The following is a 144179-nucleotide window of genomic DNA, read 5'->3' as shown; positions in this document are numbered from 1 at the left end:
AGATTCTATCACATAAACTTTGATAATATTGTGAAGGTTAGTAGCACTTTTGCAGTCAGAGACTTGCCTAAGATTATAAAGCCTACTAATGATGTGTGTAAAGAATGTATTTTGACTAAGTAGAAGAAAGTATCATTTCCCAACAAGAAGTTCACCACTATAGAGAAGTTGGAGATCGTTCACACAAATTTGAGTGGTCATTTTAGTACAAGAGGATTCTATGGTGAAAGGTATTTTATGATTTTTGTTGAAGATCTCACTAGAATGATGTGGGTTGCATTTCTTAAAGAGAAAATTTTGAAGCTTTCGAGAAGTTTAAGATATTTAAGAATAGAGTTGAGAATGAATCTGGTGTTAAGATAAAGTTTTTGAGATCTGATAGAGGAGGAGAATTCACCTCTAGAGAGTTTAACATATTTTGTGAAGAGAATGGAATCAAAAGGTAGTTATCTTCACCTAGAACACCTGAGCAAAATGGGATTGTTGAAAGAAGAAATAAGTTAGTAGTAGAAGTAGCAAGAGTGATGTTGTTTGAGAATGATGTTTCTAAGACATTTTGGAGAGAAACAATCAATACAAAAGTATACACTCTGAACAAAGTACAGATCAGAAAAGGTATGAACAAGAAAACTTATAAACTATGGTTTGGTCACTCACCATCAGTTAAGTATTTTTGAATATTTGGGAGAAAATGTTATATTAAGAGAGATGATGACATTGGTAAGTTTGATCCAAGAAGTGATGAAGGTATGTTTCTTGGCTATTCATTGAAAAGCAAGGCATATAGATGTTTTCACTATGGAACTAATACAATAGTTGAATGTGTAAATGTAAGGATTGATGAAAAGTTTGGAACTAAGGAAAAGATGATAGAATATGATTAAGATGAAGAAGAAGATAATTCTAGAATTGTTAGACATGATGTTGAAGTTTTCTTTGAGACTACCAATGATTTGTTGAATGATGTGCTAACTATTAAGAAAAGAGGAGAGTAGAGATTTGAACCTAGAGAGGAGATAAGAGTTTAGATGTCAACTCCTACCTCTAACAAGAAACTGACAAAGAATCACCCTCCTAAGCAGATAATTGAAAGCAAAAACAAAGATGTGATGACAAGGAACAGATTAAATGAGGAGACATGTTTGATATCTCAAGTTGAGCCTAAAAGCATAGATGAATCATGTAAAGATGATCACTGGATACAAGTAACGAAGGAAGAATTAGATCATATTGTGAAGAATGATACATGGGAGTTAGTTCCTAGACCTAGAGACAAGAATGTGATAGGAACCAAATGGATGTTCAGAAACAAGATGAATGAGCAAGGCAAAGTTTTGAGGAACAAGGCTAGACTTGTACGCAAGCTATATTCACAACAAGAAGGCATAGACTATGAGGAGGCATATGCATCTGTAGCTAGAATGGAAGCAATAAGGATGTTCTTGGCTTATCTAGAAAATATAAAGTTCAAGGTTTATCAGATGGATGTTAAATCAGCCTTTCTGAATGGAGAACTTGAAGAAGAGTTATATATTGAGAAGCCTAAAGGTTTTCCTTTATCAAAAGATAAATACATGGTATGCAGACTAAAGAAATCTTTATATGGTCTGAAGAAAGTAGCTAGAACCTAGTATGAAAGGTTGGAAAATTATTTGGCAAAGCTTGGATTTGCTAAAGGTATGGCAGATAGTAACTTGCATTTGAAAGAAGTTTTAAATGGTTTTTTGGTTATTGTAATATTTGTTGATGATGTCATTTTTGGAGGTAATGATGAAACAAGTGACAAGTTTGTTGAAGAGATAAAGAATGAGTTTGAAATGAGCATGATAGGAGAAATGAAGGTTTTCCTCAGATTGTAGATTGTATAGAAAAATGATGATATTTTCATTTCACAAGCTAAGTACTTCAATGATTTTTTGAAAAGGTTTGGTTTGGAAAATTGTAAACCTATTGGTATACCTATGATAACTGGTTACAAGTTATCCAACAAAGATGAGACACCTACAGTAGAGCAAAAGAAGTACAAATCCATGATTGGAGGATTGAAGTATCTAACTCACACCATACCGGATATAGAAAATGCAGTTGGGATTGCAACTAGATTTCAAGATGATCTTAAGGAGTATCACTATGCAATAGTGAAGAGATATTCAGATATTTGAATGGGACATCTAACTATAGAGTTTGGTATGACAAATTGAATGATTTCACTCTATGTGCATATACTGATGTAGATTGGGTAGGTAGTATGGATGACAGAAAGAGTGCCAATGGTGGAGCATTCTTTCTTTGAGGAAGACTGGTTTCTTGGTTAAGAAAGAAGCAAGATTGTATTTCATAGGGTAATGTTGAGGCAAAGTATGTTATAGTAGAAAATAACTATAATCAAGTTATGTGGATGAAGCAGGCACTGAAGGATGTCAGAATTGAGTTTTAAGAGCCTCTTATCATTTACTGTGATAACACAAGTACAATGAGTATGTCTAAGGATCATGTATTTCATTCTAAGACTAAGCATATATCTATTAAGTATCATGTGTTGAGAGAGAAAGCATCAAAAAAGGAGATCAGATTAGAGTATGTGAGTACTAAAGATCAAATTGTAGATATCTTTATGAAGCCTTTCCTAAAGATACATTTTAGTATTTAAGAGGTATGATCGGGGTTATGCCCCTGCCTACTTCTAAGTAGATGATGTAGAGAGTGCATCAGTCCAGTGGTATAGAGCATTATTGTTAGCTAGGACTGGATGCTAATGCTTCACATATGAAGGAGTATTTGTGATGATCTGAGTCACTAAGGACTCTTGGTATTTGGTATTGAATAGTGTCTTTGGACACTCGAGCTGGTTGTAGACTTGGAGCAACATATTAGCAATTGGTATTTATCAATTGGTATGTAGTAACATTGAGATTGAGGTCTTTGACATTAATGTCAATGGGGGAGAGTATAGTATGCATGAAAAAAAATCTCCTAAAGCATGAGGGAGAGTATCTCCTAAGGCATAGAGGAGAGATATCTCTTTAGAGAGATTTAGTGTGAAGTAAACAATTGATGTCTAAGAAGGAGTATGCACCTATTGCACACCTATTTTTTTGAGATTCTTTTTAGCATGTGGACAACTCATGTTCGTTAGCAACAACACTAGAACACTGTTTGGTATTCTTGGAACTTAGATGATTTTTTCATCAAAGCTGAAGGTGGAGATTGTTAGCATGAATGATGATGATACTAGATTGAGGGGGGGGGGGGGGGGGGGGGGTGTGTATTCTAAGCATTGGACAGTATTGACATATTGCATTCATGACTGTGTTTGTCATTGATGTCAACATAGCACAGTTTCTGTAAAGACTAGTTGAGTAATAGATAATGATCTTGATACCTACAGACAATGATTTGATTGTCTGGTGATGCATAATTATGGACATGTTTAGCAATATGTCCTGATGATGTGGTTAAGTGTGCAAAGTCTAAGTCGAAGATGCACAAAAGTTGTACTTGATTTACAAAGAGTAGTTTAGAGATAGAGTATTGAGAAAGCAGTTCCTATTGTTTATTTGAAATATTACATCTGAGATGAAGTAAGAAGATGGTAGTTAGACAGTGACAAAAGATAGATTGTTGATGATGTCAGCTAGTGCGCAAGCCCTAGTATCGCACATGTGAAGTTTTGTATAGACTATGAGCTCACAATGCTATTGTAATTGTAATTAAGTAATTATATTATTATAATTAATTGGGAAAGCCTCAAGGCCGACTCGAGGAATTATTATGAAGATATGGTGTAAAGGAAAGATGTTTTCCTTGTTTATAATATGTATGAAGTGTATCCATTGTTACAAGTGTGAGTATGAAAAGAAGTAGAGTGCGAAAAGAAGCAGAGTGCTTATTCAATGTGTGTAACCAATCCAATGGATTATTGGATGCAAGATTTTTGATCTGGTTACAATATCAGAAGGAGAAGTCTAGTTGACAAGACATAACAAGAGGAAGGAACAATACAATACACTATTATTGTGTATGGAATAATATAGAGATCATTTGGACAATGGGTTCATTGGTCTTATCCTTGAAGATGTTTGAGTAGTGGGTCCAACTGTCTTCCACAACTCCTAATAGGGATTCACAGTCTCCTAATAGGGACTCATATGTACTAAATATATTCATAGACTCCTAACAGGGTCCAACCTATAAGAAGGAATATTTATATTAGTACATCATCTTGTGGGTACCATCCCCATCGGGATTTTCCCTCTGATCAATGGTTTCCCTAGTTAACATATCTAGTGTTATTGTATATGAATATCTTATTGTGGTTTTAGTTTATATTACTCATATGGTCAAGTTTGTTTAATATGGAGAATGTTTATAAATCCACATTTAAAATGGGCAAGAATCCTTAATAAAAAATACTTGAAAAACTTGGATCAAACTATTGTCTTGCAGACAAGGAATCCTTCTAGGGAAATCAAGAATATGAAATTTTATGCTAGAATGCAGACACATTATTCTAGAAAAAATAAATTGGAATCTAGGGGATGGGAAATTGGCTTTATTTTGGTCAGATTTCAAGGGAGGTTATAAGCTTATCTATGAGATAGCCTTTTATAATATTGTCTGACCCCTCCTTGAATTCTTATGCGTATTCATGTGAAGGATGATATTCAAAGTCATATTAGGGACCTATCACTAGGATGGAAATAGAAATCATATACTGGCTTTGGAATACCAGATTAGGAGCAAGTTCACCTTGAAGAAATCCTAATGGAAATAATCATTTCTTTTAATTTTTGATCAAATGACTTAGCTTTGGATGGTTCCAAAATAGGTGATTACATGACTAGAAATGGATATACCTATCTGTGTAATAAAAAGCTAAGGCCTAGAATGGACCTTCCACTAAATATTTTTTAAGATGTATTATGCATTCCTAAAGATCGATGCTTCTCCTAGACTTGTCTCCAAAACATAATCGAGACATTTGATATGCTTAATAAAGTTGCCTTTGAAGGTCCTAGCACATGTTCATTATGCGATCAGGCAGAAAAATTTACTTATCACATCTTTCTTAACTGTGAATATTCCTATCAATGTTGGATATGGTTTCTAAAAAAGTTAGGATTAAAAATAGCCTTTCCACCACCTATTTATAGTATGTTTCAGGATTGACCACTACTTAAATCAATTTGTGTTTCTACAAGCTTTTGGATAATTACTCTCTCAATAATTATATGGGAACTATGGAAAGACAAAAAAATTTCAAAGGAAGTTGAAATGGACACCCAGGAATGCCCAAAAGCTGAGCCAACTACTGAAATTATATTAATTCTAAAAATGCTGCAATCAAGTACAAAGAGAGGTATTCCAAAGGCCAAACCCTAAGGGAATGACGTCTAGAATGTTACAATAGAGAATGAACATCCTCTATTGCCAAAAGGAGTGTGATTCACACATCCAAGCTCTTATCAAATGCAAGTCATAATCATCTGATACAATAATCCCCTGCTAAACAATGAGACTCTCACCCCTATTTATCCTATTCCTTCACTCTTCTAGAAAGAACTAAAACATTAATTAATTGCAAGTGCTAGAAGCTTCCCCCTTCCAATAATTAATGCACTCTCTAGAAACTCCTCTCTTGCAATAATTAATGGTGCTTCTAGAGGCTTCCACCTTTCCAATAATTAATACACACTCTAGATGCATCTCCTTTGTAATACAATAATTAATTAAATTAATTAAATATAAAGCCACCTTTTAATTTTAATTTATTTAATGACTTTATAAGAAATTAATTTAATTTTTTCTTATCCTCCACTTAGACTTTGGAGAACGTGAAGGCCAAAAGATGGGATCATTACAAATCCGCCCTCCTTGAAATTGCTTGTCCTCAAGCAATTAACATAATGGACTCCAACCTCCACCTGGATCCCAATTGAAGCAATGTGTGATATCCATATGGACATTAAACCAACTACAAATCAGCATCATTAGGACCAACCACATGTCGTGCAACCTAGCACCCAATACTGATGAAGAAGTTAGAATGTCACCAAAAGCTAACTCCGTATAAGATCTATGAAATCTCTTCTTCCCAACTGTTGCAACACAGAACTGAATATTTGTAGATGGTGAAAACAAAGCCCAACTCCACTCAGGAGAGTGATCAATATCAACCTCAAACATCAAATTGTCATAAGACAATGTGGCATCCATGTTGAACATAGTACTATCGCAGAAGTGAACATCTACACTTTGTTGATCAATAGTATAATATGACTCTGTCACTATATTACTCGCCTCATTAGCAATAATAGGTGTACTATCATTAAAGCACACATCTACAATTGCATGCATACTACTAAACTCCTTGTTGGATGGTTCAACGAACACAGAAGTGGCTGCTGATAGGACAATATCCTCGCATTCTCCTAATCCCATTATTGTTGCATCGCCATCCTCTGACAAAGCTTCATATGTGGACTCCTGACTATCACCAATAGCATAGCCTGGTGGTGTCTCGATCCCATCTAAAGAATCAACTACCTTCTGCGCTGGAGCAACATACAAATCATCAATGTTGATGCCGATCTGTCTAGCCATAAGCTGCAACATCATATCCATTCGCCTATTCTGCTCCTGTTGCATGCATTGCCTCTTCTCTAATGTACTCAATAACTGTCTGAACATCACATCTTGATCTGGACTAATATACATCTTTATCCGGCTATCAATATGATCTCCACAGGATGGCAGGACTTATAGCTCTGATACCACTAAAATGGACACCCAGGAATGCCCAAAAACTGAACCAACTGCTGAAATTATATTAATTCTAAAAATGCTGCAATCAAGTACAAAGAAAGGTATTCCAAAGGCCAAACCCTAAGGGAATGACATCTAGAATGTTACAACAGAGAATGAACATCCTCTATCGCCAAAAGGAGTGTGATTCACACATCCAAGCTCTTATCAAATGCAAGTCATAATCATCCGATACAATAATCCCCTGCTAAACAATGAGACTCTCACCCCTATTTATCCTATTCCTTCACTCTTCTAGAAAGAACTAAAACATTAATTAATTGCAAGTGCTAGAAGCTTCCCCCTTCCAATAATTAATGCACTCTCTAGAAACTCCTCTCTTGCAATAATTAATTATGCTTCTAGAGGCTTCCACCTTTCCAATAATTAATACACACTCTAGATGCATCTCCTTTGTAATACAATAATTAATTAAATTAATTAAATATAAAGCCACCTTTTAATTTTAATTTATTTAATGACTTTATAAGAAATTAATTTAATTTTTTCTTATCCTCCACTTAGACTTTGGAGAACGTGAAGGCCAAAAGATGGGATCATTACAGAAGTAAACTAACTAGTAACCAATTAACTATTAAAATATAAGCATTGGTAATTGAGAATATTTATAGTAACATATTTTAATTGGGTGATGACCTTAAAATATCCTAATGGTATGAGAAATGAGATTTAAATGGCCATGTTTGAATACTCCTCCCTTCTATGGCCATGGAATTATTAATGGGATAGACAAAATGAAGCTCTGTATATGGGAGCCACCTAAACTAGGTTGGTATAAAATGAATTATAATGGGGCTTCACAGGGTAACCTATGGGTTTTTGGGATTGGATCATGCATTCATCTAGAATTCCATACGAGATATATGGGTCTTGGGGGTGATTTTTGCCTTCACTAATGAGGCATAATTGTGTCATTCCTTGTAATGGGATGCTCTTTTGATATATTTATGAACAGATTATGGGTTATGGAAAGTATGATCTAGGATATTATCTATAGAAGGTAACTTAACTCTCAAATATATTTTGCATTGTTGTGGATAGATAAGTTTTTTCAATATGTTTTATTAGGAACATTTTGGAAGATAGGAGATATTTGTGGTTTTTAGAGAGCTACATGTATTCAATGCAATGATTAAACTTGATTAAGGTTGTTTACTCACTCTTGATGGGTATTACTTAGGAATAATTTAATAGGTCTTGCCATTTTTAATCCTTGATTTAGAGGTATATTATGTGTATTTTTCAACTCAAATTGCATTATATTCTATGTTGATAAATTTGGAATGGGGAAGTTTGATTTTATTATAAATCCTTGGTCAAAGGTGGAGAATTTGGTGCTTGCCACTCATTTAGAATCTTTTTTGACCTAACATAAATGGATTTGTAAAAGGATGGCGAGTCTTCAACTATGGAAATTTATATCAAACTTGTTTAGTACTATAACTGATAATTGTAATGGTTAATTGTATAGCCTTTTAAGATATTAATAATTTAGTAATGTCTTGACAAAAAAATGGGAATGTAATGATAATGTAAATATTATCAATTTCTGACCATGGGTCCAACATCATTTCATGATCTTGTAAATAGATTTATTTTCTAGACTAAATTAGTGTTGAGAAAGATCAAAGGTTTGCTTTATTCCATTCTTTCCTATTGGTGTTTGCACTAAAAAAAGTTGTGATTTTACCATTTTAATTCATTAATGAGATTTATTGGCTTCGATCTTTTATTGATTACAAAATAAGTATATAAATAATAATGTCTTTCTTTTCTTTTCCTTTTCAAGCACAATGTGAAGCAAAGTTGCATATTATAAATACCATTTAAAAAATGTTTCTCTACCATAAAGATTCCTATTCACCCAAATTTAGATTTCTAATCATTAGGTGGAAATGTTGGAGATTAATTTATTTTTATTATTATAAAATAATGATACATATAGATTTACTAAAGTATTTCAAAATCAAGTTACTAATTGATAATTGATGTTATAATCTTCTTCTTGTATGCCTTGAACATTTTTGACTAATGTTGTATTCATGTCAATCACAAATATTGAGCTCATGTGTTGGGTCTCACCAATCTTGAAAAAGTAGAACTCCAAAGTATATAAAGTCAAGAAAGAAGTTGAGCTTATTATACAAACCACAAAGAGAAAATAGTTTCTCATAGGTGTATGACAAAAATAGAGTAAAGTAAACCTAATCCAAAACAAATAGAGATTGGAAGACTGCGAGATTATAGATCAATTCAAACTTACCATGTTGATCGTAGAGAAACAATAAATGTTAGAAAACACATTATAAATATAGAAAAAATATGCATTCCAAGTGCATTGTGCCAAAAAACAACAACATAAATATCATACAACACCATTCCACAATGATACCGACTTAATGATTATAATGAAAAAGATTTCAAAAGAGAATTGATGCATTGTACAACCTAAAAACATGCAATATATGAAATGAGCTTCACATGACCAAAGATTGTATTAAGAATATATGGGATAATACATCATGCATTTCTTTGAAGTTAATATTTATGCTTTGATGGCATCTCCAGAATCTTGGTAGATAACCTTGCATAATTAGCACTTGTGATGGAAAAGCCTATCTACACATCACACTCACATGCCAAGACATCATGGGAGAAGCTTACCTTACAAATAATAAATTGACAACATGATGAAAGTAAAACACAAGTAAAAAAAATTCAACTATGACAAAATATACAAAACACAAAGCTACACCAAGAAGATTGGCAACTCTTGAATACTTACACAAACAAACATGTTACATCAAATGTAAAGGAAGAATTACAAATCGATGCACCTATTTTCTTCCAATGATTTAGTCAAGCTACACAAGAGAAGAGTGTTGAAATTATTAAACTCTCTTTATGATAAGTATTACGACAAGCACCTGATTAATAGTAGATAATAAAACCAATAATGAAGAACTTGAATAATATTCCAAGAGGTCTCTTAAAACAAAGTTTTGTAACTGGCAAGATAACAAAAAGTATATCACTAGGGTATGCCCCTTTTAAGGATGTAATTGATATAAGAGTTTTGTCTTGGGCAAGACTGGAGGTTTTCTTCTCTATTCTTTCCTGCCAGTGCCCACTTGAATGGAGGATGTTATAAATTTGTTTTTTTTTTAAAATAAAAATTATATGGCTTTGGCCTTTTACCGATCAAAAATATATATCCAAGAGGTCACTTTACAACCTTCAAAGTCTTTATTTATTGACCCTTACTTCTACTTCCAAAAATCTGAGAAGCAAGTTAAGCAACCTTTAGATCTATTATAGTATAACATGCAAGGTGGAAATGATATAAATTCATCATAGCCTGAAAACATATCTAGGGTTGTACAACATGAATATTTATTGAAGCTCATTTATCCAAACTCCTCCTTTCAAGGTATATGCTCTTTTGAAATAAGGGAATCATCCAAAAATAATGGTTAGAAAGACAATAGGAAGAGGGTTTTACAAGGAAAAAAAGAGATAGTTGTCTAGTTGTCAAAATGAACTTGGGTGGGAAAATACATTTGAATCCAGCAACATAAATACAAAACATAGGCTGAATGCCTAGGGTAGATTGTAAGTTTATCATAAGAAAGAGTACAAAAATTAGAATATACTCTGTAAGCAAGATTCAAAGATTAATGCACATAAAATAAAATAGCCAGTCTTTGATATATGTTATATCACATTGCTTGGATCTCCAGGGATATCTATGAAATATGCAAAGGAGAAAGATTAGAGAGCCCCCTTCAATCCAAAAGAAAGAGTGCAAGGAAAAGTGGAGATTCCAATTGAATGGATGGAGATTGAAGCCCCAGAGCATGTTATCTAGTCTCGTATTGCAATCTTAAGGGGGGACAACATTGATTAGTAGGTTTGTTGACCCTTCCTTTCTTATTGAGGACATTATAGCATGGGTCATGAAACATCAGAAGGGTTTTAAGGAGGAGTTTTTTGTTAATTTGGATTAGTCTTTTTTTTTTATAAAGCAATGATAGTAATAAAGTGCATAGTTTAAAATGGTGGTTGTACAAAGGGGTGGGATTGGTTACTTTGCGCTAGGTACCAAATTTTTAACTAGATACCCAAATTTGTTCCCTTAAACTAATATATATCTCCTTCACAACATTACCTTTGGAGTATAGAGATTTATATATTATTATATGAATTGCCAATAAATTAGGTATTTTTTCAAGCATGATTTGGTTCAGTATGAAAAATTACATTGAGATGTTCAAATTTGTTTCTTAGTAAGTGATTTTAAACAAGTACCAAAGGTGTTGTTTATTGAAAACAAGAGAGCTTAAAGGGAACAGTAGATTGTAACTCAGGATGAGGTGATTATTGAGGGTCACGTTGATATGTTGGGACATTTTAATCAACAATTTTAGCATAAACTCAGTTAGGAAAAGTAGGTTTGTAAGGATACTACAACTGCTCTAGTGTTGTGTGCATTCTACAAGAACAATTTTCAGACTATAGTACCCTTCATAGATGAAAAAAAGAAGAAGAGTGGGATCCAAAGAAAAATAGGGTCATACAATCAAATTTATAGAGCCAGAAGGATAATAAGTCCCAACAAATAACATCTAATATGCAAGAATTCATTCTTTGACTATTTTGGCAATTCAATGACACTTGATGAATGTTCAAGTTATTGGGGCCTGGAGACACAAAATGAAATGAAAAATATCTTCTTCATACCCTCAATGTGAATCAACACCTCCTACCAATTTTCAAACTGCAATAGTTCAGGCTTTAATGTTTCAAAATAAATCATTATGGATGTTACAAATTAGGCATATTAGAAAAAAGTACAAGATGTATGATGCACATTTAGGAAGAATTGAAAATGAGATGCTAAGGTCATTGGCTACATTATGATTCATGAAATTTCTTAGGGAAAAGGTGTTTTTCTAGAGGAAGTTGTAGTTGAGGATGATTTCTAGGTTAATAACATAAAAATTCATTAGGTAAAATTGTATTCAAGCTATCATATGGATGATTTTGTTAATGATGCTAGAATGGATCATCATGAAGATACAATGGGGTTGGAAGATCTAAATTAGGTTGATGATATACAAAGATTCCAAATGGATGGTATTTTTAACGATTCTATAATGGATCAACACGAAGTTACAAAAGGGCTAGAAGAGTTGAACTAGGTTGATGATATATCAGTTGTTTAGTCATGTCTTCAAAACTTAAGTTTCCAAGCTTCGATACCTATAGAAACTTTTATTGTTAAACATGATTTAGGTGACCATATTTTTGAAGAAGAGGTTTTATGCACACAAGATAGTTAGGAAATTCAAGACACTAAGGGGTTAATAGGAATCATGGCGGCGAGGCAAACCTCTACAATGATAGAATTTTTAATTATACCCAAATTTTGTCCCTTGAGCAAACACTTACAATTATTTTTATAGCAAATAAGACTTCGAAAGTGAGGGGCAAAAAGTCCAAAAGAGTGAAATTCATAGAAGAGGTGGAAACAAACATCAATCTACTCTTGATGGAAAGTTAACAAATTTGTAGCATTCAATAAGGAGAGCAAAGGGCTCTCCTTGTCAGTTGTGAAGATTATTTCATGGAATGTCAAAGCCATTAATGCCTTTGACATTCCACAAAATAATAAAGCAACAAATTGATTCTTCAATGAAAAACATTGTTCTAATACAAAAAACCAAGTTATCTTAGTTAAATTATGAAAATATGATTTCAAAATGAAAGGGTTAGTATTCTGTTCATGAGTGGGGGATGGGTGCTTTGAATGGTCTAGGTATTTTGTGGAATCCTAGGACTGTGCAAGCCTAGCTGATTCAAAAAAAAAAAATTCGGTAGTTGATAAAGGTGCAACACTTCCTTTTATATTTTTAATCTATATCGTCCATCCTCTATAGATATTAAGATAAGGTTGTGGGAAATTTTAATGGAAGTGATTAAGGGAATTCAAGATATTCATATTGTCATGGGTGGTGATTTTAATACCATCCTAGATGTTGATGAAAAGATTGGAGGTATTTTCCCACTTGATCAAACCATGCAAGATTTCTCTTCCTTCATAGTGGATCATGATTTGATAGATGTAGTGTCTGATTCAGGTGTTTATACTTGGACTAATAAGCAAGTGGGTTTCCTTTAGATGGTTGAGAGGTTGGATAGGTCTTTGATATCTTAGTTGTGGAGAAAACATAATTTTTTTATTGCATCAGACATTATAGCTTTCTCAAGCTTTGATCATTTTCCAATTGATTTTAAGATAAATTTGTCTCCTTCTTTGGTTGCTTATAAACATAGGCCTTCCTCCATGTTTAAGTAGGCATGGTTCATACATCTCGATTTCTCCTCATTATTGAGGCAGTGTTGGCTTAATGCGCTAATTCCTATGTGCATCGAGATGTATAAGTTTTGGTCAAAACTTAACTATATGAAGTTATAGATTAAAAAAATTTGGAATATAAACATTTTTTAAAGTGTTTTCTCACCAAAAGAGATGGCTTAAAAACAACTTTCTCAGTTAATAATCATGTCATCCAGCATTTTTTGGATAATGATTTAAAAAAAAACATAAATTGTTAGCATGAATGTTGATGATATTCCTAAGGGGGGATTATCCTATCAGTTTTGGAGAGATGTTACAATGATCATATGTTTCATTCATGACACACTTTATCATTGATGTTAGCATACATTTTATTCTGTGAAGACTTGCAAAGCATCGAAAGTCATAGTTTGGCTTCACGTGGTTTGTGGATTGAAAATGAGGTTGTGTGCACTTGAGAAAATTGTTAGAATCTGAAAAGATTAAAAACCCAAAAAACTAGTGCAAAGAGTAAATATCTAAACTATGAATGCAAATGATACAAAATCAAAATAGCAACACAGAGTTAGTCTCCAAGAGAGTAATGCAAATGCTAGAAGCAAAATAGCATTATGAGGATGCAAAAACAAGAGATGCAAATACAAGCTAGGTAGCATGCTTATATAGGCTAGGAAGAGGGAGGAGGTGGCAACACCAACCAATGAGGAGCAACCATCTATCGGACTAAAGATAGCAAAGTATCTTCCCAAGATAGCTAATGGATGCTCACATGTAGGAAGGTGACACCTCACAACCATTCACCTAATAAGACATGCTTTATTAACCTAAGCGAGATTATTAAAAGTGTAAAAAAAACCTAGCAAAATAGGAAAAATAAAAAAACTACACTAACACCCCCCCATAAGTGAAGCTTAGGTGGATGTAGAAATGGGTCCCAGCAAGTCAAGCCTGATGAGGTACCCATGTACATAAAATTCCCCCAAAAAAGAGAGAAAAGAGACTCTCTAAAGAAAATTAGGACTCCAAGTGAGAGGAAGAGGCCCCCCCCCAAAGATGAAGCATCCCATACCCCCAGAAAAGCTTGCAAATTTTGTCAGGTAGATCCACTTACATCGAACAAGTTTTCTTCCCTTAGGAAAATGGACAAGATCCCAAGTGTGGTTCCTCATCAAGGAACTATACTCTTCCTGCATAGTTGTATCCCACTCAGAAATACCAGAAGCCTCATGAAAGGAATGTGGATTTGAGACAGTAGCAATGAAGATATGTAGAGCATCCTGGAATTGTGAACGAGTCTGCTTGGTGTCTGATGGATCCCCAACCCAATCACCTGCAAACTACAAGGTCTGTCTAGCCCAAAGTGGACCAGAAGATGGAGAATCTAGAGGATAATCATCAACCTGTAAATGATGACTAGGAGAGGAAGGAGGTGAGTCCTCTGAATCACTCTCTACATCATAAGTGGAGGTAGAAGACTGCTCAAGTGAATCTGACCCATTAGAAGATCTATCATGTATTCCAAGTGACTCCAATGTCAAAGTAGAAGGCAACCCTATGACCATGCTCTGTTGGTTAAGCTGATGCAAGTAGTGGAAGTTAAGATGGCCAAACCACTCATCCCATAATATGCTCACATCATTAGAGTGAGTGAGTGAAACAGTCAAAGGAGGATCAAGAACAAAGTGAAAAAACATATAGAGTCGTGACTAATGATTTGCTCTCCCAACTACAACTGTAGAATCATTGTGCAACTTACGTATCTCCACTGAATCAGAAGTGAACTCAACCCACTGCCTAAACCTGTGTGAGTGATCTGGTGTACCGATAGGAGATTAGTTGACAATGAGGGTACACAAGGAACATCATGGACTGTGTCATCCCCCACATCAACAGACCATCTCCCACACACCTGAACAAGAGTGTTATCACCCATCAAAATAGAAGGCATAGTACACGGCTCCAAGGATGCAAGTTCTTCCTTAGATGAACGAATCAAGAACCCAAGTGGATGGTGAGGAAGCAACTGCAAAAAGGGCCTTGCCCTTTCCTTTCCCCTTGTTGTTTTCTTTTTCCTTGTTAGACCCTTCATTAGAACTTTGTTTGATAGACTCAAGAACACTAATATTATTCTTCTCAAGAATGTATGTCAAGTGATCAAGTTGTTTCTGCAAACATTTATGTTCATCATGACCAGGTCTTTCACAATAGGCACATTTGACCTTTTCTTTCTTAGGCTTATCGCCCTTGGAAGATGGTGTATCAATAGTTGCTTTTGAAGAAATCGATATCTAATCCTTCTTCTCCTCGCTATTCTTTTGTTTCTTATCCTTACTATTGTTGTTACTACTTTGTCCTTGTTGTTATTTTCTGCCTTGGTTGGCAGCCAAGGCATGTGACTTAGAGGACTTAAGAGTGCCCATCTAGATTAACTTGTCCTGTTCTCGAGTGAGATTGTCAACAAAATCATCTAAAGATGGCATGGTGAATTGAGTACCAAGTGCACCCTTAGTAGCATAGAAGGTAGAGGCAAACATAGAATATTCTGAACTTAGCTTAAAGAGAATACTAAGAATCAGTTGTTCATCTTTCTTTTCAATTCCTCATTGTTTTAACTGTAACCTTAGTGATTTTAATTTGGTGAAGAAATCTTAGATTGTGTTGAAATTGCCTGGACTCAAACTAATTAATTCATTTTCCAACATATGACCCCTCATTGAATCTTGTGTGCCAAATAGTGTTTCTAGCTTTGTCCATACTTCATTTGGTGTATCCAAAGACTCAATGTGAAATAGCAAGTTAGGAGAAACAGACAAACACAATGTTCCAAATGCCTCATCACATTTGTTAAACCACTTAGGCTTATCTTCATCTTTAGCAGGTTCAGTTTCAAGTCCCATAGTTATCCTATTTAATCCAGCTTTCCTTAAGTGAATTGTCATGCGTGATTTCCACTCAAATTAATTGTATGGAGTTAGGATGGACATATTTGTTTGATCCATGATGAAGAAATGCAGAGAAGAAATGCTAAAAAGAAGAGAACCCAACCACGACAATGCCCCCCACTTTTTACTCAATCAAAGAACCCCCCCAAAGAAATATGATTTAGCACTTTATTTTAGTGCATTTACAACTACCACTAGAAAGAAATACTTAGTGGTCTTGATTTCACTGCATTACAAACCCTCATGAAGAGCATATGCTAAAAGTGAAACTTGGGCACAATAATCAAGGAAATAAATAGCACCACTGTGATCTACTTGAAAAATTATGCACTTTCAAAAAAAGAATCTCCTTGATACAAGGTTGTATGAGAAAGTTATGATCCTCTGAAGTTTCCAAAATGAGAACTGTGCACAGTCACGGCTGAGAATCTGCAATTTTTGAAGAATTCATGCATGAAAATCAAAAAACAACTCCACTAGTGGATAGAGCACAAAAAAATAGCCAAGTTCATAACAAGAATCATCAAAATCAGAGTTCGTATGAGCAAGAATGAGACATTTGAAAACTGCGTTCAAATCTGTGACTGTCAATGGAGAGGGGTATGGTTGTAGCTTTGCATGCTCGATTCTGCAAAATATATAGCTTGCATGCAAAATCTAAAAGATACCCAGATGGTTTTTCGGGGCTGTGAACAAAACCCAAAAAGCATTTTTCTTGCTGATGTACAGAAGATGTTGCTATAGTGTAAATCAGACGCCTTTAACAATAAAAAATGGCTCCAAAAATCAAAAGATGACCCCTACAACCAGAATATGACATGCAAATGCTGGATCAGCTTCCTAAGTCCATCAATGGCATGTTGGAACCTGTAAAACTGATTGAAAACTCCAAATATGCAAGTTTGTTGTCATATTTGAGATTGAAACCCCAGAGAAAAACCGTTTTTGTCAAAAAAAAATTGATTCTCAGGATCATCCAAAGATGCAAGAGAAGAGCATACTTCGTTTTTCAAAAAACTACAATAAAATTTATTCCCCCCCCCCGAATCTCTCAAATAAGGAAACTAAAATCTACTCTTGCACATAGAAAAGCTCTGATACCATGTTAGAATCTGAAAAGATTAACAACCCAGAAAACTAGTGCAAAGAGTAAATATCTAAACTATGAATGGAAATGATACAAAATCAAAATAGCAACACAGAGTTAGTCTCCAAGAGAGTAATGCAAATGCTAGAAGCAAAATAGCATTACGAGGATGCAAAAACAAGAGATGCAAATACAAGTCAGGTAGCATGCTTATATAGGCTAGGAAGAGGGAGGAGGTGGCAACACCAACCAATGAGGAGCAACCATCTATCAGAGTAGAGATAGCAAAGTATCTTCCCAAGATAGCTAATGGATGCTCACATGTAGGAAGGTGACACCTCACAACCATTCACCTAATAAGACATGCTTTATTAACCTAAGCGAGATTATTAAAAGTGTAAGAAAAACCTAGCAAAATAGGAAAAATAAAAAACTACACTAACAAAAATGTTGTAAAGAGTGTCTAGATGGTACATCTATGTGTGTGTGGAAATATGAAGACTAGCCCGAGTTGTTGAAGATATGGTGAAGGCAACATTCTAATAGAGTTTTTTAGAAGCAATTGTTGATGTTTGGATTATATCTCCTAACATAGATGGAATCTATTTGAGCACACTTAAACAAAGGAAGAAGACATTCTAAATATGGTCTAGTCAAGTGAGAAAAGTCAAAGGTGACACATGTGAAGATTTATGAAGTCAGTGAGTCGATAATTGTTTGTAATTGTAAAATGATGTAATGATGTTATGTACGATGTAAGTGTAATATCTTTAAGTGGTCCTATATTATTATTGTAAGTTAATAAAGCATTGAGATGACTCAATAACTTATTCTGGGACTTGGTATAGAGGAAATATTATTTCCTTGTGGTAGAGTGTGGTTTTTGTGTAATGTGAGTATGTGATCTTGTATGTGAGATCTAGTGAACCTAGTAAAGAATATCTTTGGATCAGAGAAGTGTTTGGTGTGGAGGAGGCACAATGAGCTAAAAAAGTATTGTATCTAGAAAATAAATTATTCTCTAGATAGTGTAAAGGCACATCTCTATCATTCAGTGAGGATAGTACAAAGATTGTTTGGATAGTGGTTCCTTTTGTCTTCCCATCAATTCCTAACAAGGTTGGCACAACTCCTAATAGGGTTGGAATCTCCTAACAGGGATTCAAAGTCTCCTAATAGGGACTGATATGTACTAAATGTATTTCATCAACTCCTAATAGGGTCCATCCTTTCACAAAGTACATTTATAGTAGTACATCATTTTGTGGGTAATATCCTCATCGGTGTTTTCCCTTTGATCAAAGGGTTTCCCTAGTTAACAAATATGGTGTTATTATGTATAGTTATCCTTCGATGGTTGTTGTACTTATTGTTTACATGTTTCATAATTAATAAATAATATTGAGAGTTATTTTAAATATGATAATTGATTCACCTCCCTTCCCCACTCTTAGTTATCTTGGTGGACTTTACTTTCTAACAGAAATAACTACGAGAGGAGTGGGAGGAATTATGTTCACGAGAGAAGGTATATCGGAGACAAAATAATCTTGAGAGTTATAGTTATAAGAGGAAGGTAAGAACACCAAATTCTTCCATGTGTTCACAAAATAGAAGTGTGCTTCCAATGCTATTCTTTCCATCAAAGATGCAAATTTAGGTAATATTATTCTTGATTTTGATGGTATTTAGTGGGAAGGTGTAATTTTTTGAATAACTTGCTAGACCTTCAGAAGATTGATATATCCTCACAAAAATAACAAGATTAGTTATTAAATAATACTACAAGGTTAGTTTCAGCCTAGATGACACCTTTCACCATTGTTGAACTTCATATAATCATGTTTCCCATAATTCTTGATAAATCTCCTAGGCCAGATGGGTTTACAATGCTCTTTTATAAAAAAAATGTTAGAATTTTATTTGTTGGGACCTCTTGGCAGCATTGGAAGAATCAAGAAAAAGTAAGGCTATGTTGTGAAACTTCAATAGGACAATTATTTCTCTCATATCCAAGATTAAAGAACCCAAGATGTTTGCAGATTTCTGACCCATTTCACTATGCAACACATTTTATCACTTTTTTAATTAAGGTCATATATCTTAAATTGAAAAAGTTAATACCATGTTTAATCTCCCTTTAGCAAGGGGGCATTATGCTAGGAAGAGAAATAATGGAAGGTGCCTTGGTCGTGCATGAAGTTTTACATTCCATTAATACCCATCAAACTCCAATTTTTTTAATCAAATTAGATATGATGAAAGCATATGATATGGTTTGGTGGAACTTTTTATTTAAATTGATGGATAAATTTAGTTTCTTTGCTACATGGTGTAAATGGGTCAAAACATGTATATACATTGCATGGTTTTAGTCATTTTTTATAGTGCCCTAGTAGGTTTTTTCTCATCTTCACAAGGGATTAGACAAGGTGATCCAATATTTTTTATTCTTTTTATTTTGATGGTTGAAGCATCGAGTAGAAAGATTAAGTCCCAACAAGAGGAAGGCTTATGTAATGGTGCTTCAATTTTCTTGACCCTTATGATTCAATTACAAAATTTCTTTTTGCAGATGACACAATACTTTTTGGTTTTGCATCAATTCAAGAAGCTAGGCAAATCAAGAGAAACTTCTTCAACTTCAAGTTATAAAGTTAATCAATAAAAATCATTTTTTTAACACAACTTCAAATTTGGCTAATAGGATTCATAATATCTTAGAATTCCCAATGGGTGAACTTCCATCAACATACTTAGGCATCCCCTTTTTTGTGGGTGCGAACAAACTAGCATATTGGATTAAAATTATTGAGAGAACTAAAAGCATAATTTCAACTTGGAAAGAAAGTTGAGTATCATTTTCAGGGAGAGTATTGTTAATTAAAATAGTGTTAACAATGATTCCAAATTATTATTGTGTTGTCATGAAGGCACCTGCTTCACTTATTTCTCAGATTGAAAAGTTGATCAAGAGTTTTCTTTGGAGTGATAACATGTCTAAGGGTAAAATGATCCCTCTAATATCATCAAGAGAGATGTCTTATACAAAGTATAGGGGTGGGCTTACATAAAATTATAAACATAAATAAAGCCTTTTATGGAAAAATTGTTTGGCTTATGTATGAGAAACTAGACAACAAGTGGTGCACTATCATGTGTAAAAAATATTTGGATAATGATGGCCTGATGTATATCTTTACATTATTGAGCCCCCCTAAGGGTTCAATAATATGGAACTTTATGATGGCATCATGAGAGGTGGTGTCAAATTATATCACGTGGGAAGTACATAGAGGGATGAGTGTCTCTTTTTGGTTAGATTCTTGGTTGAGTCTGCCACCCATTGTAACGTCCCCTCAAATGATGGGGGTCATGTAGATAACTAATCAATATTGGGCTATAAAATTGATTAAATTTGTAGATGCATTTGAGACATACTTGGGCAAGGACATTTGGAAGAATCCAACATCCCCACCTCTTGAGGTTAATCAACATTATTTTTTATCAATTTTTTTAAGGAAATAACTATTTATTTTTCTCGACATATCGATGTTGTAAGGTGGGCCTGTTCGCAAGATGGAAGGTACTATGTTAAAGAAGGTTATAAGACATTACAAAATTTGATTGAGATTAAGTAATTACACCACACTTTCACCCTTTATTAGAACAATGTTGTGCTTCCTAAAGCAATATATTTCACATGGCTTGCTTTAAAGAAAAGGATCTTGACAAGTGATAATATTTTTAGACTTACAATAGCCCAACCTTTTAAGTGTTCATTGTGTGATGAAACTTGGGAGACTAAAAATTACTTACTATTAGATTGTTCATATGCACAATAATATTGGCTACATGTGCTAAAAAAGGTTATCTATGAGATGCCACTTCCAAACAAATCGGGGGATCTTTTTCAATCATGACCTATGCTTTATATTAAGTCACTATATCATGGTATTTGGAAGTGTGATCCATTAGAAATTATATGGGTACTTTGGTGGGAGAGAAATAATCAAAGTTTTTATCATGTATTTTTGCAAGTGGACAAGGTGCAAGAACAAATCTAGAAATTAGTATATAAAATCATCAAGTCATCAATTTCTTTAGTAAGTTTCAACAACTATTTCTTAACCTAAGATAACAACACCATTTGAGAATGAAAAAAATACTCACATTCCAGTAGGAACTCATCCAAATCTAAAGTCAATTAGTAAAGTGGACAAATCAAGAATCAAATGGACTCCCCCACCATTAGGTTTTGTTAAAATTAACTTTGTTAGGGCATCTCGTGGAAACCCAGGAAAATTAGAAATAGGAAATTATATTTGAGGCGAGAATGGGAAGTTGTTGGAAATCAAAGCAAAAACTATCACCTCAGGGACAAATAATTTTGAAAAGGCACTTGCTATCTAGCCTAATTTTAGCAAAAAGGAAGAGTTTTCATTCAATTCGCATCGAGGGTGACTCAATGGTCATGATTAATGCACATGTCTCAAGAAATTCTTGTAGCTAAAAACTTGCATGTATTTCAAACCAAATATGGCAGCTATTGAATTCATTCTGAGAATATCAGATATCCCATATATACAAGGAAGACAACTTAGTGGAAGATTGCTTAACAAATAATTGGAGCTTGTTGCCAAGTATATACCAAATTAAATAATCACCCAAATATAGTCTCTACATTTCCTATTGTAGTAGAGATTTTTGCTAAAGATTCAAATTAAAAAATTGAAGAGCAACTTGTTTTGATTCACACTACTTTTTTGAAACATCATTAAAAGGGAAGTTCTTATGAGTATACAACCATAATAATTACACAACTAGGTTGTGGGGATTACATCATAATTTGACTGCTCACACATGTTAATAAGTTGATGTTGTCACCTGGGGGATTTTCTTGGATTTGGCGACAATGACATATGTTTCTTCCAGACCTTTTATACTATTTACCTTGTTGTAGGCGCAAGTATGGTACTAGAGAATAAATATTTTTAAATTTTTTTTAGGAAAAAGTGGCGAGCTACTGTAACATTTAAATAATCAAGAAAATATTACAAAACCACTGGTTTGAAGCTCTAGGAGGAAAGAGCCAAGAAGAAAACCTCCCATCCTTGCTCAAAACAAGACTGAGAAAGGGCCTTTGCCCAAAACTAAGAGCCCGATTACAAACTGCTAGAACCCCAAAATGCCATGTTGAGGAAGGACCCCAAACATATTGGGCAACCCAAGGAGAGCTGATGGAAAACAAATTAAAGGTAAGAAATCACTCAAACTTCTGGACAACTCGCTGTTTGAAAACTCTCACGTTTGAGTTCTGCAAGAAGAGTACTAGACAACAATTGGTCCTAACAAGCCACCCTGATTTGTGAAACATCCCAAACATGAGAGCCTTGAATTAATTCCATTCCCAAATTGGCCAACTAGTCTGCGATGCAATTGGCCTCGTAGTAGCAGTGTGATATTTTGAATCCTTGGAAACGAGGAAGAAGATTCCTTACCTCAACAAGAATGTATTGGATTTCTCAATTAAGGATCAACTTTGCAATGAGAGCTAAGGCTATAAGTTGGGAATCTCCCTCTATATGCATGTGATCATAACTCAGAGAGAAAGTTAATTTGATCCCTTCTAGAAATGCATTTGGCTTAGCCACATTATTTGAACCATTCGGGATATGTGAAAACATTGCCTTGAGAATGTGACCATGATGATTATGTATTACAACCCTAGTCCCAGATCTACTTGGGTTGCCTCTTAAGGCACCATCAAAATTTAATCTGACAAAAGAAGGATCTGAATCATCCCCACTAACTTGTCTTCTCATCTAAGATTTAGAAATCTTCCTAACTAAGGCTCCTTTGAAAGGTGTTTTTATTAGTTTCCTTTTGTTTAATGTCACATTGTCAGCTAAGGTAAAAAGGGATGAAAGTGACTTTTCTCACATGGTATACACAGTTATTGATTTTGAAATTGAGGACTCCATCTTATTGTAAACACTCTAAACTGATGAGATTTCTTTCCTAAAAATCCTTTAGTTTCCCACTAGATGGCCCACACCATAGTCGATTGGATAATACACCAAATTTCTAAGAAAAAGAGTCAGTATCTAGCAAAGGCCAACCAACCAAAACCAAAACTAGGGATGGAGGAAAGGGTCTATGCCATCCAAGCTTGTTGATAACCCATTTCCAACAGCTTTGGGAAAACTCACAATTGAGTAAAAGATGATTAACATCTTCAATGACCTTGTTACATAATACACAAGGGAAGTTGTCAACAATACCCAACCTCTTAAGCTTGTTGCTTGTTAGGATCCTATTATGAAGTGCTAGCCATAGGAAAGCCCTCACCTAGGGCAATACTAAATCATGTCAACATAATTTGCATTCCCTTTTTGACCTAATTGATCCTCCTTCAGTGAGCATTATGTAGCCTTCCTTAACAATATATTTGCCACTGGAAGATTTAGCCCAAATTAATTAGTCATTCTCTTGAGAGAAATTAATTCTTCTCTAGTTAAGGATGCTAATGAGCTAAGATTTTCCATTCTTTGGTATATTGATGTCAGTCAAATCTCTCCATGCTTCCATCATAAGCCCACCTTGTTGCTTCATATAAAAGTAATCACAAACTTTAGTTCCCCAACACTCCTCCAAAATATATTGAGCTTGAGGTAAGATAGATAGGGAAGAGATTGGGGTTGACCATTCCATGAAGCAACCCAGAATAACACTTGATTACCCAATTTGATAACCCAAGATAAGTAAGGCAACATGACGCCTCTACTCTTCATCATAAAGTTCCACATTGATGATCCCCTAAGAGGATTCCTAATCATGAAAATTCACTCTGGAATGTCACTATCAAGGTATTTTTCCATGATGATCTTAGCCCAAAGTTTCAAAGGGTTTTCAAAGAATTTCCATGAAAGTTTGGCCCCTAAGCTAAGATTCCTTTCATACATACTGTGGATCCCCAAACCAACATCTTCTCTTGATAGACAAAGTTTATCCCAATAAACTAGTGTAGGCTTCTTCGAAGTTTCCATATTCCCATTCCAAATAAAATCCCTCAAAATATTTTTGAGAGAAATCAATGTAGATTTTGGGTTTGAAAGAATTGGTACTTAAGACTAATTTGACCAAAAGAATCCGTCCAACAAAGGAAAGCCATCTAGCCTTCTAGCTGCCAATTTTGTCCTTCATTATTGGAATGACAGGAGCCCAATGCATGACTTTACTCTCACCTTGGAAAAGGGGAATGCCCAAATATTTTTTGGGTAGTACAATTGCCTCAAAAATTAGAATCCTCTAATTTTTTGACTTAACTTGTCGATTCATATTGAAGAAGAAAACTTTGGATTTTTTTGGATTTAATTCTTGACCTGAGATAGAGTAATATGTTTGTATGGTATCCCTGATGACTAATGCCTCCCTACTACATCCTACACCAAAATCTAAGGCATCATCAACAAATAAATTGTGTGTAATAGAGACATGAGACTGTTGTATATTGATGCCCTTCCATACCCCCAAAGCATGTTTATGTTAAATAAACCTACTCAAACCTTCAACTAGGATGATGAACAAGAATGGTGACAGTGCGTCACCTTGTCTAACACCCTGTGATGAAGAAAAGAACTCGCAATGAGTCCTATTAACCAACATTGAGGATTTTGCCCCCAAAATGCAAGACACAGTCCATTTAATCCATTTTCGATGAAAGCCCATTTTCTCCATCATTTGTCTTAGAAAGGGCCAACTTACCTTGTCATAAGCCTTTGTCATATCCAATTTTACTATCATAGTTGAGAAACCTGATAATTTTATAGAATGAAGGACTTCATGTGCCACTAGTTCACCCTCCATTATTCCTTTGCATCAAATGAAGCCACCTTACTGTTCCAAGATGATAGAAGGAATGATCTGAGCCAATCTTGGGGAAATTGTCTTAGAAATGATTTTGTAGATTGTGTTACACAAAGCAATTGGTTTTAAATTTGAAAAGAGATTGGATGAGAAGATTTTGGGATCAATGATATTAAAGTGGTGTTGAACTACTTCAACATGTTTCCATGGGTCCTAGACTCCTCTATAGCTTGCATAATATCTACCCCAATAAAAGCCCAATACTTTTGAAAGAAGAGTGGGGTGAAGCTATCTAGGCCAAGAATTTTATCTATTGTCATTGAAAAGATAGTTTTCCTTAACTCTTCAAATGAGAATGGTTTCATCAACATTAAGTTATCTGAAGCTAAGATAAGAGTGGGGGAATGCAATCTAAGACCTTGGAGCCATCACAAAGGGATATTTGCGGTTTTTAGAAGATCCCTAAAGAAGTTGACAACTTCAATTTGGATTTGAGATTCTTCCTAAATGAGAATATTATCCTTGTCCCTGATTTGAAATATGGGGTTACAATGTCTTTTAACTTTGACTGAGGCATGAAAGAAACTTGTGTTCCTATCCCCTTCTTTGAGCCAAAGTTCCCTTGAACGTTGTCTCTTCTTTTAGGAGCACCTCATCCAACTTGGTCTTGAGCTCCAAATAAATTGTATAAATTTTATTTCTTAAACCTTGCCTAATAACTTAGTCATTCCATTATTGAAGTTATTATTGTAACTTCTGTTTCTCAACAAAGATATTTTCGAAACAACATTCATTCCATTCCTTAATTTTTGCCTTCATGTATACGAGTCTCTTGGACATCTGGAACATCGTAGACCCTTTAAAGAAAGGGCTATCATCTCACCACTGATGGAGAAGATTCAAAAAATTTGGGTCTGAGAGCCTTTTTTTTTCAAATTTAAAATAGGACCTTGGTTTAAATCTCTCTGAACTTTTTGCAATAATTAAATCTATGGAAAAATGATTTGATCCCGAATATGGGATAATACTAGAGGTACTAGGCTTGTGTTGTATCACCCAATTTGGATTAAGTAAAAATCTATCTAATCTAACTCCAATATGCTAAGACCCCTTCCGCCTATTGGTCCAATTTGTTATACCATTTAGGGGGATACAATCAGCTAAGGCATTACATTCCAAGAATTCCCTAAAATCTTGTGTGACTTTAAGAGAGGGCACTCCACCCCAACTTTATCTTGTAGGCCCAAAGTGGCATTAAATTTGCTCCCCAAAATTACTTTATGGGTCCTTAGATTGTGCATAATATCCAACAGGGCTCCCTATAATCTTTGTTTACTAGCAATTGAAGGGGGACCATTAACATTTATAATCATGAAACTGATATTAAAACACGAGACATTCCCAACAATCAAATTAGCCTTTGAACTCATTAGCTGGACTTAGCACTTATGTGTTGCCACAGTAATGCTAAACCACCTGAAGCTCCTATAAAAAGGGATAGAAGATAAGACCGATTTTTCCATATTTTAAAATATTTAGCACTTAGCTCTACTGAGAACTTTGTTTCTTGTAGTAACACTAAACTTGCCCCACTCATCAAAATCTAATCTTTGATAAGTCGGGCCTTGTTAGAAGTATTTAGTCCTCTAACATTCTAGGACAAGAGCCTCTTTGAGAGCTTAAAGAATCATTTGTTCTCCTTTCCGTGTTGATCCACTTTGATATTTGGGTGGTAGCTACCTCTTTGCATTTCCTAGGGGTCTTCTCAAAATTCAAAGTGAGCTAGACACCTAAAGCAATTTATGCTCTGGTTATTTTGAATTTTGACTTTTTACCTCTATTTTTTGAAATTTTTTGGATCTAATTGGGAGATCGAAAGAGGGATATCAACAAAAAGTGTATTATCCTCGTCCTTTGGCAGTATTAATAAATATGGAGAAGTTGAGATCAATCATGTCTTTTGTCCACCTGTCACTCACTTCATTATTTTAAATCCAACCATCAAAGTCATTTCTTTCTTTGCTAGTAAAGCTTTGGCCATCCTCCATTGCTTACACCCAATTAAAGCACAAGCTTTGTACTCTAATTTATGTAGTATTGGACTTCTTTGATGACTAGAACTTACTCAATTAGAAGACCTTCGTAAAAAATGATGTGGCACACTCACAGTTGAACATAATAGAACACACATATACCAACATTCCAGAGCAACAAAGGGGATATCTCTATCAAATTTTGACAGAAATGAGGGTTCTGACTCATAATATTTTGCAAATTTTGGATTTGTAAAGGATTGGGGTCTTGACAGTCTCTTAGTTTAACAACCCATGGAAATTGATTAATGTAGAGTGAAAAAGCATGTATTTATTAGCTACATAGATACACATTATCAGGTTTTGAATGTTCCAGATCTCACTACTCTATTCTCCCACCTCTATTCTGCGCATTTTGGGATATCAACAATATTCTTTCCCAACATGTGCCATGTTTTAGATTAAGGTAAAAATAAGTTTTGAAGGGACTCGAAACCCTTTACAAAAAAACTAAAGATAATCATTTAGCACCACTAGGTTTTACAATGACCTAAAACCTAAAGTTTTAAACAAAGAAACCAAGTTTTACAGGGACCTGAAACCAAACGTTTAAACCAGAAAAAACAACCAGGTTTTACATGGATATGGAATCTAAAGTTTTAAACAAGCAGGAAAATAAAAAGCAAAACTAGTAAAACCAGACAGACCAGAAACAAGCACACTAGCACCCATGACCAACACCTACAACAACTCTTTGATGACATTCACCACCTCTTTACCTACTTCTGCAGTACAAGTGCTATGTTGGTACAAGCCATTTTTGAAGTTGCACAATATTTGATCAAGGAAAATTGCACACAACTCTATTTTGTCTATGACACTCACTTGGAAGGTTTTTTTAAAAAAAAAAATCTTCATGGGGTTATTCATCAATTTATGTTTTGGTTTGGTGGCCTCTTGATTTGTACCCGTGTTTTATAGATTAGGGGCCTATTATGTAATGAGGAAGTGGGGTTTTCTTGTTAGTTCTTTCTTTATGGAACTATCAAACCAATAATCTCTCTCTCTCTCTCTCTCTCTCTCTACACACACACACACACACACACACACACACTTCCTTATATTCAATTCACTTTGAACCTAAAATTCATTACCCACGTAGGATTTTTTTTTTTTTTTTGAAGACAATGTAAATAGCTAAAAAGATTAGGAATCTTCCCATCTCCCCATCATCCACTTTTGCCTTAAAAAAACTTGAATAATAGGCGCTACTCTACAATTTTCAACATATCATATTCATAATGAACATATGGACACAAGTAGGACTTGTACATGAAACTCTCGAGAAAAAAATGACATTGTGTACAAACCTAGTTGTAGGCCACTTGATGTTCCAATATATATTGTAGCAAGCATAAAAAATTACAATGGGCCACCATGTAACCAAAATGACCTCAGGATTGTACCAGTAGCTCTAACCTAATTAAGTAGTCAATGGCAAATACCATTCATAATGGCATGAACTATAACCATACTCAAATCCCAAGGATCAATGCTTAAAAAAGAAACAACCAACATTGACAATATAGAGAGGCAAGATTTGTTGTTCACAAACATGTTCGGAGTTGGGTCATTAAATGACCTTTGCATTTGTTGATGTTCTCCTTTAAAAGGTGCTCCAAAACTGAAAACAACCTAAATATAATTATAAGGAAAAGAAGGAAGTCTAACTCTAACCTAATAAATGAAGGCATGAATCTCTTGCCCATATCCCTTTCAAATTACACAACTAATATATACTCTCAGAATTTCACAACTAATCTTAGCGCCTAATGATTTTTCTAATCTTGTGTTGGAGGTTTTGAAGAAGTGCCAAACACTATAAAGACATTGTTTCGAATGTACATAGCAAGTTATTTTAGATGTTGTCTAAATATTTTGTACTCTAACAATATTTGACATAGCTTTGCTAATGTCATTTATAAATTCATATCCAATATCTTCTTACACTTATCATGCGTCAACTATATACAACATAAATATTCCTACCAAATACAATTACTAATTCTTACAACTTTTTTCCCAATTATCTAATGATAAATGACAAATGACATATCTAACTATCAACCATTGCACAACCAAAAATACAACTAGTTTTTAAAAATTTTTTAATTAACGCCTTTTCCAAAAATATTTGTGGACAACTTGTTCATGTTCTTGTCTATTTAGATTCAATGGAACTACCAAAATTTAAAGGGGTCGTTTGGAGGGTTTTTTCGTTCATTAATGTTGCTTAAGAAGGCAAATTTAAATCTGCCTTCGGACAAATCTGGAAATTTACGGCACGAAAAGTTGAATAAAAGGGATTTATAGAAGTTCACGTCATCGTAGCCGAGGGGAGAGACAGCGTTTGATACATGGCTAAGGCGGGAACATCAGTGCTGCGGGATGATCACGATTCTTTGCCTCTCACGTTTGATGAGGTGGCCAGATATTTCTCTGTTCCGATCGCGGAGGCTGCAAACATACTCGGTATTCACTCCCCTTTCCTTTTCAATTTGGCTTGCTCATCTGGTAGGCGCCATAGTTACATTTAACCCAAAATTCATGGTTAACTTGTTTCCAAACCCCTCAAAAGCTAAATTAAACTCCTATCAAACCCTATTTATCTCTTCCTTGCTTTGCTTTTGTCGTGACCATAGATTTTTGCGACTTGGAAGTGCGATAAGAGTCATACAAGATTGTTTCGTGAGTGAAAGATTGAATCGGGCATTGCCTTGCAGAAGTAGCGGAATGGAGAAGGCGAAGCTGTTCAGATTGGCTTTACCGCTGAATTATGAGAATCCATCGACTCTTAGGCCATACACAAATTTAGAGTGCAAACCTCGCTAATTATCGAGAGAAATCTTTTTGGAGTAATTGCCTACACCAATATGGATTGCGAAGGCTTGAAATCTTTCTTACTAGTTATTTCAGTCCGCAGTAGAATAACTAGGTAGTGGCACTTCAATGTCCAGTCACTTAAAATATTTGATTGCGAACCTATGAGTAGTAACAAGTAATGGGCTGCAGTTACAGGGGACAATTCCATGTTATGTATTGCGAAAGGGAAAAGGTCAACTTTGTGGCTAATCTTTTTCTCCATAGTATACTGTTAATTAACTTGAGAACGAATCATCTAAGATTTCTGATATACTCTAGAGGTTCCTTCATTGTAGATATTGCTTGGATAATGATACGTGTTTTGTGACACTGTTGGTAAAAACTCTCAAAGTGAAGATTAAGAAAACCGTAAAATTGTGATGATAATGGCGCTGACTTTCAACATGTTTTAGACCAAATTTTTTTAGGGCTTCCTGAAATGTGCCAAGTGTTCACAATTTGTTTTACCGTTTGATTTGTCTGTATCGTGTCATTGGAGTTGTGCTCATTGTTATTTCAATTCCTCCAGTCAACCATATTATAAAGCTGTCCATTGGTGGAATTGTCATCCTTGTTGTTGCTTTCAATATTGCATTCCTTATCCTTTTGGTGTTCATCTCCACCAAACATGCCTACAAAAGAAAATAGATACAAGGTGGATTATAATCTTTTCATAAAATTTACAGTTCTAATGGGGATTAGAGAACCAAATATACACTTTTTCTTGGATATTTAAAAATCATTTTATCAAATAAAGGAGATTAAACCTCCTTTCACATGCATAACAGAATTCTTGTTTTAGTTGTACATCCACTCAAAGAATGGAAGGCTCATTAGCCTATTCAAAATTCACACGAAGTTACCTGTGAACAGAGGGAATAAGTGTGATGTAGGAGCATCAATATTATCAAAAAGAACTAAGCAGCAAGTGGCCTGCACAAACCTTGTGTACGAACAATAGTGTGGTCCAGTTGCAATAAAAGGCTTGAATTTTGTAAATAAGCAGAATCTTGCACAATGGAGCAGTTTGCAAGATATTGCAGTTAATTGGTCAGCAAAGCCTAGCACAACTACTGTTGCTTGTGCACACATGCATAGAGGAAACACGAGGATGTGGAGCTAGAATTGCTACTGAACTGTTGTTTCCACCAATCTTGCTAAAGCAGAAGTGTGCAGAGATTAATGAACTTCAGATCAACACTAGAAGACGTGATGTTGAGTCTCGATAAAATGCTCGCAGTACTTTGGTAAACTCTGAAGAGTGATAACCACAATGCCCTCTTCCTCCATCTTGCGACCAATGACAAGCAACTGATCACAGATTTCCTGAATCCTATTCAGGTGATCGTGGAGCGAGGTTCACTCATCCATGATAATAGAAAACAAAGTGTTTTTCAAGAAGAAAGCTCTACTTTTGTCAGAAGTCTCATGAAGACCTTTGAGATGTGCCCACATCTCGGCAACTGTCTTGCCAAAAGGAATCTGAGAGAGCTAATCATCGGCCACAGATATTTTGAGAAGCATCACCGCTTCTCGATTATTCAGATCCCTTGTATACTAATCAGTACTAGGACCGGTTGGATGCTTTGTAACACCCAGAACAATTTGATAGGTATTCTGATATTCAAAAATTGCTATGATCCGCTGCTTCCAAGTGCCATAATTTTGACGATTGAATTTTGAGTTGTTCTTGAGTAGAATGTTTGTCAGAGATGCCATGGCACGCTTTTTAATGAAAAACGTGAAAATCTGTGAAGACATGTTCTTCGAGACAAAAAAATGAAAGACTCAGAAAATTTGAAGGATAACCCAGAAGAGAGCTTAGAGGACCCAAAAAGAATATGTTGTCGGTTTCTAGATCCACTGACTTGAAAATTGAGGCACAAAAATCAAGGCACCCAAAAAAATGGACGACAACCCAGTTGAGCTCTCGAAAAACCCACTAAGAATCTAGAATAAAAAATTCCAAGCTCAAAAATTAGGGTTTTGAAGAAAACCCTAGTCAACAGCCATGAAAGGTCAAAGTTGCAGAAAAATGGAGTTTTCTTGGAGAAAATGGTTGATTTTTGTCATGGAGATGGACATCCTTGAAGAAACGTTGCTTGAGACGTCGGTTTAGACATCGAAAAAGGTGTTTACATGCCTGTTTTTGAAGAATAGATTGCAGAAAAATGTCTACAAAAAAAACGACGGTTGAATTAGCAAGAGCAACTTCAACAACAATAGCTACAAATGCGATTTTTAGCAGTTGTGGGTAGGAGAAAATGACCAAATGAGAAAAACGGCCTCCATGTTTGTGATGCTAAGATTTGTAGACATTTCCAACTCGCGGTTTTGCTCGTGCTTGGAGAAAAATGTGATTTTTAGATCCTCAAACCCTTGCCAAGAACTTGGTGAAGAATAGAGGAATTTCTTGAAGAAAAATGGAAACCCTAGAGGACATCATAAATAATTTTGAAAATTTTGGAGCATATAATTTCAAAAGAAATTATAAAATTTTCAATTTTTTTTTGAAGTGTTGGCTCTGATACCATATTATGAAGTAATTGGTAAAATACTTGCTTGTTATTAAAAGAGATCGAGAGGTGTATATATACAAAAGAATGGAATGATGTTTCTTTAGGAAACAATCATAAAGAATAGAAACATTCTATTCTAGCTAAAAGAAAGCTAAAAAAGCTACAACTAACTAAAGCTAACTAAATATTAGAAACATTCTAATATTTACAATAGATTACAAATAGATTACCATTAATTAATAATAGATGTTTATCTATTATCGTAATAAAAACTGGTTGAGAAAATAGAAAGAACATTAGTAATCCGAGAAGAATCCAACATAACTCGAACAAGACATAATTAATTGATTTGCGACCTAGGAAATGATCCACAATCATGTTTAGAATAGGTTCCCAACTTCGCATTAGCTAACTTGAAGAACTAAAGGCTTGTTGCAAGAAATGTTGCAGTTCTATAGATAGGCAACTAAAGAACAAACATAGAAAAAACATATTTTTGGTTGATGCAAGATTTGCCAAGCACCCAAAATGTTCTTGTATTAGGTATGAACACATTTTTTGAACACCATATGCTGTCCACTCACTCAACCTAATGCTGCAAAAAATTGGCAAGAAAGTTGAGTGGATCAAACAAATGTATGACGATGCCTAGGGGATCTAAATGTTCATCATGGACCACCATATTCAGACAATTCCCGAGATTAAAGCTCTTGAAGGTAAGTTAAATTATGTTTTTGACCTTAGTAAACTTTCTAAGTTCTATTTTAATTTATTATTGTTTTGATTCATAAGACTTGTTTTACATTTAATACTATTGTTTTGAGATGCCTTGTGAAGGTTAAAAAGGCATTATCTAGAATGGTAATCAATGTTGATTGGAACATATAGAGACACTCTAGTAATACAAGGGCAGTTAACCATTATGGCAATGATTCTGGATGACCCTTGGTGGGATTGTATTGAGTACCTCATGAGATTTCTAGAGCCTATATTGAGCATGATCCGATACACTGACATGGATAGGCCTTGGTTGGGTGAGTATGCGATGGCATTGACTCCATGACCGAGGATATGAAAAAAATTGTAAATGAGAAAAAAAACAAGAACTTGAAGAAACATTCTTTAAGGAACTATTGAAATGAGAGATGAAACAAAATGACATATCTCCTTGCCTTTGCATGGAGACCTAGGTAATATAGTCGGGTGGACCATAATGAAAGTAGCACTAGAGTTGCCCCAAATAGATATCTTGAAGTTGCTAATAGGTACAAGGTAGCCTTTTGTAGACTCTCTCCCGATCGTATATGACATACGTTGAGGTCCAAATTCATGAGTTTTACAAGCACCAATGATTGTATTCTTGATGCTCTTGAAGACAAGGGAGGTGTTGATGCTCATAATGATGCTACTTCCATGGAGAAATGTACCAACATCTACAACTCGCTGCCATCAAAGTTTTATCACAAGTAAGTTCTTATCTCTTTAGAGTCTAATTTCTAATTCTTGTTGATGAATATTGAACTTATATTAAATTTTTTTTATTCATAACTCTTAGCTCTTTAATTTCAAAAATTGAAAATCTTGATGTGTTGCTAGTTCATTTTCATTGGAGAGGAATTGGAGCACAAACTCTATCTTTCATTCAATAAAATGCAATAGACTATAGTCCATGAAGGCAAAGTACTTGGTCTATGTGCATTCAAACTTGAGGCCCCTAACACAGAAAGACAGTCCCTACCAATAAGGGGAGGCAAAGTAGTGGGGTGGTGAACCATATCGTGTGGAGTTGGATGATCTCATGGCTTGCCTTGGTGCACTTGGAGTTGATGATGATGATGAGCTGCCTAGTGATCATCCAACTTTAATGTTGACTTTATTATATTTGAATTGAAATTTTGACATGGTGTATTTTGGCATTTTGCTATGTTATTTGGACTAAAACATTGATATATATGGTGGTGTATTCTATGTTACATCACTATTAGCATAGTTGTGTATTATGAACTTATTTGCTGCAGTATATATGTTTATATTTTTATTCTTATATGTTTTTATCCCAACAAATCGAAAGCTAACCCAAACCCACCTTAAATAAAGTTTGTTCAAAATAGGCAAAGCCGAATCTGAATCTGAAGTGGGACTAGCAAGCATATATGTATACATTTTTTTTCTTATATGTTTTTATCCCAATGAATTGAAAGCTTACCCAAACCCACCCTAGATAAAATTTGTTCAAAATACACGAAGTCAAATCTGAATCTGAAATAGGGCTGGCAACTTAGCCTTTACAAATTATATTGATAACCAACAATAACAAGACTCTAACAGTAGAGGTAGAGGGGAGACACTCAAATTTATTCATGTGAGCAATATAGCTTCGATAAAATTTTATTATGAGAGCAATATATCAGAACAATAATGCATATCTAAAAGTAGACCACCAACGCACCAAATCGTGGAAACACAAAATGGATCTCAGAGTAAAAAAGAGTCATAACAAGGAATAAGTATTGGAGAGGGCTAAGTGATACTTGTAAACAAAGGACAACTAATGATTGTTATATCATAGACAATGACAATATAATAAGGACAAAACAACTAATGATTGTTATATCACACATGATGCCAATATAATAACTAAACTATGATGATAATACTTTGGAAACAAATTACAGGTAATGGTTTATTACAACATCTTGACTAACCAAAGAAAGGAGATTGCCGCAATCCATAATAATCATCTGCAAGAGTTTTTTGATTTGATTGTGTTGAATTTTTTTGCATCAACATTTTCAACCGGACTCTGTGATCCATCGTCAGGTTGAATATAAGAGAGCACAAAGAAAAAGTTCCATAGAAGCATTAATTTGCAAAATATCTTGATTGTACTTGATTAATCCTAAATGTAGGAGTTTGTCGATTTTTCCTTGAAAAAATCCTAATTCATGAAAAAATTGTTGACCAATTGTTGACATGATTTTCAGTGACCTTTTTTCATAGTTAAAGCTCATTAAAATCCCTAAAAAATGGTAAAAAACACAAAAAAATCATTGCAAAAGCTGACAAACCCTACAAAAACTCATGAAATCAATCAATCATTCAGAAATAGTGTTGATTCTTAAGACAAAAGTGAAGTTAGTGAGGAATCGACTTGGAAAAAAATTGTAATTTTGTCCTTTCAGTTTTCTTTCCAATCTCTATAAAACCCTAATCAGAGGAGCAATGGTGGTCATCGACAAAATTTGAAAGGGCCCCAATCATCCTAAATTGTTGGGGTCATGTGAAATAGTGTTGAAACAACTTATGAATTTGTTTTAAATCATGGTTTCAATATGACTTGAGCTCTTTGCATGCCTTTTACCATGATTTTTGGTAAGATCAACTATATAATTTATATCATACACTAAGTTCAAAATTATAATAATTATTATAGATTGCACTTTAATGGGGAAGCAATGAACCCCTATGTTACGTCCCAATTTTTGCCCTAAAATTTTTAAGCTAAATAGAGCTGTTGAACCAAAATAATTTTTCATCTTCAAGTGAAATTAGCCATTGTTTTATCATGGTAGCCGTTGTTTTGTTTATTCATGTTCATGTGAAATTGAAGCAGTTATCTTAAGCCGTTGCATCGATCTAATTACCATATGAAATTGAGTCAGTTAAATTTAGCCGTTGTGTTCATGTGAAATGAAGACAGTTTGTAGCCGTTGTACATTTATGATGAATCAATTAGTATTTATGATGAAATTTCCTAACAAAATTATCTAACAAATTATGAATCATGAATTGATGTTTTGGTGAGAATGTTGTTTTAAAGGTTGTAGGATGAAGACCGGAGAAAGAGGGGAAGCATTATGAAACGAGGTCATCGGAATGGCATGATCATAAGATCCAATCATCAGACATGACAGGTTTGACCTAAAAATCGCCTTGGCAAGTTATTTTGGACTTGACAACAAATTTCTTAGTGGAATCCGCATGAGCTAAAATTAAAGTAAAAAAAAATTTAAAAAAAAAAAAAAAAAAAAAAAAAAAAAACATATATATATATATATATATAAACAAAATTCTTACCTTAATTTAATTTATCAAATAATAATATCACCTTACATTATTTTACTCTCTTAATTAAAATCATAAATATATAAACACAAGATGACACTTTTACATTAAAAATTATAATTCAATAATGCCACCTTGGGTACATATTTTTAACCTTAATAAAGACAATAAAATAATATGAAATAATATTATTAAATTGATCCTTCATCTTTCCACCTCTTTTCATTTTTATTTTTCCTCTTCCCGTATTCTTTCTTTTCAAATTCTGGAAGTTGAAATGAGTCTTGTAACGACAGGGAGCCGTAAGGTCAGATTTGATTTAATAGATACACTGGCCTTGTCATCTTTCGGGCACAATGAATATCCGTTTGCCTTTCATTCTGAAAAACATTACCACCCTGCTCTGCCACAGAATCCAAAACACCATTATACTTTCGTCTTTGCATTGCTAGTTGATGTCTGTACTTGCGGAAATCTGAAGGGAGCAACCGAGTATAGAAATATTTAACCCGACTGTGTAGCCGTGGGTCAAGTAAGGACATGTTGAGTTTTACTTTACATATTTCATTTACAGATTTTGTTCTTTGTGAGTCGTGTTTTGGTTCAAGCCTTATGCAATACTTTAGACTGTAACTATCATGTTGCTTATTTTATATTTTGAATTCTTGTAAATGTCTCATAGCCTACATTCATGATTTCCTATTGAACAGTAGGGTGATTAATAAAGGAAGCCGACTGTGACAGAATTAAAGCTTGATTGCTTTTTTCTTTCTCAAAGTAATACCATACACCATCACTTGTAATTTTCTTTTGATAATTTCATCATCAAATCATGTTAAACTTTGCATTTTTCTTGAAAGGATATATTCCAGACAAATATGTTTAACATTATAAAAATAATGTTCAAATTCTGAATATCTTAGGTTGTAGAGCCAGAATCTTATGAAAAGATACAAGATATAATGGTTCAGGCACCGAGGATACACCGGTCTGATGACCTGTTGATGGTGAGAGGTGTGGATGAACTTGATTAAAAAAAAGAATGATATCAGTAATTGAAAATGCATAAATTAATCTAATGCATATAGCTCATGCAATTCCACTTTGATAATTAGTTGTCAAGCTGAGTGGTGGAGATTGGGTTATAAAACCCACCTCTGAAATCCCTGGCTAGGGCGATAATAGGTAGACTTGCCACAACAAATCGATCGCGTTGTTGTCCTGATGCTTCAGTTATTCAATCAAATAGCTATTGGGACCTCAACCCACCTGAGTACTCCGATGACTGGATCAATGAACATCCCAAGCCCGACCTCAGGATAGGGAGGACCGTTCTATTAAATTAGAACCTGTGAGGATAAGTAAAAAGGTCTGTGGTTGGGAGGTTAAGCCTATGATAATGCTTCTCCTCTCACCAAAGTTAGAGCTTGGACAACCAATTGGAAAAGTCTCTCAAGTAAATCAGTACATTTCTTTTTCTTTTAAGTTAGTATTCTTTCCTTTTTCAGCTGAAAGATTCTTCTTGGAAAAAGATAGTTGTTATCATAAAAATCTAGTTAGTTATTCGTAGCATGTTAATTGCATCTTTTCATTCCAGCATTTTAGTCTAGAATTAAATTTTTCAACATTTAGTTTGGAATCAATTTCAGTAATTCGATTAGATTTAATTTTAGTATTTAGTCTAGATTTAATCTCAGCAATTAGTCTAGATTTAATTTCAGCTGATTATGTAATTTGATCGAATATGAAATGAAATGTAAACTTAATAATCTATTTTTGAAATGAGAAAAAAGAAATACAAAACGGTTAGTTGAATGTTGAAAGTAGTTGTAGAAAATCCAGCTGTTACACCCTATAGTTTATATTTAATATTATAAAGTAGTTTGAAAATTTTAATTGTTATTGGCTATAATTATATATTAATAGCATAGAAGCAAAAAATGGCAAAAAATACGATTATATATGACTAGTCAAGAGTCAACATGTGCAATGATTTTGACAAGGGCACAACCCAAGACAAAATGAACCCAAGGAAAGGAGAATTTCATTATTAGAAATGATATGCTATTACATTTAGTACAACAAAAATAGACTCAACTACGTGCCCTATGGGCTTACAATGTTATCAGGTTCTGGAGAAAAACCCTTCTCATAGTACCTTCTCCCAAACTCCCACAAAAATTGCCTTTATAATACAAGAAATGACCTTAAGTAACCTGAATTAGGTGTAGGGTTAGGAATACATTTTAGAATATGCCATTTGGTATCCACCGCCAAAGTGGAAGGTTTTAGAAGATACATCAGAAGTCAGTGCAAAATTAGAAGAATCCAAAAATGGTAGTCTAACTTTCGGGAGGCATAACTTTTGATTCGGGACTCCGATTGATGAATTGTTTACATTTTCAAAAAGCTCTCGAAGTGCTTTATAGCCTATGGTCTAGCTTCGCTCGTCCCCCATTTTTTGGGCTTGTACAAGGCCATTTAGTGCCTCAGATCTGACTTTAAAGTGTTCTTAGGGGGTCTCTAGGCAACTTAAAACTGCAATAACTTTCAAACCGTAAAGCCTTTTGACCCGACTCTTTTTCTGGAATGCTTTAAATTAAAAGTAAAATCATCTCTCCAACTTCCACCATCTAACTCATCATAATTATGGCTCAATTACAAAATAACTTATTTTCTATGCTGGCACATTTCCTGAGGTGCTCAAAAACACCAACCCAGAAAACCAATAGTGGAACTATGAGAGTTGGAATCTCTATTTGGCCCAAATGGGTATTTAGAAATACAAACACATTAAACAAATTCTAACACTAAGAACATTTTTGGGTGATACAGGATTGCCCTTACACCATTGGATGTTCCTGTATTAGACACCCAGGGTATATTGAAAAGTGACCCTGTCACTTTATAGTAGGTAGAGGAAAACCCAAATGGGAAACCTCTGTCTTGGATAACCAGGTCGAATCTTCCAAGGGTCGTCCCTTCCACTTCACCAAGTACTCCTCATACTGCATGTTTCTGGTGCTCCTGCCTACACGACTATTCAGAATTTCTTCAATCTCCTCATTCGTAGAAGTAGGAATGGGGCATGGATTCGGTATCAACTCCTCTTCTGCACCATCTTCATAATATTTTGTTAAGTCTGCAATATTGAAAACAAGGGAAATATGGATCCCATCTGGCAACTCCACTTCATATGCATTTCTAGAATCACGTTTCTTCAAAATCTTCCAGGGACCAAATTTTTTCGTCTTTAGCTTGTTGTAGGTGCCCATTGGAAATCGTTCCTTCCTCAAGTACACCATAACCAAATCCCCAACTTGTAACTCCTTATGTCTCCTTTTTTGATCTGCGCTAGCCTTATACTACAGGTTCATCTTGGTAATATGTGCACGCACCTCCTCATGTAGGTTCTTGACATGTTCAACAAAGTCTTCTGCCTCAAGACTAGTCCTCTCTCCTTGCTCCATCTTCCTCAACTTTGGCGTAGTCCTTGGACTACTCCCATACACAATTTGGAATGGTGATCTACTAGTACTCCTATTGACAGAATTATTGTAAGAAAATTCTGCTTGTGGTAGAATCAAATCCCATCCCGTGGGCTTATCTCCTACTTAACACCTCAGCAAATTGCCCAGACTTATATTTACCACTTCTGTTTGTCCATCAGTCTGCGGATGATGTGTAGAACAAAACTTCAATTCTGCCTTCAACTGCTTCCACAAAGTCCTCCAGAAATGCTCAACAAATTTAGTTTCTTTGTCAGAAACAATACTTTTTGGGAGACCATGTAGTCTCACCACCTCTCTAAAAAACAAATTTGCAATATGCACTGCATCATGAGTCTTGTGGCATGGAATGAAATGCACCCTCTTGGAGAACCTATCAACTACCACAAATACTCCAAGTCATTACCCCTTTGTGTCCTTGGCAACCCAAGAACAAAATCCATAATGATGTCCTCCTAGGGCTTTAATGTTATAGGCAGTGGCTGATAGAGTCTAGTATTCTGATTGACTCCTTTGGCTGTCTGACATACTTGACAACTCTGCACAAACTTCTTCACATTCTGAGACAATTGAGGCCAAAAATAATGTTCACTAACAATGACAATGGTCTTATCTCGACCAAAGTGTCCTGCTATCCCTCCATTATGTTTATCCTTGATCAAGTTCTCCCTCATGGAACTCCTTGAAATACATAGTTGACTACCTTTGAACAACATACAATCTTAGATCATGTAATCCAAGCACCTGGTCCTATCTAGAGTAAAAAGTTCTTTACAAGCCTTCCAAGCCTCTGCAAAGTCAACATCCTCAGGGTACAGATTCTTGAGTTCATCAAACCCAACCACTTCAACTTGCATTTTTGTCAGCAACAATTGTCTCCTACTTAATGCATCTGCAACCCTATTAGATCTTCCACTTCTATGTTTCAATACAAATGTATAGCTCAGCAAAAACTCTACCCATTTCAAATATTTCTGATTCAATTTATCATAGCTATTTAGGTACTGCAATGCCTGATGATCAGTATACGAGACAAATTCTTTTGGCAACAAATAATGACTCCATTTCTTTAAGGCTTGAACTATTGCATAGAACTCATGATATAAACATAATACTTCTCTGCATCATTCGATTTTTCGCTAAAATAGGCAATAGGCTTACCTTCTTGGCTCAACACAGCCCCGATAACACTACCACTAGCATCACAATCCACCTGGAACACTTTGTTAAAATCAGGAAGTGCCAATACAGGTTGTTCTATCACCTTCTTCAACAACTCAAAACTCCTTGTAGCTCCTATAGTCCACTTGAACTCTTTTCTATCCCCTCTTATTGTTTTAGTTAGAGGTGCACATAGACTACTGAAATTCCTAATGAGCTTCTGGTAAAAACTAAAACCATGTAATGACCTTGGAGGAGGCCATTCTAGGATGAAATTCACCTTCTTTGGGTCCATTTTGAGAACTTCAACGGATACAATAAACCCTAAATAGACTAACTCCTTTTTGACAAAGCTACACTTCTTCAAATTAATCAACAACTTCTCTTCTCTCAACCTCTCAAGGACACTACGAATGTGCAACAAATGTTCATCTAGAGACTTACTAAAAATCAAAATATCATCCAAATAGACAATAACAAATTTTTCCAAAGATTTCTTTAGTACCTCATTCATAAGTTGCATGAAGGTGCTCGGTGCATTGGTCAGTCCAAAGGGCGTGACTAACCACTCACATAGACCCTCCTTGGTCTTGAATGCAGTCTTCCACTCATCTCCCTCTCTTATCCGTATCTGGTGATAAACACTCTTGAGATCTATCTTTGTGAAGTACTGAGACCCACTCAAGCAGTCCATAAGATCATCCATCCTTGGGAAAGGAAACTAGTACTTGATGGTTATCTTGTTTATAGCCCGAGAGTCTGTACACATCCTCCACTCTCCATCCTTCTTTGGTGCTAGTACTGCAGGTACTGCACATGGACTTAGGCTCTCTCGAATCAGACCTATCTTGAACAGCTCCTGAACTTGTATGTTCAACTCCTCAGTCTCAGTAGGAGTCATCCTATGAGTAGCCTTGTTAGGCAAACTAGCTCTAGGGACTAAATCTATTTGATGACTGATTTGCTTTACAGATAGCAACCCTTCTGGGACATTATCAGATATGATATCTCCATACTCACTTAATAGACCCAAAATTTCAATTGGAACTTCACTACTACCTTCCTTATCCTTTCTAGAACTTAAAGCATAACACATATGCTGATGTTTCATGCCATCCATAAATTTTTTTCCCCAACAAGACATACCCTAGCAGTACTGCATACTTTTTGACCCTCCTTTATCAAGGGCTTCAACTTGTGACGAATTCCATCCTTCGTCAGAGAATAGGTGTTTGCACGACCATCATTTATAACACGCCTATCATACTGCTAGGACCTTTCCAACAACAAATGACATACATCCATTGGGATGATGTCACAGAGAACCTCGTCATGGTAACTCCCAATCTTGAACTTTACCAAACATTGTTCACTAACTAGGACCTTGTGATCATCTTGCACCTAGGCAATTCGATATGGATGGGGGCGTTTCTCCCTCTTGAGCTTTAGCTTTGAGACCATCTCCTCTGACACCAAGTTGTCAGTGCTCCCAGCTTCAATAATCAAATCACAACGTTTACCCTCACACTTGCACTTCGTACGATATAGACTCCTCCTTTGTCTAGGTTCAGTCTAATCGCTAAGAAAGACCCTTTCGTTAACCAAAACCTCCCCTCTTTTTGCATCCTTTGAATGTGATGACTTAGCATGATCATCCACATGAGCAACCCTTGCTTGACCATCAATTGTCCTATCTGTCCTTCCTTGGTGTTGAGGGCACTCATAGGCACGATGGCCTTCTTCGTTGCATTGAAAACATGTACCACGAAACCCTCCTCTTCCCGAACCTTTCCCACGTCCTCTACCTATTCCTCTTTGGTCTCCAAAGTTTTGATCATGGGAGCAGTTGAAACCCTCAGTCCTTTGGTTTCAGCTGGTACCCACATCTCCATTTTTCTTCTAGTCCTCATTTCAGCCTCCAAAAGACCTACCACCACCCCTTCCTACTTGACTGCGCCCTCTTTGCCTTCTATCAAACTTTTGGTTTAGCTTCTCCTCAACTCGCAAGGCAAACTGGTATGCCTCTTTAATGCTGGTCATTCTAACCAGCATTCGTGCCGGATTCTCCTGGGTCCGCATGGATTCGTGCCGGGTTCTCTTGGGTTCGCGTGCATTCGTGCCGGATTCTCTCGGGTTTGTGTGGATTCGTGCTAGATTCTCCCAGGTCCGTGTGGATTTGTGGCAGATTCGTACAGGGTGTAGATTTGACCATATGGGTTTGTCAAGATTCATGGACCTCAAATCGAGATAAATCCACAGTGTTAAATCCAGATCTTCTATAGATTTGATGCAAACCGGTTTGTGAATCCGGACCCAATACAAACTCAGATCCGGTTTAGGGCTTAGATGCACAAATTCGGCAACTAAGTTTTATATACATTATTGGATGTAGTCAAATTGTGAATGAGGCATATTGCTTGATTGTTAAGAGTCAACAATCACTGGTTAGATTGACCTTTTTATTTTGAGTTTTGAGCTTTTAATAAAGGAATCTCTTCTGGTGTCGTTGGGTTTTTACCTCGAGTTGGAGGGCTTTTTGAGTATATCTGTGGTGTATTTGTGTTCTTACTTTAGTTGTGATCTATTATATTATTCTAGTTCTTAAAATTTAATGTGGTATCAAAATAGTCTATTGAAGATCCAAAATTAGAATAGGAAAATTGGGAACTTGAGAGGTGCAAGAAATGAGGGATCCTTATGAGAATGTATAGCTAAAGAGTCTTGGAGGGTAGAATTTATGAAGAAATTTCAATTTTTTTGACAACGGGGAGTATGTCGTCATGCTCATCTATGCTTACATGGTTGGCATTCATGTTTAAGAGGATAACAAATCTGTTGGTGTACGTATTTTCACCCTCTGTCCACACCTATAATTTTGTGATGGTGAAAGATCTATTGATGCATTGAAAGGAAATTTAAGCAAAAAAGAGATAAGTATTTTGCATGGTTACCGGGAGACCCGTCTCCCCCCTAAAAGTCGCGTCTCGAAGACTTTTTGCGTCTCCAGAGACCTCAAAAAAGGTTAAAGACTTCATGATGAAGTCTCCTGAAGTCTCCTCGTCTCCTAATTCAAAAAGTGAAGTCTCCCCGAAGTCTCTTGATAAAATATAAATGTAAAATATAATATTAAATAATTTTATATATTTTAGCCCTCATTTTAATGTTTTTAATGCAAAAATTAAGACCATTGACAATTTAAATGATTAAATCATTTAAAATATTTTATTTAATAAATTAATAACTTTAAAAACATTAGAAACACTTTAAAAAAGTTATTTTTATTCAACAATTTAAATGATTAAATCATTTAAAATATTTTTGGAAAGTAATGATTTTTTGGAGAGCATGATAGCTGAAGACCTTGAGATGGATGATCACAACCTTGTGGAGTAGATGATAGTACCATCGACATACTAATACTAGATATATTTCTGTTTTTTGTTATTGTACAGAGTGTTCATTTTTGTTTGCATATCGGCAATTCAGCATCAAACTATACTTTTTTGAAATTTAAAATTTGAATATGTAATGATAATCTCAGCGATTCTCAATCTGATATGATGTTGATCATATGCAATATTTGAAAAACAAATATGTCTATGAGATACAATATTGTGATCATGTGAGTTTTGAAATCTTTGACTCTATGAGTGTATTTTAATTTTTAATGTGACATTACTTTTATTATTTACTTTAGTCTTATAGTATTCCTATTTTCAAATTTTGTATTTACTTCTAGTATTAGACTCTTTAAACTATTAAAAAAAAATCTGCCATCTCCAAGTACCCCTGTCTCCTATTTGAAAAATTGCCGTACCAATACCAGTACCGGAGACCTTGAAGTCTCCCCGTCTCTCGGTGACCTTGGTATTTTGTACTTTAAATAATGTTTATAAATCTTTTATGTAATTCTTCTTTAGTATGGTAATTTATGTTTTCTTTTGACATTGATCTCTAAATTTCTCTTCTAGGCAGCTTGTTTCTATGAATTATTATTAATCTCTTTTGATTGCAAGATGGATCAAGGAGCTAAAGTATGATGGATTAGTTATCCAAAATCATATGAGGAAGAGTTTAAACATCTAGTTAGAGTAGTGGTCATTCATGAACATTGAAGACTTAGCCCATAGTCATGAGTCTAAGTTGATAAGGTTGGATCAGCCTTGGATGAAGAGTTTTGCTTCAGCAAGGAAGTTGAGAAAGATGAAGATACTAAACAATATAATCCCTATTATTGTAATCAGCTACTTCTGAGAGGAGGATAGGACAATTAGAGGGAGCTTGAGCAACAGAGGAAGAGTGCCAAATTCTTTTGCTGAGGATTAACAAGCTCGTGTAGTAGTGTGATTGCTAAAGCTCCTTCTTTGGTCAACATTGGAATTAACTCTATTTGATACGATAATCAAACTAATAAGAATGCTGCCCTTGCTAAGAGGGGAGTCTGACTATCCATAAGAGGCACCCTTGGACAAAGAGGTCAAAAGGTTGATATCAAATTCAGAGGGAGTTAAAAGGTTGATATCTATCTTAGAGAGAGCCACGTCATCATGACAAATGATTAATGAGTCTATCTTCATGAGGGAGAAGTTCGAGGTGCAATCCCTTGTTAATCTTGTTAATGAGTTCTTCTTTATGAGGGAGAAGTTCGAGTTCCAATCCCTTCTTAATGAGTTCTTCGTGAGGAAGAAGTTTGAGGTGCAATTCCTTGCTAATGAGCTCTCCACGATGAAGATGATTGAGGTGCAATCCCTTGTTAGTGCATTCTTCTTTGCGAAAGAAGTTTGTGGTGCAAGCCCTTGTTAAAACATTATTTTTGCTAAAGAAGTTTGAGGTGCAAGTTCTCGTTAATGCATTCTTCTCTGCGAGAGAAGTTTGATGTGAAAGCCCTTGTTCCACCCTCTATGACTAGACATGGTGGATGTTGTGTGAGACTCTATGACTTAGCTCTTGTATTATTTACCATCTAGAGTTGCGATGGTGAACGTAATGTTGAAATGATGAAGACACGTTGAGAGAATCCGTGATAAATTTTTGTTGTTGACACATATGGGTGTAGCCATTGTGTATGTCATGTTGAGTGACTCCAGGACATGGCATATGCAAATAATTTATCCTTTGCTAAGAGAGAGTGTTAATGTTTTATAGCTGTAGGACAAATCCTTATTACTTGCGATAGTTGAATTTTGTTATCTCTGCTGTATTGAAGTTTGATGGCTTCAATCTCTGTTTGCAAAGATTCCTTGCTGGTCTATTCTTTCATTACTCTGCACCTGCAAAGATCGTTCTTATTACTTCTGATATTCACGATGTCTCAGTAGTCAGTTTCATGTTCTTTGTTTTGGAGTTGTAATACTGTCTCCAACTCATTTGCCAATGTGTATTTGCCTTTGTGTCTCCTTCATTTTGTACGTCCTCATTTGATGCTTCAATTGTGTTGAAGGTGAATTGTCATAGTTATGTAACTGTCACCGTCTACGATTAATGGAGATTGAAGAGCAAGTGTTGCCAGATTTAAAATCTGTTTTGCAGTTTTTCGCTGTTTTAAGTTTACTCCCAAGTTAAGAGCAACTTGTATGCTTGATGGTGATTCTAGGAGGCATGTCTGTGTAGTGATTCTTGGAAAATCTATGTCATATTTTGGATTAGTCATTCCCCTGATTATTGTGCGAGACTCCGAGCATCATTAGTTACATTTTGATCACGTGAATAATTTGGAACAAACAAGGAACTGTCGTCCATTGCTTATAATGCTGGTTGTGATGTCTCTTTAGTGGTCTGCTGTTTTTGTCTTGTTGGGCCATGTTGTGTATCCACAATGCTTAGAGAGTGTAGGACACTACTAAAGGAGGAGAATGACATTATTGCGTTTGTGAGATAACTATTATCAAGCACTTCTGAAGCTACATAATTCTTCTGTATATGATTTGAGGCATCTTTCCACTAAGATGACACCTTGGTCATTCTATCTTTGCCACATTGTGCAACCATGTGCCCTGTTTGGAAGCAACTCTTGCATCAAAAGGGAACACCTTCATAGTCCAAAGATTGAACTTAACAACCTTTCCAGGTTTTAATAAAAATATCAATAGAAAGTCCATCGAAAACATCCATTTCAACTAGAATATGAGAAAAGGTAGAGTGTAGTAGATTTGACGATTCCTTATCTACCATCAGATAATCCCCTAATGTGTTCCAACTGCTTCTAATAGAGAGTCAAAGGGGAAGATTAGGGAGCCTTACCTATAATGAAACCTTGTTGAAAGTTTTAGTAGCTGGACAAAATTTAGGATGCTAGGGTTTCGACACTAGAGAGTACTCCTCCCAACTCAAAAAATGCTCACACAATACTTTATTTCTGTTTTGAGAATGTTCAAAGACAACAATAAAAGACCCTTTTTCTATGGGGTATATTTGCATAAACCCATTGATGATGGGCTCCTAGTTATCATATCTATCAATGATGGGCTCCCAGTTGTCAGAAATCTAGGAATGGATATCATGTGAGCTTGGCCAAAGTCCTCGAAAACGCTCAATCACACCTAGCGTAGAAAAAACAAAGACATTATATGCTACTTCCTCCTTTGCCTCTGGATCTAGATCCACTACTATAGTCTTGGGTGAAGGGATTTAAGTATTTCGCAAACAAACCCCAACCCAATTCTGAAAGGTTTGGTTTTGAAACCCTTGTCTCTAAGACGAATTTGATTCCAAAGCCCTTGTCTTTTCACTTTGCCTAGGCTCAATGCCACTTGTGCAACGACCACCAACATTACTTCTTACATCGTTGTCAGAGATTGACATCACCTTATTTGCCCGAGATGCCAACACCTTCTGTTGTGATTGCATCTGTTTAGCTCCCGACCCTTTGCAAATCATGGGCTTTGTTGAGGATTCTACATCCAAAAATCTCCCTAAATCATTACCCTTCAAACGGGTCGCCAAGTTGTCATTTTCTCCCATGTGGGATGCCAAAAAAGCCTTTGAAGCCTTACCACCATGTCCGTGCATAACAAAGACGAAGCCAGAGTGACCATTGCTAGGAAGGGAAGCAAAACACACCTTGGAACTAATAGGGACTGTGGAAACCCTAATTGCAACGACAAAAGTTTTCAAACTACTCTGCAACGTCATGTTCTTAAATTTTTTGAAACATTGCTAATATATATAATTTGATGATGTTAGGTATATCAATCGGTGTTGTTTACATATAGACTACCTTATATGTTTAGTTTTTTAACCTTCCACTAATTTTTTGATTTCTGTACAGGAGTATATCTAGGATGCTAATAGTTCTAATTATTTACATGCATATTCTATAAGACAATTTTTAACAATCAACGATAACTTGTGTTATAATATTTTCTTCATTTAATTAGTTAACATATTGTATTTTTGTATGGATGCAAAGCTTCTTTGTGATTTCACTTTACTGCTAATTTCATCCTAGATGCTTTCATGTCATTGCGTTAGTTGTTTAGTATAGCTCACACATATTTTATATCTTTGACGTTTTCAATAATTTATGCCTTGATTAGATATGATTTTTCAAAATTCTGGAATTAATTTGTCAGTTTATGCAATGCAGGTGTTTGTAGTAGTGTTTTGAAGAAGATATGTCGTGATAATGGTGTCCCAAGGTGGCCATACCGTAAGGTAAATTCTCTGAAGCAACACTCCCCTCCTTAAAATGAGATAGCATTTCTTTATATCCAATGAATTGAAATTTTCTGCCCTCCATTGCCCCCAATATTTTTTCCCTCCTGATATCTAAATACTGTTATAGTATGTATAGAAATGGAAAGTATAGTAAATGTAATTTTGAGTTTGTGTTGATATGGATTGTTTTATATCAGGATTCCTGAATCCCATGATATTTTCTTTTGAATTTCTATTGGATAGTTGGTAATAAATTGCAAATTTATGAATATCTCTTCCTCACTTTAATATAACATGAAGTGCATTGATGGGCTCATATATTGACATTGGCTTTTGAATAATACATTAACATTCTAATTCAATAGAGTGATTGGGCAGATGGACCTATACAAGCCACTTTGATATACGAAATTTAGTGTACATTTATGTTGTTAAATACTTTAAATAGTACATGACACAAATTTTTAGATTGTTTTCAAAAGGGAATCATGAATCATATTTGTCATATAAATTGTTTACCAAGAGGACACTAATGATAAACTGGGGTATCATAGCAGCCACTCTTTGCTCAAGTTCGAAATATACCATTATATTATGCATTTTAATTTTTAACCATTGAGCCTTTGTTGCCAAGCCTTTGCCACTAAACATCTGCTAGTGAATGCTCATTAGATACTTCCTTTTATTTGATTCTATTCAATACATAGAATTGTGTCTTGATTTCTGTTTGGTATCATAGCAGCCACTCTTTGCTCAAGTTCGAAATATACCATTATATTATGCATTTTAATTTTTAACCATTGAGCCTTTGTTGCCAAGCCTTTGCCACTAAACATCTGTTAGTGAATGCTCATTAGATACTTCCTTTTATTTGATTCTATTAAATACATAGAATTGTGTCTTGATTTCTGTTTGTAGACTAAATTACCGGCTCGGGATAGATGTTCAAAACTTCAAATCATGCGTTCGGGCAGAATTTATTTTGGGGTTGGGTTCATTGATACAAGAACATATAAAAATCAGAAAGATAACATATTTCCAGCAGCAAGTATGAAATACATCACCATACTTACAGTCAAATAACATAACAAAATAGGCCACCATATCAACAGTCAAATATTAGTCAGACTTGACTGTTATGATATATTAGAGTTAAAAAGTAATAATGTCAAGTGTCAACAATCAGCTGTCATGGATCAAATGTCATATGGGTCATCATTGATCAAATATCATCATTCTCCAAATAAGATGATACATATTGTGGTAAATTAGAACCACAAATAGTGCCACTGACAGTGGCACTACCAACAGCTTTAGCACTGCCACCAGAACCCTCATGCTTACTAGGTGGGTCATAGTCATCAACTTCAAGTGCAACAAAGTGGGAAATGGAAGCTTTTGTGACAATGCGCTTTGGCCCAATATTGCACTTTTTTTTCTCCCCTTCTTTGTAGACACTTTTATTGTGTGAGGAGCCACAAGTTTGAATGCACAACCAAGTTCTCTGCATTTTCTAAGTATAGTCTATTGCGCTTTTGAGCCGATGGAGTATGTGCTCCAATTCCTCTTAGACACAAATGAACTGACAAATTATCAAGAAAATTTAGAGAGTTAAGAGTTACAAAATTTAAAAAAATTTAATGAGAAAATTAAAATATAAATAAAACTTTTAATAAATTTTTGATTTCAAGAGGTTGTAGGTGCTTGTATGATTCTCCATGAAAGTATTGCCAACTATGAGAATCAACCTTATCCTTGTCCAAAAGAGCATCAAGATCACAATTGTTAGAGCATCCAAAACCCATGAACTCGGCCGTCATTGCATCCTACATGTCATAATCACCAATGAGTCTATGAAGTGTTGCTTTATACCCTTGAGCAACCTAGCCATCTCTATATGTGCAACTCTTGTGGTAACACTATGGAGCTGAGAACTATAATGTTTGAGTCTCAATGCAAAGGTAAGAAGATGCAACAAGTTGGTCATGTAGTTCCTTGTAGAAATTTTCTTCAAGATCTTGCTCATTTGCATTTATGATGACTTTCATCTTCTCAATCATTGAGTCAATGCCATCATGACCTCACCCAAGCAAGGTGTATCCATTTTAGTATAATAGATCATGACCAATACGGGCTCAGTGAAATTGAGGAGGTACTTAGCATGATCCAACTAAATGTAATCTAGGATCATTTTCGAAACTTTTCTGCCCTTGTAATGCTAGACTGCCTCCATGTGGACCAACTTGAGCTGATTATAATGTTAGTGCCTCGTGAACCTTCAAAAGTCATCTCAACACAATTGTGGTGGAGGCAAACAAGGTCTCAACAACCTATATCAAAATAAACTAAAATTTAATTACAAAAATCAAAATTAAAAAATTTACTAATGTAAATTATATTTATTAAAATTCCTTAACAATTTCGATTTTGGGAATGTTCTAAATATGCCTTGTGACATTTGGTGGTTGGTGACAAACATATGGATCTCTTCGGCCTTAGCATACATTTGTTTAATCCAATCAATTTTTGTGCCATTTTTTTTGCATCAGATTTAGGGAGTAGACAACATTAGGTGTCCAAAAAATGTCTAAATAACACTCCTCAACCAATAACCAACAGCCCTATAGTTTTTTGCATTTTCTTTTAATACTTGCACAACACTTTGAGGGCTCACTTCCTCAATAGCTTGACAAAGAATGTTAAATAAATGCACCACATACATTGCTCTCAAAAACATTGCCCATTTAGGAGGCATTGTAAACATTGATTAATGTTTTGTATCTTTCCACCCATTAGATATGATGGACACCCTTTTTTTGACCCTTGAATCCTTTATGGACTTCAAGGAGTCATCTACATATTTCATCTTTGAGTTAGCAAGGTAGTAGACATCTCATTAATTGGAGCCCTTTGGAGCCTCGTCAATTGATCTCATCATTTTTTGCCAATATGGTGAGTGAACAACATTGAATGCCAATTCATTTGCATAGACTTATTAGCTATGCCTTGATCAATAATCTCTCCAGATCCATTGTAATATGCCATTTCCAATATTCCCTTCGATCTTTTATATGTAAAAGTCATAAGTTGTTCTTTAAGTATGAACAAAACTGGATGGCCCTTTGTAGGTTGAAGATGAAAAGGTAGCGGAGGTTCCGTCACCTCTTGACAATTTTTCTTTAGTGAAGGACGAGTTGCAACTTTATGCCCTGCTGCTTGGTTTTCTTTTGCTTCCTATTGAAGATATGCAAAGACTTGTTCATCTAGAAGGCCATTATCATTGGGGCTGGGACAAATTTGATGCTCTAGTTACAAATATTGCACGAGTGGCCTTTTGCTTAAATACCTTGCTTTGGAATGGCCACAAATCCAAATGTAACTTCTATTGCTTGGAAGAAGTTGTACCATTTCAACATATTTCCATAAGTAGATTTTAGGTTTGTTTTGAAGTGAGGTTGACTACTAGAGCTTGAAAAAATTACCATTGTAATACCTAAGACAACAAGTTCAATAAACAAAAGATTTATAAGAAACCAAAATGAGAAAATTTTAAAACAAAACACGAGAGTTCAGTTGTAAAAATAATGTAAGGAAAAACAATACAAAAAAATAAAAAATAAAAATTTACGATCTTTTGAAAAAATCTTCCTCTACAATCTCTTTGACAGAAAACCAACACTTGCAAATGTGTAGGAATAACACATCAACCAGCTTGGAGTATTCATCAATTAATCTTCAATTCTATTCATGCACAAATTCGGCAGATTTATATTTGGGAGCAAAATAAGTAGGTTTGGTAGGTTAGGGCCCACAGGCTAGAGCCAAAGCCTTGTCCAGACTAACAAGAATCTGGAATGGGACCCTAACTCAGTTCGAGCCAGCTTGGGACTCAACTTGTACAAGCGAATTGGTGACGTGCCATTTTTGTAATATAAGTGTTTGACTTAGAATTATGATGATTATATTAAATACTCAAACAAAAGTAGATGTCATTCCTAGGGAGGAACTAAACATGGGGCAATGTCCAAGTGAGGTGCGAGAGGTTGGGAAGCACTTAAACAGTTTGAGTAGGAGATGATGGCTTGAACATTAGACAATTTTGGAGGCCTATCATCCCTACCTTAGTTTTTTAGCTAAATCAATTATTTAATGTATTAAATACCAGCTAATTTCTGTGTCTTGAGATTTTTTATTTTCTAACCTTGATTTATTTATTTTTATAAGATTAGTATTAATTGTCTTTTTTTTCCTATTAAATATAAGTAAACAATCGAGTCACAGTTATGATACAAAAATAATTACAGCTTATAGCATAGCATACCCTTATACCGATACCAGTTCACTATGGCTCACTTTTGATTTGATATTACATGCATAATTCTGAGCCTGTCTTTATCAAAATGTATACAAACATGTTACAAATTGATAAGACAAATTATGTCAATTTAAACCAGGCTGTCCATGGCAGAGGGCCATCAGCCCATTTGAGCCTCAGCGTCTTGAGTGATTTCATTACATGGATTGGAAATCCATGCTTCCCAGGGTAGAGCTGGCGGAGGTGGAGGGGCACCAGTGACAGTGTTGGAGGAGTTGCTGCTGGTGGGAGGCATAGAAGAAATCAACTGGGGAGCAACTGAGCTGGGAGGTGTGGTGGCAATGGCCTCAGTTGCCTTCTTTTTAATTTTGAGTACAATCAAAATCAAATTCTGCCTTCTCTTTGACTGAGATTTTGTATGGCACTCCTTTCTTTCTGAAGATAGAGGCACACTCATTGATGACTTTCAACAACTTACCCTGCTTAACGTGCAAGATCATGGTAACCTGCACAGAGATATTGTAGTAAATGAGTCTACACAGAGACTCAATAAGAATTCCAACTCTATGCATAAATATATCCTCATTCCTAAACTTCCAGATGTGCCTTAGAATGAGATGAGAGGGAATATACCAAAACAAGTTTCCAGATTTAACAATACCCTTCATATATCCAGAGAGGAACACAACATAGCACAATGCGCAAGTGAGGCGGGAGAGATTGGGAAGCACCCAAACAATTTGAGCAGGAGATGATGGCTTGAACATAAGACAATTCTGGAGGCCTATCATCCCTACGCTAGCTTTTTTACCTAAATCAATTATTTAATGTATAAAATACCAGCTAATTTTATATTTTTTAACCTCGATAATTTAATTTTTAATTTTTTTTAATATTAATTGTCTTGGTGGTCATGGATTCAATTTATTAAATGAACCCTTCTCATGGTTTTAATTCTTGGTTAATTAGTGTTTCTCTTTAATTGGCGGCTTTAATCCAAATGCTAGAATGTCTAGTTAATAATTATATTTTCTGTTCTATTGGTCAGGCTAAGCTGACATCATCTACGTGTAGGGATTTATCTATTTACGGATCCCCATAACTATTATTAACAAATAATGGGACACAAAGTATGATCTGATAAATTGATCCTTCCAATTCCTTGTCTTCTTTTCTTATCTGCAAGCCTTCTAACCTAATAACTATGGGCTGCAGAAGCTCTAATTGATTAAAATAGGTAACTATTCAGTATTTTCTGTACTTTATATTTGTTTTTTTGAACAGTTAATAATTATTTATCACCATGAAGAGATTTTCCTATACAAGGAGTTATGTAACTGCAATGTATGTCTGTCAGTTTTGATATAACCAATGACAGAGTGTGGTCTGGTATGTTTATCTTATCAATTTCTTGTATGCATTTTATCTAAAGACTTCTAAATTAGTAACTGTGGATTGCAGTTGCCTTTCGATATTTGAGTTGTGTATCTATTTATGTTACATTGGACAAGTATTTGTTACTGGGCGTTGTAAAAGGTGATCCTTTTCTTGATTTGCACGAACTATATGTATGACCTTTAAACTTAGTTACCTGGTTGGCCCCTAGACCCTATGTGACCAGCCTGGGTACGAACTGGTACCTGGTTGCGGTCCATTTGCTGGTCCGGGCAGGGTTTGAATTCCAAGGCCCCAGTTCAAATTGGCAGGCTAGAAAATGGAACTGGAGTGAATCAGGCTTAAATAGATTGAACGTGGGCGAATCTGGTTCGAACTTCGAGGAATTAGGCCCCGCAGATGTCAAAGTGACTTTTTTTTTAATACCAAATTTAATTAAGTTTTGACATCCTTAATCCTAAAAGGTGGAAATGAAAGGCTTATGTTGGCTTTGAATTCTCATTTGTGTTGTGCATGTAGGTTATTTTGAATCGAATGAAACCAAATGCAACGAAAAATTAATTCACTGTTCTAACATCTCCATACACGTGCAAAACATTACATGAAGGTACAGTCTGTAGAAAAGCAAGAAATCGGACTGCAATGTGTGAAAAGCACAGTGATAAGAAGCCTAACCAGCTATTTCTTCCTTCTCCAACCTGTGCATTCAAGTTTGGACTGCATGTTTATGCATTTACAAGCATTTCCAACTGCTCAACTTACTGGCAACTTCCCATAACCAAAAATGCAACTTTAACATGACAACATGACAACATTGACAATATTGCAATTTTTAATCCATTAGACAAACTTGAAACAATGATACTTGAACCTGCTGTTATGATTTTATTTTAATGTTTTGAATCTTTGATGTTGAAATTGAAATATATGATGTTATGTTCATGATTCATGAATACAAGTTTTAAAGATTATGGTGTTTTTGTTGTTTGAATCATACGATTTTATGATACTATGTGGCATCCTAATTTCAACTCACGCTTCTAGGCTTCATAAACATGTGTATATATACATACGCACACACATGTATATATGTGTATGTATGTATGTATATGTATATATTTAGTTATTTAAATTGTTACATGTTTTTGTACAAACAAACCCAAACCCCTTTCCAAAATTTTTCCGTACTGGCAAACCGGATCTTTGAATTTGAACCGGTAACTTAGCCTTTAAAGAAAAGGTATCTTGTTAAATAGATAGAAAAGTTGTTACTGTTCAATTTTCTATTTTGGAACTAGAAGTGCATTATTCGACTTATTAAAGTAAATTCATTCATAATTAGAGAGCTACTAGTGAAAATAATTGGTAGAATTTAATTCTGTCATGAAAGTTCTTTGATTTGAAAGTGAGGTCTGTTAGTGATCATTGGTTATATATTCAGATTTTAAAGATCATTGATGTAATGAGATATATATGTGCACTTCCTTTGTAATTTTCGTAGCTAATATAGTTTTCATTACACATTAGTTATGTTTTATGAAGTTTACCTTCCCTACGAAAGGAAGGAATTTCAGAATAGCATTATAATGTCCTAAACTTTACTTTGGTTATAGTTCTTGGCAGGGAGGTCAGTTGAGGATATCAAACGAGAAGCAATCAAAGATAAGGACTCAACCAGAGATAAGGAATCAACTGAAGACCTTACAAAATCATCAAATGAGAATAACAAAATTTTGCCATCTAGTGGAGCTCCATCTTTGGGTATATCGCTTACTCAAATGCCAGAATCCAAACCCACAACTCTGTAAGTTCAAGTGCCTTCTCGAATAGTTTGTTTCCAAATTTGAGCCTCTGATTATGTCCAAAATTCCATTTAAAATTCTAAGTATATATTTAACTATTATTTTCAATTGAAAATAACCTTTTGGTAATGGGTGAATATATGATGTTTTTCATTTACATACAAAGGGTATGATACTATTAGGGTGTCCATCCATAATAGAGGGATCAATTAGAGGATTTGCTTCAATTGACTATCGAGGATCTTGATTATATTGGTTCTGAGGGAGCGAACCATGTTGAGATGATTTCTCTAGTGAAACTATAGCAGTTAGAGGACTATGATTCATATGATGAAGTTCCATGTATGTAAATTGGAAGACCTTCCTAGATAGATGGATACTTGTTGAACCAAGGAGCATGACATGACTCATTGCCAGGAGGTCAAAAGGTTGATATCAAATTTAGAGGGAGTGTGACTCTTCATTAGATGCAACCTTGGACAAGGAGGTTAGAAGATTGATATCAGATTCAGAGGGAGTTTGACATTTTATCATAAGCAATCTTGGACAAAAATGTCAACATATTGAGAACTAAATGAGTTCTTCTCTGTAAGGGAGAAGTTTGAGATGAAATTCCTTGTAATGCCGCCTTCTCTATAAGAGAGAAGTTTGAGGTGAAAGCCCTTGTTCAACCCTTTGGGAATATCCATGGTGGATTCACCCTCTGGTATGGTTCATGGTGGATATCATGTGAGTTACTACATGATTTTGTAGAAACATCATGAGAGGCAATGATCTTTCATCGATGTTATGATTGTGGTTATTATTTTAAGGTGATGGTCTTAACAATAGTTTAACCTGTTGTTATAATGGATATCATTTGGTTGATGTCTATGGAGATCATGATAGTACATATCTCATAGAATTTTTTTGAAGTTATTGTACTGAGATATGACATGGTGTATACCACGAGTTGTAGTATTGGAGACACCATCTGCATATATTTTCCTTGGTAGGCATCATGAGACTTGATGCCAGTGCACATACCAAAGAAAATTATATAATGAAATATGATATGGTTGATATTCCTAGTTGAATTCTACTTCTAATTATATTGAAAGATAACATCAGATTGGTGGATATAAGTTGATATTCTTAAATACACCATTTCCAAGAATATCATATTGAGATGATATCTCTCTATTTTTTGAAAGCACGGTGTGTTGATTCTATAACAATCCTCTTTAGCTAAGAGGGAGTGTTAATGTTGTAGCTTCATTTGAGTTGATTTGATCATGAGATATATTGTTATGATTACTAGTTAATCATTATTGTCTTTGGTTAGTACTTACTAGACAATTAATATGTACACTTATACATTTATATGATTTTAACTATTGTCTAACAATTACTAAACCAATTGAAGCATTACTCTGTTATTAATGCAGTTCTTATTGTTCAGATTATTAAATTGCTATACAAATAACATCCTTGAGATCACATATATTAAATGGCTGCAAAAGAGGTTCGGGTACTATTAGCAATTTCTTAAGATTCGGTACTATCAGTCTCATTGGTATTTGCAAATCACATTGAAGAAGGGGTTTAAGGATACTTACAAAGCAATTGTCCAATATTCATATGCCTCCTACAAATGATTTTAAATCAGATTCATCATCAGGCTAGAAGTATATTGACTATATTGGGAGAAAGAAGTAAATAAAAGCAAAAAAATTGTATTATATCTGACTGTACAATTTTTAATAGAGATTTTGTTTATTCTAATTTATTGGTGTGAATATATGTTATACACTTATATTTAACATTCGTAATACCAGAATTGCGCGCACGCACACACACACGCGATCTATTAATATTTGGTTAAGAAGGGGAGGTTGTAATGTTACCAAGGAGTGGCTTCTATAAATCCAAGCAATGGATATCTGACTCAAGATAGGGTAGGGGTCAGCATTCCGAAGGCCTTGAGGGCAAGACCCAAGATGAGATACAGACTTGGACCTATAAACTTTGAGGGAATCCATTGCTTTTGGTATTTAGGGAACTTGGTTAAGACCTACTCCTTCCATTAGTAAGCTGAATAGTAATAAAATTGGATATAGGGGTATTGATGTTACATATAGATAAATTGACATAATTAAATGAATTAATAATTATTATTTATAAACATCCTAGCTTGAATTATTGTATTTAGGACATGCAATGCAGAGTTTGAAATAAATATGTAATAATAATTCTAACCTATTAGGGGTCATTGCATAAAATGTCAAATGAATATTTTTGGGCTGTTAGTCCTTATTAGCGAATTGCGGCAAATAATTTGGCAACTTATTGCCAAAATTTCTGTGGTAAGTTGGGTTTGTCTCTGCGATAAAGTCTTGAAACATTGGCGATAACTTTACGTATATTATCGCAAGGTGTAACTTATCGGTGATACTTTGGCGATATTTTGATCTGAGTAAAACAACATAGGTACACCACCATATATATAATAATGTATTAGTTTATATGACATGACAAAATGACAAAATACACCATCATATCAATCTTTTAGCTCAAAAATATTAGTGTCATCATTAATAGTCAGCCATCATTGATCAAATATCATAAAAAATCATCAAACATATCATCATCATCCAGCTATGGCAATTTAGAAGCACAAATAGTGCCACTAGCTTCAGTACTAGCAATGTCAGTGTTAGGAATAGCCTCAGTATCACAAGGTAACTCATGATCATCATCATCAACTGCAAGTTCACAAGGCAAGCAACCAAATCTTCCAACTCCACAGGCTTTGGTTCAACATTCCAATTGTTTGCCTCCTGTTATTGTAGATGTTGTCTTTGTGTGTTATGAGCCTCAAGGTTGGATGCACACAGACCAATTCTTTTGGCTTCTTGGAATGTAGTGTATTGTGTTTTACTGAGTGGATGGAGTATGTGCTCCAATTCCTTTTAGATAATGATGAACTAACAATCTATCAAAAAATTCAATTTTGAAATTAGAAAGTTAAGAGTTTTGAATAAAAAATTAAAAAATATAAATTCAATATTCAACAACAAGAATTTAGAATTCAAAATCTGAAAGAGTTAAAAACAAACTTATGATAAAATTTTGATAGCAACGGGTTATAGGTGCTGGTACATTTCTCCATAGAAGTAGCACCATCTATGAGTATCAAGATTGTTCTTGTCTTCAAGAGCCTCATGACCACGAGCTCAGTTTTTGCTAAACTCATGAATTCTGCCCTCACCATAGGTTTTATGTGATTGAGATAAAGTTTGCGAAGGGCTTCCTTGTACTCATGACCAACTTTAGGATCTTTGTATGGGGCAACTCCACTGCTACTCTCCTTGAGGACTGTCTAACTAGAGTACATGCAACTCATTGCAAAGGCACGAACATGCAAAGGGGTAGTTTGTGTCTCTCCACCATGATTTCTATATTTCCATGAAAAACATTTCTTTAGGTTCTTGCTCTTTCTCATTTAAAACAATTTTATTATCCTCAACCATGGAGTCTGTATCATCATATACCTCATGAAGCAAGGCCTATCCATGTCAGTGTATTGGACCACACTCAATATAGGTTTAGTGAATCCAAGAACTACTCGACATGATCTCACCAAGAGACGTCTAGCATCATATCCTTAATGGCACTTGCCCTTCAACTATTAGATTGCCTCCATACGCTCCAGTTAACATTGATTATAATTCTAGACAATGCCTCTTTAACCTTCGCAAGGCATCTCAAAATAGTACTGTTGGACGCACAATGGGTCACAACAATGCATTTCAAAATTAAAACATTAATAAATTTAAATTTAAATTTAAAAATGCAAAAAATTTACTAAACTATACTCTAAAATGCATTTAAGATCTCAAAAATTATCTAAATATCGCTTGTGACATATGGTGGTTCATGCTGAACATTTGGATCTCTTGGGCATCTTCATACATTTTTTTGACCCGCTTAATTCTCTTGCCATTTTTTTGCAGCATTAGGTTGAGTGGACATCACAAGGCATCCAAACAATGTGTTTGAAGTTTAGTTATCGGATTCATGCCTGGGAGGCCGGATTTGGATCTGCTAGGGTTTGTCTGGATTCGGGTAGGATCCTTGTTTTGGACTATGGATTCGTTTGGATTTGGGAACCGCGAATCCGGACGAATCCACTCCAAAGCAAGGATCTTGCACAAATCCACGCAGATCCTCATGAGTCCAACACGAATCCACTGGAATCCCCAAGGACCCATAGGCCAAACTTGGAATAAATATAAATAAATATATTGTATATATATATATATATAATGCATATATCTATATTTATAAATTATACACGCACACACGAATCCTAATGGGAAAAATAAAAAAATCATCAATCCACGAATCTGTTTCACGTGCCCAAATCGGATTTGTATCTCGTATCGGTAACTAAGGTTTGAAGCGCTTCTCAACCAATAACCTAACCCTACAATTTTTAGCATTGTTTGTTATTACTTGTATGGTGCATGAGCAACCCAAGATCCTAGTGGAGAAGATTGAAGGCTAATGGTATGTCATGAGGAAAGGATGTAAATAGGGTTAGGATGATCATAAAGGTCCTTTGGACCTAATTGGCAATGAATAGGACCCATGTGTAAGGCAATTGACATGTTAGGCATTGATAAGCCAACATGGTCAAAACTGGTCAAATGGTTAGTAGGTTGGTTGGAAAGTTAGATTTGGAGTTTAGAAGTGTTTTTGATCATGTAGGATCAATTTGGGTCAAGTCCTAGGTGATAGGAACCCAAAATGCAAAGTTGCACCAAAAATGCAAAAATTGTCAAAATGTCGCTTGACAACATTGACAACTTTTCACTTTTGGTTGCCCAACTTCTCCCAAACAGTCAGATTTGTTCAAATTTTGATTGAGGAAGATGATGTTGGTCTATTTAAGGTCTTTGGGATGGAAAATGATTAGAGGAGTTGTATGTTGATGTTTCAAAGCAATAAAGAACTCAGATCTTCCTACAATTTTGGTCTTGTGCCATTGTTCTATTTTGATTGGTCTGATTGTATAAATTGTTGAATCGTGTAGGGAGATGAATTAGGATTCTTCTAAACATGATATGAAAAGATTTGGTTGAGTTTGGAGGAAGAAACACTCGTTTTTCTAAGATAGGGTCTGAAACCCTCACCATTTAAGGGTTTCATCACAAAAATGGCCTTCTCTTGAGATTTCACCATTGGAATTTAATGACCCTTTGTGGAACTCAAGAGGCGGGGATCCACAATATGTTCCAAAATATTTCAGATGTAAGGTCCCCCTCTTCTGGGTCAAAGTTGAATGTCGTGACTTGTAACAATTAGTCAGTGTAATATAGAGAAAATATAGATTAAACATGTTAGAAATATTGAACTAATTGAACATAAATCTAAATACTACCCTCGCTACCCCTCCTAATCTAATGTCTTTGTTTTGGAGGAGTTAATTATTTATAAAGTTATCAAATAAATAAATCTTAAAAGGTAACTTTATATTTAATTAATTTAATAAAGTGACTAAAATAATAAAATATTTTATAAAGTCACTTAATCAAATAATGTTCTAGAGGTTGTTGGAAGAAGCGGAGAAACAATTAATAAAATAATATTCCTTCTAGAAGGTGACTTAAGAAAAGTTCAAGAAGGAGGCCAACCTATTGAGGAAAAAGAATAAATGGGCATTGAGGGCTCATTGTCTATCATCCAGGTTTATTGTTGATATTTGTTGATGTGCATTGTGGAGCCTAGGGTTTTTGCAGTAGTCACAATTGGCCATTGAGAACGAAAACCCTCAATTGGTACGCAATTTTGAGGGTGTGAAAGATCACTTGAATTATTGCAGCTGGGAGGAAGATACTTCAGTCTTCTATTTGTGCTACATCGAGAAAAAATATTCGAGTACAATAGCTGATGTATTATTGTACTTATCTAAATAAAGGGTTGCTTCTTTATCTATTCACATGGGAGCTTCAAGCCAACCAGATTTGAGCAGGTTTATTACAGTGGTATCAGAGCGGTTTCTTGCCAACCTGGCAGGGTTTATGCAGCCACCATTTAATTTAGTTTACAAAAGTAAAAAAACAAAAGGCTCTATTTACACAGGGAACCAACACAGTTGAGAACATGGTTGAGAGACACTCTCAAAGCCCATCCAGAATGATGCGAGATGATGAGGCTTTACAGCATCAAGATAGGCTTCTACAGTCAATAGAGGCAAGTACATAGGCAATGATGGTTATGATGAAACATTTGATTAGGGAAAATAGGAGAAATAATCATAATAATGGCCAGGATGACAAGAGCATAGTAGGATCACAACATAGGACATGGTCTGGAACAATTGACAGACCCACACGTCCTATAGTCAGGGAAGAAACTCCAGCACTCACACCTGATGCTATGGTAACAGATATTGTAGATGAACTCCGACAAGCGAGGAATGAGTGGGATTCATTACCAGCATATGTACAGGATGGATGGACATTTGATAGGTACTTGAACTACAGAGCTGCCAGGCAGATAAACATAGTGAGTTGCAACAGGTCACTAACAAGTTGGCATTACCCACATTTGATGGCAGTGGGAAAATGACTGCTCGTGCTTGGATTCATAAGGTGGATACTTTCCTATCTCTGAAGACTATGACAGAATTTGAAGCACTCAAGATGCCACTTTACACTTAGATGGGGCAGCTCATGACTGGTGGACACATGGCATGATCACATTGCAACACAATCAGATAACTACTTATCAGGAGTTCGTGAATAGATTGATAGAAAGGTTTGATAAAAAAAATCTTGAAGTTTATTTCCGAGAGTTAGCCCAGTTGAGATAGTCAGGAGGCTTAGAACAATTCATCAATGACTTCTAGAAGCTTGCAGTGATGGTGCCTGACATTTCAGAACGGAGGCTAGTCATTTTATTCACAGAGGAATTAATTGAACCACTCAAGGGGTGGGTAAAGGCCTTTGATCCTCCTACATTAGAGGAAGCCATGAAGAAAGCCCGTAGTATGAAACTTGCAGCTCCAGCAAACTGATTTAGTTCGAAGGGTTCTTCATCATTTAGAGATAATAAAGGGGAATTCAGCAAGGGTAAAGAGAAGGTTAGTGACTCAAAAGGCAAGTCAGCTGCACCTTTGGATAAGGAAACGCTTAATGACCTGCGTAGGAAGAAGCTATGCTTCTTTTGCAAAGGTCCCTATGAGTTTGGTCGTGACTGTCTAATGAGGCCTAAGGGGAAGGCTAACCGGGTGATGTGGGCTTATTATGAGGGTTCAGATTCAAACAACTCAGAGCACCATGATGAGGATCTTGATGAGGCAGAGGGTGAACAAGAGGTAGATAGTGCTGAGAAAAAAGAGGCTCCAGAGCTACATTTATAGGAGGCACGTTTGTGTAGTATTCAAAGAGAGGGATCTTTCAGACTTCACGGAGTCTTAGTGGGACAGAAGGTTATTACTCTGTTGGATACACGTGCCATGCATAATTTCATTGATGCATGATTTGTGTAGAGGCGTGGACGCATTACTGAGGAGTTCGAGGGATTGAGAGTCAAAGTAGCTGATAGATATACTCTTCGTTGTGATAGGATGGTGCGAGATTTACCTTTGCGCTTGAGCAACTATGAGTTCAAGGCAGACTATCATGTGGTCAACATGGGTGACATGGACATAGTACTTGGGATGCAGTGGCTACATTCTTTGAAGGAGGTTACCCTGAGATTGGAGGATATGGAGATATGATTTGAGGTGGATGGCAAGACTCATGTGCTGAAGGCTATCTATAATGGTGATGTCAGGACTATCTCATTTAGACGGTTGGAGAGATTAGCTAGGCATAATAATATAGAGTGGGTGGCAATATGCGCCTTGATGCCTACCCAGGAGGAGCAACATAAGGTTGAATATCATCCAGATATTCAAAAATTGAGAATCAAGTATGAGAAGGTATTCAGCGAGATTCCACCAGGCAGGCCACCAGACAGAGGCATTGAGCACATTATAGAGCTGGAGGAAGGCACTAAGCCTATCATGATCACACCATACTGGCACCCAAAACAACTCAAAGATGAGATCGAGAGGACCGTCAAGGAGTTGCTAGCAATGGGACACATTCGACCAAGTAAGTCACCTTTTGTGTCTTCTATTGTTTTGGTAAAAAAGAAGGATGGTGCTCTACAGATGTGTATTGATTACAAGGTGTTGAATAAGAGAACTATAAAGAACAGGTATCCCATCCCACACATCGATGAGTTGATAGATGAATTGCATGGGGCTTGTTATTTCACAAAAAATGATTTGAGATCAGGCTATCACCAGATTAGAGTTCGAGGGCAGGATATTGAGAAAACTGGTTTTAGATGTCATTGTGGGCACTTCGAGTTTGTAGTCATGCCTTTTGGTTTGACTAATGCACCTGCCACCTTTCAGTCCACTATGAACAAGGTCTTCCACCATCAGTTGAAGAAATTTGTGCTGGTGTTCTTTGATGATATTTTGATCTATAGTAGGACATGGCAGGAACATTTAGAGCACTTGGAGACAGTTATGAGCATTTTACAGAAGGAGTCCTTGTATGCCAAGGAGTCCAAATGTGATTTGGGGATGACAGAGCTGTTGTATCTTGGACACATCAATAGTGCGGAGGGAGTGCAGATGGATCCTAAAAAGATCTGCGCTATTGTTGATTGGCCACCACTAGAGAACCTTACACAGTTGAGGGGGTTCCTTAGTCTATGTGGATTCTATCGCAGGTTTGTCAGTGGCTACTTACGACATGCAACACCCATGACAAATTTGCTGAAGAAAGGGGCATTTTTGTGGACTTGGGAGGCACAGGACTGTTTTATGCGGTTCAAGGAAATAATGACTTCATGCCCAGTATTAGCATTGCTTGATTTTATGAAGCCATTTGAGCTTCAATGTGATGCTTCTGGAGAAGCAGTTGGTGCTGTACTCATGCAGGACAAGCATCCTATAGCTTATGAGAGCAGGAAACTCAAAGGGCCCAAGAGATCATTCAGCATATATGATAAGGAGATGTTGGCCATCATGCATGCCTTGGCCAAATTCAGACAGTATCTTGTGGGTAGCAAATTTTGTATTAAAACTGATCATAATAGTTTGAGGCACTTTTTGGGACAGCGGGACCTGAATGATCGTCAGCAGAAGTGGGTGAGTAAGTTACAGGCCTATGATTTTGATATCACATATGTTAAGGGGACATAGAATGTTGTTGCAGATGCTTTATCCCACAGGCCACACCTCATTTCTATGATTCAAATATTAGAGGATTGGCGACACTTGATTGTAGTAGAATATGCCAGAGACACATGGGCCTTTGATATAGTGGAAGGAACAACGATTGACACCAGGTACACTCTTGTAGATGATTTGATCATTTACAAGAACATGATTTACTGAGTCCCAGGATCGAAAGTGAAGATGTTGATTTTGAGAGCACTCCATGATTCACCTACAGCAAGCCATCCTGAGTATTTCAAGACTTACAGGTTAGTACGGGAGCGGTTCACGTGGAAGGGGCTTAAGGATGATGTTTTGCAGTATGTGCGTGAGTGTCTTGTTTGGCAGTAGAACAAACAAGAGCACACTTATCCAGCAGGGCTCCTACAGCCACTTCCTATTCTTGATAGGAAGTGGAAGTGCATCTCCATGGATTTTATCACGAGCTTTCCCAAGGCCCAAGGGTGCAATTGTATCTATGTGGTGGTGGATAGGTTGACAAAATATGCTCACTTCTTCCCTATCGCTGCTACATACTCGGCAGCTCAGGTGGCAGAGGTCTTCTTCAGGGAGGTTTTCAGATTACATGGTTTGCCTCGGAACATTGTGAGTGACAGGGATAGCCGCTTCATGAGTCACTTCTGGCAGGAGGTATTCCGGTTGTGTGGTACGGAGCTTGCACCTAGCACCAATTATCACCCACAGACCGATGGTCAGACAGAGATTGTGAACAAATGGGTGGAAGGGTATTTGAGGAATTATGTGGTAGATCAACAACGAGCTTGGGTCAAATGAATATATCTCTGTGAATATTGCTACAATACTACATACCATATTACTATACAAATGGCACCCTTATGGCACTTTACGATTATGAGGCACCCAGTTTCTTAGATTTGTTGTTGGGAGACAATCGGGTACTCCGTGTAGGTGAACTATTACAGGAGAGTAAGGATATAGTTGCTACTCTCAGGGACAACATTGCTAGAGCTTAGAACCAGCGAAAGCAGTATGCAGACAAGAAGAGGACTGAGCGTAGTTTTGAGGTAGATGATATGGTTTACCTCATGTTACAGCCATATAGGCAGTCCACTCAAGAAGAGTGGTGCAGAGAAACTCAAGCCACGCTATTATGGACCATTTAGGATCATCAGGCGAGTTGGTGAGGTGGCTTATGAGTTGGAGCTTCCTGCAGATAGTAGAGTGCACAATGTGTTTCATGTATCACACCTCAAAAGGGCGTTGGGTCAGAATGTGGTGCCTTTTGCAGTATTACCTCCCTTGGATGATGAGGGGAAATTGATCTTAGTGCCAGAATCCATTTTGGATAACAGAGAGAAGCAACTTCGAAGGAGAGTAATTAGAGAGTATCTGGTTAAGTGGAAAGATTTACCTATTGAAGATGCTACTTGGGAGGGAGAAGCGATTTTTCAACATCCAACATTGAGATTGCTTGAGGCCAAGCAATTTTAGGAGGGGCAGACTGTAATGTCCCCATTTTGGAGGAGTTAATTATTTATAAAGTTATCAAATAAATAAATATTAAAAGGTAACTTTATAGTTAATTAATTTAATAAAGTGACTTGAATAATAAAATATTTTATAAAGTCACTTAATCAAATAATGTTCTAGAGGTTGTTGGAAGAAGCGGAGAAACAATTAATAAAATAATATTCCTTCTAGAAGGTGACTTAAGAAAAGTTCAAGAAGGAGGTCGACCTATTGAGGAAAAAGAATAAATAGGCATTGAGGGCTCATTGTCTATCATCTAGATTTATTGTTGATATTTGTTATGTGCATTGTGGAGCTTAGGGTTTTTGCAGTAGTCACAATTGGCCATTGAGAACGAAAACTCTCAATTGGTATGCAATTTTGAGAGTGTGAAAGATCACTTGAATTATTGCAGCTGGGAGCAAGATACTTCAGTCTTCTATTTGTGCTACATTGAGAAAAAATATTCGAGTACAATAGCTGATGTATTATTGTACTTATCTGAATAAAGGGTTGCTTCTTTATCTATTCACAAGGGAGCTTCAAGCCAACCAGATTTGAGTAGGTTCATTACACCTAATCCTTTAGAAGAGATTCTTCTCAAATCACTTTAACACTCTAGTGAGAATTATATCTTGATTAGGTAATCATCATATGAAGAACGTCTTCTTCAAGCCTCTTTGGGATCTCTGATTTATAACAGTACTTGGTAGAGATCCCACCTCTAACCAAGTCTCTTATCTTTGACATATGCATATGGTTGACCAGTAGAATATATATTGTCCCTAAGAGATACTTTTGCAATTCTCTTCCCTGGATTCCATTTTGAACCCAACATCCAAATTGTTAATGTCCTCTAATCACACTCTCCTCCCTTTGGAGAGACTTAACATTCCTAGTGAATGCTCTCTGTCCATACTCTATCGGACCTCTAAAAAGATTATGAATTCTCTTTGTATGTTATTCTAATGCAATGTTTTCGGTTCCCTTCCTTATATATCTCATACTTGATTCTTCTATGAATCTGTTACTATCTTCCCATTCAATAGTCTTATGAGATTCACGGGGTGACTGTGGTTTCTCCTTGCTCGTGCCTGAGACTTTGATAAATCTTTTTGTTGTTATGTATCCCCATATGCTATGATCTTTATCTATGAGTGTCTCCTATTTGGGTGTACCTGCTATAGGGATGTTGAACATTGCATACAATAGTTGAGATTTGATGTGTTTGTTACTATGCCAGGGCTGTTGACATTTTGATGCTCTATTTTGTGCGATGTTGAATTGGGGTGCCCATTGTTTGTTGGAACTCTGATAGGGCTTATTGTATATGGGCAACGTGATAATTGTGGTATGTATTTCCTTTTTATTTGCTCGATATTTATTGATTTTTGTCATTTCTGTTGTTGTCCTCCCAATGATGGTTTACTTTGCATGTTTTCATATGCGCCCAAGGCCTACATAACCATTATCTTCTGTTCGTCCTGTGTCTCTAGATGGCCATTCCTTCCTCTGCCTTCGATGCTCCCTTTTACATTCACCCTTCTACTTATGTATATGAAGATGCTGGAGTTGACCAGTCGCGTCTCTTGGTAGACAATTATTTGGTTCTATCGGGATTTGATGTGATAGTTATAGATTTGTGTATGGGTCAGATTCATATTTGTATATTGAATGTTATTATAATAAATTCTTATTACTTTTTTAAAACATTAGTGATAATCTTCTAAGGCAAAATTTATATATTATATACATATTTCAATATAAATTCCTTTTTTTATAAAATTACATGTATTATTTGGGGTTATCACAGTCCCTTCGTCTCAATTTTGCTTGTCCTTAAGCAATTTGAGGCTTTATTCTTTTTCCCAAGTGGCATTTGCATTTGGCAATTCCTTCCACTTGATTAAGAATTCTCTCACAGTTCTCTTCCTTAATGTCTTTTCTCTCGTATCAAGAATCACTTCAGGTTCAAGACAAGTTTTCCTTCGTCATCCAGTGGGGGTAATTCGGCACATGGTGCTATCTGTTTTCCCAAAACCTTTTTGAGTTTAGATACATGGAATAGATTGTGAATTAGACTATTACTAGGTAACTCTAGCTCATAGGCTACTTCACCAACCCTTTTGATTACCTTATATGGTTCATAAAATCGAGGTTTGAGTTTCTTTGTCCCATTCTTCTTCAGAGATGACTGTTTGTATGGCTGTAATCGTAAATATGCTAGATCTCCTTCCAGGAATGATCGTTCGACTCTTTTCTTATCTATATAGAGTTTTTGCTGATTTTGGGCAGTATGCAGATTCTCTTTCAACTCTCATAATATCAATGTTCCTTTGAATGAGTTCTTGTGCGTTGGGTACTCTGCTCTCAGGTATGATTATACCTCCAAACTTGGTGGCTTCATATCCATAAAATGCCTTGAAAGGACTCATCTTTATGGACACGTGATATGTTGTATTATAACAATATTCCCCTAAGCGAAACCACTTGATCCATGTAGTTTGTTGTCCTGTGACGTAATTTCTTAAATATCCCTCTATCCACTTACTCACGATCTTAGTTTGTCCATCTGTTTTTGGGTGATAACTGGTGCTAGGGGTGAGTTAAGTTCTTGCTAATCTAAATAATTCTTGCCAAAACGTGCTGAGAAATTTACTATCTCTAGCACTTACAATGTTTAGGGCTAATCCATGAAGATGAAAAATTTCCTTAAAAATTATTCTCGCTATTTGGGGCGCCCTATTCAATAGAGAGTGGGAAGAAGTGTGCTAATTTTGTGAGTTTGTCTACCACCACATAGATGCTGTCCTTCCCTTGAACCTTTTGAAACCCTTTATGAAATCCATAGATATACTTTCCCATTTTTGATTGGGATAGGCAATGGTTGTAGTAGTCCTGCAGGATGTGATTGCTCGGCTTTATTTTGTTGACAGATAATGCATTCTTGTACATACTTTTGTATGTCTCTTTTTAATCGTTTCCATGAATATCTTTCCCTTATGTGCTTATATGTTTTGTAATATTCAGGGTGACTTGCTAAAGGGTTGTCGTGATATTCCTTCATAACTATCTCCTTCATTTTGGATTTTGGAGTCAAGTAGATCCTTCCTTTGTAAAAGATGATGTCATTGGAGACTTTAAAAATCTCCATTGGGTACCTTCCATTCCAATATTTTAGTTGTGATTTGATCTTAGCATAATCCGCTATTATCTTATCTTTCCAATTCTCGGCAATGTGAGAAATAGTGTTGATGTGGGGCCGTCTTGATAAGGTGTCCGCTGCTCCATTATTCATGCCTTTCATGTATTCTATGTCAAAATCATAGGCTTGAATTTTGCTTACCTACTTCTACTATTTGTCATTTAGGTCTTTTTGATTTAGGAAGAAACGTAGACTATTGTGATCTGTTTTGACTAGGAATTTTCCATAAACTAGATATTGACGGAATTTTGCCAATGCATGCATTGTTGCCAACATCTCTTTGTCATAAATAGAATAATGTTTTTTCAGCTCTTGTAAGTTTGTGACTTTTGAAGGCTATAAGATGTTTTGTTTGCATTAGTACAGTCCCTATGCCTTTTCTTGAAGCATCGCATTGCAATTCGAATGGTATAAAGAAATCTAGTATGGCTAATATCGGACATGAGCTCTTAACTTCCTCTAGTTGCTCGAAGGCTTTTTGTGTTCTTTCATCCCAAGTGAAAGCCCCTTTTTTGGTAAAGCTTGTAAGAGGGGCTGCAATTTTCGAGAAACCTTTAACAAACCTTTGATAATAATTGCATAATCCCACAAATCCTTTGAGTTGTGTAAGGTTTCTGGGCTTCGGCCATTCTTCAATAGCTTTGATCTTTTCTTCGTCGACACTTACCCCTTCTCTATTGATTTTGTGTCCAAGGTAAAGTATTTCTTCAAGCCCAAATTCACATTTTTAATTATTAGCATATATAGATTCTGTTTGCGGCCAGGGCGGGTCTCTGCACCGATGAACCAAAATTCTTCGATGTGTCTTAGGTGTTCCACCCTGTTCTAGTCTTAGGTGTTCCACCTTTTGAACCAAAGTTCTTTGATGCTTCGGCTATTGTTTAATAGCTTTGATCTTTTCTTCGTCGACACTTACCCCTTCTCTATTGATTTTGTGTCCAAGGTAAAGTATTTCTTCAAGCCCAAATTCACACTTTGAAATATTAGCGTATAGAGATTCTATTTGCGGCCAAGATGGGCCTCTGCATCGATGAACCAAAGTTCTTCGATGTGTCTTAGGTGTTCCACCCATGTCCTGCTATAAATAAGAATGTCATCAAAGAATATGAGGAGGAATTTTCGTAACTGTTGTCTAAAGATGTGGTTCATGCAAGATTGGAAGGTTGTTGGTACAAGGAATCCAAAGTGTCCATAGTGACATCTAAATGTTGTTTTTGGCACGTCTTCTTTCATCCAGATTTGATGATATCCTGATCTTAGATCAATTTTGGAGAAATAGCATGCTTTGTGTAATTCATCCATTAGCTCATCAACTCTAGGGATAGGATATCTGTTTTTTTATAGTTTTCTTGTTTAATGCTCAGTAATCAATGCACATTCTCATAGTCCCATCTTTCTTTTGACTAGAACTACTGATGATGCGAAAGGGCTGCTGCTTGGTTGTATGTGTCCCATTTCTAATAGTTCTTTGATAGTTTTCTCTATCTCTTCCTTATATTTGTGGGGATGTCTATAAGGTGTAGTGATTACAGGTTTTGCTCCTTCCAATTCTATGTTGTGTTCGAAACCTCTGTTGGGAGGAAGTCTCAGAGGGATGTCTTCGAACACCTTTTTATATTTCTTAAGGATGGGTTGAATCTCTACATGAAATGTTCGCTCTTTAATGGGTTTTTTTTAATCTAGGATCATACATTGTGCTATCATTTCTCCTTGGTCATGTTTAAATATTTTTTCCTTTTTATTACATGAAACTACCTTTGGTGATCCATTATGCAATCCCCTCAGAGTTATTTCTTTCCCCTCATGTTTGAAACATATTTCAAGATTTGGTCCATCCACGATGAAATGCCCTAGGGAATTTATCCATGGTATCCCTGAGATGATATCATTTTCTATGTTTGCCACATAAAAGTTTCTTTTAATTATATGCCCGTTGGTGGCGATTTCTACTTGTGTAACCATCTTCGTACAACGATTTATGGTTCCATTTGCCAATTTGACCCTAAAACCTTCAAAGTCTTGAGCCTTTAGCCTCCTTTTTGCCACCAAATGTTTGCTGATAAAGTCATGAGAAGCTCTTGTATCTACTAGTGCAATTACCTTTTGACCCTTAAGTATGCCTTTAATTTGAAAAGGCCTATTCTCGTCTTGGGATATGACTGCCAGCGTCCCTTATTCTGATTCCTCGACTCATTGCCTTTTATTTGTTTCTTCAATTTGATTTACTTGTCCTCTTTTACATCGGTGACATCTTCCCCAAGGTTTCCTACATTTAAAGCATAGATATTTTTGGATTAATTCTTCCCTTTGTGGGCATTTGTGCCCAGTGCTCCATGGTTTATTACACAAGTAACACGGTTTGCCTTGATTATCTCTTTTGGTTCTTTCACTCCGGGGGAAAGTTTTGGAAGTGAAGTATCAGGATCTTTCCTTATTGCTTCTTCTATTGCCTTTCTTATTGCTTCTTCTAGATTTTGTGGCTCATGGGGTTTCGCCCTAGTTTTTGTGGATTGCTTAAGGCCTTCTATGAACATACATGTGAGTCTCCTTTGGGAGAGATCGGGAATCATGACTGAATTTTTTTGGAATTGTTTGACATATTTGTGCAATGTTCTTGATTGCTTAAAGTGTGTTAACTCTTGGAAGTACCACTCAATATCTTTCTTATCGGATCCACTCATGAGTTTTTTGAGAGAACTCTTCATAAGTTTTCATGTCTATATGCCCTAGTGAGATACGCTCCTGGGTCCACCAATCATGTGCTTCTCCCCCCAGAAGGATTATGGTAAATTGGAGGGCTTCTTCCTCTGTCATGGGGTTTAGGATAAAGAATGTGTTTAGTTTTTCTAACCATTGATGGGCTGACATCTCTCCTTATCCATTAAAGATTGGAATTGCGACCTTGCTTACGTCGTGTTTGAGTTCTTCGTTCATATATCCTCTAGGCATCTCTCTTCTTTTATCCACACAAAATTCTGTAAAGGAGATTGCTTCTTGAATGTGAAGTTGTAGACCTGCATATGCTCTTGCAATATCTTTAGTGCTAGTTAGGGGTTTCTCTACCTCTTCCTCCTCCCTTAGGTTTACTCTTCTGGGTAGGAATGTAGGTTAGGGAAGGCTTGAACTTGAAGTTATATTGTTATTTCCAGAATGGATCGAACTTATTTCTCTCCCTAAGTTTGGTTGACTTCTTAAGTTATTGATTGAGTTTCCCATGTTTTGTAAGGCCAGTAGGAGGGCCTGATTTGATTTCTCCGTTTGATTCAATATAGTTTGATTGGTTTGCTCCATATATGATCTCACTTCATTAGCTAAGTCGTTTATTGTAGTTTTTGTTCTCCTTTCGTAAGTTTGCATCAGCCTTTACTCACAGCGTGATAGGATTATTGCCCTGATACCACTGTGAGGTCCCCTCTTCTGGATTAAAGTTGAATGTCATGACCTGTAACAATTAGTCAATGTAATACAGAGAAAATATAGATTAAACATGTTAGAAATATTGAACTAATCAAACATAAATCTAAATACTACCCTCGCTACTCCTCCTAATCCTTCAGAAGAGATTCTTCTCAAATCAACTTACCCTCTAGTGAGAATTATATCTCGATTAGGTAATCATATGAAGAATGTCTTCATCAGGCCTCTTTGGGATCTCTGATTTATAACACTACTTGGTAGGGATCCCACCTCTAAACAAGTCTCTTATCTTTGACATATGCATATGTTTGACTAGTACAATGTATAATGTCCATAAGAGATTCTTTTGCAAATCTCTTCCTTGGATTCCATTTCGAATCTGACATCTAGATTGTGAATGTCCTCTAATCACACAGTCCTCCCTTTGGAGAGACTTAAGATTCCTAGTGAATGCTCTCTGTCTATATTCTATCGGACCTCTAAAAAGATTATGAATTCTCTTTGTATGTAATTCTTGTACAATGCTTTCAATTTCTATTCCTTATATATCTCATACCTTATTCTTCTATGAATCTGTGACGATCTCCCTGGTCAATAGTCTTCTAAGATTCACCTGGTGACTGTGGTTTCTCCTTGCTTGTGCGTGAGACTCCAGCTAAGCTTTCTGTTCTTATGTATCCACGTATGCTGTGATCTTTATCTATGAGTGTCTCCTTGCTCGAATCTAGATGTACCTTCTATAGGGACGTTGAACACTGCATACAATTGCTGAAATTTGATGTGTTTGTTACTACGCCAGGGATGTCTGCCTTTTGATGCTTTATTTTGTGCAATGTTGAACTGGGTTGCCCATTGTTTGCTGGAACTTTGATAGGGCTTTTCGTATATGGGCAACGTGATAATTGAGGTATGTATCGCCTTTTTATCTGCTCGATGTTTATTGTTTTTTGTCATTTTTGTTGTCCTCCCAATGATGGTTTACTTTGTATGTTTTCAAATGCTTCCAAGGTCTAGGTAACCATTATCTTTTGTTCATCCTGTTTCTCCAGATGGCTGTTCCTTCCTCTTCCTTCGATGTCTCCTACATTCACCCCTCTACTTATGTGTATGAAGATGCTGGAGTTGACCAGTCGCATCTCTTGATCAACGATTATTTTCTTTTATTGGGAGTTAGTTTGATAGTTATAGATTTGCGTATGGGTTAGATTCATATTTGTATATTGAGTGTTTATTATAATAAATTATTATTATTATTTATTATTACTTTTTTAAAACATTGGAGATAATCTTCTAAGGCAAAATTTATATATTATATACATATTTAATTATAAATTCCTTATTTTATAAAATTACATGCATTATTTGGGGTTATCACACTAGATAGGAATTTGGAGCAAATACAATCAAGCCCTAGTTAGGCATCTCTTTGTGACTCACCTTAGAAAGAGGGTAAATTGGTGGATAAATGAATTTGGAGAGTGGATCTACCCAATCTAATGTGGAATTTGGAATGTGTCAGCACTTCTATAACCATTGATTTTGTTGGATCAAAGCATTGAAAGGTTGTTACTTTGTAAACCAAGTCTACTTAGGTCTATGAGGCCTACCTAGCCCAGTGTTGTTTAACCCATCAAAGGAGTTGGGATTTGTAAGTCAAGATTCTTGTATATCTTCACGTAGGGTATCAAAAACCATGATTTGTTTTGATGCTTCTTTGGAAAGTTGTAGAGATAAGGGTGAAAAACCTGTTAGGTTGACCTAATTGTGAATTAGGCCTTTTCTTGGCTAGAACATTTGAATGAATAGGAACCCTTTAAAAACCTTTGAAAATGAGTTGGTTGAATTCTAATAAGCCAAGAGAAGATGTTTTGCTCCACTCTCCTCAAGTGTAGGTTAATCACATGTTTACATGTAAACTCTAGCTTAAGAGGGATTAGCTCTAGGAAAAGATCTAAGGCTGTTGTCACATATTCAAGGGTTTCATCACAAAAATGCCTTTTGTTGAGTTTTGACTATTGGAATTAAATGATCCTTGGTGGAATTTAAGAGGAAGAGATGCACAATATGTTCCAAAAGGTTTTAGACAAGAAGTTGAGTTTGGAGCAAATACAATCAAGCCCTAGGTGGACATGTCTATGTGATTGACCTGAGAAGGAGGGTAATTTAGTGGATAAATGAACTTGGAGAGTAGATCTACCCAATCTAGCATGGAATTTGGAATGTGTGGATTGTGGTAGCATTTTTGAGACCATTGATTTGGTTGGATCAAAGCATTGAAGGATTGTTACTTTGTAAACCAATCCGAATTATCTCTATCAGGCCTACCTAGCCTAGTGTTGTTTAACCCATCAAAAGGAGTTGGGATCTATAAGTCAAGAGTTTTGTATATCTTCCAAAAGGGTGTTAGAACACCTAATTTGTTTGGATGGTCGTATTAGGTTGACCTAATTGTAAATTAAGCCTTTTCTAGGCAAGAACATCTGAATGAATAGGAACCTTGTAAAAACCTTTGAAAATGAGTTGGTTGAAGTCTAGTAAGCTAAGAGAAGATGATTTGCTCCACTCTCCTCAAGTGTAGGTTCATCACATGTTTACATCTAAACCCTTTGCCTAAGAGGGATTAGGTCTAGGAAAAGATCCAAGGCTTTTGTTACACAAATTATGTACTAATTGATTGGATGGAGTTTAGAAGTCTAGAATGGTTCTAGAAGGGTGAGAACAAAGTGGACTTAGTGATTGATAAACCTAAGAAGGAAGGGCAAGTTGTGGGTTGGGTTAGGAATAGCTTTGTTTCCTTGTGGCTTTGCATCATTGTACAACATGTTGAGGGCCAACTTTCTCAATGGCTTGGATGAGAATGTTTGCAACAAATGGACCATCCTTAACTTCCCTTGACAATCCACGACTCCCAAAAAATTGCACTTCTCGTGGACATTGCAATCACATTGACCAAAGGGTGATATCTTGCATCTCTCCATCCATTGGATGCTATGGATTCACCTGTTTTGATCTATGAATTCTTGATGAGCTTCGAGGAAGCCTCTACACATTTCACCTCTCTCCGATAAAGCTGTTTGCATCTTCTCATATCCCGGGTCCTTGAACCCCCTTGGGGCCTCATTAATTGATCTCACCTATTTTTGCCAATATGGCGTGTAGGCAACATTAAATGCCAATTGATGCAAGTAAGATCCAATTTCTCAAAATTTTACCCAAATCTAAATGTCATTCATTTCTCTTCCATAGCATTGTTGAGTACTTCTATGAATAATCAAAAGAACACTATATAAATAGAGCCTTTAAATCATTCATGCCAATTAAGCATTCCAATATGTAGTCGAGTTTCAGCCCACTTAACAAAATCAGATTTTTTTAGTTGAATCTGTTATCCAAGCCTTTGTCAAAAATATCAGAAACTTACCCATAAAATTGGGTCCCCAAAATCATTACAAAAATCAGAATTTTTCTGTTCTAAAACTGTACTACCTTTTCTCACAAAAACCAATGTCATAAATCGAATACCCCATTAAGATGTGGCCAAACAAAAAATCTGCACTTCAAATCTCTTAAAAGCCTTTTAAAAGTCTGCTCTATGAAAACCCATTCCATGCACGCATTAGCATCTGATTTCTTTGGCTAGGAAAAATCTGCAATTTGAATATAATTCAACCCATGAACTGATGAGTAAAGAATCCATCCTTTGGAGCAATTAAAATCCATACTTTGATTTCTATACCAAACCAATTTCTAGCCCACTTCTAATCTGAAAATTATTTAAATGCATATAGCAAATGGGAATCGGTTTCCATTGTCTAAATATGGAGCTTTTATCCCTTGCCCAAAATCAGATTTTCTACTTTAAACAATCTGTACAAAACTGAAAATTATATTCAGAAGGTAGGGAAATAAAAGCATATATTCCATGGCTATTAAAATCCCCAAGAACCTAACATTTTGTAGATTCAAAGCTGTGTTAAGGAGACCATTCCACACATTTCAAAATGAGATTTGTTTTTGGCAACACAAATCTGCTCCAAGATACGATAGAACTAAGAAATCCCATGTCATACCAAAATAAAGAAATCAGACTTTTCATCTGAAGAATCAATTTCATAATAGAATGCAGCCCAACTAATTCCTCTAATAGATATAAATCACGAGTAACCAATTCTTGAAATCAGTTTTGATAAGGGAATCAAATAGAAAGTAATACACATGAGGTAGTGAGAAATGAACAGATAATACACAAAACTGATCAAATGTTCATTGCTTCTGCACTCTAAAATATCTAGAAATACATATGGTCTTAGCTATCGATAGCCAGAGGACTCATATAATTTCTTCTTTTATTCCATCCTCTGGACTATGTTCTTGTCCAACTGATTTCAGCCCTTTATAATAATCTGATGGGCAGTTACAAAATGCTCTTTCCATTTCGATTACACAAACTGTTCGAATTCCTTGGTACATGTGGTGACATATTTCAGAATTGTAATTTGTTACATTTTGTGTTTACATCTTTTTCAAATGACATTTAATTTCATAATTTGAACAACATTAAGCCATAATAAGAGGAAATTAAATACTTTGCTGGTGCCCCTGCACCACCAATCCATTTGCAGAGATGCATCTTGCTATGCCTTGCTGAGAAATGTCTCTAGCCTTATTCTATAACGTTTCTAAGGGTCCATTTCCTCTCTTATTTGTCACTGGTTCTCGAGGAACATGCGAGAATGGATTGCCCTTTGCATGTTTGTTCACTAGAAGTGTAAAACTTAAAGGTATAGATGCTTTGAGACTGCAAAGGATGAGCAATTAGATTCCCAGCTGCTTCATCTGCTTGTTTTTGGTCTTGAATATACTTGTTTACAAAATGGTTTACAAGAAGGGTTTCAGGTGCGTGCTTCCCTTCAACTCTTGGTTGGCCTGAAAAAAAATTGAATGCCTTTCTGAGGGATAAAACACAAATGCGCTTTCACTTTACTATAAGAGCTACTATATTTGTCTTTGCAATGGTTGCAAATAAAAACGTAATCTCCTCCACATGACATTTGCTGAACCATTTCCACATATTCCCATATTGGAGAGCTTGGGTCTGTTTTGAACTAGGAGTTCCCGATGCTAGAAGCACTTGCTATCTATTAATTTATAAACAACATACAAAGTCACAGACCAAAATGAAACAAAACAAATTGAACTATAGAGTTCATTTCATTTTATCAAAAAATGCAAAGAAAAAACAGGAAAAAAGAAATCAACAAAGCCCTCAATGTCTTTGAGGAGTTCTACACAGTTGCAACCACGTAGGAATAGCTCACAAACAAGCTTCGAGCATGCAACAATCACCTTTCAACACTCCTTGAGCAATGGGGGCAAGAAGTTTTCTTTTTAATTACAAATGCATAAATAACATATAAAACATCCTTTTTAACCTCTTTAGTGGTTTATTTTATGGTTGGAGGGTCAAATAGATAAAATTAGACCAAAAAAGCTTTAAGAGCTTGAAAAAAATCAAAGATAAGATGCTTTCCTTTGTTGGCATTCTCATAGTGTCAAATTGTGTGCTAGTTTCTGTGTCTCCTGTATTATTTCTTCTTGCTCAAAGCTTTCTCATTCATCCATTTAATTTTTTAAATGATATTTTCCATGCACAATTTTTTTAGCTAATACCTGCTTAAAACTTGCTCAGTTTTCCAATTCAGAAATATGGAGCTATTTACATCACTTTATAAACTAGAGAAATATTTTCGTTTTTCTTCTCTTTTTGGGTTTTCTTGAACTGTTATCTTTCATTAAACTACAATGTTGGAGAGTGCATGTTTTTAAAGGTTGGTTTTCCGAATTGCAGGGGCGTCCAAATTGAAAGCAAAGTTGACACTACTACTAATGACATGGGTAGATGGCAGCAAGGAGTTTCTACTTCAGGTAATGTTCTACAACCTCCTGGCACTCGACTCCCTCAAACTGTTCGGCAACATCCCCATCACTCAAGTCAAAGGGCATCTATTCAAACATACCTGGATGAATTCAAACAAGGATTCCCAAGAAATGGCTTGTCACGAGTTTCTAGTCGATGGTGGAGTAGTAGCATGTCTCTCACTGCTCAGAATGCATCTGGTGATTCACAGAGAAATGAGATATTGTCAGTAGGTGGAACATCTGACAAATCAGAAGGCAATGAAGCTCAAAATGCAGTCCAAGAAAATAGAAAACTCAATTCTGAGAGTGATGGATGTTTGAAGTTTTTGAGTAGTGATATTTCAAAAATTCCTGGTCACATCAGATCACATGATGAGGATTTGATGCATGTCACCTTACTTTCTAGAACTAGAAAGAAGAATGCAGAAGCTGGAAGGAAAGCATTGAAACTGGCCGTAACTAATGGATATGGTGCATATAAACTTGAGGAAAAAGAGAAGTTATTGCTCAAACAAGTTTTTGGTTCTTCCTTTCCAAGACAATGGACGGGAAACTTGAGTTAAATGAAGGACGTGCCTTACTGCTTCATTGTATTTTAGCATTATCTTCCAAAACTGGTAAGAGAAAGTAATCTGTATACTATTGTGCAGCGAATTTTGTAGCAAATCAATAGTTTAATGAACTTGTCTTTACAAAGTGAAAGGTTTATGTAGACTTTAGAACCTGCTTCCAAGACTGCCCACTGATTATTTAGAAATGCATATTACCCCATCATTGGCCTTAAGTTAACCACAAATTTCACCAAGTAATTAACCTTTTTTAGAACTGTTGGGAAGTAACACAACTCTTTATTAGTTTGAGCAACATCACGAAAGACACAGTTTGGTGCATATGAACAGGTGCATTGCAGTATTCAATAGACAATTAGTATATAGCTAGTTTTAAATGGGAATCCAGTTGGTTGTTGCTTTTGCATTCAAAAGCTGTTTGCTTCTTGAGATAAGATGCTGAAAAACAGATTTAATTTTGTAACATAAACGTGAAAAATTTATCGAGCTTCGTTTTACAGGGTTATAATGGTTTGTAATGTGGTTGCTGGACCAAATAAAGTAATGAAATCTTAGGACCTATGTAAGCACTCTTGAGTAAAGTGTTTTTTGGGGAGGGATGCTTCCTTTATCTATAAGCTTTTAGGAATTCACAAAAAAATATTGATGATGTAGCTGCCTCTTATATTGCTGCTTTTTTAATCTCTGCTTAATCCTTTCCATTGTCCAGGGTCTTATCCACATGCATTCACTAAATCTGATTTATATTTCAGCATCCTAGATTAATGATAGCTGCAAGTGCTAGATAACTAGCTTTCTTGGATTAGTAAATGTGATGGATAGGGGTACTTAGTTCTATGACAAAATAATGCATATCATTTGATTAAGATATTGGAATATGCTTTGTCTTACAATAAAAATCCAATCTCTACAATGAATTGTCTTAGATCTTGTGCTGAATCTTTGCCTGTCTTTGGATCAGATTCATGGCTCTGGGTTAAGTATGCAATTACAGATTTGTCCTATGTACCTGGATTCAGTCTTGCATAGTGTCTGCCTCTGCTCTTCTGTTTTCTTGTGTAACCTTCATCCAATCTACTCTTTCTCTAATGTCTGTTGATTGGTGGTATTTGTAAACATCTTGGTCGGGCTGCTGTTGTGTAATGCAGAGGCATGTTCCCCTAGCTCAACTTCATCCAATCTACTCTTTCTCTAATATCTGTTGAGTGGTGGTATTTGTAAGCATCTTGGTCTGGCTGCTGTTGTGTAATGCAGAGGCATGTTCCCCTAGCTCAATCCTGGGAAATGTGCAAACAATATTTGAAGGCAGCAGCCAAGGGCCCTAGAATGATGTATGTAGATTTGTTACTTTTAGTGTACCAAAACTGCACATTTTTTCTATTGACTACTCTGATAATGCTGTTGGATGAGAGGATGGTAGAGATACAAGAGATGTGTTCTTGATATAGTTAAATGCTGCTTTAATCATCAAAAAGGGGGAAATATTCCAAATTACAAGTGACATGTTGTGGAGAAGGTAACTGCCTCATTAAAAAACAATTAAAGACAGAAGGCATGCATGTAGGAATTACGTTTAAATTATGCATGTTATAGGCAGATTTAACTTTGTTAAAATGTTGTCTTAATATCTCGTATGCAGTTATTTCTAATGGTATGCAATCTGTCATATTTATGCATCAAAAGCAATGTATTAACACAATTTTTTTGCATAAATGCATGCAAAAAGTGTCTGGCTTGGTTTGATGCCACTTAGTGAGAGCTTTTCTGAACAAGATAATTTCCAGGTTGAGCTGCAAATAAGCAACCCAGAACTTGTCGATCCCAGAAGCAATATTGTTCTTGCCTTACCTTTCTCTAGACTTAGGGGAACTCATTACATTGTGGTTTAACATCTCACATGCGATGGTTCTAGGCAAGCAAATCATGAGTTTGAGACCTCCTTGGAGTTACTCTTCTACTTATTTTCCATGGCATGCAATTAGGTGGAAGCCCAAGGCTTGATGCCTTATGGGTAAAGATTTTATTAGGATGGTGGAGGTTTAAATGCACTTCATCCATATTCTATGTTTACACTAGTATGTGATGGTTGAAAATTCCACTTGCAGCTACATGGGTATTGTTGATGAGAGTTTTGTGATCACCTCAATGTGCAAGATGGGATATGAGATATCCAATCCTCTCTCAAACAAGGAATCTCTAAATGCTAAACAATGTCATGATTGCGTGATTAAGTAAGACAATCTAAGGTTTGCACTGCATACTTGCGACTTTGGTGTGGACATAAACTCAATTTTTATGATGTGATTTGCTAATAATCACTTGAGGACTTCCATTAGCCTTTTGTGGAGGATCTATCAACTTTCTAAGTCCAAATGATGTGCATCAACCATTTGTAGCAACTTGAAATGAAGTGCAAATGAGATACAGGCATAGGCATCTAGCTATTCCTAGCTATGCTAATGCAAGACACTAATGATGTGCTGAAACTAAACTAGTCATTTCTTTGCCAAATCAACTATGAAGGAGGATACGATCTTGTAAGTGTATGTATGTTTTTCAAATTATTTATGCTCATCAAAATCATAAACTATGTAAATCAATAAACATCAAGCAATTGAAGTGAAGTCCTTGCAATGGAGTTCAACAAGGACAACTTTAGTGGCTAATATTCGCCAATTGGCTAATCTTGCTCGCTAGGAGCCCCAAATTTGGCTTTTTTTTTGCACTTTTGGGGTGGCCATGTCGTTAGCACTTTATGAAATTGAGTTCCATGCTTAGGCCGATCGCCAATAATAATACAAAAATATTTGTATTTTAGTGATGACTTAGCTAGTGAAATTTATTTTTTCCACGTGGCAAATTATATAGAATCGCCTACAATTTTCAATTATTATCTTAATTGATGTCATATTAGCCAATATTTAGTAAAAATTAAAGTTAGGTTACACGTTAAGTATGTAGAGTTGACATGTGTCTCTTTTCTAAATACTTTCCATGAAACTTCTTGTCCTTTCTAACTTTGGCCCAAAATAGATTTGATTGGGAGTATGTGCCTTTACTTTTGGGACTTTCTTTAAAAAAAACTATTCTTTTAAAATTTTGGCCTGAAATAGGATTTAGGCCATTGATTTAGGATCCTCCAATGATCATAAATAATAAGGATGTTGCCTCCATTCCACTATTCAATAATTTTGAGGAAAACTATAATGATAAAAGTGGGATAAATTTGACCTTAAAGTTTGGTAATCAATTATGATCCATATAATAATAATAATAATAATAAAATTATGGTTTTTAGGTTTTTGTACATTTGTTCATGATTTTCATTAATAATGGAAGATTTTCCAAGATTTTAGAGAATTTTCATACAGTTGAAAAAAAAAATCACTAATAAAATTATTTTTTCTCCTAATCGAAAAAATTAATTCACCAATAGAAATTAATTGTTTTCCCTTGAATTAATGTTTGATTTGCCAAAAATTTATACATTTTTCTAAAGGAGGGTTTCTTAAAGTTAACCTTGGAGTTCAAACCTGTTATTGTTTTTGGTAGCTTTAATAAGATAAACTTGAGAGTATATATATATAAAATTATAAAATTATAATTTTTATTAGCGGATAGGCTATTATAGGCGGGCATTTCAGCTCAAACCTGTCCGATGCAAAACAATTAGTTGTTTTTAAAGTGGTTTGCAGTACGGGTTGGATTTTGTATCTTTCAGTCCTTCAATAAATACTATAGCATAAAAATCAAGTGCTCCATCTGATTGCAATGTTTTGAATAAAGGCGGATATTTGTCATCATATCACAATTTGATTTACCAAAGTGAATATTAAATGATTTGATTTTTAGTCCTTGCGGGGAACTTTTGTTCTGGGGCATTAATTTTGTGTTCTTAAAAGATCTGAAATCATAAGATTATAAGTTCTTTTATTTAAAAAATATTTTATGCACATAAATTTTAATTTTATGATTGGTTATTGCCAATTTGTTGAGGTTAAGGTGTATAAAAAATAAAATAAAATAGAGATTTAACAACATCAATCACCCATAGAAGAATTTTGGAAGGCTTTGGAACTAGGCAGACAAAGTAGAACTAGAAGCACAGGCTGTGGGGACATGGATGGCACAACAGTGATTAGTGATGACATCGTGATTTTTCCTAGCTTCTTTCCCTCGCAAATTTTAGGTTCTTGTTTTTTAGATCTCTGTACATTTCGCAGGTGGAAAACATAGTTTCAGATATCAAGGAATTTTGTTTTCATGAATGGAAAGTTGGAAACTATGTAACGAAGCAACTCCGATTGGATTGATCCCATTGCAGGATATTGACAAAATTGATATAGCTTTAGAAATTATTAATCAAATACATTTGAAATACTTTCTTTTCTACCGTCCTCCCTGCCTAGCCAAATTCAGAGTTTTTGGAGCAAGATATAGACAACCATCAAAGCAACCTATCCACGAATTGTTTCATGAAAGAATTTGGGAGGCACGATAAGTGTATGACAGAATGATTGGAAGGGATCTCACCTTATATATTGCAACTCTTGATGGAATTATTTTAATCAAATGCAATTGGCATGTGTAAAGCCGAATTACATAACTTTTCTAGCATCCTCCCTATGCCAAATTCAGAGACTTGGATGATTTTCAACTAGACTCTTTTGTTACATTTTGTTTGATGCCCTGAGCATTCGCTCGAGAAATGCGGTATAAATTTCTTGACACTAGTTTGATTTTTTATTCAAATAGTTTCAATAGCTATAAATGACTCTAGGGTTTCGGTTTAAACAAGTTTTAAATACAATTCAGTTTAAGCAATGCAAATAAAATCTTAGTAACAGTACAACAATTTATTTCTGATTTGTTGTTTGAATATGTTATTTTAGTGGCACAAAATATGGATTTCTCTTTTGTTATTACATCTTTTCCACGACTTTTTGAAATTTATCGTTGATTATTGATTAGTTGGCCTAATTTTGTTCATGCTTGAACAACATTTTAACGTACTAGGTTTTTAGGTATTTCTATTCTATATAATTATAGCTAGTTTGAAATTAAAATGATAAAATTAATATTAATATCATATAAACATAAAATTGTGCACATAAAAGCAAAATTTTATTAATGAATGATAATGTATTAATTTTAATATTTAATATTTCCATACATAATTCTAGTGTAAATTTGAATTGTAGTATTCCTTCTTTTAAAATAGAGTAGGAAACATATAGGATCTCCATTATCTACATTAAGAAATAATCATAACATTTTTTTGTCACTTTATTAGTTTTAAAAATATGATGTGCTCTTGTTTATCTTTTATTGTTTCATTTTGGATTCCATGCATAGTTCTTGCCAGTAAAATTTGAATGTTTCCTTGCTCTGAAGGTGCATAGTGGTAAAAAGATCAAAGAATAAAGACAAGAAGAAATAAATCCCAGCGAGTAATTCTCCACAACCTTCTAGGTAATGTGGACGGTCAGTTTTAAACAATTGGTTTGCGTTGCTTGGTTGATATAGTGTGCTAAGAGAGAGAGAAACAAAGAGAGAGATTGAAAAATGTACATTCAGAATTGAATTTTCATTGCCTATATACTTCATACTCTTTGTATGATTATATTTCATATTTTTGAATGGTTGATGCTTGTGTGCAAAATGTATTTATGCAATGGCCACTACTATAACCCCTCCATACACTTTTGAGGACAAATTACTAAGAACATAATACAATCGACTAAACCATTGCACCTCACCTGTTAATTTTAATATAGAAATTTAGTAATTACTAGAATGTGAAATAGAATGCCTAATCATGTGATCAATTTTATATTTACACCTTCATACAAATGCTATACGATCCCTCTCTTGCATACTATATTGGAGTCCAATCATCTTTGTTGCCCCTCATACTACCCCTTTCTCATTATTCCCAAACTTCATAAGACAGGGACTAGAGCTCTTGTTGCATTTGTTTTCATTCATCACCTATCTTTTGCACTCTAAAATCATAAAATGGCTGGTGTTCTGAGGTGGAATGCACAAGCACTTCTAATTTGAGAACCAACATTTTTTTTCTTCTGAAAATGTCCATGGAAACCTTTCCTTTTGCACATCCACTCAACACATCTAGAAGACGATATCCTCTCGTAGGTTCTTGTCTCTGATCAGGAAGTAATTAAATCAAGGCAGAGGCTGCCCTGCCTCGATGGCTTTCATTTTGTTGCGCCGGTTGTTCGACACAATTGTAGTGAGCATTTCGAGGGTAGCCACGATGGTTTGGTGGCACAATTCCTTCATCAACAGCTCTAGCAACCCTTAACTCAACTCATCGATGGCGTTCATTACAAGTCATCTCAGGCTTTTCCTTGACCTCGTTTGTAAGAGCATGATGAAATAAAAGTGTGTAGGAGGTGCCTCTCTTAAGAATAGAAGCCAAGGAGGCCAGACATGCTCTTGTGGCAATAGAATCGTCTCGTCTCGTCTGGAAAGGAAGAGCGAAGGATCCCCAAGGGTTTCTCACAAGTGACTGCAGAATCGTAGCACAACCCTCTTATTCATCTCTTTCTGTGGAATGACTTGCAATGATAGAGAACGTTCGATGAACATCGGTGTTGTAGACTCCCCATCTTCATGATTGTGTTGCTCGATAATGCCACAATCAGTCTTTGGAAGAAAATTATGAGTGCTATAACAAAGGTAACGATCTCCCACGTATGGCTTTGTGAGAAGGGGGAAATGGCCTTGTTGTACCCTAGTCTTATCTCCGATGGGGTCTGCTAGAACGTCTCAACGATTTTTGACACATAATAGCTGAAGTCTTAATATTGATAGTACACCATATATGTGTTCATATCCCATGTATAGTTTTTATGTTCAAGGGTTGTAAGTTGTCATTCTTAAAACGCTGTGTCATGTTTGCAACCTATGATGCGTATCTTTTGTTTACACTTTGCCTCCTAATAGCCTAATTACAGGTAAGTAGTTATGATACGCCCATATCATTCGAGAGAGCACTACTTATAATATTAATCTTTTTGTTGAGTTTTATAATAGTTTTGGATGTCTTTGATAATGGTTGGTTGCTCCATGTCATAGTAAGATATTTTTATTTGGGATGATATCTATATACATTATTATTATTATGTTTATTAAATTTGATTTTGAAAAAGGTCATACATTATCAAAGCAAAATAATTGAGATTGTATTACATGTTTGTTAATCATTATGTTTGTGCACAATTGTGATTGTTGTCTTCGCTATCTATTACCAATTCCACCGCAAGTGGGAGAAATGAGTTGTTACATTAAATCTTGGGTTGACTTTATTTCTACATATTAAAACATCTATAATAATAAATAGAGTTCATTTATTTATGGTACATATACGAGATGCTAATACATATGAATCTGTAAAAGAAAATAGAAGACAATGCATAGTATACAATAACATATTTAATATAAAGCTGTTCTATTGTATATACAATACTAGTAGATTTTAAAATGTAAATAGTATAATGTATATTAGCACATATATGTTAATAATAATTTATAGTGTAGGTTTGGTGCATACCAATTAGGGATATCTTCATGCTACAAAGCACAAAAGACATGATAGCATTTGATCAATGTCCATGTGTGAACCGAAAAGTTCTATCTGACATTGTAGTATGTAGTATGTGTACCAATTCAAGAGTTAAAAGATGAAGTTATACTAGTTCAAGAGCTAAAAGATGTTAAGTTATAAGAAAAATGTATTAATTTACACTATTATGAACTTCGAATAACATAGAACAAAATATTAACATGCATGATACTGAAAACTTCTACTAACATGCGAGAAATAAGAAAAACTTAATAATATACATTTCAATATAAATTTTTAATAGCATGAAAGTTATATCCCTCTTTCTATCACTATTTCTCCATCGTGCTTGATATTAAAGTCTAAGCATCTTTCTATTCATAAAATTTTATTTAATTTTACCCTAAAATTTCTTCTACTTACATGAAAAATGCCCTAAAGGGATTGTGTATAATGTATAATACGTAGCATGTTTGTAGTATGCAAAGATAATATTATATAGATGTGCATCGTGAAGTACTAATATATTCTTTTAATATTATTGCAAGATGTCTTCATAACTACAATTATAAGGAAATCTTGGCATGGATACAAAAATATAGAGGAATAGGTAATAATATTCTTAAAATAGATCCAATCTAGTAGTTTTGAAAATCAGCTTGGGACAATGGTATTCTCTAACAGGGCTAGGGAATTTAGTTTAGCCCATTTTTGTTTTGATTTCCTTATTTTGTCTTAAATATAGCAATGCAATTGTTGTGCAAATGGAGCTTGATAGTGAGGGGCCCTCATTTTGATCCCCAAGGATAACACAATTATGGAAATATTACCATTTCTAGAAACATTGAGCTTGTGAACTCAAGCCTCTTCATTAATAGGAAACAACACTATACAATGGATGACATTCCCTTTGTACAACCTGATACAACATAGAAGCTTACAAATTACTACAACATAGGTGGATAGTTTGTTTTAAGCGGCTTCCCTAATAATCTAGATGGAAGATCTCCTTACTAGTACACTATTGTGATCTCCAAAGTGTAGTGGGTGCTTATTAAGATTCTATTCCAAAACTATGAATACGCCAATTAGACATGGAATTTGGATTGGTACTCTTTGTCTTTAGTAGGTTAAGTTACAAATCTTGAACTTGATAATATTTTTCCCACTCTCCTCTTTATCATATTGCTCTAAAGATTTGTGTGTGGTGAATTAAAAAAATATATAACAAATTTAACATCAAGTATAAGCTCAAATAAATGCTCATAAAGAGACATTTAGTAAAAAATTTTATTAATTTTATCGTGCATCTTTACCTTATTGTGGAATTTCATCACTATACTTCTAAAACAACAAAAACTAACTTACAATGTTGTTTCCTAAACTTTTAAGCAAGAGAACCTAAAATGGCCATCATTCTTCAGTGACTATCTCAAATGATCATAATATTTTTAATTGTACTATACAAAAAATATGCATAGGTAATCATCACCTTTTGTCACTATTGGCGTACCCCTTGCTCCTTTGGGTGCAAGTGCTAGTTATATCAATTACATAATAATGAATGGACATGTCCCTTCCCATGATAGGACATATCTCTTCTTGGCTCATTCTCAACATAAATACAAAAGATCGCTGCCTTTGGAAAACACACATGATAGGCAGTGCCATTATATTTGCAGCAATCACAAACTAACAAAATCAACATAACATTTATGCACTTAACATGTACCAAAAGCTATGAATTCAAGTTTCATCATGCATCAATAACAACAAATCTTTTATTATCTATTCAACTACTTTACTTAAACTACTTATAATTGTTACTCAACATAAGAAAATTTTATTAAGTGAGAAATGTGGAAACCTTGCAACACTCCAAAGCTTTACAAATATTCACTACGATAACAATAATGAGATAAGAATGTTTTTGGGAGTATATTAACAACACTTTATGTCCCTTACAAATGAGTTGAACACACCTTATATAGAAGCTCCAAGTACAATAAGTGGCCCAAGTTGATCCAATATTAACGACCTAGGATAATTTTAATAACCCTAATTATTAGGGCTTGTTACAACCATGTTGATAATCATTAAATACTGATATTGCTTTTGAATATATATCCTTTGGACTAATGAGAAAATTCAAGAGGGGTAAAATATTAATTGCATTCCTCATGCCACTTGGTATCACCAGAATGATGGAGATGAAGGTATACCCCCTTTGCATGCTTATCTTGTTTTAACTCTTCTCCATCCTTGTTGTCTTGGAAATATTCTCATTGAGGTGTTCTTGAAATTGCCAGTACTTGAAATAGTTCTTATCATGATGTCTCGGTCTTCATATTTCCTTATGACTTTGACCTTGAACTTGATATCCTCATTCCATGAAATGTGTATATTACAGTTTGATCATCACTTGAGGTTTCCATGCTTTTCTTGATCTTGTAATCATTCTTGCACATGAAGAGACTTGACCTTTAACATCCTCTTGCTTGAAATCTCCATGCCAATACTGGATCTCCTTCACACTGTTCTTGGAGTCCCTTGAAATGGTTCATCCTTGTCTTTGAATTGACCTTCTTCAGTTCCTTAGAAAACAAGAAAAAGCTTGTGTTAAGTTTGTAAAATGACAATTTTGAACAAAATTAAGATGCTCATATGACTAAACATCCCTTCCCAATAATATGATTTTGATTTGGCATTGGAATTGCATTTGTAGTAAGGGATTTTTCTTATCCTGTTCACAATTGTAGCCTTAGTCTTAAGTTTGCTAACATTCATACTCATTAATTTTTGATTGAGAAATTTTCTTGATTTGCAACCTTTGATTGTTTCACTTCCAATGAATTTGATTTTCAATTGGATGGCAAGGATCATTTGATTTCTCATTACTCCACCGATTTTCATACCTTGTAAGGTTTGAAATGGTTCCTCCTTGTCCTTGAATTAACCTTCTTCAGTTCCTTACAAAACAAGAAAAATCTTGTGTCAAGTTTGTAAAATGACAAATATGAACAAAATTAAGATACTCATATGAGTAAACATCCCTCCCCAATAATATGATTTTGATTTGGCATTGGAGTTGTATTTGTAGTAAGGGATTTTTCTTATCCTGTCCACAATTGTAGCCTTAGTCTTAAGTTTGCCAACATTCATACTCATTAGTTTTTGATTGAGAAATTTTCTTGATTTGCAACCTTTGATTGTGTCACTTCCAAAGAATTTGATTTTCAATTGGATGCCAAGGATCATTTGATTTCTCATTACTCCACTGATTTTCACACCTTCCCAGACATCGTTTGGTGTCTTGTTGTTCGTTGCTACTTTGGTTGTATGCTCTCAGTCCCTTAGACCCTTGGTGGTCTTTTCTTGGACATTAATAGATTTATCTTATCTTATCTTATCTACTTTGTGATTATTGCTTCTTGTGTTGATGATTCAAGATGAACACTTGAATCTTCCTCTTATAGGCATTCACACCTGATGCGAATGTTTTACTGAATGTGGCAACTTGGTTGAAGGGTATGTTCAAATCTTTCCATAATATCAATAGAATTTTTACCAAATATTTGTAATTTTGGTCTGATACTTGCTACAAACTGCAAAATAGATCCCCATCATGTTAATTTCACCATGGAAAAGTTAAACATTGTTTGAATTTTATTTAAGAACAAATCAAACTTGGGCTCTAACCTTTCTAATTTCACTGAAATGCTGAGTGAAGTCAAAGCTATCATTGGTTTTCAAGCTCCCAAATCTAGGTGGAAAACATTGTGAGGCTAGGCTTGAATCCCCAACAAGTTTGTAAATTTGACTTTCCTTGGGATCCCTCCCAATATTAGTCTCTAAAAAAGTGTGAAGTATTAAACAATTTTTGCATCGATTCCTATGACATTCCTTTGTTTCTTCACTCAAAATTGTAGATTGGTTTCATGATCATTCAAGTTTATTGCGATTTGTTTGTTCTCACAATTTGGGTGATCGGATCAAGACACTTAAGCATTTGACATTCTTCCAACCTCAACTAATTCACCCTCCTTCAAGCCCTTTTCCTTAACCAATTCTCTTAATATAGTAATTCATTCCCACTCAACAAGACCATTGAAAACTTCCTAAGATTCATCATACTTAGTTATGTAAGGTATCCATACTTCAAAAACATCTTGGACATTGTGTCATTGCTAGTAAGATGTCCATAGCCTTGACGATATATATTGTAGTTTCTATGAACATCACTCTACTGCTAGTCGGGTGTCCATATCTTAGCTAGAGATATTCAAGACTTTACAAAACCAAAAATTCAATGATAGTTCTTTTCACTTTAATTATTCTAGTTTCTCTCATCTTTTCTTTTTACACCTTTTTCATGTTTTTTAAAATTTTGGCTCATATGTAGTAGAGCTTATAATGGGTTTGAGAATTATAGTGGTGACTACATAGGATTTTTTTTCCCACTAACTACACCTTCTCTTAAGAAGCCCCAATGACTTAGAGAAATTCAATAATGTAAGATATAATAATCAAGAGACTTAGGTATTCAAAACTCAATGGGTGACTCCCTTGCAAATCAAGGATAAATCCTAACCAAAGGACAAGGTAAGTAGAAATAAACCTCTTAGAGAGATATCCAAGAAATATAAAGAAAACATACACAATATGAGTATACCAAAATGTGCTTTGTGAATACATCACTTTTCTTCCAAAAGGAAACATACCTAATTATGTATTAAAGGGCTTATATAGATAGTGCTTGAGGAATTTCCTAGACATGCATTGGAACACCCTCTTTAGTTAAGGCTTTGAATTCATATGCACTATCTCCCAAAATTAGAAACTTGTTGTGAATTCTTTCAATGTTTGTCTTATATGTCTTGTTCCAACTTCTCAATGTTTTGCAAAGTCACCTATGGTTATGTTTTGTTCATGTTCCAAATGGAGGGGTGATTCCTAGGGTGTTCAAAGCTCGCTCTTTGTTTACCCAAAAGGTGAATTATAGTCTTGGGTGCAAATCTTTCAGGATTTAGTCTAAGAACTCTTTTATAAAACTTAAACAAATTCAATGTTACACTGTTTCAAGTGCCCTATTTGAAAATTCAAGAGAAAGCATAATAATTTTCACATATCCAAACATATGGACATTCAAATGTTGTGTTAATATTTCCTTCCAAAATCTTGGTTAGAAGGTACTTGTTGTGAAGAGGAGACTGGATTGATCATATTAGTATACTATTGTCCCTCCACAAAAGATCTCATCTCAATCACTAATTGGAGTGCTAATTCATAGTCCTCTTGATAAGAAACTTGAGTGGCAACCCATGTTGAGTGTTGTATTGACAACAAGTCCTTTACTTCTTGAGTCTTTCTCATATTCTTGAGTATGTAATCTCTTTCTTCAAGTGTTACCAACTATCCTCATGAAGGTATTTCTCAACTCGTGTTCTCTCTATGTGCATAGTTTCACATTTTCTTTCTTCCACCAAGGACCCATCAACATGTAATGCATGGACTACTTAACATTCTTGTTGAATTATAGGGAGTTGGTTTAGATCACCACATTGTCTCTATAAGAATGGCTCTTGCTTTGAATCAACTTCATCATCTTCATTCTTCTCATATTTTTGTATGTCCTTGGCATCACACATATTTTCAAGTGCTTGAAAATATTTGAATCCTAATGTTTTAGAAACTTCCCCTATACTTAATGTTTCTTGCACTATGTAAAAAAAATAAAATTGATGTGTGACTTCTGAAATCAATTCTCAATCTTATTCTTTTAAGGACAATATTTTTTATTCTTGAAATGTAGTTCTATTCTCTTTAGAAGATGGATCTTGATTTCCTTCATTTAGCATCTTTGTCTAACTTGAGAGCTCTTGCTAATCTTCCCCTAATGTGAATAGTTCAACATCGAAACTTCCTCTACCTTTATCCTATAAAGACCAAGATTAGCTTTAGCAAACAATATCTCATTATTTTTTCCATACTCCATTATAGTAAACTTCAACCTTGGCGTACTCTCTACTTTGATATGTTTTGGAATTCCTTTGCATGGTAACCACGTGTCAAAAGTCTATAGCCATGTATCCATTAAATCTCATTGATAGATCTCTTCCCAAAAGATGTCATTTCCATTTAGAATGTCCACTAGTTTAGTGCTCAAAATAGATGCTAATGGCATATAGATATTGATCAATTCTCCAATCATCGAAACTTTAATCTTTTTCAATTTCCTAACTTTCTTTTTGGAAATCGTGCATATAGATAAAGATATTATGTTACTTTTCTCTCGTAAAGATACTAAGCATTTGTGTAAAAGTTTTGCAAAGATTCTCAAAGAGAGAATAAATGTATTACCCTGCTAGGGAACCCAAGACAAATCAACCTAAACATGTTACTAGGTTTGCTAAATTACCTTTTTCGTAAAAGTTTTATACAACATCAATGAATATCAGTGCAAAAGAAATATGTTAAAACATGTCGCATACACATAAAATAATGCAATTATAATTTATATTTCTCTAAGTTTCCCTAACTTTGAATCATATCTATGTAAATTTATCAATTAGATTTGATTATTAGAACAATGTTCACATCCATAGTGAAATAGAACATGCATGATCTCATAAATAAATACATAATACAATAGAGTACATCCAACTCACGCATCTATTGTACATGTCTCAAGGTATGCAATTATAATACAAATGCAATGCAATACAATGCATCGTTATAAGAGATCTCAAAATATAAAATACAAGATACACGAATACATCAAGTGAGAATAAGAGAAAGTCTCCAAAAGATAAGAAATACAACATCTAGCACTGCTAAAAGTTTGTTCGATCTCAATGGTAAAAGAATCACTACCACTTGACCTCATGATAACCTAATCAAACCCACTCCCACCGTTCTTAGGAAATAATGTGAAGTCCCACACATGTAATCAAGCGATAAAATCAACAATACAATCCTAGGAAAGGGATCCTAAAAGCTCTCTATCTTAAGTGGTGCTATACAAACTACAAAAATGATGTTAGAGACAATCAACACAAAAATATAAATATAAACACAAGAAATATAAGATGCATATGGGGAAGTATCATCACACGAGTCAACTCTACCGTTACTTGGTAGCATCTGTAGACCTCGTCCCGCTAGTGAATCTATGTGGCATAAGAAATCCTTTCATATAGATAATGTTACAAACTATGAAAGACCTCAATTGAGCATCATGTCAAGCTCCATCCTAGTCTATACTAGCACTTGAGGCATGGGTGATGAACACATTTATCTTATTAATAGTTGAATCCATTCCAATTTTTTATATTAAGTTATCACTTATTAAGTCAACTTACAATGCACTACCCTAACTACCACTTAAGCCTCAACCCCCATTGCAAGCTACTTCTCCCCATATACTATAATGCCTACCCCTAGTTGAATTTCTTGTTGGATTGCCAGATTCTTTTAGGCCAGTATTATGATTTTGTTTTATGATTAGCGGTACTTGGTTATTAGATTTGATTAGATGTTGTCTTATACTCAGTTGGTTATATGTGGTGAGTTACTAGTTATTCAATGTGTTTATGATTATTTTGATGATGATATATGTATGTTCATTTAGTGACTTTTAGTTATTTCATGATGTTAGTTAGAAGAATTATTTATATGTGGTTTCTATAGTTACTTACCTCATACTTGCATGTGTATGGTGTACTTGCCTATTTTACTTTATGATTGACATTCTTGACGTGGTTGAGGGAGGGAGTTGTAGTCACTTGCTAGCTGGGATCTACATAATGTACCACTTCCTGCCATTGCCTGTTTAGTTTAGAATATATGAGTATGTACATGCGTAGATTTTATGCATATTGCAGGTACCGAGTATCGACTTCCCTGAATTGCCAGGATGAGCATACCCTATCGCAGTATCTTAATGCTATAAGTGGGGAGATAATTCTTGAGTTGAAATCCTAACCTAAGCCAATTGTCCTAGAAAGTAGGACAAGTATCTGAGTTGTTTACCTGTCTGAATTTGTCAAGTGACATGAATTCGTGATTTTGACCCTGGAGTTTGATTCTTTTCTTTGTCTTCAATTGAGTTGTCGTATTTGATTTTGTGGGTTTGTTGTGATTTTCTATTATAATTAAATCAAATTAAAAGATAATTTAATGATTTAATTTAATGGAAATTTTATAAGAAAAATTCAATATTTAATTAATTGAGAAATTAATTAAATAAAAGAATTAAATTTAAAAGATTTTATTAAAGTTCTAATTTTGGCATATTTATATTTAAATAATTTAATAATAATTTATTTAAGAGTTTTATTTTAATGAATAAACTCTAAATATTATTATTAGTCAAATTAATAAATATTTTATTAAAATGTCTCAAGAATTAATTAAAGAAAGAAAGAAAATTAATTTAATAAAGATATTTTAATTAAATGGCAAAAGGTTGTGCATGAAATTAAAATATAATAAACAGATAATGATCAATGAGTCTTCTCCAGTGATCGCACAATCAAAGCCCTAAATTTAGGGGAGAACTCTTTATCAGAGATCTAGAGCTCATTTTGCAATAATCGAGGTTTTGGAGGAGCAATTATTTTAGAAGGAGGGTTTCAGAAAAAGGGGATTATTTGCATGCTCAATGTTTATTGTTGTTTTAGCATCAGATCCAAGTAGGATCTCGTGGTTTATTTGTACAATAGTTTTTGTTCTTCGAACTTCTGTCTTCTCCGTGTCTGTTGTGTATTCTGGCTTAGAATATTATTTGGGTTGAAACCCTTGTATGTGGATTTATTGTTCTTTGATTGAGAAATATCTATATATGCTTTGAAAATTTGAAAACCCTTGTAATGAAATTATCACTCTTCATTTCTTGATAATATTGATGATTGAATTTCGTTTTGAAACCCTTGTTCGATGGACTTGAAGGGTTGTTTTGAATTGTTAAATCGCGTTGTGGGTTTTGTAAAGAAAATGAATTTTGTTTTATGGATTTCGATTGTTTAATTTGGATTTCCATATCAGATCTTGTTGGCAGGATATTGAAAAAAAAAAATTAGACATAAATATATAATATAGTTACCACAGTAATTTATAATTATTGTGATAACTATAAAATATATTATAGAATGGTGAAATTGCATTTTTTTATGGGGGTTGTGCTTGTCCTGTTCTTTTAAAAAGTTTGCTGATTAAAAAACTTCAGGCTTTGTGATTTTTATAAAGTTGCACCTTTTCTTATATATATATATATATATATATATATATATATATAAAAAATTAAGGAGGGAGAGTGGGGCCATGACTCCCCCGTCTCCCATCCTTCCTTTGCTTGGCATGTGACTTGTTGCCGTAGCAAGGGAGAGTGGGGCCATGACTCCCCTGTCTCCCATCCTTCCTTTGCTTGGCATGTGACTTGTTGCCGTAGCAACTCACCTTGCCTTAGCAGCGTTGAGCGCTACTCAACAATGACTTACACTGCCACAACAACATTGAGTGCTGCCTTGTAGCAACCCACGCTGCTGCGTGAAGTCAAGAGGCTATAAATCATTTCAAAATATGATTTTTTAAAAATGGTTTTTATTATTAAATTTTATAAATAAATTTATTTTATATTAACGATATTAATTTTATTAAAATGATTATTGAATATTAATAATAATAATATTATTATTTTATTAATATTATCAAATTCTTAATTTGATAATAATAATTATTAATAAATAATATATTATATATTATTATTAATTCAATAATTATTGGTATTAATAATTTAATAATAGTTAATTCAATATTTTTGGATGTTAGTTTTGAAATAAAAATTTGGAAAATGATTAATTTAGTAAATTCAAATCAGTTTTGACAGTTCAATTGTTTATGAAAACATTTTCTAAAATTAGGAGAAATTTATTATATCTTTTGATATTCGAAAACCTTAGTAGTTATCCTACCTTGTAAAGATAGAAACTGAAAACTCTACTTGTATATCGAATCTTGCATCTTGAAAATGAATTGAACTATGAAAATTATGTTTAAACAACTTGTTATGATTTGTTGAGTGTTGAGACTCATGTGGAATCGAGAACTTTAGCTAATTTAGTATTACTCAAGCTTATATAATAAGTCTGCTAACATAATGGACACTCATAACCCTAACTTAGAAGTTTGCATTTTCTATCTTACCATTTCAATACTATATGTTACACACTTATCACCTTTTAGTTATGTTCTTACCGTCATATCCAGATAGATATATTTCCCAATTAGGGTCTTATTCCTCATAGTAGACTGAGATACTCCTATTCTTGTGTGTTCCTAACTAACTCTCTTGGGCCTCGTTTGGTTGTAGGAATTAGATAGGAATAGGAAACTTTAAATACCCGCATTCGCCAATTTGATGTTTGTTTGCAAAATACAAAATTAGAATTAGAATTTGTCTATCCTAATTTGAACCCAAAATGAGCATAGCAGTATTCCTAAAAAAAGGTGGAATAAGTATAGCTTATTCTTATTCCAGTTTTTGATAAACCCAATTTGATGAATTGTCAGGTGCATGACTTTGCTGCTTGATTGTATTTTTCCATTAAAATGTATTTTTGGACTATTTCCTCTATTCATCATAAGGTATAAACCAGTGTTACAAGACTCAACAAGTTTGGCAAGGACTTGGCGAGTCTCGAGGCGACCCAAGAAAAACAAGGAAAACTACCTTTGAACTTGGACTCGATCGAGTCTTGGTCAAGTCTTGGATGACTCCTCGAGTAAGCTGACTTGATCTACTCATCGAGTCCTATCAACTTGATTGGTTCGGCAGGCAGTGTCTAGAAAAGACAAAAAAGTAAAATTTTAATGTTTTTTGGGTATGTTAAGCATGAGTAAGTCCTAAAAGGTCATTCTATCACTTGCAAACACAAAGAATAGAGAAAGAAGAGTTGAGGGAAAAGTATTGGGGTTTTGGGATCTAACATTGGTGATGGTAGTGGAGGAGGCTAGAGCACGAGGAGACCTAGTGTAGTACCCTAAGGATGAGAGTGATGGATTCAACTCTAATGATTATGATTATTGTGAGTTTGATGGTAATTGGCTTAACGATGGATGTAAAAACCTTAGAATCCTTAATCTTTGAATTTCATGGGTTTTTAAATTTGCCAAGTCCTCTTCGAGTCCTTGTCGAGTTTGGCTACCGAGACTGAGTATGAGGCCAATTTTGGCTTGACTGAGTTCGAGCCGAGTCTAAGGTTGGTAACACTAGTATAAACTAGGTCAACATTATTTAAAGTTTAATATTTTTTTTTAAAATGAAAAAAAAGCTAATATTAGATTTGATATCTTTTATAAACTTTCATAAATTATCTTTACAAATAAATCTTGTGTTTAGTCTTATTGTTGATGTTTTGGTAGCTTTAGTAGGATAAACATGTGAGATCAAAGAGATTAATTAAAATTTTATATATATATATATATATATATATCAATTATATTAATCATATTGTTGGATAGACATGTCCCATGAAGTGACATGTCTCTACTCTTGGTTTATTCCTCATATAAATACAAGGATGTTGTAATTTGGAAAATACATACCACATATTATGTTAGTGCGAATACATTTGCATCACTCCTCTAAAAAAAAACACAATATCAGAGCCAAGTTGCAAATATAATTCAACAAGAGGATTGAAGCACATGAAAGTGTTCCATGAGCCCTCATAATGTGAATGTGGAGCGATACTAGAGAAGAAAGAAATGGTAATTTATTAAACTTCTGTCTGACCATTGAGAAGTATAACTTGTAAGTTTAATGGGAACTTGGTTCAAGCAAGAAATTATCCTGATGATGTTCATGATCGAATACGTGGATATTTCGAGCATGAGAGTCTGTATGGCTCTAGGACAATGCATTTGATTCTTGTAACTAGGAAATCATGCTCCAAGAAATGGATCTCCATATGGAATGAAGGGACCACAACCTTCAAATATCGCATGGATAGAGTAAATAATAAGAAGAGATTTAGAAAATAAGGTGAATGAGCTCACTCTTGGTAAAAATAGAGCAAATAATTTTTTTATATTTTAGACATCTATGAATTATAAGAAAGTATCAACAACATTGACCAAACAAGACCACAAAATATATAAGGGATAAAATAAAATAATGAGGTTACCAGATCTTTTCCTATGCCACATGAAATGAAGGAGCCCCACCATTGGTTCCAGACCAAAGAAAGAAGAATATGCAAAAATAGAAAAGATGTCACATAGAATGGAAGGAATGTAATTAAGGTAAGGCCATGGTTATGTGGAAAAAATATGACTCTACAGATGGTATTAGCTGGCAATAGAACAATTCAAAATTAAAGGATGACTGCAAAGATTTCAAAATTCTATAAAGGAAAAAACAAGAATATTTAAAGTGGATGCGACTATTAAGTGATTCAACCCATTAATGTAGATTAGTTGATCAAATTAACACATAAATGGCCATCGGTTTCTATCTCAACCGCACATCATTTATGGGCCCCCAATTATTACTTGTAATATATATATATATATATATATATATATATATATATATATATATATATATATATATATATATATATATGAGAGTCATGTTTCAATCCTAGGAACCTAAAACCATTATATTTCAACTTATCTAAACATTAACTTTTGTAGGATGCCTCCCATCACATGAAACACCTGACAATGTAGAGGTCGTAGAGTTGCAGGTGCTAGAGTGGAACAAGAGGATGGACCACCACCTCCACCACCTCCACCACCACCACCATGCAAACCCTAATCAGGATATTTTGGATGCCCTCTAGACCCTGATTAGAGTAGGCTAGCAGAGGCTACCACCCATAGTACAACCTGAGCAATAGATTCCTGAAGGGGAAGCACAAGATCCCAGAGGAGGAGGGGTAGATGGAAGAGAGAGGAGTACGAGTCTCCCACCAAGGTAGGTTGAGGGACAAGACGATCATGAGGGTTAGTTGGTACATTAGTTAGGACCACCACCCGATAGACCTCCTAGACATGTAGGAGATGAGATCAAGCAGTTGATATGGCTTCAACCACCATTGTTTCTCAGTTCCACTAATCGAGTAGGAGCAGAGGCCTAGTTACAAAGTCTAAAATGGTGTTTTGGATTACATCCTTATGGAAGTAATCTAAAGGCATGACTAGCAGTTCATCAGCTAAGGGAGAATGCCTCCATTTGGTGGCAATAGGAGGAATCTATAGGAGGATTTAGGATGGATACCCTCACATGGGAGACATTTTTTATTAGATTCTGAGAGAGGTACCTTTTTGAGCACTTCAAATAGAAGTAGATAGAGGAGCTCTATTCTCTACATCAGAAGGGCCTTACAATAGCTTAGTATGAGAGTCAAATTCTCAAGCTCCTTCCTTATGTTGAATACATGAACGAAGAGAAATTGCTGATCCACCACTTTATCATGGGCCTAAATTTCACACTCCAGGTTGTAGTCTGTTTGGCTTTCCCTACCACTTTTAGACAGGTAGTTGAGATAGCACTAGTTGCTGAGGAAACTTGGGGTAGACAAGAGTCTCATGATTGGTCTCAGAACCAAAACTCTACCCAATAGTTAGGACAAAAGAAACCCCTTTGGAAGGGCAATCAAAACTATGTAGCAAGGTCCTCTAAGGGCCAATAGTCTTAGTAGTAGAAACCATAACAATAACAACATAAACCATCACAAGGTTATTAGGGCTCTAAGTCCAAGCAGTGGCAGTCATAGGGTCCTAAACAAGATCAGAAGGCACAAGCCCCACAGTCACAGTCAGTGAAGACTCAATAGTCTTCCAAAGTTGGATATAGTGGATCTAGTAGGTCTGGGGGTCCACAATAGTCTAGATCATAGGGTGTATAGGCTTATACCTGAGGATCGTGTGAAACTTGTGGTGGCATGGGTCATCTATCTAGAGAGTGTCCATAGGGATAGTCATTCGGTGGTCAGAGAGGGGCTATCTAAGAGCCTACAACTGGTGACATGGGTAGATCCCATAGAGTATTTGCAGCGGTTGACAACTACCAGGTTGAGCATCATGCCATAGTTATTGAGGTCACATGTATAATACAAGGTAGTATGGTTGGTATTTTATTTAATTCCAGAGCTACTGACTCTTTTATATCTCCATATGTAGTGGAGCATTGCGGGCTAGTGGCAATTAGATAGGATGTCAGTTGCGAAGTAGAGTTAGCCTCAAGGGCCAAAGTGTTAGTTAGTTCCATGGTGCATAATTGCTAGATTCTGATTGGAGACATGAACATGATGTCTAATCTACGCATTACACCTCTAGGTTCATATGATGTTGTCCTTGGCATGGACTAACTTTATACCCACAATGCCAAGATGGATTGTTGACAAAAGAGGGTAGAGTGTGTCGATGAATATGAGATCTCTTGAGTCTTTAGAATGAATAGACTAGTATCTCTTCGTATGATTTCTTCTATGCAACTTAGATGGTGCATATGAAAGGGATGTCTGTTTTTCACTATCACCATTAGTGACAGAGAGGAAGATTTAGAGGGAGAGCCATCCCTTGATGATTTTCCTATTGTGTAAGAGTTTACAGATGTATTTCCTTCAAAGCTCCCTGGTATACCTCCACCTATAGTAGTGGATTTTCACATAAACCTTATGCTAGGAGTTGAGCCAATGTTTAGAGCACCTTACAGGATGACTACTCATGAGCTTGGTGAGCTAAATATTTGGTTGGAGAAACTCTTAGAGAAAGGGCATACTTGACCTAGTGTGTCACCTTGGGGTGCACCAGTGATCTTCGTAAAGAAGGACATATCACTTAGGTTGTGCATTGATTATTGACAATTGAAAAAAGTAACCATTAAGAATCCTAGGATTGATGATCTCTTTGATCAATTATAGGGTGCCCAAGTATTCTCAAAGATAGATCTAAAGTTAGGTTATCATTAGTTGAGGATTATGGAGAGTGATATCCAAAAGACTGCATTCCATATGAGGTATTGTCACTACGAGTTGACCATGGTACCATTTGGCCTCATGAATTCTCTAGATGTATTCATGAGCCTCATGAATGGAGTATTCTGTACCTTTTTGGATAAGCTTGTAGTCATATTCCTCGATGATATTTTGATAGATTCTCATAATGAGAAGGAGCATGAAGAGCACCTAAGACAAGTGTTGTAGAAGTTGAGAGAGAACCAATTGTATGGAAGCTTGTTGAAGTGTGCATTCTATAGACTTGAGATACATTATTTGAGTTATGTTATATCAGGAAATGGAGTCTCAGTAGATCCATTGAAGATTAGAGCCATCATGGATTGGCCAACACCCACCAGTGTCACTAGAGGAGTTTTATGGGACTAACAGGATATTATCGACACTTTATTATGGGATTCTCTAGATTGACACACCCGATCACATCTCTTCAAAGAAAGGGAAAGAAGTATGAGTGGACAGAGAAGTGTGAGAGAGCTTTCTAAGAGCTCAAGAGAGCCCTCACAAGTGCACTGATCCTTGCAGTACCAAATCCTTCTATAGATTTTTTGGTGTGCACAAATGCATCTTTGGATGGTATAGGGGCAATCCTTATGCAGGATGGATGACCTATTTCCTACAAGTCTAGGAAGTTTAAGACTCATGAACTCAATTGCCCTACTCACGACCTAGAGCTTGCAGTAGTTCTTCATGCTTTAGTGAGGTGGTGACACTTTCTTCTAGGTCATAGATTCGAGCTTGATTTTGATCACCATAACTTGCAATACATATTTACATAGCCAAAGTTTAATTCTAATCAAAGAAGGTGGATGGAGTTCCTTTGTGAGTATGATTTTGATATTCATTACATAAAGAGAAAGGAGAACGTAGTTGCAAATGACTTAAGTAGAAGGTTCCATGAGCTTTCATCTGTGACTACTTGTACCGATTTGAGAGAGTGGATCCCACATCATTTGTCAGAAGATGAGCTCTATGTAGAAGTTAGTCAGTTGATGCATTCTTAGAGACCCTTAGGAGGGAAGTACTCTAGAGTATTCAATGGAGTCTGATGGAATTTTGTGTCATAGAGGACATATTTATGTACTTCCCATTAGGGGTTTGCATGAGCTCATTGTACTTGAGGCTTAAAGAGCACCTTATGCAATGCACCTTGGTGTTAAGAAGCTACATGCAGATCTGAGGCAGTTATATCATTGGCCAAGAATGAGAGTGTATATTGCTAGCATCATTCGAGATGCCTCAAGTGTCAGAGGGTGAAGGAAGAGCACTATCATCCTGGTGGGCTTCTTTAGCCTCATGAGATTGCAAAGTGCAAGTGAGATGCTATATCTATAGATTTTATTATTAATCTTCCCATGTCTTCTCATCGCCATGATGCCATTTTTGGTGACAGTTGACACATTGACTAAGGTTTCCCACTTTTCACCCGTGCGTACTACATACATAGAATGAGACACGACTCAAGTGTTTTTGTGGGACATTGTCAGACTTCATGGTATTCCCTATAAGATCATCTCAGATAGAGACTCATTGTTCACTTCATTCTTTTGGAGAGAGTTGTAGGCAACATTGGGCACTAGGCTCAATTTTAGTATAGCATACCATCCTAAGATTGATGGATAGATTGAGAGAGTGAATCAGGTAGTGAAGGCCATTTTGTGCATGTACATGATGGACCATTAGGTCAAATGAGAGGAATACTTACATCTTGTCGATTTTGCCTATAGTAATAGGCACCATTCCTCTATAGGTATGCCACCTTATGAGCTTTGTATGGAAGACCTTCAAGAACACCCTTGAGTTGGGACAAGATTGAGGATAAAGTATCTATTGGTCCTCAGATAGACAAAGAGATGGAGAATTAGGTGACCCTAATTAGACAATGCCTTAGAGAGGCACATGATAGGACAAAGAAGTATGGTAATGAAAAGAGGATTGATCATGAGTATAAGGTTGGAAATAGAGTCTTCTTGAGAGTGCAACTGCACAAGAGTCTGATTCAATTTGGAAGGGGCTCTAAGTTGGCACCTCAGTTCGTTGGACCATTTGAGATCCTAGAGAGTATAGGACCAGTTGCATACTCTCTAGCCTTATCACCTAGCCTATCACACATCCACAATGTATTCCACATTTTTGTACTTAGAGGATATATATATGATGAGTCTCACATTATAGATTGTGATGCCTTGCAGGTGGAGTCAGATGAGAAATTAGTGCTGGAGCCTATCTGTATTGTTGCCTGACAGACCCTAGGTTAGGGTCCAGTGGGACTGTTATGATGAGGTCACAACTTCATGGGAGGATGCAACACAAATGAGATCTCAGTACCCATACCTTTTCGATGAACTGCAAGAGGAAGTTCATGCCTAGTGGGGGAGGATGTGAGGCCTCGTCTCGATCCATCGTAGCACATCTGATACACTTTTATTTTGATACATTATGACTCCATATGCTCAGACATTGTTTGATGGATTGGACATTATTTTATTATTTTATGTCATGTGATGCTTTACTTTAAAATGCTTAATCATGTTATTTGATATTTTATAAGCATGCATAATGATGGCATAGTATAGTAAATGAATTCAAGATTAGTAATGTGATTAATACTTTAATTATGCAATTTTTAATGGTTAAATATGTGAGCAAAAAAGAGATAAAGGTTATTTAAATGGAAGTTTGATGTTTTGATTTATGTGATTATCTAAATGATTTTTAAATATATGCATATGATTTTTCTCTAGTTACTGATATGTGAATTGAGTTTGGAGGATTATTGACCATGGAATATAATAGAGAATCAAAAATTGACCCTATGTACAATCTGTGAAACCCAAGGTTGAGTCTAATAAAGAGATACAGACCTTGTTGTTTTATATTTCATTTATATTGTAATCTCAAAAAATGTTTAATGTTATGTAACTGTGAATCTTATGGTGTCATTTGACACTCGTAATTCATATATGTGTGTCAACATGATAATTAGGGTTAACCGAGTAACCTGATAATCTGAGATGGATTAAGTTAGTAACCTAAGACTAATTAGTTGGTAATCTAGATTAATTACCCTAATTAGGGTTTAGTGGTAAGTTTTCATTCCTAGGGTTTTTAAAAAGTTCAAATATTTCAAGCCAATTAATAAGTCCTAAAATGGTCCTAGAGGCCAAAATTAATGAAATCTAAGTGCCTAGGGGGTATGTGTATGGGTTGGGGATATTTTCCACTATTCTAGATCCTTCTGTTGACTTTTATGACCTCCTAAATATCTCATTTTCCCTTTTGTGCGAAAATTGAACTTCTCCATGAGTTTGCCAAGTTTACACTCCACCATAAAAAGGTTGTCTTAATGGTAGGCTCAAGTTCGAAGACCTTAGAAGGCCTTAGTCAAGTCTGGAGTTATTGCAATTTTAGGTGGGTGGGTTTAGAAGCCTATTTAGTTGCCAATCTATGGATTTAAGGGTGTTCACCCATTCTCTACATTTAGAGAGAGTGCAACTAGGATTGAAGGAGGAAAAATGATTAACTCTTCTCAAAAATTCCATTTTCCATAACCATTTGTGAAGGTAGGAATCGTTCAAGGTCTTGTTCTTCATGTTGTGTTTTTATTTTCTTAAGTAGACCTATTGCATGTGTGTGTATTTCGTATGTGTGATGAAACATGTGAGGGATGGGTTATTGTGGGTTTCTTAATTGTTTTCCTTTCATATTTTACATTTTGTTTTGTGGGGAAAACTTTAAGGGTTGTGTTGGCATTACTCACACTTGGATAGGGCAGAAGTGGCCATGTATGGGAGGAGGGCCTTAGTTGAACTTTGGGTCAGTGCAAAGTCTCTCCTCATGATGAGGAGAGGGAGAAAGTAGGGTCTTATGAGCCCCTACTTGTCAATACAAATTGTTATGTGTTTGTAGAGATAAGGAGTGAAACAATGGAGGTTCTTGTGATTATTAGCCTTGGAAGAGGCATCTGTTTTGGTGTTGTGATTGACTTTTCCTACCTTGGAAAAATTTGACTTCTCCCTAGTCTTGGTTCAATAAGGAACCTGTTGTGCGAACCTGGGATGGGAGTAATTGGTTGAATGTGTCTATGTGTTAAATCTAATTTTCACTCAGTCAATTTCGATTCTCCATAGTTGTCTTAATGTAAATTTGTAGATTTCTTAGCTGATACCCTGATTGGGAGAAAAATTGGACTCAGAGTTTTGGTATTCTTTAGTCAAACATTACAGAGACTTCTCCTCGGGATAATGATCATGATGTAAAATTCATTGTTAACCTTATTTTTGAAATGACTATGATATCAGGTTTTCTTCCCTGATTCTTTCTTGATTGAGTCCTTGAATCAGGTTTTGAATAAAATAAATATTAAGTGGCTAGCCCACGTATGTAGAAAAAAAGAGAGCAATTCCTTTCTTATGGCATTCTTTATAATTTATTTCATATAAATATGACTGACTATGATTAGATACAATGACGTTACATGAAATTATGCAATTTGAATATGATTAGGTGTTAGAGGAAAATTGATTTATAAGGATGTTGCTTCATTTTGCTTTGATTAGTAACTATATAAGAAAAAAATATACTCCTACTTGAATGCGTAATATAACATAAAAAAAACTATGATTAAATTCATCCATGAAAATGAACAAAAATAATATTCCCCTTATGCCATGTAAACAAAATTGTATATGAAAACTCAACACTTAGTGAGAAAAGATCCTCAAGAAAATTTATCATTTTTAGAGAAATGCTCTCTGCCTTTTGTATGAAGAATTTTAATTCTCTTGATAATAGAGAATATGCTTGGAAAAGATTCCTTTTCAAAAATTGAACACCATTTTATAAAGAAATATATAATTGCAAAATGAATTGAAACAAAAACAAAATAAGTGAAAAATTTCTAAAATACTACCCTTACCTTATCTCAACCTTCACCAATAAAACTTTATTACATAACTTCTCCCTCTACCATACGTTCAGATTTGGTGACATCACTCCACCCAAAAAGGAAGTATGCCCGCCAAGGGAGTCAACATGATAAATGCAAAAGTAATGAGGCAAGTTGATTTTTATTTACCATTACCTCTACTACCTCCAACATGGGAACAGATATAGCCTTTAGAGAATGTGTAGGAAAAGTCAAAAGGGGTAGTAAAGAATTTAAACATTGCACCCCTTATTAGATTTAAACTTAACCCTTTAAACCCCCCCAATCTTCTCATATGTCCACCAATGCTTGGAAAATCGTACCACCCTTTCCAAGAAAGCATTTTGATTGGACATGTTACCCATGAGGAGGATGAGATATTTTTTGCATGGGTTGGAGTGTAGACACCCTCCCTCTAATCATATTCAAAATATTTAAGACTTAAAACAAGGTTCCTCCCATGATGCCATGCGTACCACATTGGGGGAGACCATGTATTCACTTTGGACAATGCTCCCAAAGCCTTTTAAGAACTATGAGGCCTCACCCGATCTGTCATAGTATAGATGGAAATTTTTGCATTATGATACTTCTAATTTGATGTTTTGATATACTTTCAAGACTATAGGGTTATGTTATCTTAATATCTGCATCTTGATGATCCACACTTATGTCTACACATTAAGACCTAAATGATATAATTAATGGTTTCGTTCATGTTCTAATCTTTTTCAATTGCTTTGATAGAAGTTGAATTGTAGAAATGCTTGTAATATGAAATTGTAATGTTTAAGTGGAGGTATGTTACTTGCATTTTGATATTCAGAATTTAAATATTTTGACATTATTCAAGACTTAGATGGACATTGGCTTATTTTATCTATTGATTTTGACATTTACAATAGTGTTGTGCATTTATGATATGTACTAAGAACCTAATATTGTGAATGGGATGATCAAACAAATATGAATGCAAATTTACACATGGCAGGACAGAAATTAGATTATGATGTGATGCAAAAGGTTAATTTGATTATGATGATGATTTAATGTGATATGCAAATTTTGATATTCTAATATTTTGAATGATTTATTGGAAATGATTAGGAAAAGAAATTTATTTGAATTATGTTAATATGGATTATGTAACATTTGAATTTATATGCATTTATGATATGTATTTTATATGACCTCCTTGGACTACTGATACTCGAGTTTAGTGGGCAGGAAGTGGAACCATGGAAATTTTTGGGAGAAACAAGGTCCAAACCTATGTGAACACGGTTTAGCCAAGGCAAATCTTTGGAAGATTCAAAAGCCTTATTGTGATGTCTTTTATGTCGTAAATGTAAGCTTGGTTGTGTGTGAAATGTTTAATCTCAAAGATGCATTAGGGGCATATCATGATGATGTGGAATGTGCTTTTATGTGTCACTTGAAACTTGTGGATTTTGTGTGTTAATGACATGCCATCTAGGGTTTGGTCATGTTAGCATTTTACCCTAAAACTAATTACCTTGTTAGTGATTAAGCAAACCCACTTGACAAGGGAAAGGATGGGTCATAATCAAAGGAAATTCGAATTTAGACTTGACTAGGGTTTTGAAGGGTCATTAGGTGGCCCCAAAGTGTCTTTTGTGTGAAAATAAGCTACCCATATGATAGTATAGCATGTTAGGGACCTAATTTTGACCATGATAGAGCTTAGACAGCCCAGGGGCCCCCTTTACCAATGCCTTCTTCCATCAATTTCGAAAATAGAGTTGTCACATGAGCTCTTTTCCATGTTTCCACTAAGTCAAAAATAGAAAACTTAGAGGGAGACAAGTTTGTAAGAGGAAGTGGCTTGGTGTTTTTGCTAAAATAGTTAGTGGGAAGACCTTTTTAGAGAGTCTTGGACAAACTAGTGGGGTGTTCACCCACTCTCTAAGTTTAGAGACTATTAGGGTTTGGAAGCTTGGAGGGAGCTCTTCAACAAAATTTCATTACCATTTTGCAAAGGAATTTCAAAGTTGGTGTTTCTTGCCATGTAGTTAATTTCTTCTATTTTGAAGTTGAATCTTGGTATTGCTTTCATGTGAATGTAGGTAGTGAGAATGCCATTGTAAGAAAAATGTGTGGTATAATCTTGTATCATGTTGTGTTGTGTTGTGATGAGTATGAAGTTTGTATTTTCATTGTTTTCTTGCTTTAGATTTTCCATGATTTTGTGCATTAGTGTTGTAATGGGTGTGGAGGCTTCACTGACCCTTTGGGAAGGGAAGAGAAGTCCAGGGTGAAGGGCTTAGTTGGGCTTGAAAATGTATTTGAGGACCTTGGAGTATGGGCTACATTGTATGCCATAATCATTCATATCTTATTGGGGGTGATAAGGGAAGTCTAGTGTAGAAAGGAAGTTTATGGAGTATGAGATCCAAAGAAGCTACAATTGATGGTAGTGTGTTTGGAGGATGATTGTGAAAGCCCTGAAAGGGCATGTAATTTTCTAATTTGTGAAAGTTTCGAAAGGGCATGAAATATATTTATTGCAGATATTGTTTGATATGGCAAGTCTCCATTTGAAAAGCACACCTTCACCCTATGTTCAAGGTTCCATTGGTGAATCCTAGTGAAATACCCTTGGGATGGGATTGTTCAAGTGTTGTAATGTGATGTTTATGCATTTGTAAGATTGGAATGAAAACCAGTTTGAATCTTGTTTCCCTTGCTCAATGGGTGGCTTCTTAGAAGCCTAGGATGGGAGGTGAGCCTTTGTGGTTCCTATTTGTGTTCTTGATGTGTGCTGTCAGGATTAAATGAAGAAGTGTGAAGTCTTTCCATGTGTTGATGAAACATGAAAGAGACCTTGTCTTTGGTGTGTTGCAATTGTTATGGGAATTCCCCACCTTATCGTATTGTTATGATGCATGAGTACATGTTAACAATATAGGATCTTGTGGGTATGTAATTATATCATTGCTTAGTGATGTGCATTCATATGTAAGAGATGAAAATTTCTTTATCTTATTCGCAATGTGAAATGTATAAGTTACATGATAGAGATAAAGGAATTGTGAAGAAGAAAATGTAATTTTATCTTGTTCTTATTGGAATCTAACTACAAGGAATTAAGTTAGAAAGTGGAAATATCCTTGCTAGTATAGTAGAAATGTTGCAAGAAGTTCAACTATATTCTTACCAGGTTTGACCAAGTAATGATTTCAATAATGTAGTTAGATCAAAAGAAGTTCATTAAAAAGATTTATTGTAACTATGAATGTACGACCTAGTTGAATTCATAGTTGGACTTGTTCAACATGTTACAAGATTCAAATTTATTGTGCATGAAAATAGTAGACTATGACTCATAAAATGTGAAAACTCAATAAACCTATGTGCTCTCCTAGAATCTACAAGATGATGCATTAATTATAATGCTAGTGATGATATTAAACTCAATACCTTAAATCAACCTCATATCACCAAACATTAAAGCAAGGGAAGTAAGATGGTAGAAGTCATAGCATGAGATTTCATAAAATAATAGGGTTGGAAATACATGTCAACTCTTTGGAAAATGTATGAGGAGAGGAAATAATCCACTCCTCAATTATAGACTAATAAAATAATCCTAGAGAATATTCCCTAAGATCCCTAATTTTAATAACCAAAATGCATTGAGCTAGTGTACACTAACTCTAACAAACATAAAATTAAACAATACCCCTTTCAATGTTAAAGCTATTCCTAGAAGACTTTCACGGCCTTGGGAAGAGGATGAATGTGACATTATGACAATATTTCAAAATCAATAAAATAATATTAGTTTTAGAAATTTACTTACCTAGTCCAAGAAAAGATGCATTCATAAGGATATTGTGATCCATGGACTGTACATGCCTCTTATCAAAACAAATAACATGCAAGAAATAAGTATGTATAATTCAACCCCATCCTAGAATTCGACCACACAATGAAAAGGGAGAACATGGTTTAAAAAAAATAATAAATAACATGATGGGGCCCCTTTGGATCAACGAATTCTCTCTTTCAAAGGCGTCATCAATCACCCATCACTCCATGCTGCCTTTTTTCCTTCTCTCCTTCCTAGACAGCTCAAATTTGTCAACATAGAGAGGGGTTGGCCTTCCCCATCACCCCATGCATGTGTCATGCAATTTCTAAGGGCTAGGTGAGCTGTTGGAAGTTAGGTGGTAAGGAAGGGAGTAGTTAGTGTTAAGTTGGTTTTGTAGTAGAGTATTAGTAAATGGTAGAAAGGAAATGTTTAGTAGATTTTTTCTTTTGTTTAGCTAGTATTTTAAGTGATGATGGATGGTTAGTAGGATTTTAATTATTGATTGGTATTAGTTTTTTTTGTTACTAATTAATTAGCATTAGATATGGGTTAGTACAAGCTAAAGGGTAATAAGTTAGGGGTTATTGTTGTAAGTTAATCTTGACTGCATTATATATATATATATATATATATATATATATATATATATATATATATATATATATATATATATATATATATATATATATATATATATATATATATATATATATATATATATATATATATAATGTGAATATCTATAAATAATAAATGAACTAGTCATGAAAAATACATGTATGGCTATGTGTAAGTGATTAACAAAAAGAATTAGAATTATGTATGAACATGCATCCACTTATGGGAAAACTTAGTAATTGATGGTGTTAGGTGTGTCACTTGGCAATTAGATTTAGTTTTATGTGTATTTTATTATTATTTAAGGGGTCATTTTCAAATTATTTGGGTTGTTATTAAATAGTGAAGTGTTAGGTAAAAGTATTAGAAAATAGAGTAGGGGTATTGATAGTCAGTCAATTTGTGTTTCTATACATAAGAATGGTGATAGGATATTTTTCTCAAACTTATATTAATTCTAGGATTAATTGATAAGGGTTTAATGTAACAACTTGTATTTGTAAATGTGGCCTTTCGGTTACTACGTATTTATGACAATATTAGAAAGTGTTATGGGTTAGAATTGTATAGATAATTAGGTAGATGTTAAGGTTTTATTTAGCTCTAATAGGTTATGTTATTAATTGGAAATCAATATTATTAGTGTTGTTGGTTTACCTTAAAGTGCAGACCTAGGTATATAGAGCAATGATCTACTAAAATGCAATAAGTGTAGTACATCAAATAAGGCCTAATGGAATGTGTAACTATGATCAAATCCAATGATAGGTAACATAGTTAAGTAGGGTTGACCAAGTCGTTATTCAGAGATAGACCCAAATGAGGCAGTGTTAAGGAGGTGTCCGTGTCCTCATGTTAGAAGGTGAAACATGTGAACCTGACCTTTTTAAAGTGTACCCAACCAAACTGAACTCAATTAAGAACTTAAGGACCCTAATTACCTCTTGACTAGTAGTATATATTGTAACCACATCCCTACACTGGATCAATCAAAATAAATCAACTCGTGTTAAGGGTTCTTATAGAAAAAATCACTTATGGGTTTGAACTAGTGTAGTAGGTTTCAATAATTGAATTTTCACTCTTATGAATGTAATCAAAATCTTCTTGTGTGTGTAAATCTTGAAAACAAGAATGAGTTCTTTTAGGTGTACCTTAACTGCACATAATTATCTATACCTCCTTTCGAGGTTGACATGTATGAAAATTAGTTGTAATACTTCTTTCTAAAAAAAAAAGGGTTGTGTTTTGCCCTGTAAATTTTCGTAATGACAAGAAACTTTGGAGGAAATGATTCATGAGGGAATAGAATGTATAAAGTTGTTTAAAAATATTTCCCCCACCCTCCTTCTCACGCCAACTCATCATGGTACTTGGATTTTTGAAATAACCTCCACCTTGGGCAGCATGGGCATGTACTTGGGAAGCACCCTTTTTCTAGGGAAGTGGGGAATCCCACTTGGCCAAGTGGCCCAAGAGCTAGGGAGTTAGGGAGTGGGGTTAGTTAGGGGGTAGGGGTTTGGTTAGTTAGGTAGAGTTAGTTGGTAGCTAGGTAATAAAAGTAAGTTAGACAAATTAGTTTAGGTGTAATTTAATTAATTTTTGGTTTAAATTAGTTATAATTTAAATTAATGGTGGTTTAGATTAATTTGATTTAAGTAATGTATTTTGATTTGTTTAAATTATATTAATGTTAGAGATGTTTATTATTAGATTAGGGTTGTAAATTTAATTTTTGTTGTTTTGTTTTAGTTATTTAAATTATTTATTTAAGTTATAAATATTTGATGTTTTACTATATTTTAAAACAAAATAATTATTTTTAAAATGAAAATAGTAGATTAATAATGTATTGAAGGGTCACTTTTTTTTGAGTGTCAGTGGTATAGGGTTAAATGTAATACCAATAGATGATGAATTCGATTAAATAATGAATGTTTAAAGGTAATGATTTAATCCTACACAATTAGTTATAAACTAAGATGAAGTGTCAAGGTATTGCTAGGGAAGCCTAAGTATGCATTCCAACACACCTATAGTTTTAACTTGTAAAATGAATATTTTGAATCATGAAAAAACCTAATGTGACTTAGGTAATTAGTCGAGCATATCAATTCAACTGTGAACCAAGTTCCAACAAACCTAATGCCTTTCTCAAATTATGATATCACTCTCTAACTAGATGTCAAGTCTACATCAGGTTGAATCACAAATGGAATTCATTTCTATTCTTCTCATAACCTTTTTAGATGACACGCATTAATTTAGTGCATTAAATATCTTTAAAAAAAAAATTCCTATGAATTTTTTCCTCGATATTTTGGGCATGACAACTTACACCAAGACATTATCCTCAAAGATAAGGCCAAGTGTTGACGGTCAAAATAGTAAGAAGACCAATGGACCATACTGAACACGTAGAAACACAGAGACAAATTTTGAAAATAAATAGGAAGTCAATTTAAACCACATAGCATTGAACACAATTATCCCCTTTTAACAATCAAGGGTGAATTGCAATCCAATTGGTCAACAAGAAAAATGGAAGGAAAGCCAATTTAACTTGGCAAGGGTATCATCCCTATAAAGGGGTATCACATTGATTTGACTTGACACATCACATTGATAAGTATAGTTATTAGTAGTTATATGTTACATATCTTAATGATAACTTAGTTATATCTAGAACTTATAAGGATAATATCTTAATTTAAGAATGATATTTAATAACTTAATATTATGTTTTTTTACATATAAATATGTTAATCAATACAAGTTATTAGTATTATTGTGAGTTTTTTAATATGGTTATTGAAACATAATGAAATCAAATGAAATTTAAATATATTTCTTAATATTGAACTTATAGGATAATATGTCACCTTAGGGGAGGTCATATATAGAAATTAAGTATTGTGTTATCTTAATTATATTATTGAAAATAAAGAGAGATGTTATAATTATGTTATTGTTAGTAATAGGAATGAGTTAAATTACTAACATTTAAGTTAACATTCTTATTTATATATTTATACGCATTATAAGTTCTATGTACCTTGATCTTTTCCTCTAAGAATGTTCTTGCAGGAAAAAGAGGGAGATTGATATAGAGGGAGCTTAACATTTCAGGGAACATTGAAAGAGAGGGAGCAGATAGATGATATGATTCAGTAAACCTTCGATGATATCGATCATATTGATTAAGAGGGAGTAAACCATTATGAGATGGACTCCTTAGTGATCAATAAATTGTATTAGACAATAAGATTGTGATCAAGGAATATTCTTCATGACTATGTGATTTTAATGGGCCTACCCCCTATGTACATTATGAAGAAGTGACGACTTCCAAATGATGTCACTTGTATTTGCAGAAGTTATTGTAAGGTGACGATCTTACAATAACTTGTATTATGAAATCAAACAAATTGAGTATATGGTGAATGTCTTGCATCTCAACATTCTAGGAGGCCATTACTCAAAGAGTACTTGGTGAATATCATTAATATTATGGGAGGCCAATTTAAAAACTCTATGTATGCTCAGATAGAATTTTTGGTGCCAATGAATAATGTCGCTATGTTTCTTGTTTATAATAAAAATAAATTTTCAGGAAAAAACATTAAGAGTGTAGGGGAAATACTAACAACATCACTTCAACATTATTTAAAACTTTAAGTGGAAAGGAAATATAGTTAACATAAATTGAATTCCACTATTAATTCAATAAAGGAACCTGATTATTTGTACATTTTTTTTTGAGTATTGATTAATAGCTCCAAAATGGTGCTTCCTTGCCCAATTTTCCAATGCTGACTACGAAAAAGCTCTCTTCTAAAAAAACACCAACTCTAGTCACCAATATGTAGGACTGGACCCCAATTGTCTGATTTTCTAGCAAGCCACTGCCCATAATTACAAATGCAGCCTTGCTGATGAATGTTGCCAACCCCAATTATGAATTTTCAGGCCATGATATGATTATGGACACCTAGATTTATAATGCCAACCTCTGGCAATTAGAATCGAACCTTTTATAGATGATGTGGGTGTATGCGAATGCTTTAATACCCCTACAATGTTGAACATAGACTTGGTTATGCTTCAATATTTCTACAGTAAGGAAATGACAACCCTCAATGATTCACTAATTGCCTTATCAACAAATCACAAGTAATTATGAACTCCACAATACCAATCACTTTCTCCAGAATTATTCTTCTCCTTAGACCTGTACAATATGAATAATAGGAGGAATGTGATAATTGTTTACTTCAGTACAATTACCAATGATGAATCTTAGATATTCTTCAAACCCTTAGGCAATGAAATGAGAAAAAAATAATAATATTCAAGATCCTTCTCCTTAGCCACAGAAAATACAGTAGGAGAAAGTTGGCCAATTATATACTTCAACACAATTGTTGAGAAACTTCTCAGACTTAACCTTATACCTCAACAAGAGCAAATAATTCAAAACTTAGGAAAAAGCCACAAAGGCACAAAAATAAAATATATAATCAAGTGTTCTTTTCCCAATGAAATGAACTCTCATTTATAACCTCTCGTTGGCCAAAGTTTCCTAAAAAAATCCACTTCAAAAATTGTGGAAGTTTCCCAAAAGAACTCAATACTAGAAACTTTCCAACACGCTTTTTAGAAATATCTCTTAAAGTTATTATTATAATAATATAAACATTATTATAATAATACAACTCAATGATTAATAAATAAATAAGAGCTCATGCAATTATTACTTTATTAACTATAGGTGATGACCAACTGTTGAAGCCACCCACTACACTGTCAAACATAGACTTACTAAAAATAGTAAGTTCACAACTGAGACCCCCAAAACATCCTATCAACTCATGAGGGTTGCTATGATGAGGTAACTCCATCAACTACATAAACTAGCAAAAAACAAGGACATTACAACCAAAAATATTGATATCAGATGTGATATCAAACCTTGTTTTGACTACTTGGTGAATATCATTGATATTCTGGGAGGCCAATACTCTCGATATCAAATGTGACATCAAACCTTATTTTGAGTACTTGGAGAATATCATTTATATTCTAGGAGGCCAATAATCTTGATATTATATGTGATATCAAACATTTTTTTGAGTAATTGGTGAATATCATGTATTTTGAGTGACCAATACTCTTGATATCAGATGTGATATCAAAATATTTTGAGTACTTGGTGAATATCAAATGTCGATACTCTAGGAGATAAGGGCTCATGATATCAAATATAATATCAAAATGGTGGATACCTTGTGATCAAAGATATCATAAAAATTGCCATACCTAATATTACCAATGGTGTAGCTATGTAATGTGTTTATCCTCCCTAGATAAGACTGAGTGTTGATGTTTTGGTAGCTTTAGTAGGATAAACATGTGAGATCAAAGGGAAATTAACTAAAATGATATATATATATATATATATATATATATATATATATATATATATATATATATATATATATATATATATATATATATATATATATATATATATATATATATATATATATATATATATATATATATATATCATATTGTTGGATAGACATGTCCCATGAAGCGACATGTCTCTTCTCTTGGTTTATTCCTCATATAAATACAAGGATGCTATCATTTGGAAAATACATACCACATATTATGGCAGTGCAAATACATTTGTAGCAGTCCTCTAAAAATAACACTTATAATTAAAACTATGTTGACAGATCATTTAAATATCATATTAATGACCTTGACTTATTTGTATTTTTAATTTTCTTCGATATATTTTAAAATAAAATAATTTTAGTTTTGATCTTATACTCATTAGAATAATTTCATTTAATTTAGAACTTAAATTATAATTTACAATATAATGTCTTTTGAATTTCAAAGAATGACAAAGGTTGTGGTATACCTCTCATTGATAAATTCAATTGAAAAAATAAAATACAGGCTACTTAAAATAATTTGGCTTTTAAAAAAATAATTAAAAAGTTAGTTTTTATAAATAAAAAATCTTGTTTTTAAAAATATTACCAAACTAAAAAATAAATTAAATTATTAAAATTAGAAAAAAAAAATTCCAATTCCTATTTCAATTATTGCAACCAAAAACAAAATATGCATCTTTTGACTCCTCTTCCAGGTCAACCAAACAAGTCCAAATGATATTCTAGAACTTATTTTAAGAATGCGCAAACACCAGAAGAGAGCTTATCCCATCATAGATGAATGCCGCATTCAGCAATTCTTGCAACCAAATGGGCCCTTGTTGAATTAGCTTCTTGCATTTATAATCCCCTCATTCGAGGTTTCCAAAGGTTACTTGCAAATCTAAAATGAGATCCTATTTTCTTTCCAAAGATTACCAAAACAATACATTTTAACTCGTAATAGGTTGGAGATATCCTAACATCTTGATAACATGGTATACTTTTCAAGTGTTACCTTCCTATTTACTCACTAGTTTATTTTATCTATATAATATTTTAGTCCTAAGGATACAAATTTAATTACGAAGATCATAAGTTTCTATTTATTTATGTTGTAATGTCTAAATCACTACTAGTCTACTCGATCACCTCCATACTTGATACAAAATACTTTCACATGTGACATGGTCAGGCATAATCTAACTTCTACAAAAAGGTGATGCTAAACATTTTCTCTCTGATTACTAGGTTATTTACTGATTTCTAGTCACATGTTTGGAAAATGTTTTAGGGTTCTTAACTTAGTTTTTCCGCAAGGTGATAGTCTTCAATATAATTTTCAAATACTTTGAGATCATAATCTACCTTACTACAGATATAGTATTCTTGCATTTAATTATTCATTTTCTAGCCATTAAGACCAGGTTATCTAATGTGGTTGATCATTTACAACTGTTAATACACATTTCGTGTTTTACTTAGGTTTAATTATCAGTGTTATAGTTTAGAATTATACATTAGCTTCTTAAATTTTTGCGATGAGAAATCCCTACTTCGTATAGTAACATTTCAAATTGCATGCTTAATCATGGACACATTGTGGCCCAAGTGTTATGAAACTAGGCTCTGGTACCAAAATGTCATGCCCAAAAATCAAGGCAAAAACACACCAACAATTTTTTAAATATTTTAAAAGGTAATAACAACTATGTTTAATACATACAACCCATTGAAAATGATGTAGAGATATGATAACATGATAAAGATAGTTTTCGAGCCATAGGGTTACATGATTAGTTTATGAGAGTTCTAGGGTTTTGGATTCTAGTTAAAAATTTGATTAAGGTAAGGTTAAATAGGTGTAGTTGAAGTACACATAAAGAAACCCATTCTAGTTTCAAGCTTTAGACAAGTATTTAAATTTTGATTTCATTCCACAATGATGTAGAGTCGATATCAAAGACATATTGCATGTCATGCCCAAAATACAGGGCAAAAATACACGCACAATTTTTCTTTTCTTTTAAAAGTCATAATAATTAAATTCACTAAGTTGATTAGTTTAATTTAGTTATGCAAGACAACAAAATGGTTCCCCTAACAATGTCCTGACATTTCCATTTAAGTTTAAAGTCAATTTGTAGGCGTAGATCATTAAATTTAAACTTTCATTTTTTAACCAATTAATTAATTTAATAATCCAGATTAAATTAATTAAAAGATCTAGCTCATTATTACTTTTATAAACCTTTAAAATATTTCACTCACAAGACAATAGTATACTAGACCCAACACATATCACCAATCAATTTTTTTAAACCAATTACATCATCTAACGTCTATCATATTTTAACACACACCTTCTCTACATTATTACATATAAATTTGAGTTTAGTTGTCTATTCGACACTCTGAGTTTAATCTAATAATCTAATTATTTTAAAATTAAATATATTAACTAATCATAGCTTAAACCTACATATTAAAACATGTTGTAATTCTAACTTAACTTTATAACTACTACTAAACTCAAATGTTTTAAAATAAGATAACACTAACTTACAATTTAGAACAATACAATCACTAACATTCAAATAAACAAATTAATTAATCTCTACTATTAACTTTAAATAATTCCAAAGTTCAAAATAACAAACACTAAAATAAATTCTAACATTAGCATATACTAATTAATTTATATTTAAAACGTATGAAGTAAATTACTAAACATAAAACTAACTAATTTTAAAACTTTACTTAATACTAAAAAGCTAAAATTATTAAATACTAACAACACTTAATTTAAAACTACAAATAAATTCTAATATTAAGATATGCTAATATTGTTTACTTACAAATTAAATTACTCAAAACTAATTTAAATATAAACTAACTAAAGAAATACTAAACTAACATTATATTAATAACTTAAATTAATACTAACTACACAAAATAATAAAAGTAACTAACATCTAAACATTCTAACTATCCTACTAACTAATTCTTTTACTAACTAAATCCCCCCCACCCCCCCCCATCCTACCCACGTGGGCTCAAGGCAAAGTGGAAGAGAATGCAATAAAGTTAAAAAGTATGTTAAGATAAATTTTTTAATTCAAACTTGCACTTAATTTTCTCATTCAATTCCATGGTCACGTCACATGGGTCAAAGACATTGCGGTGGGCAAAATTTGCCAAAATTCGAAGGTATGGTGGGGGAAAAAGTGGAATTTAATTCCATGTCACATCAATTTTTTTTTAAAACCAAGACCCACCTTTTTATCATAACCAAAATTTATGCAATTTTTTTTAAAAACAAAATTAATGCCACTTTGTGAAGTCACGTGGGCCTTTAGGCTACAAAATTTATGTGGATGTAGGGGTGATGTCATCCCCCTTAAATGCACATTTGGTCAAATAAGTTTGCCCCCTCTCTAGAAAATGGGAGTTATGATAAAGTTTTGTTTTTGGGGCTTTTAGGATATTTAGAAAATATCTTTTCCTTTTTTAGTTAATTTTAATTTTTGAATTTAAATTAAAAAAGAGTATCAATCAGGAAATATTCCCTGTTACCAAAAGAGATTTAATTCCTTTTTGCCCATACAAATTTCAGAGGGCTTTTTACTCCTAGGAGGCAATTTTTTTTTTCTAAGTGTTGAAATTTTCTAACTTATGTAATTTGACAAGAGGAATATATATATATATATATATATATATATATATATATATATATATATATATATATATATTTGGTCTATATATATTTTTCTCTAAGTTTATTTTAGGAATAAATGTAATACATGAATGTTTGAGTTGAATATTTTAACTTCCTAATACTCACGATAATAACTAAATGAGATACAAATCAAACAATGAATCTTCTTTAACATATTTTGTTTTTAAAATGCAAGATTATATATCATCATTTTTATCTAATTAACCTTAATCAAATGAGTAAAATTTTGAAAACATGAGATTACCATAGGAAGAAAGAAACATCATTTTATCTCATTTTCGATTCACATATACATATAATTGAATTATAAGGAAAAACTCATATGAAGGAATTCTACTCATTTTTAAAATTGAACTACCTGATTCAAAGGCTCCGCCGGGAAAGAACTAGGAAGAAAACTCGACACGTTGCCATTTTCACAATAAGTTAGCAATAACATTTTTACATAGAATTCCAATCCTGAGGAGAAATCTCCCAACATAATTGAATTTTAATAAAAAATTTGAATTTCCTTCTTGGCCCTTAACAAGGGATCCATTATGAATTCTGCAATACATCATGGTGATCATGGAGAGAACGAAAAATGACTGGGAGACAACCAATCATAACATGAAGACAAAATCAAATATTCACTCCCATTCTGGGTTTTCACAATAGGTTTGACATTGAACTAGACTAGGGAGAAGGTGGATTTTTCCAATATGAGACGTAAGACACAAAACCATAACCAGGTGCCCTTTCAGGGTTAAAACTCAAGAACTTCTGTTCTTCCATTCTTACATACCAAAATTCAAAGTGTGTGCTGATGGGTAGGGGCCCATAACACCCTACCCTCTCCCCCTCTTCTCATCCTGAGAAGAGACTCTGCATTGTTGGAGTCCAACTAAAGACCTCCTCCCATACATGACCACTTCTGCCCTATCCGAAGGTGAGTAATGCCAATACACCCATACAATCCCTTCAAAATTCAAAGCAAAAATACAAAGGAAAAACATTTAAGAAAACCTATTTCAATCCCTCCCAAACATATTCAACACACACACGAACATACATATGCAAACAAAATGACTTAAACATGCAACGAAATATGAACAACATGAGTTGAGGGATTCCTACCTTCAAAATCAGGTTATGGCAATTGAACAATTTGAGATGAGCATTCCCTTCCTTCTCCTTCTCCTTCTCCTTCAATCTTGAATTCCACTCTAAAACTAGAGGTTGGGTGAACACTCAAACCCTCTCAAATTTGTCTCTAAATAAGATTCTAAACTCAACCACCCCAAAAAGCAATAACTCCCCCACTTGCCTAAAAGTTCTAGAGTCTTCTAACTCAACTAGACATAGGCTAACCTCAAGGTGGAATTAAAGTTATCCAACTCATGATGAAAACATTTAATTTTCGCAATAAAGCAAAAATGGGGTTTTTGAGTGACCATAAAAGTCAACAAAAGGGGCTAGGGGGTGGAAAATGCCCCCAACCAATACCCACACCCCTTGGGTACTTATATTTCATGATTTTAGGCCTTGAAGATTAATTAGGGGCCTATCAAAGGTTAAGAAAATTTTATGAATTTCTAACAACCTTCAAAAAATGTAGATTACTCACTAATCTTGATTAGGGTAGTTAACCTCAATTACTAACTGATTAGCAAAAAGGTCACTAACCTAGTCCGACTTAGATCTTTAGATTACTTGGTTAACCCTAACTATCACGTTGGGATGTATATACAATTCACCAGTGTCAAGCAACACTGAAAAATCACTATTACAAAACATTAACATTTACTAATTACAGAATGATACATTCATTCATCTCATGATACAAATAAAATACGAACGACGGGGTTTGCATATTTTATTAGATTCAACCCTGATCTCCACAACAATATATAGGGTTTAGTTTTGTTTCTTCATTAGATTTTTTGGCTAACATATCCTGCACACTCATTGCACACATTAGTAGCTCAAGAAAATCACATACGTATATTCAAAACTTATCTATATAGTTACATAAATCAAACATGAATCTTTCATATAATTAACTGTTTAAGTCATTTCTAATCAAATAATCAATAAAACATAACTTATTCATTAATTTAGATTAAAATACTTGAATAATCATCATTACTTAGCATGCATATACCTAACATCATAAACATCTCCAATTAAGGAATACTGAACTATCTAAATGCCTATGACCTAATCATCAAGGTACCATAATCACCACCATCATCATTAGATGAAAACACCTCGTATCATTGTTAGTGAAATTTTAATGTTTAAACAATTGAGATAATGTAGTAGTTCTCAAATCACTGAGTATTAAAACATGGATGTATCAATTGCTCTCAATTTCAATAGGACATTCACAACATAAAACATTACTTTATATCCGATTCAATCTCCTATAACGATTTTAACAAAGGATTCATATTTGATAAATACATACGAGGAGGGTCCTTACATCATACTAGTTTATAACCGTATATTATTGTGCTACGAGAACACTTAGTACAAGTTGATTAAATTTGAAGGTTGACATATTGGTTCGTGATTCCAAAGGTATGACATCAATTCAAAGAGGTATTAGGTTTTCCAAGTTCCTAAACCTATTTCAAGATAGTTAAGTTTAATTCCTTTAGGTTAGGTTTTCATATTTCACCTTCTAGCATGGGGATGGAAACCTAGTTCTAAAATGTCACAACTTGGGTTACCCTAGTTGTAAACTTAATTAATCTTACTTAACTATATAATAAAGTACACATAATTATATTTACACAATAACTAAGAGTTACTTTTGGACCTACTCGATATCATATACTTATAGCAATTTACTAGAACAAACCCCTAGATAACTAAATCTGCACTTACCAGGTTATTTAACAATATACTATTAGTTAATTCAAATATTTAGAAAAACATATAAGAACTAAAGTATAGACAAATTAATTTCCATTTAATCCGTCCTAACATTTAAATCAACCTCTAACTTGAGTCCAAGATAACCTACAAGCCACAACTACATGCATTGTCTTATAAAACATACTAGCATTTAACATTAACAATATACTAACCCAAAACCATCTTATAATTTAAATTTTATTATATTAAAAACATCATCAAAATAATTAGTAATATGAAGTAATACATGATTCAAACTAGTATCCAACCATTAAACTGATTTAAAATATAAGTTGCAACATGACTCCTTAACACTAATAACTTATCAACTATTACATAACTTCTTACTAACAATTATAAAATGAAATACTCTTAATTCTAATCTTATGAAAACACATCATAATGATCAATAAAATACTAAATTTAAACATAATAAATATACTTTAAATAAAACTTGATTAATCATCTCTAAAAACCTACTTCCTCCTACTAACTAACCTCACTCTATTTAGACAAACACAAATCAGCTCACCTTTATTATTCTTAACTTATCCTAATTAATCAAATGCTTAAAAAACCACTACTAATTCATAACCCACACTTAAAAAATTTCTAACACTAATTTAATTACTACCTAAACCTAACTTAACACACCCTAACATTCACTTACCAATCCCTAACTAACCATCTAATTCCTAACTAACACCTAACACATCCTACCCTTCACAAGTGGCCAAGTGGCCCATTTACACTTTTCCCATCCCTTCTGCCTAGGCACACATGCTCCCCAAGGCTCCTTGTGCACTGCCCAAGGGGAGACACACACTTCCCAAGGATGGTATGAGAGGAGGCAAGTACAAGAGGTGGGAAGGTGTTTTGAAGGTGTGGCAACATTTCATTTCAAGTTGCATCTCCTTCCCAAATACCAATGACCCACTCAATGCATGAGAGATGGAAAGGACATGGGTATGTGGGATAAGGTGGTAAGTACATGGATGCAGGGTATTTATATTCCTTGAAACACATGATATGATGGGTGGAGAGGAAGTGTGGGGAGTGGTATTCCCAACCATAAATCTGCAATTAATATTTTTTGTTGACTTGTGTTCTCTTTGTAGGATCGGGTGATGCCATCACATCTACACTAAGGAAAAGGAGGATGGGTGACCCAATATGGAAGCTACTCCAAAGTGTATTTAAGGGTAAAGTGGTGAGGTGGAGGTGGGACCCACAGGGTGTCCCTTTCCCATCCACTTACTTTATAAGAGTTTAATTGTTTAATTGTTTTATTTGAAATTGGTGTCCACTAATTTATGTCTACCCTTTCTTATTTAGCATTTGGGTTTGCACGAACAATACAATATGATAGGTTAAATATCCCAATGAGAGGAATATCGAAAGAATACTCTTTGTCACAATAGATAATAAAAATCTCTCTCACACATTTTTTAGAGAGCATTTTTGGCTTTCCAAATACATGGGAGTTATACTTTCCATTCTCCTTCTTAGTAAAATTTTTTCTCTTTGGAGTTTGTAGGGGACATTATGTATTTTATTTTACTCATTTTATTTAGGTGGTTTCTAATACAAGTATTAATATTAGTTAATATCAAAGGTAGGAGTGATTATAGGTATTCCACACACATTACAATATAGGATTTAATCCATTAATCTATCACATTTCTACTAAGTAAGGTTAGAGGTGCAAGTAGGATGAATGTATAATGCTTGAAGATTGTATTAAAACTCATAATCCTAGAGATGATTCATTGCAATTATAATTTAAATAAATCAAGCATTAAGATCTTATGACATCAACTTTGATCACATTTCTTAATAAATGAGGTTTCAAGGAGAGAAATAGAGAGTATCCAATCTTTAAATTTTCTTTTGCAAGTCAATACATTTAAAAATTTAATAACACTTGAATCACATGCTTATTTCATACAATAACTGAATGTTTGATTTATCAATATTGAAGTTACATCATTAAATTCATTTCTTTCATAATCATTCTCAACATGCAAATACAATACAACAGGGGTATTACAATGAAGAAACCTCCAATAACATGACACCAAGAAGACCATTAGTGTCCCAAGAAAACTACACTTGTTCCATCATGAGATCCTATCTAGACAATCTAGAAAACACAAAGAACAACCATGGAGAGCTCACCTCCCATCCTAGGCCCTGAAAGGCCACCCACCGAGCTAGGATAACTAGTAACCAACAAGGTGACATTCAGTAAATGATCACAATGACACAATTTAAGATATAATTTCCATCTAAGGTATGCACAACAGGTTTCATAATGAACCTATGACTTAGGAGAAGGTGAAATTTTCTAGGTAGGAGATGTCAATGAATAATACCAATCACATGCCTCTTCCAAGGCTACAAAATTACATAAACTTCCATTTATTTCTCTCCTTATTTCCCCAAAACAAAATTAGTTTTGCATTGATAAGAAAGGGCCCATAACACTTTGTTTCCTCCCTCTCCTCAACATAAGAAGAGACTTTGCACTAACTTGGAGTCCAACTAAAGCCCTTCTCCCATACATGGCCACTTGTTCTCTATCCAAGGGTGAGTAATGCCAACACTCCTTTCATAGTTTCCCAAAAAAAATAAGGAAAAAAATGTGAAAAGAAAACTAGTAAAATTCATATCTCACATGAGTTGGCTGGCTGGCTATAATAGTAGGGTAGGGTAGGGTAGGGGAAACACACACATACTACAATATGCAAGAATTTAACACATACAAGGAATGAAAAGAAGGGCATAACCATGGCAATGAGAACCTAGCTTCACAAAGGTTATGGTAATGAATTTTGAGATGAGCTAAATCCTCTCCTTCCTTCAATTCCAAATTTGACTTCTCTAAATGTAGAGAATGGGTGATCAACTTTCAACTCTTCCAAGGGACCCTAAATATACTCTTAACTTATCTACCCAAAATAACAATAACTCCAAACTTGACTTTCAACCTTCTATGGTCTTCCCGCTTGCCCCTATCATGAAGAAAACCTTTTGAAAGAGTGAAAAATTGGGTAACCTCATGGAGATGATCCATTTTTGCAACAAAGAGAAATTGAGATATTTTAGGGGTCATAAATATTGCTAAGAAGTTCTAGAAGGGTGGAAAAGGTTCCCAACCCATAAACATATGATTTGGGAACTTGAATTACATGAAATTTGGCTTCTAGGATCAATTTAGGAGCTTTACAAGTGGCTTGAAATATTTGGTTTCCAAAAATCCTAAGGATGTAACCTTTCCACTAAACCCTAAGTAAGGAAGATTAATTTAGATTACCAATTAAATCAATCTTAGGTTAATGGGTTACTCTAACAACCCTTATTGACATGTCAGTACACACATGCATATATACGAGTGTCAAGTGACACCATAATATTTAATTTTACATAACATTCAATATTTCACAAAATATAGAATGATACACACACATTCAAATTATGATACAAATTAAACACTAGACAACAAGGTTTGAATCACTTTATTGGATTCAAACTTAGTCTATCAATTTTCTCATAGGGTCAATTACCAATTCTTCAATTAATTTCTTGGTTAATTATCTTGCACACTTAATTCAAATATTAGTATTTCAATAACATCACATTCATATATTTAAACCAAATTTGCATAATCACATTGATCAAAATATTAAAACTTTCATTTAAATAACTTTTCTCATTTCTGCACACATTTAATCATCACTAATCTCATAATTGAATCATTATAACATATTCATTAGTTTGAATTAAAATACTGAAATAATCATTATAATACATATGTATATCAAAAACATCATAACATCATCAATAGAGCATACTGAACTATCTAAATACATATAACCTAATCATCAAGTACCATAATTAACATCGTCATCACAAGATGAATCACCTCATATCATTGTTAGTACAAATCAATGTTTAAATAGTCAAATAATATAGTAAGTCTCTAATCAAGAGGTATCAAAAACATGAATGTATCAACTGATCTCAATTTTCATTAGAACACCTAAACCATAAAATGTTAATTCATATTCATCATCATAATCGTTATACGTAAGATACTCGTAGTTTATCATGATGTCCTCTACATGGTTTCTAGAAAAAACAACAATGTTTTCCCATACCATTGACTTGTCGTGCTCACATATCCATTCAAATCTCGTATAAAGGTTTTAATAGAAAAATTCATATTTAAATAAGTACATACGAGGATGGGTCTTACAACTTGGAACAAGTTATAAATGCCCATATTATGTGCTATTTTTTTTGGGCCACCAAGATGTTTGATGAATCCCTCATTTTACATCCTAAGAATGTAGGAATTTTACAACTCATTCGGCTTCTTTTCTTGGCTGGAAATGAGCATGGATTTGTAGAGTATTCTAATCATTTCAGGCCTCACTGCAAAGACCAAAATCAAAGGATTATCAAGCTTTTCATTCTTGTTTTGAATTTTTTTCATTGTGTGGCTAAATCCATGGGTTGGGTTGGATTTTGTGTCAAGTTCATCTTGAAACTTTTATTGGTCAATGGAGGCCTCAAAAGACTAATTTGCAAGTTTATCAAAGCCAAGTTCTTGTTCTTGTAGAGTTGCTTTCAATTTCAATTGGATTATTGTTGGAAAAGTATAAGAGTGAAGTGAGAGTATATGATGGATGCAAAAATGGGAATGACTTCTTTAGTAGGATCCACAAATTCTTTGATGACCATTAATGGTGACAATACTAAGTCATAGTTAGGAGCTTTAGGATTCATGGTATTTTAGAAGAAAAAGTATTTATCTCTTTGAAGATTTGGTACATCCAAACAAAGGAAATGGACATAGGCAGCTAGAGAGCTGGAAAGATTGGAAGAAGGATGGGGAAATGAGCCTTTACAACCATCAAATATACTAGGTTCCCTACTTTCATATATTGTTTTCATAATTTTGCATGTTTTCAAAGTTTGTTCAATATGAAAAGAAATTTGGTAGATATTGATAAATATTATTTATAAATTGTGGCATGAGCATTATTGTGTTTTGAAATAGATGGCTTCTACTATTGTCCTCTGTATGACCAACCAGTTGTTAATGCTGCTGTTGATTTTTTTTGAACTTGTGTGTTACTGTTGCTTCCCTCATAAATCGATAGATCTTAATCCAAGATTAATCATGATTTTTCTATTGGAAGAATATTATTTTCCTTTCAAACATTACAAAACATGTCTTCCTAGAATGTAATTACCAAAGATAGCAAGGTGAAAATTTATATATCTACAATGTGTTACTTAGACTCATATCTCACTACTACATTTGGGCTTCAATTGCGGTAACCACCCATCACCTGAGCAAGAGTAAGAGGAATTGGCCCCCATCGGTCAGGTGTCAAACTTTTGTTGTCACAAATTTCTATGGCATGGGCTTCTATCACAATTATGATAGACAAAGCCATCACAAATTGCAAAAAAGAAGGGTGAAGAGTTCCTCCTCATGTCATAGGATTTTTGACAGTATACTATTGCAAGTATGTCAACCTATAGTTTCTATTGGCTATCATAGGTCCAATGACATTGCTGCAGGCATGAAAGACATTCGACTGAAGGGACATTGTAATGATGACAACAACATTGTTGGAGTGATGACCATCCATCGGTGGTTGTCATCGTAGTGGCGATGAAATGGGATGGTAATGCTGTCAGAGAAATGGATGCCCATTGGACAAGCCGTCACAATTATGACAAATTGCTGCATTATACAAAAAAACCACAATTATTTGCAAACATAGGTTCCATACCTACAAAAGTGACATCATTTTCCCATCTTCTGGTACATGTCATTTTTTTATCGCATCCAAAATCAGATTCTTCCACTTTGAATCAAGAATGTACGTGCAATTGCATTCTATATGCGTGGAAAATAGGAGGAGCTGAAAAAACCCAATGCATTTACATTTATTTAATAGGTGTATGCAAACCTCTAATAAAAATGCAAACTTGTTGGGTTTTTTTCAGCTCCACCTGATGTTGTATGCATATGAATTGAGATTGCATATTGAACTATGACATCCTTTTGCATTGCCAAAAACCAATAGATTTACATAGTTAGTTTTCATACAATAATAGGTTAATGTTGAGCTTCACTTGGTTTTGAGAATAGTTTAATATTCTCTACTACGCAGGACCAACCACATGAAGGTGGAAGCTCATTTGGCCCCACCCCCCTAAGATCTAAATTCCCAGTTAACATCTAAAATCTTTAAGAAAGGATCAATCTTTAAAGTACTTGGAATGTCCTCATCGCCTCCTACTACTGTCAGTGGAAGTCCATCTTCATTGCTCACAAGCAATTCATCACAATTCTTTACGGATTCCTATTCATCTAACATGGGTACATCCAAGAATGTCCTCATCACCTCCTGTATAAGATGAATCCAATATTACAAAATGCCCACTAAGAAATAATAGTTCAAGTGAAATAAACACATGAAAAATGAGAGAGAAAAAGAGGAATATACTTACCAATAGGCGTTGCCATTTCATTTGTGGCCATGCTACATGTTGAGTGAGTTTTATTGTTTTTCTGTTGTACCAAGATCTCTTTGTTTATATACATACATACATAGACAAAAACATGTGTGTATGTATGTATATATACATATACATATATATATACACACACACATATACATATGTATATATACATATATATACACATATACATATGTATATATACATATATATACACATATACATATGCATATATACATAGATACATATATATATATATATATACATATATATGTATATATACATAGATATGTATATATACATATATATATATATGTATATATATATATATATATATATATATATGTATATATACACATACATACATACATACATATATAGAGATAACAAGGGCATAACAACAAGATGTAGAGATCACAAGGGCACAACTACAAAATGCAATGATCACAAGGACACATACATACATACATACATATATACATATATACTTACATGTATGTATGTATGTATGTATGTATATATATATATATATATATATATAGAGAGAGAGAGAGAGAGAGAGAGAGAGAGAGAGAGAGAGAGAGAGAGAGAGAGGCTCTAAGTGACTTAGCTCAAGATCCTGCACAAAAATAATGCAGTTTAAGAAAAATGTGTAGAGTTCACAAGAAATTTTAGAAAAACATATCATAGAAGATATTTTTAGAAAGAAACAAGCTATAACCCAGTTAAATGGGTCTAGTTGCTGATTAGCTAGGTTGATTACAAATTCCTGTAGAAATGTCATCATATTAGGTACAATAAAATGAACGAGATGCAGAGATCAGAAGGGCACACCAACAAGATGTAGAGATCATAAAGGTACGACAATGAAATGCAATGATCAAAAGGGCACGACAAAAAAATCCTAGTTCTCCACTGATATACATACATGCATGCATGCATGCATACATACATACATACATATACACATATACATTCATACATACATACATACATATGTATGTATTTATGTATGTATACATAGAGATCTTTTTTAAGGTGCTTATTACATCTTAGCACAACATAAAAATTGATCCAACTACATAAAAATTCTAGAATCCAAATAATAAAACAATAAAACTCACCCAATCCATGCTAAGTGACTTACCTCAAAATCTTGCACACAAATAATGCAGAGTTAATGGGAAATATGCATATATATAATGTATCTATGTAGGGGAAATGTAATGCCCATTAATAATGGTATTAACTTTTCCCATTTTTCCTGGTCTACACACACATATATACATACATACATACATACGTAAGTACATATATACATACATACATACATAGATACATATATACATATACATACATACATACATACATACATACATACATACATACATACATTTGCATCCTTTACATGGTTTAGAGGTAATGTCAATGTGAGGCTTCTACAAGGGAATGAGCCTTGTGATTATGACATTTACACAAAACAAATGGGGAATGATTAATGTTGTATATTCTTTATTTATTTATTTATTTTACATAGTCCTCCATATGGCCTATAGTAATATATGTATTGCATTTGCACTTGCTTTGCCATTGTAGTAGTAGCAATAGATACTTGGGATCCTCGCAGGGAGAGCGTGCCAATACATGCATGGTTACATCCTTGTTTTCCATTGTTGGGCCAGCATATGGAACCTTTATATCAAACCATTCATTATGAATTGGGGAATTCCATTGCTACATTTGGGCCCAAATTGCGATGGCCACCCATCACCCAAGTGACACCAACAAGAATTGGCTCTCGTTGAACAAGCATCAAAATTTTTCCATCACAAATAGCAATGGAAAGGGCTTATGTCCAAATTGCGATGCCAAAAGCTATCATGAATTGAAGCTATATGGGGCCATACACTATCACAATTGTGATGGCTATCCATTGGAGTTACCATCGCAAGTGAGACGTGTATGCGACATCAATGCTCTGGATCTGATGGCTATCCATCGAATATGCCATTGCATGTGAGCTATTTATGTGACAACAATGCTGTGGGTTCGATGGCTAGCTGTTAGAATTGTGACGACATCATAATAAAAAATGGAATGTGTGACATTGGAGAGAGTGCTTTCTTAATAAATCTATTTCTAAAATTCAACTTTGGTTATGAATGTTATCAGGAGACTGCAATGCTCTTACCCCTATAACTAGTTTTCCTATTCCTTTTATCTTCTAGGAGGGACTAGATGATTCTTGTGAATGTCAAATTTTTCCCATTGCAGAGAGGATCGAAGATAGATTTTTTCCATTAGTGTTCGATCCTCCCCACAATGGGTAGAATTTGAGAGTCACAAGAATCATCTAGTCTCTCCCAAAAGATAAAAATAATAGGAAAACTAGTTAGAGGGGTAAGAGCGTTGCAGTCTCATAATAATATTCATAACCAAAGTTGAATTTTAGAAATAGATTTGTTAGGAAATCACTCTCTCCAATGTCACACATTCCATATTGTTATTCTATTACGATTGCAATACATACATACATACATATATGTACATATACATACATATGTAGATACATACATACATACATACATACATACATACATACATACATACATACATACATACATACATACATACATATATATATATATATATACATAGAAGCTAAACTTGCTTCTTTAACTTCTTACACTCAACTCTTCATTGAAGTTATTCTTCCAGCAGTGAGAATAACTGCTACAAATTCCTGGGAGCCAAGGAACCCTGAATCTATGCTACATTTTTTGGAGACATGGGAGGAGTTTCATAACATTCTACATCATATAGTGATGCCCAAATTAATAAAAACAATAGATACTTGGGATCCTTGCAAGGAGAGCGTGCCAATACATATATGTTTATATCCTTGGCTTCCATTGTTGGGCTAGCATATGGAACCTTTATATCGAACCATTCATTATAAATTGGGGAATTTAATAGAAAATCAAGAATTTGTAATCAACCCAGCTAATCAACAACTAGACCAATGAATCATAGTGACAAAGGCATAAAATCTATGACTGAAGTCCCTAAGAAAAGAGATTTAGACAATGAATCATTTGAGAGGATACTGAAAAAAAGGGAAAAAAGGAGAAGATATGATCATGACCATGATAATGAAAATAAAAACTATGGACATACTAGAATGAATTCAGAGAAATATAATAGAAAGTCTACGAAAGGTTCTGATTAGAGGAATGAGATTTATGGAGGTACTAAACATGATGATATTATATATGATGCAGAGGGAAAATACAAGAACAGAGATATGGAAAATATTTTTTCTAGTCATAGAACTGGTAAGCATCATACCTTTGTAAAATGTCAGGATGATACAGAGCCTAGAAGGGTTGAGATAATGGGAGAAAGAAGTAATTGGGGTCGAGATGCTGATGGTGATATGTAAAAAGAATGAGGAAGACAGTAATAAATTTTTTTTGCTAGCTAGGATTAGCTAATTTTTCATTTTATCATACCTAATTTGATGACAGTTCTACAGGAAATTGTAATCAACCCAACTAATCAACAACTAGACCAATAAATTACAGTGGCAAAGGCATAAAATTTGTGACTAAAGTCAGAGAATGTTTGCACAAGCTTGCAAGCTTCTTGAGATATTATTTTGTACAATTTAGTTCTCACTCTTGTAATAATGTTGTTACTCAAGTCTTCATAAAACCAAACTCATACTAAAAATAGTTAAGTGCTACCTAACTATGTCCAAGGCATTTGCACATTGGAGGCATGCTCCACCTACCATGTTGCCTACATACCTGTATCCACGGGATCAAGACCCTTGAACTACTCACTCTAATAGATATTAGTTTTGGTTTCTAATTATTTTGATGTAGCTATATTCCTAGCTATAACCACTGATGAGTAAATGAGTTTTACTCACCTAATACAACTCTTTGCCATCATACAACCACTCGAGAAAATTAGGTGATTTTCTATAATTACAATACTGTAATTGTAATGCCCCACTTGGGAACCCAAGAGAAATAAACCTAACATGTAACAATATTTACTGAACTATTTTAATTTTTTTTTAAACAACATCAAGATAACAACAACATCAAGATAACATTAATGTGGAAGCAATATGAACATACACACCAAATACACATAAACAATTATAAATCAATTTCAATTCCTCAAGGGTTCCTTCACATTGAGTTATGTTAAGAAGTTTATATTAATTAGTTTTAAGTCTCAAGTACAATGTCTCATGATCATAAAGAAGTAACATATACATAATCACATAAGAAAATGCATAAGTATAATTAATACAATGAAGTTACATCCAATAAATAACATCCACTGCACATGTTATAGGGTATGTGGGAATAGATACAATACATCATAATACATGATAACATATATACATTAATTGAGAATAAATCTCTGAGATAAGAAATAAGAATGATAAAGATTCATCTCCTGCATGAACACCTAATAATTGGCAATGTGAGAGGGATCCAAATGGTAAGAAGACACTACCTCCTGATTGCATGGTTACTTAGTCAGGCTTCCACACCCATCATTCAGGGAAGATAATGAACGATCCATAAAGGGATAATTAATCATAAAACATTCTTAGGAAAGGAATTCCTAATAGCCAAAACTACCTCAAAGGTAACACATACTACTCAAGAAGATAAGATAATCCAAAAAGAAAGAACGCTCAATCCAATACTAACACTGTATAACAAGACATCATACATATACCAAGAATAAATTAAATCACCAAAATCATGAGATAAAGTCAACGAAAGATATTCACCTCAAGTCCAGAATCACATGTCAAAAGTATATCATCCATGAATCACTGATCACCATAAATGAAAGTAAATAACCACATTAAAATACATCCAACAATAAGTACAACACTAATTTCACCACTAGAGGAAAATACAAAATCTACATAGGAGACTCAGGCTACATTCAAGGGAGTGTCATCACATGGTCAAACTACTAAAGTTACCTTGGACTGGTTACTCAGAACCCTAGACCCTCAACATGACACATGTGGAAACATAAAACTCTCTCAAGAAGATGAGGCAAACTAGTTACACTATCATCTCATTCCTATCCTTAGTCTATACAAGCACTCAAGGCATGGGCAAGGAAAATATCTCTAACTTAAATTTTTAGTGTGTCTCCTCAAAATATCAATTACTAGATTATCACTTATTACATAACTTAAACAATAGGTTACCTTGGCACTGAACACTTTGGGTCCTTGACCATTACTATAAGCCACTCCCAAGGACATGTACCCAGACAACCTCTCCTAAGAATATACTCACTATTGTGTTCCATACCACAACACCCATAAGATCAAATTCAGTTCCTTAATAGGGAACCCAAAAACAAGTTGGTTCTCCTAACCCAAGTAAACAAAAAAGCACCACATAGAAACTCTCATAAATGTAACTTTCAAATTGAAACATGAGTTCATCATGATATTAAGAATAGAGAAACATCATAAAAGAAAACACAATGACAACCTTTGGTGTATGTCCTAGTCGACCAACTAAAAATGCAAACAAAACCATCCATACATGCTTGTGACATTATCTCAATATAAACTTTCATATAGTACACTCCAAAAAATACAAGTATAAAGCCATAAAAATATTTTAAGTTCAAAATTAAACAAAGAAACCAAGTCTCCCTAAAGACAACATTATACAACTGAATGACATCAACCACTAACAAAATAAATTCCAAAATACATAAGAATATAGTTATTCTAATTGATCACACAATACAATTAGTAATAAATATAATCTAATTTAATTACAATCAATTTTATTATAAACTCAAATTTTTGTCATAATTTAAAGAGATGTGTAAACATAATTTAAATCCATCCAACATAAAACAATTTTAAATTATATAGGTGATATATGTACATATAATAAAAAGAAGTACGTAAGTTTAAAAGATTGTTAATGTCAATAAAATTAAAAGAGATATTAAAATATTTCAATAAAACCAAATACAAACCCATTTAGATACCTTATTTTAAGGTTATTAAAAAACTTTTATTAATGAAGGGAATGAGACATCTAAAACAAAAACAACTGAATATTTAATAAGAAGAAAAGGTAATTTTAGGTAGAAGTATAATAAAAGGCCAAGTTTTAGAAAAGATCACGTGGCCCACATAATTATGGAAGATTTTTGGAATTTGAAACTAACCATTCCTAATTCTTCTTTTTTAAAGAATTGTGGACTATCATCTCCAAACTTGGTAAGAGCAACATTGAAGAATTCTTTTTTTTTCCCCACGTGAACAAGGATGGGGAGGATTAAATTTAATAAAACCAAGTAAAATTACTTGAGTTTCACGTGAAATAGTGTGTCCCTAGCAATATATATGCCTCTATGTAACAAAGAAAATCCACCATTATAAAGTGGGAAGAGAATGAAGGTTTGAGTTTATAAGATCAATGCATATAAGAAGGGAATACTAGTAATCATTTAAGAAATGATCTATATTATTAATATTATATTTATTTTTGTTAAACTTACTAGTACAAAGGTCTATATATGAACAACACAATCAATATTAATATTATAAGCATTTTTACTAGTATAAAGCTCTATACATGAACACCAAAATAATAAAGGATCAGATCAAGTAATATTCATATTACTTAGTATAAACATAAAGAAAAGAAGAAAATATATTGTTGATATATATTTTATTATTATTTTAAAATATTTTTGTTAAAATAAATCGAAAGGAAAATCAAACAAATGGTTGATTCAATTTGAATAATATTCATCAAACCCTATTTTATCTAATCTATTTTCTTGCTAAATCTTTCTTCTATAGAAAATAAAAAAGGAAACTAATTTCATTCAATTAGATATGGAAAACAATCAAAAAGACAAACAAGATTTGACACTCCATCAAGCATAGAGAAAACATATATTTTTCTAAATTGAAAATGTATTCATGGGATTTCAAACCCTACCTCATGCTGATGCTAAAATCTAACAACTGGTGAAATTTCAATTGCAACAAAATCCTTCAAGTCACAAAAATCCTCTTCTTTTCCAAACCCTTGAGTTGCCCCCAAAACTTGTGTGTAATAATGACCCAACAACCCTCTAATATAGAACTCTAATTACTTTTTAGGGTTTCTATCTCCACCAATTCTAATTTGCATTTATTTTATTTAAGTATTCCTTTCATGCACAAATAATATGCTTTTAATTAGAAATATTCTTTTATTATTCTTTCCTTTATTTCTCCACTTTTCTTTCAAAGTAATTTCATAAAAAAGATAATTTATTTATTATTTAATTAACAAGGATAACGTAAGTGCATTATTTAAATGCCATAAATTTTAGTTTTCTATTAATTAAATTATAATGCTACATCATAATTAGAGTTTAATATTTAATATTTAATTTTAAAATCTTTTTAACGTAGTTTTCTAAAATTATTACTTTAAAATTAAATCTTATAATTTAACTAAAAATCCATTTAATCCCAATAATTCCAAAAATGCAAGATCATCCTATTTTAACATTTTTTAAAACTTTTAAATTAAATAATATTTGATAAATCAATATCAACTATCGATCCAAGAATCATAAATAACTAGTCTATTAGGCAATTCCCCAAGTCAAACCTCGAGAAATGCATAAGGAAAATCAACCCAAGCAAGAATCAAACCACATACGTACAAAAGACTGACGGGTTTAAAAAAAGGTAGATAATTTGTTACAAGTCCTCCTTGCAGGACAAGTATTCATGCTATGTTTGGGATTGCACTTGATCATTATCTTTCCATTCTCACCATTTGAGTATTTGTAACAAGCCATGCTCATCTTGGCAATTCAGTGAAGTTGATGATCGGTACCTGCATCCTGCATAAAAGGTGAACATGTACATGTATATAAATATATCTAAAATAAACAAAAAATGACAGGGAGTGGTACGTCATGTAGATCCTGACTAGTAGGTGACTACCACTCCCTCCCTTAACCACATCAAACACGTTAGACACAAGATAAAATAGACACATACACCATACACATGCAAGTATGGGGTAAGTACCATAATAGATCATGAGCCAACATATCAAATGCTTAGATATACTAATGCATCTCTATGAATACAAACATAGTGATAATTAAAGACACCTCATTTGACATTGTTATCAAAAGAAACCATATTTACTAACTAGAAATCATCAAAGCATCATTAACAAAATGTGAACTTAAATCAACTAAGAAATTATTACCGATATATCTGTAATCCAAGTTATGAAATGATATCATATAGCTGAAATCAAATATCTTAAAAACTAACAAAAGCATGGTAATAGGCCTAAAAGAGTTTGGCAATTAGAACATAAAAGCAAACTACAAGTGGGCATTGCAGTAACTGGTGCAACCTTTGTATTGTAGTTTATAGTTAATGTAAGGTTAACCTATATACGTCCTAACTCACTCCTTATATAGTTATGTTTAAAAGCTTGTGACAATAATCAATGTGACAAAAGCTTAATTAAAAGCACATATTCCTTATATTAAATGTAAGTTACTTGAATATTCATACATGTATAAGCATGTTAAGTTACCTAGAATGTCATGAGATCAATCTTTAAAGTACCTAGAATGTCCTCATTGCTTCCTGCTATTCTCAGGGGAAGTCCATCTTCATTGCTCACAAGCAATTCATCACACAAGTACATCCAGGAATGTCCTCACACTAGTACGTTAAAGGTCAAATTTCAACCTAAATTTTTGACCAACTTGGGTAGAGATTTGTTCAATACATTTTTTTTTTGTTTTTTATGCTCGATTTGGTCAAAATATTGATCAATTTAGGATTTCCAAAGTTTGTCAAAATTTTGACCAACTTGGGTTCAAATAACAAAATGGAGAAGTTTGCTTGTTACTTGTTTATTTCATTTTCATCTCCACATGCTATTGGAGCAATTGGTGTGTGGAATTCATTGAAGGCAACACTTTTTATCACCCAACAATATGAGCCATTAAAATGAGAATGAGAAGTTGGGCCTTCCTTCCTCTCTTACCAGTCCTAGATGCTCATCAATGGCTTATGGAGCTTCAGAGGAAACTGAACCTTTTCGTATATTGAAGAATGACACTAGACTTTCCTTGAATAAATTCTCATGGAATAGAGATAGTGATATATTCAATACTTTCATTTGAGTTTAAGAGAAGTGATTTAACAATATTGGACTATCTAGCGAATCTAGGGATTGATTCTAATTTAGAGAAAGGTGTTTGGTCATGACAATCTTCTCCCAATGGGTCTGCACAATGTCATTATGACAGACATTGTAACACTCCTAAGATTTGGAATTGGCTATTTAGTCAGGCTTAGTTGGCATGATAGGAGGGAGGTGGCAACTATTGTACAAGGTTTTGGTCTACAATATCTCTGCTATTGCCCTTCAAATATGTGGAGAGGATTCTAGAAGATCTCGAGTAGGTTCTGAGTTTGATATAAGGAGTAGAGCCTTCATACTTTGGACACAATTTTGTAGTGGTATTACGGAAATATTCTTGGGCATAAATTGTAGATACACTTAGGTGGAGTCATTAAAGGAGACACCAGAGGAGCATATAAGTAGGATATTCAAACTTGTTGATGATCAAGAGAAGGAGACTATGGTCACTTTATTAGGGGTCAAATATTGGGCAGGAGGACATGTTCATGATAGAAAGCTTGTATTCGATATTTTTCAGCCCATCATCCAACTCTCTAGACACCTAATGTCAACTTATGGTATGATTCATAGAATGGTTATTGAGGAGTTATATTTGGAGCTGGTCAATGCTATGGATACAATAGACACTAATATCTCTGATGGTGGTTTGCTGGGATTATTTTGTTTGGAGGCTGAAGGGAAGAAGAAGATTATGAAGAAGGCCTAGGCATTGTTCAATTTGTGAATAGTAAAGGAGAATAATATGAGTAAATTTGAGGCCTTCTATTAGGCTAATGTTAATTTCTTCCCAGAAGAATTTACTGTTAGGCTAGTATTTATCAGTAAAGGAATTGGCTATTGTTGGAATTATTTTAGAATAACTGGGAGGGGGCGGAGGGGGGGGGGGTGAATCAGTTATTCAAGGTCCAGATGTCCAAATAAAACTTTTACAATTTAGTGAACCCATAAAGCTTTCTTAACCATGCATGCAATCATTGTGAGTTAACCAAAATTGATATGTTACTGTTAAACTATTATGAAGAAATGTAAAGCATAAAACATAACACATCTGTCAGTACACATGACACAATGTTTTAACATGGAAACCCAATTTGGGAAAAACCACCAGTAACATGCTACTCCTTTCTCACTCTTTTTAAGTGATGCCTTGTTAAATGGCAACCCTATTAAAGGTTACAACACACACTGTTAAATGTGACCTAGTTAAGGGATTTCAATCACCCTGTTAAAAGTGAGCCTTGTTAGAGGACTTTAGGTCATTCACTTGGAATGCCACCCTGTTAAAGGATTTTCTAATGACTATTAAGTCAACCTTTCTCCAAAGGATTTACTCTAATTTGATACAATTGTTAGAAAGTAACAATAGAGTTTGATCTGATAAAACTTACAACCTTACTTGCAGATTACAAATCACTATTCAGTCCTCAACTCTGCTTGGCTTCCAATCTTTGTAGTTCTGATAGCTTGTTCACCCTTCAAGCATTCATCTTCATTAGGCCTTCTTTCTTAGTTCACCATTGCAGACTTCTTCACTTAGGTCACTTGATGAAGCAAACCCTTCTTCCTTCTACCTTGTCAAATTTTTTCATCCAAAAATCTTTCTGACCTCTCTCTACTTTTTCTTCATGACCAAGCATCCCTAGATATAGGGAATTAGAACTCTTTTTTCCACTCAATATCCATCTCAAAAATTAGGGTTTTCAATGGATTAGGTAGGATACAATGTATCTACCATATATCTTGTCTTCTCTAGAAACTTCTCCTAGAATCCATTTGAATTCGCCTCCAAAATGGTTTACATAAAATTTTGTGCCTCCAGCTCATCAATCTTATCTTCCTCTTGATTCACAAGTTCCAAGAAAACAAACTTGTTATCTTTTATTTGGTGAATCTTCGATCTTTTTCATATGCCTTAGCTCGGCATTATCAATTTATTGATGCTCGAAACATACTGTGTTACTCGACATCTAGTGTAAAATCACTTGGCATCAACTAGATTTTATTAGTGCTTGACACATACTGAAAATCACTCAGCATCTACTAACTTTCTTGGCACTTGTTAGTTTGCTTGACATCCACTAGAAAATGCTTTCACTCGGCTCCAACTAAATTTTTTCTCGGCTTGCACTATCTTTACTCTTCACCTTCTATCAACTTGGTCAAACTTAGCAAATGAACTTTGTTCAACCTTTTTCATCTGAGCTTTCTAAGTGTAGCCAAACATTTTTTAATCCCAAGTAGATCATCAATACATTATGTTATCACTGTCTTAACTAATTCTTGCACTTCAATACATAATCATAACTCAACCTTTCCTCTAGGTACTTTTGTTACATCTTGTTGATCAAATCCTCCCCATCAATAAACTAAGTGATAGTGCATGAAACTTATAAGCAATTATCTTACCAACATGTAGTGGGTTTGACATCACTGATAAAACAATGATTGAAACACATAGTCTTCTTTAAAAATCTTTCTACTTAAATGATCTTTTCAATCATATATCAAAAACTATTGTATCATTAAAGTTGGGTAGCCTAGCTTATTTTGGATTGGTTATTTGTATCTGGAGAGATATCTCCAATATCATTTTTAAGTTCTATTTTGGTAATATAAATGGTATTACACCCTGAACAAAGATTACTTTAAAAAAATAAAAATAAAAATATTGGTTCTAATAATAATTTCCCAAATTTGATTGTGTGAGATACATACATGTTGAAAAAACTCACTTCAAAGTAGCAATAAGGATATCTACATTTATCTTTGATCTATGCTTCCATTCACCAATGGATTCTTTAGCATCTCATGAATGAATGCAACCCTCCAAACACCATGCAACTTATCCACAAGCCTCTGTCACATTTCTTGAATGCTGATACCTTTTATTCTTCATGCAATGAAAAGTGTCTTATAGTCACTCAACCAAATCAATTATAAAGAGGAGGGGTATGGTGTCAACCTAGATGATGGAAAACTAAAACAACAAAGAAAGACGAGTCTTGGAATGTTAATTCATCAGTCTTCTCAATAATCTTTCATTTGTAGCATTAATAGTCGATTAGTTATTATGTTTATATGAATGATTTATGATTGTTTTCAATTCAAATTGCAATTTTTGTTAATATTGGTGTATCTTGCTAATGCTTTGGGGTTTGCAACATTTTTAGGTGAGTTAAGAAAACTCTTCTCACTTTTTTTTAAAATTTGGTTTTGTCTAATATTTAGACATTTTAGATCAACTGAATTTGATTTTGATTCAAATAGCTAGTTCATGTAAACTAAAGCTTACACAATATTGTTAAATAAATTAATTCTATGAAAAATTTAGTGAAATTCATTTATACAAGTTAAAACATGAGTTTACTTTAATGTTCAACCTTAAATCTATTTATGTTTTAGTCAATATTCTAAATTTACATTTTTCGATGTATCATTAGATTGGATGGTGTATGTTTTTCTAGATGTTGATTAACTTAGCTATATGCATTTTTCCAAACATTTTGATTATCACATTAATATATATATATATATATATATATATATATATATATATATATATATATATATATATATATATAATAAAAACAATATATTTTGGAAGGTCTAAACATTATAAGTAATCAAAATAAAAATTAACTAGTCACTACTTTATAGATGGTAGAAAACCTATTATTTTATGTAAATACTAATAACAACTTCAATTTCAATGTTTTAAATTACATTTAGCAAGGTATCATTGAATTTGATTATGTATATTTTTAAAATGTCATAATTGACTGTATTTTGTATAATTTGTTTTGAAACTTTGAAAAAATATATAATAAAAATGAAACCAGTCATTCACTACTTTATACACCCACCATCAACATCGTTTTCTATTATTGTTTGTAAATATTAAGAATAACTGGATTTTCAATTATTAAGGTGAGTATTTTTGTAATTTTTGTAGAGGGGTTTTT

At 34.3% G+C, this 144179-nt stretch overlaps 1 protein-coding gene across 3 annotated transcripts; it reads left to right on the top strand.

The window, feature by feature from the left end:
- Positions 1 to 29504: 29504 nt before the first annotated feature.
- On the top strand, positions 29505 to 85783 carry LOC149568367 (uncharacterized). 3 transcript variants are annotated; one of them, XR_016362549.1, is made up of 5 exons: positions 29505 to 29649; positions 48879 to 48946; positions 56273 to 56463; positions 79691 to 80378; positions 85725 to 85783. XR_016362549.1 is itself a non-coding variant. In XM_089821307.1 (4 exons), the coding sequence occupies exons 1-4, from the start codon at positions 29535 to 29537 to the stop codon at positions 80322 to 80324; spliced, it is 1008 nt and encodes a 335-aa protein (XP_089677433.1). In that variant the 5' UTR covers positions 29505 to 29534; the 3' UTR covers positions 80325 to 80838. The 3 variants fall into 3 exon arrangements, 1 of the variants encoding a protein (XP_089677433.1); XR_016362547.1 differs by lacking the exon at positions 85725 to 85783 and adding an exon at positions 81292 to 81827; XM_089821307.1 differs by lacking the exon at positions 85725 to 85783 and having other exon boundaries at positions 79691 to 80838.
- Positions 85784 to 144179: the final 58396 nt, after the last annotated feature.

This window comes from Cupressus sempervirens, chromosome 3 (genome assembly GCF_028749045.1).
Source record: "Cupressus sempervirens isolate cs-2001-9-10 chromosome 3, ASM2874904v1, whole genome shotgun sequence".
Taxonomy (NCBI): domain Eukaryota; kingdom Viridiplantae; phylum Streptophyta; class Pinopsida; order Cupressales; family Cupressaceae; genus Cupressus; species Cupressus sempervirens.
This window is presented reverse-complemented; position numbering and strand designations above follow the sequence as displayed.

Excerpts from the sequence above, each read along its gene's own strand:
- LOC149568367 (XM_089821307.1), top strand. The coding sequence starts at position 29,535 with ATGGCTAAGGCGGGAACATCAGTGCTGCGGGATGATCACGATTCTTTG. Across the intron at positions 29,650-48,878 it reads GGAGGCTGCAAACATACTCG|GTGTTTGTAGTAGTGTTTTG; the intron begins GTATTCACTCCC and ends TATGCAATGCAG. Across the intron at positions 48,947-56,272 it reads CAAGGTGGCCATACCGTAAG|TTCTTGGCAGGGAGGTCAGT; the intron begins GTAAATTCTCTG and ends CTTTGGTTATAG.